Below are 144,179 nucleotides of genomic sequence, written 5' to 3'. Positions count from 1 at the left end.
GCTATGACTTTTGGGGGCTACAATGAGAACGACTAGTTGTCTTGCAAGAACCAATGTTATGTCCTGATATCCCAGAAAAGAAAGCAATTTGTGACATTCTGAAATGTGAAAGGCCTGTCAGAAGGACATGAGATCAGCCACATGAATTGTGAAACATAAATTGTGGTTTTATTTGTTCTGCAGAAGTCTTAAAAAATTGCAAATTTGTCATGAGGCACTATAGCGTGGCAGCGGTGGATGCCAAATTTTGTCTGCAGCTTGGGGCTGAGCTGGCTTCATCAGTATCTGGTGGTAAATGTATTATAAATCAGATTCCTGGGTCTCATCTCAGAATCTCCACAGGGGCCTGTAGCATTTGCATTCAGAAAAGCTCTGGAAGCAATTCTAATGATGAACCAAGTTTGAGACCCACCCGCAAAATGGTCAAGAGCACCAACTTTGGTTCCATATGTTCATTTACTCCACAAATATTTATTGAATACCTACTATATGTCAGACACATTCTAGGGATAAGAAAAAACAGCAGTAGACAAAAAGATAAACAAAGCATAGAAGTCAAACAGATTTGTGGTCAAGGGCTAGTCTGATATTACTATGTGTGTGACTCGACTTTCCAATGCCTCAGTTTCCACCTCTTTGAAATAATGATAATATCTACCCCATAGGGTTGCCATATTTAAATAAGGTAAGATGTGTAAAGTGCTTAGCCCAGTGGCTGGTCTACAGGGAGCACTCCATAAATGTTAGCTGTGAAGACCACATCATATTGAGGGTGACAATGATGTCAAGGATAATGATGATAAAGCCAGAAAAGGAAAACAAAGAAAGTTGATTAATTTCATCCCATGGTGATATGGAGAGACTGGCATCATGTCAGAGTTTTCGGTGGATCATGTAGCTACTTCTTATATGATGACTTTGGGTGGCCTTTCTTTATATCCTTTGGATCTCAAATATAAAATGCAGGACATATTTATGATGTTAAAGATTCATACATTTAAGACATGTCTTATAAGCCCCAATTCACTTAAACATGCCTGAAGAACCAGTGTCCAGGGTCTGGCTTCCTTTTGGACCATTCTAGTGGCTGATGTTCATCTTGACATGAGGCCCCAGGCTTAAACATATCACTCCAGGCATGATCTGAACTCAAAAATGTACAATAAGAGAAATAACAGGGAGATAAAAATGGGGCTGAGTTATCACTGCCGTCATTCTGGTTCTTGTATATAGGTAAGCTTCAGATTGGACTCATGGCTCTAATAATTGAGGTAAGTAGTGGCTCAGGAAGAAGACGCATGGGGGTGGGGTACAGAATAAGACCACCAGGGAGTGAAGCAGGGCCATGGAGGCAGAGGAGGCTGAGAAGCTGCCTATTTTTGCAAGCAACAGCTTTCACTCCTCCAAGGAGGTCAGCAGAGATTGTAATGAGAACATCTTGGCCAAAGCCATGATTCACTGTCCAAAACTGGGTTGGGCCCCTCTCACAGGGAGAATTTCACAGTTTTTCACATTATTCCCAAACCCCACTCCTCTGTTTAAGGGTGTCACTCAGGGTTTATTACAGAAAGGGTCCAAAGGCCTCCATTCATATATCCTAGGGGGCCAGAGGCTTGGGAAGAGTAGCAGTGGTGATGGGGGCAGCCGGGAGCAGGGATAAAGGGCAGTTCTGGGAGAGATTAGTAGAAAAGCTCCTACGAGGGAAAGCTCAGCCCTCTCTGTTCACACAACCTTGGTTCAGAGCCCTGAAGAGAAGCAAACACTGAAATGCAATGAAAGAATAAGAAGTTGGAAGAAATGCAGCTGCTAAGAGGCCACTGGCTGGCCACGGTACTGCCACACACAGCTGCACAATCTGGGCATTGCATAATTCCAGACAGTGCCATTCACACAGATCAGGGATGGGTGACATTTTCTGCCAAAATAATAAATAATTTGGCCTTGTGAGCCATTTAACCTCTGTCACAACTATTCAGCTTTGCTGTTACAGCTAAGGTAGTTTGATAAAATACAGGACATCGTGCATGTTTATGGGAAAGTAGCCATAGACAAAATAGAAATGAATGGCATGGCTGTGCTCCAGCGAAACTTTCTTTATAAAAAGCAAGCAGTGGGGCAACTTTGATGATGATGTGATTGGTAGCCCCTGGGATTTTGTAATGCAGCAGTCTTTGCCCACAGCAGTACCAACAACATAGCCCAGTTTTCAAATGGCACGGCAAAGCAGAGAGGCAGCTTTTAAACATGCCTGACTATGACCCCCCCAGTAAGATCCACATTTCATACCACAATTGAGCTTCATAAAGCCACACTTAACCTCACTTAGGGTGATAGGCTCTAAGGTAGTGTATATTCTATTACATTCTATTTAATATTTTAAAAAATTGGCAGCAACCAATACAAGGAATTTCACAGTCTTTGGGTGGGCCTCAACTCCTAGGTTGCTAGACTTGGAGCCAAGAGATATGTGTTTCAGTCTCAGATCTAACTCTTACCAGCAGTTTGTCCTTAGAAGAACCTCACTTCAGAATTTGCATCTGCAAATGGATATTATAATTACTTCAGAGTAACTGTATAGGAGAAACATGAAATAATTCAGTTCCTTGGGGTGGTGTAGTGACTACTGGTGGTTCCTGGGGTGGTTTTAAGTAGTGCACAGGTGTACGTTGTAGGTACTTACACTATTCTTTATGAAAATATGCAAAGATCAAATGCATAATGTTACCAGTGACACAGAGCTTCCTTTCAAAATACATTTATTTGGGCGGCCCTGGTGGCTCAGCAGTTTAGCGCCGCCTTCAGCCCAGGATGTGATCCTGGAGACCGGGAATAGAGTCCCACATCAGACTCCCTGCATGGAGTCGGCTTCTTCCTCTGCCTGTGTCTCTGCCTCTATCTCTCTCTCTCTGTGTCTCTTGTGAATAAATAAATAAAATCTTTTTTTAAAAATTTTAAAAATACATTTATTTCAAAATGTTATTTTTATTAATTCATTTGTATTATTTATATTAAATAAATGTCTTTAGATTAGGTTTTAAAACGTTAAGCAAATCATCATACAAGTTGTATGTGAATGTGGTGGAATTTGTGCAGATAGGGACTATGTGAAGTCTAGGAGGTATGGAGGTGATGCATTAGCAAGTACAATCTAAAAGATGGCAGATGTGACATGCTGATCCCTTAGAGACCTGAGCTCAGTGTCTGAGTCATGGCTGACTCCCCAGAATTGGGTTGGCTCACAATAGGTGCTCAATAAGTTCTTACAATGGGTGGATGATGAATGGATGATGGGTGGATGGATGGGTGGATGGATGGATGGATGGATAGATGGATGGATGGGTGGATGATAGATGGATGGGTGGGTAGATGAATGGGTAGATGATGGATGGGTGGGTGAATGGATGGATGGATGGATGATGGATGGATAGTGGGTGGATGGATGATGGATGGGGAAATGAATGAAATAATCAGACCCCAACCTTTTGGAGTCATCATGATTTAGAGTTACAAAGGATGAGGCATGGTGTCAAAGGTGTCAGTGACTTCAGAGCCTGGGGGCGGGAAGGGGAAGCAGACATTCTTCCTCTGAGATGTCATCTGGATGCCCAAACCCTCCACACTGCCACAGTTAGCAACTGAGCAATGGAAACACTAGGCTAAGACAGGAAACACTAAGCTGAGGCCAGCTGTTTTGCCCAATCAAAATGTCATCCCTGGACCTAGGCACTGGCAGCAAATACCTAGTGAGCACAAATGGAAATAGCTAGAGCTATAAATGTTTGGAAATGCTGACTCTTGTAAGTCTGAACTTCTAGCCATTTGATGATGAGAAAGGCATCTTTCAGATACAGCCTACAGGTGCAGAGGGCACTAGGGACCAACAGCAGCTTAACATCTAAAGAAAGGATAAGGAACACAAGTCCCTACACAGGTAGGAGCTCCCCTCACAAGCCAAAGTCCAACAGAGGGCATTTCTGTTGGCCTTTGGCAGAAGGGAGATGGTTAACTCATGCATACAAGAACATCCTGTATAATTCAAACATCCTCTTTTTTTTTTTTTTTTGTGGCAAAATGCTTTAAAAGACATCATGGGCTCAACTTACTTTTGCAATCCTGGGACAGTCCCTTCTGCTTTCACCTACCAGTTTCATGCTGTGAGATTTAAAGTGATACCATTTCCACCTCTCCCCTCATTTCAGCACATGGAAAGAACCTAAGGGAATGTATACGAAGCGCAGTCTTCCCCGGGCAGAGTGACTCTAGAACTACGGCTAAGGCCCAGGTCTGCATACAAGTCCTGAGTCCCTACCTGCCGACTTGTTCTCTCCACCTCTCTGTGGGTCAGTTTCCACCTCCGTCCAGTGGGACTAACATCCACTGGGCTGCTGTGAGGATTAAATGAGTTAATAAAGGCAAAGCATTTAGAAACATTCCTGGCACACAGCAAGCACTCGTTAATGTTACCTATTACACCCTGTTCTTATCCTGTACCAGAAACATTCACTTTGAGAATATCACTTAAGCCTGGAAAATTAGGAATTATTCCAAGTTTTGAGAGTATCTCACTAAAGATCAAAGGTTAAGTGATTTAGCAAAGCCTAGCACAGAGGCAGGGCACGAATCAGGTTTGATACTAAACTCCTACTCTTCCCATCTTTCCTACCATCTCAGGCTGTTGTGCTAACCTAATTAAGCAATGAAAAACCATTTCCTTAAAGCGTTAATGCTACTTGGTTTATATTTTCAGTTTTTCAATCTAATAATAGAATTGTTAGATTCTATTATTGTTTTTTTTTAATTGTTGATTTAAATTGTTTTTTGTCCAATGGGGAATATATGTGAGCAAATGCATGTGTGTGCGTGTGAGTGTATGTTTGTGTGTGTGTTGGGTTGAGAAGAGATGCCAAAATCTGACTCAAATGACCTTGAAGGCAAACCTGATTTCATCTTTCTTCTGTGACACTCAGTGGTAAGGGCATATGGAGGACACATCATCCACAGTGGCTCCTAGTACCCTGGGAAGACCAGAAGGCTGAGGCTACTAAGGGATGGCTAGGAAAATGGGAGCCTGCCTTTGGTTCCAACTTCTTCCAGGACTTATCCTGAGCATAAGACATCTTCCCTTCCGAGGGACTACAGCATAGAGAATTAATAGGCAGAGATGAAGGAGAAAAGGAAAGAGCTTTGAGGGAGGTTTTCTCCACAGCCTGTGATTTTCCCTGAAAAAGGAAATGGGGCCGAAGCATGAGCAAGGGGAGGTGAGAGGAGCCTAAAGGAAAGTAGGAGAGGTTGTCTTTTAGTTTTGTTGACTGTATCCTTTGCTGTGCAAAAGCTTCTTATCTTGATGAAGTCCCAATAGTTCATTTTTGCTTTTGTTTCTTTTGCCATCGTGGATGTATCTTGCAAGAAGTTGCTGTGGCCGAGTTCAAAAAGGGTGTTGCCTGTGTTCTCCTCTAGGATTTTGATGGAATCTTGTCTCACATTTAGATCTTTCATCCATTTTGAGTTTATCTTTGTGTATGGTGCAAGAGAGTGGTCTAGTTTCATTCTTCTGCATCTGGATGTTCAATTTTCCCAGCACCATTTATTGAAGAGACTGTCTTTTTTCCAGTGGATAGTCTTTCCTCCTTTATCGAATATTAGATGACCATAAAGTTTAGGGTCCACTTCTGGATTCTCTATTCTGTTCCATTGATGTATGTGTCTGTTTTTGTGCCAGTATCACACTGTCTTGATGACCACAGCTTTGTAGTACAACCTGAAATCTGGCATTGTGATGCCCCCAGCTATAATTTTCTTTTTTAAAATTCCCCTGGGTATTCGGGGTCTTTTCTGATTCCACACAAATCTTAAAATAATTTGTTCTAACTCTCTGAAGAAAGTCCATGGTATTTTGATAGGGATTGCATTGAACCTGTAAATTGCCCTGGGTAACATTGACATTTTCACAATATTGATTCTGCCAATCCATGAGCATGGAATATTTTTCCATCTCTTTGTGTCTTCCTCAATTTCTTTCAGAAGTGTTCTATAGTTTTTAGGGTATAGATCCTTTACCTCTTTGGTTAGGTTGATTCCTAGGTATCTTATGCCTTTGGGTGCAATTGTAAATGGGATTTACTCCTTAATTTCTCTTTCTTCAGTCTCATTGTTAGTGTATAGAAATGCCACTGACTTCTGGGTACTGATTTTGTATCCCGCCACACTTCATCAAGATAAGAAGCTTTTGCACAGCAAAGGATACAGTCAACAAAACTAAAAGACAATCTACAAAATGGGAGAAGATATTTGCAAATGACGTATCAGGTAAAGGGCTAGTTTCCAAGATCTATAAAGAACTTATTCAACTCAACAGCAAAGAAACAAACAATCCAATCATGAAATGGGCAAAAGACACGAACAGAAATCTCACAGAGGAAGACATAGACATGGCCAACACGCACATGAGAAAATGCTCCACATCACTTGCCATCAGGGAAATACAAATCAAAACCACAATGAGATACCACCTCACACCAGTGAGAATGGGGAAAATTAACAAGGCAGGAAACCACAGATGTTGGAGAGGATGTGGAGAAAAGGGAACCCTCTTACACTGTTGGTGGGAATGTGAACTGGTGCAGCCACTCTGGAAAACTGTGTGGAGGTTCTTCAAAGAGTTAAAAATAGACCTGCCCTACAACCCAGCAATTGCACTGCTGGGGATTTACCCCAAAGATACAGATGCAATGAAATGCCGGGACACCTGCACCCCGATGTTTCTAGCAGCAATGTCCACAATAGCCAAACTGTGGAAGGAGCCTCGGTGTCCATCGGAAGATGAATGGATAAAGAAGATGTGGTCTATGTATACAATGGGATATTACTCAGCCATTAGAAACGACAAATACCCACCATTTGCTTCGACATGGATGGAATTGGAGGGTATTATGCTGAGTCAAATGAGTCAATCAAAGAAGGACAAACATTATATGGTCTCATTCATTTGGGGAATATAAATAATAGTGAAAGGGAAGAGAGGGGAAGGGAGAAGAAATGGGTAGGAAATAGCAGAAATGGAGACAGAACATGGAAGACTCCTAACTCTGGGAAACGAACTAGAGATGGTAGAAGGGGAGGAGGGTAGGAGGTGGGGGTGCCTGGGTGGTGGGCACTGAGGGGGGCACTTGACGGGATGAACACTGGGTGTTATTCTGTATGTCGGCAAATTGAACACCAATAAAAAATAAATTTATTATTAAAAAAAAAAAAGGAAAGTAGGAGAGGACAGCCCGAATGGGAGAAAGAAATGCCAGGAGACTTCAAGGGCCATTTACTAAGGAAGGAAGGAATGCTGCCTCAGTCTTCAGACCCTCCATGGGTCTTTCTTAGAAAAACAGCTTACAGAGTGAAATGTCAGCTGTGGTCCCCAGGGCTCCCCCGAGAGCTGATGGCATGTTCATGCAGCTCTGCGTGGGTTCATTCAGTCACCCAATAAACCCACGTTGAGCAGGGACTGTGGACTGTGGACTGTGGACTGTGGACTGTGGACTGGGAGCTGGGAATAGTGTGGGGCTCTGGGGATCACTCAGTGCTGGAAGGAAACCATGTCCCTGCTGTCATGAACTTACTGTCCGATGGGGAAGACAAACAGTACACAGAAAGCCAGGCATGCTGATAAATAAGGAAAGGAACAGAGTATGAGCAGAGAGTAACAGGGCGCCCCTTTGGGGAGAAGGCCTTGTGGGGAGCAGATAGAGAGAACTGGGGTGGAAGGAATCTTGTGTGTGGCTGGGCAGAGGAGAAAGCTGCTGTCAGGGCAGTTAGCCTAAAGTGCCCTAACGAGACAGGGTGAAGCAAGGTGGTATCATTCAAGGGCAGGAGGGCCTGGCGGGATTTGGATTTTATTCTGAGGGTCTGTGGAAGTGACTTTGGGCCTCTGTCTTTGTACCTGAGAGGGCTTTCTTCCCAGCAATGTGAAAGATATACATTTTGAAAGCTTTAGCTTAAGGTAATATCTTTGCATTGTCTACACTTGGGGGATGGCTGGGGGTCAAGGGTCATGCTTAGCACAAACATTTTTCTCTTAAGAGAGGCTCACAGTCTCAGCTGACATCAAGCCGCTGGGGAGCTTTGTCAACATACGGATGGATGCCGGGGCTCCACCCTAGGCCTCCCACATCAGAATCCCTGGGGGTGGGGTGGGGATGTCAAGGCCCAGATGATCCTGCTGCCTGGTCAGGGTGGAAACACCCCTGCCTTACAGAGTTCCAACTTACAACCTTAGCCTCAGAAAACTCCGGTCACACCAAAGACCACATCAAAGATGGTCCCCAAAGAATGGTTTTCCCTTTGTTGATAATGACTCTACCAAAGCATTTCTCCCCTGCCCCATTTACCTGCCTCGGGGTTCTTAGGAAAGTAAACCTGTCCATTTGTCAATATTTACTCTGTCTGCTGCCCTCAACGGAAGAAGGGAAAACTGTTTTCACTGTCAAACTAGTGTTTATACAAAGGATTTGTAAGCTTTCTCAGAGCTATGGAAAATCAATCACCCTCAGTTAACCTGTGCCCTTAATGAGGTGGTAGCTTTTCTCACAGTCCTATTCATCAGGGATGACAGTACATGGTTTGTCAACCAGTGGGAACTCAGGTTGAAAAGGATTTTGCCCAGAATCCTGGGGAGACAGATGCTCGAAGAGTAGCCCAATCTGAGAGGGCGAAGCCAGCCTTGATGATTCTGGAGGACAGCACTGGTGGGGCTCCATCTGGGATCCATTCGGAAGAGACTAGCAAATGCCAGGACTCTTGTAAGAAGCCAACACTCTGTGACACTCAGACAGCTTACCAGCCCATTACGTTTTCTCCAGTCAATGGTATGCCCAGCATTGCCTCCTGCTCCTGTTGAGTCAAAACCAGGCATGCGTTCCTAAGAGGTGGCTGTGTTGAGCTCCCGGGGAATGCAGTGCTTGTAGTTGGAACAGTAGCTGAAGCCAGCTTCAATTGGGCTACAGGAGACTCAGTCCAAGCCATGCGGTTCTGGACATCCAGGCCACCTGGGACAGACACACTGAAAAGCCATTTGCTGGGCTCAGAAGGAAAAACAAATGGATCGCTGCCTTTGTCATTCAGAAGAGCCCTTGGGTTTCATAGGTCAGTCAAGGGACAAAAAGCAGACATATCTGAAAAAGCTTCACGGGCCACATACACTGCACCAGAAGTACAGCCCAGATGTGATGCTCTGACTCCCACTATGAGCCCAGTACTGAGCCAGACATGGAGAAGTAGACCAAGGCTCTAAAATATCGGGCAACTAACTCATAGTCCATGCATTGCCACCTTTGGAGGGGTGCAAACTCCTCACAAGAAGAACAGAAGAATCAGAGTGAAGCCAGCTCTCCGTGGGGAAGTGGGGAGTGGAGGGAGAGAGATCCTTTACTGTATGCCCAACCACATGCCTGCAAGAGCTTTACGAATTTTAACTTAGTGAATTCTCCCAACTTAACACCCTGAGTTAAGTCTCACTATCTTTATTTTTTTTTAATTTCTTTTTATTGGAGTTCAATTTGCCAACATATAGCATAACACCCAGTGCTCATCCCGTCAAGTGCCCCCCGCAGTGTCCATCACCCAGTCATTCCAACCCCCCACCCACCTCCCTTTCTACCACCCCTTGTTCATTTCCCAGAGTTGGGAGTCTCTCATGTTCTGTCTCCCTCTCTGATATTTCCCACTCATTTTCTCTCCTTTCCCTTTATTCCCTTTCATTAATTTTTATATTCCTCGAATGAATGAAACCGTATAATGTTTGTCCTTCTCTGATTGACTTACTTCACTCAGTGTAATACCCTCCAGTTCCATCCACGTCGAAGAAAATGGTGGGTATTTGTCATTTCTAATGGCTGAGTAATATTCCATTGTATACATAGACCACATCTTCTTTATCCATTCATCTTCCGATGGACACCGAGGCTCCTTCCACAGTTTGGCTATTGTGGACATTGCTGCTAGAAACATCGGGGCGCAGGTGTCCCGGCATTTCACTGCATCTGTATCTTTGGGGTAAATCCCCAGCAGTGCAATTGCTGGGTCATAGGGTAGCTCTATTTTTAACTCTTTGAGGAACCTCCACACAGTTTTCCAGAGTGGCTGCATCAGTTCACTTTCCCACCAACAGTGCAAGAGGGTTCGCCTTCTCCGCATCCTCTCCAACATTTGTGGTTTCCTGTCTTGTTAATTTTCCCCATTCTCACTGGTGTGAGGTGGTATCTCATTGTGGTTTTGATTTATATTTCCCTGATGGCAAGTGATGCAGAGCATTTTCTCATGTGCTTGTTGGCCATGTCTATGTCTTCCTCTGTGAGATTTCTCTTCATCTCTTTTGCCCATTTCATGATTGGATTGTTTGTTTCTTTGCTGTTGAGTTGAATAAGTTCTTTATAGATCTTGGATACTAGTCCTTTATCTGATAGATCATTTGCAAATATCTTCTCCCATTCTGTAGGTTGTCTTTAAGTTTTGTTGACTATTTTGCTGTGCAGAAGCTTCTTCTCTTGATGAAGTCCCTTCTTATCTTGATGAAGTCCCTCACTATTTTTAAAATAGGGATATACTAGGACTCACCCTGAGGATTTCCCTTCTATGGAATCTCAATAAAATAGTTCCTGGGATGTACTTAGAATAGACCTAGCATGTAGTAAGTGCTCAATAAGTGTTACCCACTTATTATTCTTATTACTACCTTTACTATCCCCATTTTACAGATGAGAAAACTGAGGCTTGGAGAGGTTATGGCATGAGCCTGAGGACAAATGGGCAGTGAACAACTGCCAGTGTCAAAAGCTAGGCCTTCCTGGCTCTAGAAACTGAGGTCTCCTTTGCCAGTCTATAAAGGCCTGCTCTGTACAAACTGTGTGGTGTGATGACCTTGCTTCCTTCCTGTAGAAAGAGTCTGTGGGTCTGTGTGGGAGCCTCTCTTGGCACCTCAGCTATGTTGTACTGCTGTCCCTTCGCTGTTGCCATCTGCCTCCCACATGGAGTTAGCCACACTCCACAAGGCGTCCCAATCTGTCCTGATTTCTGGAAACAGGTAGCAGTGCTCCGGGCATCAGCATGTCTCAGTCCCTGTTCTCCAGGACACTGTCGGCTGTCTGTGGTGGGAGACTCTACATGCCCTGTCCTGGAGGCCCTCTGCTTAGAGATGCAAGGGAGCAGAGATGCCCATACTCCTGAAACTTGGGCTGTCTCCCTTCCTAAGCCTACTGAGCTGGCACCTGACTGGGCCCTGCAGGGAGGTGGAGTGGCCCTTACTCTGAGAAGTCCTTTTAGGAAGGGATCTGCTGCAGCCGCTTATCACTCAGACCCCTGACAGTGCAAAGCTGCTGTATTAGTTCTCTTGCTGCTGTAACAAACTGCCACAAACTTAGTGGCTTCCAACAACACACACCACTCTTGACAGTTCTAGAGGCCAGAAGTCCAACATCCTGGTATCTTATAGGGCAGGGCTGGTTCCTCTAGAGACAACAGGGGAGATTCCATTTCTGGCCTCTCCTAGCTTCTAGAGGTGGCCTGCATTCCTTGGCTCATGGCCACATCATTCTGGTCTACCTCCATTGTCACATCCCCTCTGACTGACCCTCCTGCCTCCCTCTTATAAGGATACTTGTGATTACATTAGACCCACACCAATAATCTAGAATAATCTCTCCATCTCAAGATCCTTAACTTTATCACATCTGCAAAGTCCCTCTTACCATGAAAGGTAACATCACAAGATTCTGAGTTAGAATGTGGACATTGCTGGGGACCATTATTCAGTCCATGGAGGTTGGGCTCCTGGGCCTTCTTCACTTACTCTTTCAGCAAGCTTGCACTGCACTGCACTCCAGCCAGACCCAGGCACTGCTTCCATGCCTTAGCAATAGCTGGACCCATTTCATGAGTGCCCCCATGTTTATTAGCTTCTTGGGGGTATGACTTACACTGTATTTGGCTCTGTCCCCAATTCCCCACCCATAACAATTGCTAACATTTATTATATGCCAGGCTCCATCTTGAGCATCATAAAACCATGATTAATGCTAATGCTGTCAACAACTCTATGACTAGGTACTATTATCTTACCATAGCTGGGGAAGCCAAGAGGTTTCTCACCTTGCCCAAGTCACACAGCTGGTGAGTAAGGGCCATGACGGCAGCCTGACTCCTGAGTCCTGCTCATAACCACTGTCCCACCTGGCGTCCCAAATAGTAGCTCTCAACAAACACCTACTGACAGGTGGAAGAGGCAAACAGAGGCATTGAGAACTGCATATTCAGGGGATTTAAGTCTGCAGTGTCATGTGTTAAGTGGTCCTTTCATTAAAAAGAGTGAGGAAGGAAGGGACCATTGGTTCTAGGGTTGACACCAAGCACATATCTCAAGGTCTGGGGGAGGCTGGAGCCTCAGAGGCTGCCAGAACCAGATCAGACATATTCAGTTAAAAGCTGTAACCCAACTCCTGGGCTCCCCATGAGGAAAGGCACCTGTCCGTTTTTGCTGACTAGCATATCTGTCAGGTTTAAGACAGTTTCTTCCTAGCGTAGATGTTTGAGTGATGTGTTTTGAATCATGACATGACTGAGAGATTTTGTACAAATCCAGAATAGTCAAATGTTTAAAAGGCCATGTTCAGCCAAAGTCAAGGGTCAGGGCAGATTATGACCACCACAGAATGGAAGATGAAAGTCTGGAGTGACTTAGTCTGTTCACCTGGCAAACAGAGCCTGAGGTGGCAGGTCCATGTGAAGTATGCCATTGCACTGGGGCCACCTCTGGGCAGAGGGGTGAAGGGAAGGGCAATGAGGCAGGCAAGGAGGAGCATTAATTTTCTGTTGCTGTGTTACAAATTACCCCAAACTCAGTGGCTTAAAACAACAAACACATGGTTTCTGTGTTAAGCCACAGGGGTGGCTTAACTAGGTAGTTCTGGCACAAGACCTCTCAGAGTTTTCTTCATGCCATAGGCTGGGGCTCTAAGATTTCCAGGCTTACCTATGAATCTGTTGTCAGGAGACCTCAGTTCCTGGTGACAGGGGCCTGTTCGTGGGGCTGCTCACATATCATGGCAGCCAGCTTCCCCTAGAGTCAGTGATCTGAAAGAGAAAGGTAAAGTATAGTAGTAACTTGCTCGGGCTGCCACAACAACAGACCACAGACCGAGTGGCGTCAAAAATCCATTTCTCATAGTTCTGGGGGCTGGAAGGCCAAGATGAAAGTGTCTGCAGGGTTGGTTTCTCCTGAGGCCTCTCTTCTTGGCTTGCAAGACAGCCACCCTGTAGCTGTCTTCACATGGTTTTCTCTGTACACACATCCCTGGTGTCTTTTCCTCCTCTTACAAGGACACTGGCCCTATTGGATCAGAGCCCACCCTAATGGCCTCATTTTTCATTTAATTATTCCTCAAAGACCCTCTCTCAAAATCCAGCCACATTCTGAGGTACTGGGGGGCCCAGCTCTGATATGTGAATTTCTTGGGGGGGTGGATAGGGACACAGTTCCACCAATAACAGACAATCCAAGGAGGAAGCCATAGTTTTTTATAACCTAGTCTTGAGAGTGATGTCCCATGACTTCTACTGAATTCTGTTTTCTAGAAGCAGGTATTCAGTCCCATCCACACTCAAATAAAGGAGGATGAAATTCTGTCTGCTGAGGGGAGGAATACTAGAGAATCTGTTGATTCTTTAAAATCAATACAGAGGGAGAGTCAAGGGCAGGATGCATTATTGAATTAGCACAAGCTAAGTGTAACTGGCTCTTGGCTACTGTGGGACCATCCTCCGAGGATGTGTAAATTGAGTCTCAGGACCATCTGTGGCAAGAGAAATGGAGAACTGATTCACCAGCTTCCATTTTCAGTTGGTTAGAGCCTCTCACCAGGGGCATTATCTGCCTGGACTCCAGGTTGCCTGAGCAAGGCATCCAATGGTGTCAACAGGGAAGCCCAGGCTGGAGGTGAGAGTTTTGTGCATGGGCCAAGCCTGGGCATCAGGCTGCACCTACAGGAAGCAGGTCAGGACCTACCTGTCAGAACCTCAAAGAGCTGACGACCATGTGGTACTGGGACAAGATAGAGAGGTCAGAAGGAAGTGGTACATAGCAGGCTATGACATGAATCTGATATCAATCAATAGCTTACTTATGATTAAATCTTATTATTAAAAATATTTGCCACTGAATTTAAAATTTTTGATCTTAGAGTGTAACCGAGTAAATCCTCAGCACTCTGCTCTCCAGCGGTCACTATGGTGACCGCTTGAGACCTTTGCAACGGTGGTAGGAGAGGAGCATGGCTCCTTCCGGCTGGTCGTAGCAGTGGAGAGGCTCCTGTGGGTGTCACACCTGGGAGCTGTCCTCTTCTGCTAGGGACTAATCAAAGCGAAGCCCCTGCTCCCTCAGAGCTACAGTGGACTTACATAAAGTCGCTTTTGTTAACACTTTGACCCACCAGAACAAAGTGTAGTTTGAGTATTATGCTGTTCTTCTCCATGTTCTTTTCTTCCTTTTTTGTATATTCTTCATGTGTGGGTTGGAGAGGATTTATCATAGATGTTGCTTAACATGAATTTGGAGATATTTCCCCGCTGAGGAGGCAAAATTGGCATTGTCCTTTAAAAAAAAAAAAAAAAAACTCATCCTCACAAGAAGTGAAGCATTCTAAACAAAACTTCTTCTCTAAAGACTCATGGCCTAAATGGGAAAGAAATCTCAAAAAATGAAATCTGATTCTTAAAGGCTAAGTATTGGGACAAATACTAGGATACCAAGTAATGCTACAAACATCTGCACTCTAACCTCATCTGTTAGCTTGATTATTCTGTCATATATTATTATTCAAACTTTATAAACATTTGTTGGCTCAAAAAGGCAATTAGCTGTTTTAAAATTTATCTAGCTAACCATTCCCTTTACAATATCTATATTAGCATTGCATGGTTTCTACTATTTGAAAGGTCTGATAATTTTTATATTTAAAATTAATAGTTTTAATTGCTGTCATTAATTATTACAGTATTTTGCAATAACAAGTACTTGAGTTGCTCTAGCAAACTGATGGAACTTCAATGTATGAAGTACAGAAGAAGAATCTTCACTCCAGGATATACTTAGCTTGTGGTCCTCTATTTGAAAATACATATTCAGGAATGAACAATAATTTCAAGCGACATGTTTCTATTCCACTGGGTAGACATGCTGTAACTTGCAGGGTCACAAGAGCATAGATCATGCAGACAACCCGATGCCAGAGACTATGTTAACACAGGTACTCAGTGATTGGTGATTTTCTAAAGGCAAAGCCAAACCCATGGAGGCTAAATGCAGGGGCTGGTGGGCTGAAGAAATAAGAAGCACATGTAAAGTTGTATTGAAATGATCTCATTGCCCATCCAATGCAAACCAAACTGTGAGCCTGATGAGGGCCAGGTTTGTGTCCAGTGTGGACAAAAGTGATTTGGTATCTCTACTTCCTAGCACAGGGCCTATCTATCATACAGTTGATGGGATCAAACTGATGGCACTCATAAAAGGCTTCCTGAGGTTGGCTGCATTCTCTGGGCAACAGCCGCTTCACACTTTCCTAAAGCCACATCCTTAGGCTTAGAACTCTGCTTCCAGGCCCTGCCTCTATCTTCTGCTGGGCACAGCTGACCCAACCATGCCACGGCCCAGGTTGTGCCTCATCAAAAGCAGAGTATCTTTGCCATAAAATCAGAAAGGAATGTAGTGTCTAGAGATAGAACCAAAGAGATAGAGAGAGAGATATATAATATCTAGAATACAGATATACCTATAGATATATGATATCTATATCTATATCTATATTTATATCTATATCTATCTATATGTTGAGAGAGAGAGAGAGAATGGAGAAGTGTGAGAGAGAGAGAGACTAAAGATCTGGCTCAGGTGATTATGGAGGCAAAGGAGTCCCAAGATCTGCAGCAAGTTGGAGACCTAGGAGAGCTGTGGGTGTACTTCCAGTCCAAGTCCCAAAGCCTAAGGGCCAGAAGAGCTGAAGGTGTAAACTCCAACCTGAGTCCAGGGGCAGGAGAAGACTGATGTCCCAGCTCAAAGACAGGCAGTAAGAATGAATTCTCAGCCTTTTTGTACTATTTAAGCCTTCAACAGACTGGATAAAGCAGCCACATTGAACAGGCAATCTGCTTGACTCAGTCTACCTATTCAAATGTTAATCTCATCCAAAAACACCCTGGGGACACTCTCTGAATAATAGTTAATCAAATATCTGAGCATCCCACAGTCCAGTCACATTGACACATAAAATTAACCATCACAGGAATCAAGGTGCCTGTGTAGCTCCCAGGAAGTTTGGAAATCCTATAAAATCCTAGAAGTATGGGAAGAACATACATTTTGGCACCCAGTCTAGTGAATTTGAACCCCACTCTACCACTTAAAGCTGTGTGACCAAAACCAAATTATTTCTCATCTGTAAAATGGACACAACACTATCCATTTTTCAGGGCGAATTTCAGGAGTCATTGAAATGTTATATATCAAGTGCCTATCTCATCACCTGATTCATCACCTGACGCTCCCTTTTACAAAGAACACCTCTGCACTGGCCTTCTTAACAACCTTTTTGTCCAAGCCTGGAACATTTTCATATTTGCATGCAGATTCTACATGACCTATAAGGTCCTCATGCCCCAAACCTGGGCAGGAGCTCTAGCACCCCTTTTGTGAACCCCTAGAGCCTTCTATCTAACACAGAGTTCAGTGGACACCTGTGTCTCAGTATCATTTTTATTTTTTCAGTCTGATCGAGTTCTAAGAAGGAGGCAGCTATATCTCAGAGGAATTCTCTCCTCTTTCCCTGACCCCCCAAAACACACCCGCAACACAGGACTTGGCACACAGAAGTCTCTTAGCGAAGACTGAACTGAATCCAAATATAAAACTGATCATGGGAAGACAATGATTTCTTTTAATAAAGGAGAATTCCTTTATCCTTACTCCTAACATGCTCAGGGAATCCACCTATCTCATAGGTCTGAGCACTGGAGTGAGGGCCCAAGTGAGTCATAAATTACACAGCCAACCCATGTGGACTGTCCAAAGGCCACATAGTGGCCACCTGGAACCTGGGTGTCTCACAGGCATCGTGAAAGTATACTGGAAAATTCTAGACACAAAAATTCCAGATGTATATCCCTGCTGCCATTTTCCGTATTATGTTAGCAAATGAATGAAACTCTGTTGCTCATTTATGACAGGAGAGTAAGAATGTCCACATCATAGGGTTGTATAAGGATTTAATAAAATAATATGCAAGTATAGTAGGAGCAGCATAGCATAGCATAGCTAGGACTCAGAGGTCAGGTTCAAATCTCAGCTTCTCTGCTTACCTGCTGTGTGATGCCAGGCCAGTTGCTTATTTTCTTGTGCTTCAGTGTCCTAATCTGTAAAATAGAGATTATAATAGCACCTAGCTTTTGGGTGCTAGTTGTAACATTGAACGAGATAATACATGTAAAGTGCTTAGAACAGACGAGCATGGAACAGGGTAAAGCTCGATAAATAGTAGCTATTATTACAGAAAGGGCCAGCTTGGTCCCTGGCATTTCATGGGCACCCAGTAAATGGCAGCTACTGTTAGTTAAATGGGTGGTCAGTTGTGGAAAACAGGAAACCCATTAAAAACAGCAGGAACAAGAGCTGTATCCTGAGCAGAAGCTGAACTTTGCAACTAAGGAAACGTTCTGGAGGCAAAGCTGACATCTTGCCCCATCATCATTATTAATGCACATGCACCACATATTCTGCAGTTGCAGGGAGAGCAGACACAACAAACTTTGTACCCTGAAAGTATTAAAAAAAAAAAACTATGTCTGGTTCTGGTCTCCCAAATGAATGAAACCTTGAACCTTTCCACATTAGCAGAATCCCCTAGCAAAAACAACTGTGTTCCTAATTTTTGCAATGTTGATAGCTGAAGATATGTCACAACCTTTCTGCATATGATAATCATGCAAGAATGCTGCTTTTTCCCCACCATGAACAGACTGACGCATACTTGGTGACCTTGATGATCTTGTGGTTTTGTTCTTTAAATACCTTTGTGTTTCGTATTTGGAAAGCCAGTTCTAGTGAAGCCTGACTCCCTTCCTTTGTTGTAAGTCAACTTCTTTTCTTTACTAAACTTATGTCTCTAAGTCTTCCAAAGACAGTTATTAAGCTAAGGGTAGCTAATTTATTATTTGCCATTTCCTGTTCTGAAGTTGCTGACCATGATGCCACCCATGGATGAAGCTTTTATTAAAGAGTCTGTGGCCAGGATGTGAGTGTTGGAAGGAGCATAATGGGGCAAGGTAAGAAGATCCATGTTGATACATCTGGCCCCAGATGAAATGGATTATCTGGTTTACCTGTTACGTAATGTGGATGCACTTGTTAGATCACAAGAAGCTACACAAAAGCTGTGTTAATTAAGATGAAAGGTAACTCCATCTGAACTTCAAATCATGGAACATGATTTACTCATTCAGAGTGGCTATGTCAGTTTGCATTCCCACCAACAGTGCAGGAGGATTCCCCTTTCTCCTCATCCTCACCAACACCTGTTGTTTCTTATGTTGATTTTAGCCATCCTGAGATGTGTGAGGTGATATCTCGTTGTTGTTTTGATTTGTATTTCTCTGATGATAAGCATCTTTTCATGTGTCTGTTGGCCATCTGTATATTCTCTTTGGAGGTGTCTTTTTTTCTCAAAGTTTAAAAGAGAACTACCACATGATTTAGCAATTGCACTACTAGATACTTACTCAAAGAATACAAAATACTAATTCAAAAGGATATATTCACCCCTATGTTTATAGCAGCATTATTTATGATAGCCGAATTATGCTAGCAACTCAAGTGTCCATCAACCAATGAATGGGTAAAGAAGATGTGATTTACACACACACACACACACACACACACACACACACAGGAATATTACTCAGCCATCAAAAAGAATGAAATCTTGCTATTTGCAATGACATGGATGGAGCTAGAGGGTATAATGCTAAGCAAAATAAGACAATTATGATATGATTTCACTCATACATTGAATTTAAGAAACAAAACAAATGAACAAAAGGAAAAAGACGGAGGCATACATTCAAGTATTTGCAAATAAAGATATATAAACTATATCAAATACTAACATTTATATTGATTTAAAGTGATATATAAGATATCTTACTAAAATGTATTGCAATATTTGCAAATTATAATGATGTGGTCTAATATTGATTTTAATAGAATGCAACACAATAATTAAATATTAGTATTAAGTATATTAATATATAAGGTGATATATTTATAAATACTATATAAAGAAATATATTCTTATAATTTTTAACATAAGCTGGGTCAACAAAGTTAACTTGAAGCATTTCTGATTGTGATTTGGAGCAATCCTTAGGGGTTTTACTTTCATGATTACATAGAATGGTTTGCAATATGTGTAGATATAATTTGAACACCAGCTAGATACTTTGAAAGTGCTCCAGGGTATTTGAAAATAGTTTCCTCTCTTGGTAACTTAAATGTTACCCATAACATTTGTATTAGTTCATCCAAGCTACTATAACAGAATACTGTGGACCGGCTTGCTTATAAACAACAGAAGTGTACGTCTCACAGCTCTAGAGGCTGGACATGCAAGACTACAGTGCTGGTATGGTGAGAGCCCACTTCTTGGTTTACTAGGCTTCTTTTCTCAGTGTCCTCATGTGGTAAAGGGAGAACTCTGGTTACTTCAACCCCTTATAAGGCACTAACCCCATTCACAAGAACTCCACCCTCATGAACTAACCACCTCCCAAATGCTACATTTCCTAATACCATTACCTTGGGAAGTAAGTCTCAACAGATGAATTGGTGGGAAATGGGGGGGCGGGCACAGTCTATAGTAGGATTCCCATACAAAACTGAATTTTAACCAAGGCCCTGATTGAATTATTACAAAGACCAAATTTTGTAGAGCCAAAACACTGTTAGCTGACATTTATTGAGAGATTTCCCTGTGCTTGGCCCTGTGCTAAGTGCTTAATCTGCATTATGGCATTGAATTTTTATTTTACATTTCCCTCTGAGATAGTGTAACTGGGACTCCCTTCAATTTTTGTTGAGGAATATACTCTGCCCAAGATGAAACAAACTGTACAGGACTGGATGAGTATTTGAGCCCAAATATTTCAGACTCTTGAATCTGGAGCTCTTACTATGCCATTTCTCGTGGTCTGTTTTACTCTATTCATCCCCTCACTTATCTAGTAAACATATGGTCTTTGAGTCACACTGTAATGGGGAACTATTCTAAGTGCCAAAGAGAATGAGACAGAGAAGCCACCCTTGTAGAGCTTACATTGCTAGGTAGAGGTGATGGGAGACAGAAAAATATGCAAATAACAGAATACAGAGTGTGTCACATGGTGGTGAGGTGGCTGTGGAGAAAAAAAGGAAGCAACCAAGATGGACAGGGGATACTGGGGGAAGGAATGGGCTGACCACTTTAAATTGGAGAAGCATACTTCCCTATTGAATGGACACCTGGGGGAGGCAAGGAGGTTACTTTGCAAGCCCTGTTCTGAAGGGAGTTGCATTTCAGGCAGGGACAACAGCAGGTGCAGATGTCCCAAGGTGGAGTCTGCAGGGCTGTTCTAGGAGGACCACAGAGGTCATCATGGGTGGAGCTGAGTGATCTGGGTCACTAGTCCTCTAAGTTCTGCCCTTGGACCAGCAGCATCGGCACCACCCAGGGCCTAGTTAGGAAAGTGCAAATTTTTAGGCTCCATTCCACACCTGCAGAAATGGAAACTCTGAGGTGGAACCAGCAGTGTATTGTGGTGTGTTTGGGAGGGGGGGACTTTTTATTTTGAAATAATAATATTTATGGAAAATTGTAAAGCTAGTACAGATATTTTCCTTATACTCTACTTCCCCTAATATTAACACCTTACATAACCAAGACTAACACTGGTACAATACTACTAACACACAAACTATATTTGGATTTTACTAGTGTTTGCAATCTTTAGTTTAACAAATCCTCAAGGTGATGTCCACTAAAGTTTGAGGACCACTGATCTAGGGGGAAAGTAAAGGAGAGGAAGCCAGGGAAATTGGGGGAAGTCCAGACCTTGTAGGATCTTACAGGCAATTGTAAAGCCTTTAGCTTTTTCTCTAGGTGAGATGGAAAGCTACTGGAGGGTTTTGAGCTTAAATGACATTTCCCTAATGTGGTCTAATGTGACCACCATATTTTAAAATTGGAAAGGCTTTTCCCTACCCCAACTCAATCCTTGCACTCTGATCCTCCTTCTCTTTGCTTTATTTCCTTACAGTCTTTGCTTCTTTCCCCTTATTTATTATGCTTATTTTATCATTATTTGTCTTATTCACTGATATATTCCCAGCACCTAGAACAGCTCCTGGCATTCAGCAAGAGCTCCACAAACATTTGATGAATGAAGAAGGCCTACAAAGAAAAAATAATACAGGGAAGGAATGAACTGTTCTGACATTCATTTTGAATGAATAAATACTGAGTAAAGAAAAAAACAATAAAAGGAGGGGGCAGGGAGGCAGAATGGGCAGGGAGAAGCAGGAATACCAGTTAAGAGACTTCTCCAATGACCCAGGAGAAAGAAGATGATGGGTTTTGTGTCTTACTTATATTAGTTGAACAGACATTAACATTACAGCCATCTGAAAAAAAAACTGTTTAAGAAGAGTTCTGGGGAGTAACTTTTGAAGATAAATCAACTTTGTATTTTAAGAATAAAAAATAAACTCCTGATATTTGGTTATTTAAAAAGAATTTCCTGTGCATGTGCAAAATGCCCAGCTTTTATTCTCTATTAAGACATGCAAAGTCTATTATTACAGCCTTGATGTTTAACTTACCATCAAAAGGAGTAGGCCAGGATGGCCAGATCTCTAGTTCAAGGATGTTAAACACTATTCAAAATATGCCCCAGGCTTAAAGTGCTTTGTTTAATACTAAAGAACATGGTTCACAAAAGACATACTCTTTCTTCCAGAAATAGGAAGAGCATATGGGGATCATTGACATAATATCCGGAAAGTAGTGTGGCATTCTAGAGGCAAAGAAACCACATGAGGTCTGAAGTCTAGAGACTGACTTCCAAACCTAGTTCTGCCTTGTACTAGCTGTGGGACCTGGGATAAGTTACTCAACTGCTCTGGAAATCTATTCACCTAATCATCACTAATAATAGTGCCTGGCACTTTGCATGTGGATCGGGGTGGAGAGCTTTATGATTTTCATTTTAGCAAGGGAGGCTGATATTGAGTTGCCAAATGCCTGTATCCCTAATTGGGAAGATAACAAGTCATTTTCCAGGAAATTGTTTTGTTCTTGGAAGACTCATTCAAAGGCCCCTTTTGGTTATGTGGATGTAGGATGAGAAGAGCCCCATTGCTCTGGAGGAAGGACTCAAGAGGACAGTTTCTTGGCTTAGAAAAGGCCACTCCTTCCCAGTCTCTTCCAATTTTGCATGAGGGCAAAGGGGACCACTGGGAGAGGGCTGAAGGGGCTAACTTCTTCTCTTTGTAGGTTCCATCACTAGAACCTCTCTGATGGGCGGAGGTGGACTTGACTGAGGTCAGCTGGCAGGAAAGGATCCTCTTAGGGGCTTGGGAAGGGGAAACAATACACATGTTTGTTATTATCATAGAGTAAACATCAATAATCACTAACATTCAAACTGCTTTGCAGTTAAGAAGGCATTGTCACATGTATTAACATCATCTTCACAAGAGCATGGTTTGGCCTGACTTCCCAGAATGAGGAAACTATGTCCCTCCTCCCAGTACACCTAGGAAAAATTCCCCTGGGATTCCATCCAAGAAATGCTCTAGCAGATATCTAGCATCTGCAGATTCAGATACTTGAATAGCAGCCTCTCCCCCGAACATCTTGTCCTTAAATCTTTTTTGAAATCCTTTTCTCCCCCTTTCATCACCAACCACTCATTCTCTCCCCTCAACTATAATTCTTGAGACCCATCAGTTCAACTTGTGTCTCACTCACTCTTTCCCTAGCTTTTGGTGTCCTGGTCTACCTCCTGGCTTCTACTTTTATCTTTCCTCTTTAGCTTGATGATTGCATATTTACATCCTTCTGTGTTCCTCTCTGCCAACTCAACCTGGCCCTCAACACTTTCCTTGGTACATTGCCACATAAGTTGCTCCCCATACTTCCAGTAATGGAACCTGGACAGCAAACTCCATCTGGTAGATGATGAATGACCCAGAACCATACAATCAACCCAACTGTGTCACCCCAATGTCATTCCAGCTTTCAGAACCTCCCACACCTGTACCTTTACTCTTTTCCCCACACCAGTTCATCTTTCACTTGTAAGAACATTAGTGACATCCCAGCCATGAAATGTGTTTATCAAAACAAGAAGTGTTTCATTCAGTAGAATAAGATTTCATCACATTTTTTCCCCCTGGGTTGACACCCTGCCCCACCCCACAATCACCGCTAGAGTGGTTCTTTTTAAGGTGACTAGTGAGCAGCAGTATTAAGGCCATTCATACTAACCTGAATCAGAACTGTTGGACCAATAAGACATGGCTGCAAAAAGGCCAGTGGGTAGCCTGAGCAAAAGAAATGGCCTCAGGGGGCTGGAATCTGCCAAACAGCTGACCAGTGAAATATAAATTGGCAACAAGGCCCAGTCCCCATTTCAAAGGGGAAATTAAAACCAGGCTTTCTGAGAGGGCAGGCCCTCATCAGAAGGGAGGTGATACCTGTAACCAAGGCAACGTGCAAACACCAACTTCTCCTTTCTCCTCTTCTTCTCCCCAGTGGCCAACTTCCAAGCAGGCCTCCTACACTCATATATCTGAGAGAGAGGTGTCAAGAGAGGATGAAGACATCTTATCATTCCCTGAGAAAATCCAAAAGGTTTAGGATGCTCCCACCAAAGAAAAGAAAATGAGCTAAAGGAAAATAACTATAGATGCTTATATCAGCCAAGAGACTTATACAATAAACATAGAAACCATTTAAGTCTTCCCAGACTGAGGTCATGAAGATCCTCCTAGAAAGATTAGAAATTCAAAATAAAGTTAGATTAAAAACAGGTAGTCAAAAATATCGTACATTAAAAAAATATATATATATATATTGTACATTTATGTAGACCGCTGCAGTGTGCAGAGTCATTTTACATACATTACTATCTTGTGAGGTAGATCACACTGTGTCCATTTGCAGGGGGAGAATATAAGGCTCAGGCTATTGAAGGGACTTGTCCAATGTCTGGCATATGGCCCAGAGCTTCTAACAGAGTCAATTTGCACTAAATACTTCTTACATGAATGAACGCAGCTCATGTCAGAACTGATCTTGGGCTGAAAGTTTCTGAACCCCAGTTCAGCTTCTTGCTGTCCTGATCCATCCTAGCTGTATCGAATTCCCATAGGAGCTTTCTTCTTCTATCCAATGATTCAGTGAGTCCTCAGTGAGGTCCTATTCTGTGCCAGCCCCTGTGGTAAACACTGAATCCAGCAGTGAGGGAAGCTCAAGCCCTCACAGAGCTCTCCCCCAAGTGGTGGGGTAAGGGCAAGGGTTATACTGCAAGAAGAAAGACATAAAAGGGATCATTTCAGATTGTGACAAATGCTCTGAGGAAACAGAGTAAAGTGTTAGGGAATAACTAAGCAAAGGTGCATGTGGGAGTTATTAATGGGGCCCCACTGAAAGGTTGCTATTGAGCATTATGGCTCTACATATATAGACAGCAACGTCCTATTAATCTTCTCATATCTGTGAGTTTCAATTTAAGCATACTTTCAGAGAGCTTAGGCTACTGTTAAATACTAAACATTTGGGCAGAAAGTTTTAATAAATATTGTGTACTTCACTGTTTTAATAAGCCATTGAGGCAGGTCTAGAGGGCTATCAGCTCTGCACTCAACGTTCACATTGAATGGTGATTTGCTTATTTCCTTCTGTCTGTCAACTTTGTTTTATTTTCTTTCTTTTCTTTATTTCTTTTTTAGAGAGAATGCATAAACGGGGGTGATGAGGGCAAAGAGAAAGAGAGAGAAAGGACCTTAAGCAGGCTCCATGCCCCCTGTGGAGCCCCATCCAGGGCTTGATCTCACAGCCCTAATATCACAACCTGAGCTGAAATAGAGTTGGACACTTAACTCTCTGAGCCATTCAGGCGCTCCATGTCAACTTCTGTTTCTTAGTGAAGTAGCTCAGTAGAGCTAGCCTCATATATCAAATCAGTTCTGAGCTATGACAAGGAACTAACTGCTAATGCATTAAAGTCAAAAGCCTTTGGTAAAACTGTTTTCAATTACTTCTGAGAAGGGAATGGAGGACAAACAGGAGAAGTGGCAGGAGTAAATCCTTTCTTTCTTGAGAAAATTACTCAAGAGCACACAACTAGTTAATAACAGAAACAAGACTATAACACAGCATCCACCAAGTTCAGGACTCTTTCTAATCTAGACCACAGGAATCTCTTCAGCCTTGCATGCATCCATAAAAAGAATTGTCCTAAATGATCTAACTTCTTTCTGACTTTACAGCTCCATGATGGAGGACTTTTGCTTCCAGCCAAGATGGAGTAACAGGAACTGATTCACCTCCCGATCAGAAACAACTGAAATCATGAGACAAAATATATGAAGCAATGCTTTTCAAGACAATGGCCCTTAAGCAATGAAGACTAGATAGAAAACAAACAAGGTAGAGCCAGTGGTTTTCTTAGCTTACTATCTTAAAAGAACTTCCAGGACTTGGGGCAGGGAGGGGAAACCCAGGTAGTGCTCAGGGAATTTCCTGAGCTGAAGACACAGAGCTAAGAATCCAGGGAGACCAAAGGGACCAGGACAGGGCAGAGTCCTGGAGAGGAAAGAGAACTCCAGAGATTTGCAGAAGGCTCTCCTTAAGTATACAGCAGACACCTGATTAGTAGAGACTTGTGGGAAAACTATATGAGGCCAGGAAAAGAACCACCAAAAAGGATTAGAGGAAACAGCATAGTGCATTCACACAAAGGAGGAAAGAGCATCTATTTGTGAGAGTCAAATTGGAAAGCTTCATAAATCACAGGGCATTGGGTGAAGTGTTTAGAAGGGTCTTGCTTCAGGACAGAGAGATAGCATAGTTAGCCCCAGACTAAATGTCACCCTGGTACCATCTAATAAGCTTAAAAGGAGCATCTGAAAGGACAGTACTATTTTCAAGTAACTTAACTGTGTCCCAGGAAAAAGCCCAAGAATATTCATAAGAATATAAAAATATCCAACAACCAAGAAGGTAAAAAGTAAAAATGTCTGGCACTCAATCAAAAATTAACAGGTATGCAGAGGAAAAAGATTTTCATGCATAAGGAGAATCATCAATCAATTGATGCAGACTTAGAACTGACATTGATGGTAGAGTTAGCAAATAACCTTAAGTGTTCTAATATGCATACAATTGAAGACCTGAAGGAGTCTGGATGGGGGAAATTAAGACAAAAATACAAGTATATTTGAAAAAATAATATCCCAAATGCTCTGAATTTGATGAAAAATATAAATCCACAGATCCAAGAAGTTCCATTAAATACCAGAACTATCTAAAGAATAGCTCAAGACACATCATAATGAAATTTAGAAAATATGAATGTAAAAAAATATGAATATAAAAATGGTCAAGGATAAAATATGAAAAGTGACCAGGGTAGAAGATATTTAATGCAGAGAAACAAAGAAAAGATTTATCAGATTTACAGATTTATCTTCAGAAAGAGTAAAGTGGGGATACCTGAGTGGCTCAGCAGTTTAGCATCTGCCTTTGGCTCAGGGCTTGATCCCAAGGTCCAGAGATGGAGTCCCACATCGGGCTCCCTGTGAGGAGCCTGCTTCTCCATCTGCCTGTCTCTGCCTTTCTCTCTATCTCTCATGAATAAATAAATAAATAACTTAAAAAAATAAAGTGAGAAGACAATAGAGCAACATACTTAAAATTTTTAAAGGGAAAAAAGGTATCGACCTAGAATCTTTTCCCCACCACAAAAATCTTTCAAAAATGAAAATAAATACAATGGAATATTATTTGGCAAAAAAGAGGGAAAAGGACAAGATGGATGAGCCTTGAAAACATGCTATGTGTAAGAAGCCTGTTACAAAAGACTGTGTATTCTATAATGCATTTCTATGAAATGTCCAGAACAGGTAAATCTATAGAGACAAAAAATAGATGAGTGGTTGCCAGGGGCTGAGAGGATCAAGGGGACGGTGGAATTGAGAGTGACCATGAATGGGCACAGGCTATTTCATGAGGTGATGAAAATATGCTCTAAAACTAGATTATAGTTATGGCTGCAGCATCATTCTGTGACTACACTCACCACCACTGAATTATATGCTTTAAATGAGTGAAGCGTGTAGTATGTGAATAATATCTCAGTAAAGATGTTTTTTAAAGGCAAAATAAGAACTTCTGAAGATACATAAAAAATGAAAGAATTCATCACAACAGAGCTACATTCCAACAAATGTTAAAGGAAATCCTTTTTCAGACAGAAGGAAAATAATACCAGAGGGAAATGTGGATGCCCACCAAGGAATGAACTACGTTGTGAACAGTTTCCCATGTCAGGAGTCTTCTACAATTAAATATTTATCCATGGCACCATTTCCATCCTAAGGATTCACCATCATTAGTTAAACCTGGTGAGAGAAGAGGGGCTGGGATCCAACACGGAGTGAGGAACTGACCTTACATAGAGGAAAGACATTTCTTCCACTGTTACGGGAAGAAAGGATATGTGCAGATATCAGTATGTTACAAAGAACATTTTTTCTTCTTTTTTCCCCTTGGATCATAAGGTCAGAGGAAGCATGAGATAGCATGCATGCATGCATGCATGCATGCATAAATAAATAAATAAATAAATAAATAAATAAATAAATGTAGTCATACCTTCCATTCTAGAGCAAAGTTCAAAGAAAACACAGCAATAGTTTGTAAGAATTTTTGTGGGTAAATCTAACCTGGAGACTTAGAATCATGAATAAACGAAGTGTCCTGCTGAAGACTACAGAGAGAATGGGATTTGATGTAAGCAGTTATTTAGAAGAGTTCAAGCAGGTAAAACATCTCATTGTATCTAGGTGTTCACGTATCTTTAAGTGGAGGAGCTTAGCAGGCACCATCTTAACCAAGTGATTAAGGTTAGCATCACCAGTCATAAGATGTAGCAACATCACAAATACCTAGAGAAAGGCACATTACTTCTTTGGTATTCTCATCAAAATGAATCCCACCAATCTAATTATGTGAAAACATCAGACAATCAAATTGAGAGAGAGTCTTAAAAAAATAACTATAGGTACTTTTCGTAAATGTCAACATCATAAAAGACAAGGAAAAACTGAGAATCTATCATAGGCTAGGGGAGACTAAGGAGACATGACAACTAAATGCAGTATGGGATCCTGGATTTAATTCTAAAAGAGAATTCTGGAAAAATTGGTCAAATTTATGTTAGATTTGTATTTTAAGTTAATAGTTTAATTTCAATGCTAATTTCTTGATTGTGAGCATTATAATATGGAAGTAAGGTGTTTATGTTAGGAAAAGTTGAATGAAGAATACACTGGAATTCTAATTCTTTTGCAACTTTTGTATAAATAAAAAATGATTGTTATATAAAACATTTTAAAAACTGCATTATTTACCAGGTAATCAGATGGTTGTTGAGCTCAATCACTTGGAATAGACCTAGAGTTCTAAGGTAAAATGAACAAGGCTCTGAGCACAAGGAAATTAGCCATCACCAAGCCCAAGCAATGATAATACAACCTTCCAGGTTGCTGTGGGACCTAAACTATATCATGGATGTAACACACTTAAGTTGGCCAAAGTGGGTTCTCAATAAATGGTAGATTATCTTCCCTAATGCAAGTAGCCCTTGCCCAAAAGATATCAAGGTCACAGTGCATCAAGAAGTGAAAACCTAGGGTTTTTTTGCATTTCTTCTCCCTTAATCATTTTTTTCCACAAATATTTAGTGAGCACTTACCAACAATTTCACTCCACTCAACCACCTTTATATGTGTTTGCAAGAAGTTTAAATTCCAGATCTTTTAAACTAAGACTCAGTAAACTTTTCCTGTAAAGGGACAGAGTAAATATTTTAGCCTTTTCAAGCCATATGGTCTCTGTCTTAACTATTCAACTCTGCTGTAGTAGCACAAAAATGCATGAGTAGATAGGATTGTGTTCCAGTAAAACTTTATTTATAAAAAAGAAAAAAGATGGTGGATCATAGTTGGCCCATGGATTATAGTTTGCCGACCTCTGTCTTAAAAATTCAAGAAATACATTAATATTTCCACCAGCCCAATACTGAAGAAGATAAGCTCATCCAAGATTCTTTTTTTAAATTGTTTTTTTTTTGTTTAATTTATGATAGTCACACACACAGAAGGAGAGAGAGAGAGAGGCAGAGACACAGGTAGAGGGAAAAGCAGGCTCCATGTACCAGGAGCCCGACGTGGGATTCGAACCCGGGTCTCCAGGATTGCGCCCTGGGCCAAAGGCAGGCGCTAAACCACTGCACCGCCCAGGGATCCCTCATCCAAGATTCTAAAATGAATTTCTCCAAAATAAAATAAAACTAGAAAATAATTTGGTTCTCAGACCAGGTCATACATAATGAACACTTGATTTGGAATTTTACATTTTCAGTTGAACATTTGCTTTAGAAGATTTCCTTTTTTTACATACGATAACATTTATGATGACTCAAGCTTTAAACTGTCAAACAAAGGCATGCATGCAACCAGAAGTTAGCCTCCAGAGGCCTCCCTGACCCTTGACTCTTTTTTGGACTGCAGTCAGCATCTGTGACTGGTCTTTGTTCTGAGATATCATGCTTTAAATACAGTTCAGTAAAGCCACAATTACAGATTCCAAATGAGCATTATCATCATTGCTTTTGAAAGGGGTTGTTTTAGAGAGTGTGGAATGGCCCTGGAAATGAAGACAGAAGGCAGCAAATAGCAAACTGGTGTCTATGTTGCCTTTACTCTGGGGAGGAGGGCCATTTCTGAAATCTGCCTGGATGACATGAGTTAGCCTGAGTTACCTGTCCAGAAGGAGTCTGAAATGTTCTTGCCTCAGGACACAATGGGACCAGCTTCCTGCTGTCCACACCATGATGTTCACAGTAGAAGCTTGAGTCTGTTGCTACCTCTGCCAGGTAGTCACAGCCTCTCTGAATCTCAGCTTCCTTCAAGCAAGAAGGAATTATCATGCTATCATGCTTCCTTCAAGCATGATAATTTATCATGATCAAATTTTTACTTCACTTTGAACACCATGTATTTAATAGAAGAAACAACTTTCACTGTAGTGTGGGAATGTAATACAATTTTCTTAAGTATCTACCCCCAAGGCATATTCTAAGTATTAAGGCCCCACCCCATTTCCATAAAGCTTCCCAAATGTAAGGGAAGCTTTATTCTGAGGTATAAGTGCAACATTGGGTTTCCCAATGTAAACTATTTAGCAAGATTTTAGTGACTCCATGGTGTATCAGTTAGGGATATATTTGGCTGCATTTCACAGAAAGCCAACTATCAGTAGCTTAAACAAAGAGAGTGGGTTTTTTGTTTTGTTTTGTTTTTTGGTGTTTTGTTTTGTTTTGTTATCTTTTATGTGGGGCTTGAACTCACAACTTTAAGATCAAGATCTGAGCTGAGATCAAGAGTTGAATGTTCAACCCACTGAGCCACCCAGGTGCTCCAAGAGAGTGTTGTTTTTATTTCATATGACAAGAATTCCAAGGTAGGGGTGCCTGGGTGGCTCAGTGGTTGAGTGTCTGCCTTCAGCTCAGGTCATGATCCTGGGGTCCTGGGATTGAGTCCTGCATCTGGCTCCCCACGAGGAGCCTGCTTCTCCCTCTGCCTATGTCTCTGCCTCTCTCTCTCTCTCTCTCTCTCTGTCCATTATGAATAAATAAATAAAATCTTAAAAAAATAATTCCAAGGTAGCAGGTGACACAAGAAAATATACTTCAGTTTAGTGATATCATCATATCTAGGATCCTTCTTTCTTTCCTCTCAGATAGCCTTAAGTCTGTTGGCTTCCCACCTCAAGGTGACAATTTGGCTGCTATAGCTCCAGACAATACATCCATATTCCAAGTAGGAAGAATAAGGAGGCTAAAGAAAACTTCCTGAAATGGCTTTCTCCTTTTATCAGTAAAGGAAAAACTATTCTGGAGGCCTCCTAACAAACCCAATATCCCTGTACAGACTTCCCTTTGCATTCTGTTGGGCATTTATGAGCTACACAGCTATCCCTAGAAGTAGAAAAGCCAGGACAGTGAATGTGTTGGATGTCCAGCCACTATAATAAAGGTGGCAAGGAAGAAGAGGGTGGATGGGTGTCAGATTACTCAACTCAATTTGTCTACCACAGCATATTATATGTATATATATTCTTGAATTTCTGTTTTTTGTGTTCTCCTATTTGTCAATAATAAAAGCATTTCTTTTATTATTTAAAAAGTAATTTTTAAAAGTTTATTGTTATGATAACTTGATTATTATTGGAGTCATCACTTTAAACCCAATAAAAATGTTGGTGTCTAAATAAACGTAGTTTCTAATCGCCCTTCCAATATACCCTTTATAGTAGGAGTTGGCAAACAGTGGCATAGGCCAAAGCAGCCCACCACCTGTTGTTGGAAATAAGGTTTTACTGGAACACAGCCACACTCATTCATTCGTTTTTATCTATGGCTGCCTTTGTGCTGCTACAGCAGAGTTGAGTAGTTATAATAAAGATCATGTGACCTGCACACCTTACAGTCTGGCCCTCTACAGCAAAGGTTTGCCAACCCTTGACAGATGGGATATGCCCTAGGAGAAGCTAGCTCATCCTGGAAAATTTTCAGACTCTTCTTGCATGTCTTCAGGACTGAATGCAATTTTTTTAAAAAATGAAAACAACATTCCTATATGGTCTTGCTGATACTAGCACTGGAAGCTACAGAAACTGATCTGGTCCTTGTGTCTACACTGGGCCACAGGTTTGCCTTTGTTTTAAGTGAACTATTTCTAGTTTCCCATAAAAAAATAAGCTATTATGTTAAAAATCACCTACTTGGACAGGAGAATCATTTAACACGTTTCCAGTTCATTTGTACTTGATTTTTCAAAATGCCAAGTAATGAACTCATTGGCTCAGGGATCACCATCATAACTGAACCAATAACAAAGTCATCTTGCTTTTTATAGACTTCACAAACAAAAACATTTTAAGAAAAAGTATATCTTTTCTAAGTCAGGGAGAATAGGACATGTCCAGTGAAGCTACACAAAGCTCACTGGAAACTGATTCCCTCACCCTACGTCTCCCCTGAAAGCAGGATGTATCCACTCTTCTTGCAGGGCCATAATCCATCCTGACAGCCTCTGGGGCTTAATTAATGGCACCCTTCCCTAATAGAACAGTTAAGCTCTCTAATATAACTGTGGCTGATCTCAAGTTCTGGCTTTGGACAAAAATCCAACAAACTTGGATATGAATCTTCAGAAAGCTGAGCTGCTTTAGCCAATGGCACAAGGTAAAAGCCCAGGAAAGACCCAGACACCCCTTGGCCTTCTCTAGTGCCTCCTGTCTGCCCTAGTTTCTGAGCTGCTGACCACATGGCAAGCTTTGCAATGGGTCAGCAGTTGTGGCCAGCTTGGCCCGCTGTCTGCTAATTACATAAGCTATACTTACCTAGAAAGTATGGGTGGTTTCTTATGAATCTGGCTGCTATGATTATAAATTTAATCCCTAAAAGTAGCCCAAAATGTGAGGTTTTCTCTTTTTTTACCCTAGCCCCTACCCTCCACCCAAAACAATGCAAATGCATGCAGAACAACAACAACAACAACAATAACAACAACAATCCAGAAATGGATTAAAGAGGAAAGCAAATCCATTTTCTCTTTTGTTTTATACTTTGTGCTTGACATGTAGTAGCATCATGTCATCTGCCAAGCAGCTCAGCTGAGGTCATGCCTTATTTATTTGATGAGGAAACAGGGAGGTCAAATGACTTGTGCAAGATTCCAAGGAGAAGTGGCTGGGCCAGGCTCCAGGGCAGGTCTATCCCATTCCAAAGGCCACCCTGGAACTATTAGATCATAAAAAGAAAGAGCCGGTCTATTTAGGGACAGATGGCAGAGCAGAAAGATGGAAAGAACCTGGGTTCTGGACGAGATATTGAACAGTGAAGATTTGCCCACCTCCATGCTTCTTGTTAGACAAGGAAAACAGTGCCTGAGCCTGAAATTGCTTTTAGTTGGATGTTCTACTATTTGTGGCTGAACGCATCCCAGACTGATGTCTGTGTGGGAGCAAACGGTTCCCTCCACTCACATTACCCTGCACCTCACTCCTTCCTTAACAGATCTGGCAGTGTCTAGACAATTCCACACATTGTTAAGACACAGCTTAAAAGTCACCTCTTACTGCAATGTTGCTTGAAGGCTCTCACTCACAGTTAGGGTCCCCTGCTTGTGCTCCTGTCATACCTGGTATTTTGTCTGTCCCATCACACTATTCACTTTGAGTTGGAAGGACTGCTTTCTGATTTCTGATTTCATGCTTTCCCACAGACTCTAAACTCACTGAGGACACACACCATCCTATATCCTTAATGCTAGGCACTGTGGTAGATGCCTAATAAATGTGGAAGAAAAGAGAGAGGGAAAAAGATGGACAGGGAAGGAGGGAAAGAAGAAGGAAGGACTGAAGGAAGGGAGAGAGGAAGGAAAACACTAACTCTTTGAAACGGGTATGGCCAGTATTTGTTTGTAATAAGAGCATGAGCCCTGGAATCTGACTCCCCAGAGTTTAGGTATCTGCTCTACTACTTACCTAAACCTCTCCAGGTTTAGGTATCTGCTCTACTACTTACAGTGCTATGATTTTGGCAAGTTATGTAATTTAAGTGATCATATAATTTAATACAAAACTTTTGAGCATGAAAGGTGATAGAAGGTTGAACTCAACAAGAAGCTGGGATAACATATTTAAGTGTGGACAGTGTCAGCAGTCCAGGACAGGTGGTCTTCTTCTGTTTAAACTCCTTGGAGCTCAATTTCTTCATCTATAAAATGATGGCAATGGTACCTGTTTTATAGGATTGTTTTAAGGATTGAGTTAAATACTATAGGTAGAGCTTTCAAAGCAATGCTTGGGACTTATTAAGTATTCCATAATGTTAGCCACCGTATTATTGAAGATATGAAAGCTGAGGATCAGAAAGGTTAAGTCAGTTTCCCAAGAACACTCAGCTGGCGAATAACATGTCACCCCCAAGTGACCGGATTCTAAGCTGAGTGATCTCCCCAGGACAACTCAGCCTCTTCTAGACTAATCAAAGCACTATCTCTGTTTAGCCTGTAGCCAACACTGACTAAGGCCAGGGTGGGGGACTTTTCACGTCCTGGCAGCAAAGGCAAGGGGTAAGGGGCAGGCAGGGACCATGATAGGATACCTTCCCCATGCAGCAGCTTCAGAGTTCCTCCTACCCCCAGCCAGATGTTCTTTGTCCCCCAAGAGATCAGCACAAGATGGGGAATTAGTCACCAAATTCCCCACCAGCCCAGGTTGCTGTCACCAATCCTCCTCTTCTTCCAACCCAGCCCATCTCCCTGCCCTCCATCACATCACTGCTGAGGCATTTGGCTTGAACAGGCTTTGCTGCTGCAGGTTGCTGATAAGACACAACCTAAAAGCTTCTAGGCATCCAACACCATTATACTGGTCTGATGATATATGCTTGGACCCTTCTTTGCTGCACAGAAGTTTTGGCTTTCATGTAATCAGAGCTTACTTATCCCCGCTCTCCCCTGGATCACAAACTCTGCAAGAATCAGGAGAGTATCAAGAGTCTCACAAATGCTTAGTGATGACTGGGGGATGTTTGTCTCTTGGGAGTTAAGAAAAGGAGCTTTGGATTCAGAGTTGAATTTGCCTTCTGACTCCATCACTCAAGAGCTGCATAACCTGCAGAAGCAGCCTCTCCTAGCTTCAATTTCTAATCTAGAAATTATGCTGGTGGTAACAGTAACCACCTTGCAGAGTCGTGATGAAGGATAGAATTGATGCCAATCGAGTCCTTAGCCAGGGATGTAGGAAGTGCTCCAATACATTTTAGTTATTATTGTTATTTTCATCATTCTCACTGGGCCAATGGAAATTATTTCCTAATATCAAATTAGCCTTCTATCTCTGTGCAGCCAGCCTGTATGCCCATGCCCTGAGCCTGGAAAGGTAGTTGTACTGAATCCGTAAAAAAGAGCCAAGAGCCCCAGAGTGCATAACTATGATGGCCTGAAGCTGAAGTAGATCAGAAATACCTTAAAACTATGCAGGACCCAGGGCTGGCCACCTCAATCCTTTTTTCCTAATCAGGTCTGATTTATCCAATTCTCTTGTTCTCAACAGTGTCTCAATCGCTTACAAGGCTACTCATCAATTTGGTCAAGGAGTAACTCAATTTAACCCTCAACACCTGGAGTGAACACTTTCAATGCTACGCCCAGATTCACTCACATCTGTTTTTACTGGTTTTGTACATCTATCCAAAGCTTCTGTATGCTTACTTCTAATAGCTTTTATTTACAACTTTCTTTAGAGAAATACTCCGGAGCCAATGAGCCAAACTGTCTGAATGTGCAGAGAGCCAGAAGCTTTCAAGGAATCCTACAGCCAATGGCCACTGGTTGGAGTAGGAAAGCTCAGCAACCTGGCCTTGAGGCAGGAGGAACTCTCAAGATGTAATTTATTCTCCAGAGCTCCCTGCAGGAGCAGGTTAGAACCTGAAACTGTGCCTGAAATTGTACCCTAGATCGACTTTGTCTTCTCCAACCTGCTCTCCTTGTCCTTTTCCAGTTTCTCCTGGGAGTATATTCTTGATAAGTTCCCTATTATTACAGAAATTGCCATCTCAGGATCTGCTTCTGCAGAACCTGTCCTGAGACAACCAGATGAAGGTTACTCCTTGAGACTGTGCATCTTTCAGCAGCCTAGTACTCGCCCTCCCTACCCTGGCAGTCTCATAAGGGCAGCCAACTGGACCCCTCTTATCTTCCTGACTTGCTCCAGCTCTACCCTCTTCTCTTATGATCCTTTACGTGTGGATCTATCTTTTCTTTCTGATTAGAAAAAGAGTGATGGTCACGTGCCAAACAATCAAAAAAGTCAGAATCCAAACCAGATCCGTCTGATTTCCCATTCTTAACCACTTAAGTTTCAGCTTTGTGGCTCCTCTCTGAGATCCTGATTTGAGAATATCTTCCAAAGACTCCTAATTTGGGTTCACCTCGTGGAACATCCCCAACTCAAATTCTTTTAAGCCTTTCTATTTCCACATTCTGACATTTTAGAACATAAAGCCTGGCCCTGGCCCATCCAATGTCCTAAAATGGAAGATGTGATATCTTTGAACTTCATTCACTCATCCACACAGTCTAGAAAATTTACTGAATGCATTCTCTATCTCAGGCTCTATTTGAAACACTAGAGATACCTGATTACTGGATTATGGAAGGAAGGGATGGATATGGAAAGCTATTACTCTCTTTCTGGTTTTAATTTCTTTAATGCTTTTTCCCAAACTCCACCAAGAGTTAAAAATGGTATAACATAAAAAATAATGGGCTTTGTGGATGGGAGGGAGAACCTGAGCTTAAAAATACTCCAAGAAAAATATTGGCTATGTGATATTGGATAGATTCTTGTAAGGTGACTCTTCGGCAATGGTTCTCAACCTGGATACATCCAGGATTTATTTGGCTGTATCTGCAGACAGTTTTTGGTTGTCACAGCTGAGGGATGGGTGAAGGCCAGAGGTGCAGTGAAACATCCTGCAATGCACAGGAAAGTCCCCCACAGCCGAAAACTATTTGGCCCCAAATATCAATAGTGCTGAGGTTGAGAAACTCTGCTTTATAACAGTTCCAAACCCACAAGGCTGATGTAGAAACAAATGAAAAACTTGATCCTACTAAGTGTGAACCCCCCTTTTCCCTTCCTCCTTCTGTAGCACAGAATACTAATGTACCCTCAGATCTGGGATTTTGCTGGGAAGCATGAGGCCTAACTCTCTACCTCCCTCACTCCCACCTCAGCCCAAGGGAATTGGCTTAAATTCACAAAACAACTTTTCTCACTTCAAAGGAGGTATTCTGTTCTCTTTTGCAGTGACAGAGATTAAATAGGTGCTTATCATTCTAGCATATGTTGGGAGGCTAAGGGCTTTTTTCTTGTTTTAAGGAAATGGAAGCCACAAAAAAGATCATATAGCAGGCATAATGGCAACCAGATTTCGTCCTGTGCTTTACTATAAAAGCCAAGCTGTAGGCACTTGCCTACATAAAAATGCCCGTGGGGTTGAACCCAGGTATGCTGGATTAAGGGCCTCTGGGGCCAATTCCGCTTTACTCTTTCCTAAAGCTATGACATTCTTAGCAAATTCCACTTCCTATTGCATAATTAATTACAACTTGCCCCAACTAGGAAACAACGGACATGGAATCAACCATTCTTGATTAGAGTCTCTGCTGCGTCTACTTGTTACTATCTAACATGGTAGCCACTAGCAACAAATGGTTATTGAAATCTGTTAGTAAAATGCTTTAAAAATTAAAAATTCAGTTCCTCCATCATACTAGCCACATCGCAGGTGCTCAATAGCCTTTGTGGCTAGTGACTACCATATGAGATAATGTAACTATAGAATATTCCAGAAAATCATAGAAAGTTGGGCCGCACTGCACGAAGGATGTTGGATGAAGCTATTTCCTTGGGCCCTTGTTTTTTTGATAGCAAAATGGGGACCATATTTCTTGACCCTTTTCCAGAACTGTTGAGAAGGTAAACCAATGGAGTATGTAAAATATAAAACAGTATACAAATGTAAAGACTGTGATTAGAGTCCAGTCATTTCTTTTACCAAAGATGGTCAGCCTTGCTTTATTGCCAAGAAACCAGAATGCTTCTGTCCAGGCAGTTTATTTCTTTTCTTTTTTGGGGGGAAGAGGGAGGCAGAGGGAGAGAGAGAATCTTAAGCAGGCTCTACACCCAGCACAGAGCCCAGTGTGGGGCTTGGACTCACAACCCTGGGATTATGACCTGAGCTGAAATCAAGAGTCAGTGAAATCAAACACTTAAATGTCTGAGCCACCTGGGCATCCCCAGGCCTATTATTTCTAAAATAATAAATAATCACTCAGGGTGACTAACTTTAAGGTGAGCAAGTTTTGTGGATATATTCCCCCTTCCTTCATAACTAAAGTCTTTCCTATGTATAAAGCAAATCCACTGGTCCATTCAAAGAGTTTTTCAGGTCACAAATCTTTCCTTTGCCTACTTAGGAAGGTTTCACTACTGGTTTTTTAACTTTTCCTCCCAAAAACTCGTCCCAGCTTCTCCATCCATAATGGGGCATTCAAGAAAATACAGTTTCTGGGCAGGAGGGAATCTTTGAATTTTTCTTCTTTGAGATCAACAAAGCCTTCCAAATCAAATAGGAAGAATAATTCACATTAAGCCCTAAGTAGTCTTTGGTGTTTGCTCTGCTGTCAGCTTGGACACACTCCACCAAAAGAGTAGTTCTCTGTTTTTACTTAGGCTTGTCCTGATCTGTTGTAAGTCATAATTTGATGAAAGCATTAAAAAGCAGTAAGAGCATGCATGTCAAGTAATTGGCTAAATTATGTCTGAGAGGGCTCAGAGCATGCCAATGGGGCAGCTCAGGCAATCTAGAAGGTACCATTGGAGCCTGGAAGGTTGAGCTACTCCCAGGCCCATCAGACGTCCTTGTGTTTTCCTAACAGTAGTAATAAGCTTTGGCATTTGACTGGCACTCTTTATGCTCTTCAGGGTGAACATGCTTTATCAACATCCACTGTTTAGCTATTCCATCAATTATCCCTTATGCAAGGAAACACCACAGATCTGAAAAATGGAGTCCCAGGACCAGGTAGGCCACAAGGAAAACTTAGATGTTGCTTTGACACTCTTTGCATATCAGGACTATTCCAATGATCAAAGCAGACAAAAATTCTGTTTCTGTGGAGGCTGTATTTTACTTAGGAGGGCAAGATGTGGAGGGGAAAAGCTGTAATGAATGAACAAATAAATACATGAAATGAGAAGAATACAAAGGGAAAAGAATGTTAAGGATGGAAGAAAGTTGAAATTTCACAAAAAATCATCAGGAAAGGCCTCACAAAGTGGCATCTTGGCAAGAACCTGAAGGAAATGAGGATGCAAGCCCTAGGAATATCAGTAGGTAGCAATCCTCTGGAAGAGGAAGCTGGCAAGTGCAAAGGCCCTGCAGCAGAGGTGTACCTGGTCCCTTTGAGAAAGAGTAGCAGATTAGAGAAGCCGAAGTATTATGAATGGTGGACAGTGAATATGGTTAGTTGGAGAAGAGGTCACAGAGGTGGCACAGGGCCAGATAACACATTGTCCTTCCATATTCTACCCTGTAAGACATGGGAACTCTATGGAGAGTTTTGAGCAGAGAAGTGAAACCAACTGACTTAAGTTACTAAAGAATCTTCCTGGAGACTATTGAGAATAAAGCCGGTGGGGAGAGACAATGCAAAGATAAAAGTATTTCTTGATCAACCTACCTCACAGAGTTTTCTCTGACCCCTGCTATCAACAGTTCACCATCCTTGTCTCTGGGACATGCAAACATTCATACCAAATCAGTGTTTTCTCCACCAGAGTGATCTCATAAACTGCAGTGAATTGGTCCATCTGATTCATTCTTCACGTCCAATTCCACTTGCAGCCTGACAAAATCAAAGCTTATCATTGTTAGAAGGAACTCAGACAATTTCTTGGCTCAACTGTTCATTTTTCAAAATTATGAAATGGATCATACATACAGAAAAGTTTAAAGTACTCTTGTACTACTATTCAGTTAATAACAAGAAATTACTGGTTCCTTGGGTATCACCTGTGTCCTTTCTCAGTCACATGCTTCTCCTTTCCCCCTTCACTTCCACCTGGAAGTAACTACCAACCCGCCTCCTGTGTTAATCATTCCCTAGCATTTACTTGTGGATCTCCACTTGTGCACGAGGATCCAAACAATAGGGTTCATTTAGGAAAATGAGATAGCAGCACAAAGCTACACAAGAAAACAGGCTGAGCTGAGTGTCCAGGTCATGGTCTAGCTTCAGCTCCCCTGAGGTTTTACAAGAGCCCCTTCTGGGGAAGTCACTGGGTAAGGTCACAAGCAAGTCCTCAAAAACATAGAACTCACTTCAGGAACACTGGAACTTGTCTGACGAGACGGTAATGTGAGTCAAGAACCGGAAGTTACAGAAGGGACATAGGCTGGGTGAGTGGACTACTCTGAATTTACATGGGCTAAGTCCAGCTCTCAAGGTCAGATCAAAGCAGAACATTCCTTACATAAATGAATGTTCTCAGCTTGTCTAAGCAGCAGTGCATGATGCAGAGAGCAAGAACTTCCGCAGTATATGGTTAAGAGAAACCAGGTATAGTTCAGAATCCAGACCAGACTCTCCAGAGTGTTCTATACTCAGGATATTCACAAGTTGGTATTGAGAGCACTCAGTTGGTCTGTCTGTCTCTCCTCAGATCTGCTGATTGCCCGTCATGTGTGGGCACATCAGCTATCCTGGGATATCTCTTTACCGTGCTCCTGGGTATTCTCTTCACCTTTCTCCTCTTTAGGCTCTGCTCTGTGCTACTTCCATGCCTCTCTCATTCTTAATTTATTCTTTCATTTTGTTGAAATATGTCCTCCAGTGGATTTTGAGAGTATTTTGAGACCCTAACTATTAGGAAATATCACTATTCAACCCTCGGTTATAATTAATTATTTGGCTAAATATATAAATGTTAGTTGGATATTATTTGCCTTTAGAATTTTTGAAGATAGTGTTATTGAAAAATATGAAGCTGTTCTGATACCTGAAACTTCGTATATAATCTGTTTTTGTCTTTCCAGAAACTCACAGGATTTTTTTTTGGTCTCCAATAGTCAGAAACTTCATGATAAGCCTTTATGCAGATCATTTTCCCCCTGTGCAGCCCCCTGCACCAGGTGACAGCTCTTTTGATCGGTTAACCCATGTTGGTTGGTGTTGGGAAATTTTCTTAAATCATTTCATGGATTGTTTCCAGCCTTCCTTTTGGCTTTCGCAGATCTCTTTTTCTGGAATTTATTTTGGACCAGTCCTCTAATATTTTCCCAATTTCATTTCTATTTTTATTTCTTTGTCCTTTTGCTCAACTTTTTTTTGTGATATTTCTTCAAATTAATCTTCCAATTCTATAAAGATTTTTTATTTTTGTCCTGATGTTTTTAATTATCCAAAACTTGTTTTCTTCTCTTTCTTTATTTTAGAGCATCTTTTTCTCATTTCATTCATGGACTATCTTATCTCTCTTAAGAACATTAATGAAAGATGTTTTGACATTTCATCATGCCCATGTTCCCTCTGTGTTGTATTTCCTTTGTTTATTTATCTGGTCTCTGTATTTGATGTTAGCACCTCTCCTCACCTCTGGTAATCCTGCTTTCTTGTTATGAATGACAGTGAGAAACAAAAAAACTGATGAGAAGCTCTCAGTTGAGCAGCAGAGCTTGTCAGCATTGACTTTACCAGACTGCATATTAGGAAACCCCCTTTATCAGTACCTTTTAGTTTGTTTTCTTGGCTAGAGGTTAGAGACCCCAGAGAATACTCTACATCTCTGGCCTGAAGAGGAAGATTCTGTCAGTATTCTGTGGTCAAAATGGGGAAGAGAGAGGTCTCCCCCTACCCCGGCTTGTTCTCTCCTCTCTCTCTCTCTCTCTCTCTCTCTCTCTCTCAAGTAAATAAATAAAATCTTAAAAAATAATAGGGAAGAGGGAGGGACATCTCAGCATACAGCATGTGTTATATTAACAGTCACTTAAATCCCTTCTTTTTGATATAGTATCTACACTTCATGCCTGGTATCCCTGAGTCCAATGGCCTCCAGTTTTGCCCCTCCATAAAATAAGCTTTCAGACTTGTAAACTGTGTAACCATGTAAGGTAAGTAAAACTAGCTATAGTAACAAATTCCCAAATCTTATAGCCTAACAAAATAAATTTACTTCTTAAACTTACAAAATCACAGCCTAGTGGTTTTAGAAAAGCACAAGTCAGCACAACACCTCTTCCTCCTCTATGACTTCTCCTCAAGCAAAGTGAGCAGCCATCTTCTCCAGGAATCCCTGGCACTTCATTCATTGGACTTAGAAGATGCTGTGGTTCTTCTAGTAGACAATGATATTACTCCATTTTATATACCCAGCACCTAGCTAGAGTGATTAACTCATCCTGGTTTTCTCAGGGCTGTCCCAGTTTTAACACTGAGAGTCTTGTGTTTTGACAATCCTCTTAGCCCTGGATAAACCAAGATGGTTAGTTACCTTACATTTGGCACAGCACCTATCACCTAGTGAGGCATAATCAACAAATGTTGAATAGAGGTGATTGTGTTGCAATTATTTGTTCATGTATCTATTCCCACTCCTGTGCCTGGCATATAGCATGTTTCCTACAAGGTGTTTTAGAGAACCCTGGTTCCATATGATACCAACAAAGGTTAATATTATAGCTGATGCTGTTGGGTGTACCACCCACATCCCCTTTCCTGAGATGGTGCATCTATCCCTTCAATGATCTGACTGTTAGCAACTAACAAGTCATTGCTATGCCCTTTACAAAAGAAAGATTGCCCTTAGCCTGTGGGAGGCTTCTTGCGTAGTGATTTCAGAGATTTTGCCCTCTTTTCCAAAGGGTCACTTTAAGGTAATAGCTGTCTAATACTGGCATAAAAATTTCATCCCACTTTCTTCAAGATGAGACAACTCTGTAGTGTCATTCATGTTCTATAGCTCCCAATGGGATGTAGTTGAGGCTACACTTCAGCTGAACCCACATCTTTGCAAAGCTCCTTTTCTCATTTCCTTACAGATTTCTCCTGAGAGTTCCCTTAATAAATCACTTGGAAATAATCCCCATCTTAGACTCTGCTTCTAATAAGCTGAACATAAAAGAGTTATTATTTAAGTTATCCCAGGAAACTACCTCTAAGTATTCTGGAGTTGGATCACGCACTCATTGCAGCCAGAAATGAGATCCCCCACCTCTATTGGTCATTGGAGATTGGTGGTCCTTGGCATGCTGTGGCACAGTAAATGCTTTCCCCTGAACTTGGATAGAATATAAGTTTAAGGAGATGCACTAACTGGTGCAATGTATCTGTACAAGGGAAAGTATGAGGGAAAATAGTGATTATAAAGATAGTGAAATTGGTAGTTGTTGGTGAGTGCCCTTAATATACTAAAGAAAGAGAACCTCATAGGTTCAGATTGATAACTCACAAACTCAAAGAAAGTGTGAAATTCAATAGGCTCCTTGACAATGTTTAAAGACACTCTCTTATCCTATAGCAGAGGGCCAATTGAACCACAACTGGGCTCAAACCTAATTGTAAGAGTAGTAGAACTTCAAAGAAGGTTGACTTCTAGTTTTAAGTCTTCTAATACCAAAGTTAGGCTCTGATGAAGAAGCGGGATCCAGAGACTTGAGATGAGGATATCTGGGTAGACGTACTTAAGAATCTTGAACTACCAGTTTTCCTTGAACACTCTGAGCTTACAGAACTGAGCCAACACCCCCTGCCCTTGTTAGAAGACAGAGCCTCCTATCCCCACCCAGTCTTACTTGAAGATTGCACAAAGGCCTCAAATGAAACAGTTGTAGTAGAAGACAGTGCTTGCCCTTCTCAAGATCTGACTCTGTTTCCCTTCCTGGCCATATCCCATAATTAGGGTCAAATCTCAGCTTGACTTGACTGGGAAAGTCCTTGGCCTGCTAAAGCAGATAATAAACTGTACACCAACTGAAGAACAAATGTAGATAAATGTGCCAGTAGGAATTGGGAGAGGGTGTCAGAGATGGACTGTGAAGGTATTAGATCAAGGAGAACAATATACAACATTGGATAAGAGAGAGTTTTGCAGTATTAGGGTATTCTCTGTAATACAGGTCCCCAACAATTGTTGGAATACACTGACTGCTGTTAAAATACTGACCTGGGCACCAGTCTGATATGGACTGCTGGGATGGATATTGGAAACTTGGAAGAAATAACTACAGATATTAAATGAAGTTGATACTGAATCTACTGGGCAGATTGTGAAGGAAGAGACCAAAAAGCCCATGACAGTGGGCATTGCAGAGTAAGTCTACTGAAGAAGACCAGAGAATATTTTGGCTGTCCATGTTCCTTTGAAGAGCCCAGAGAACATTCTATTTACCAAGGTGATTGGGAGTATGTTGATCAGGAGGTCACTAGCATTATTCAGAAGCTCAGCAATGCTTGTCCTCTGTAGCTGAGCTGATAGTACGAATTTCCCAGCAGCAATGGGTGGAAGAGGTCAATTGATGGTGTTTAACTTCAGAAATCATGTAAACAGAACTACAGAAATGATCAGCAAGGTTGGAATGGCAGCCAGGGAGGCCTGACATTCAAGTATATACAGAGACAGCTAACATAACACTGTGTTTCTAAGGACAAGATAGATGTCAGCAACAAGAAATTAAACTAATTACTATGAGACTGATCAACTCTTATAATAGGTTCAGGTGTGTTTGTCATCCTCTAAGACAGGTGTCTCAAATGTTGACCAGGAAATTGACCAGGAAATCCTTTTTTTTTTTTAAAGATCACCTCATGGGATTGGTATTTAGCAGAATGACAATGCTATACAGTTAATTGTTCAAAATATTTATGGAGTGAATGCATATATAAATGTATAAATGATTCCTTAGTACAACTTCATATAGGCATTGGACGTATCTTGGGATCCAAAGCACCAGTGAAATACCTACATCTAGGAGAAAAAAATGAAGAAAATATTGATCTAGTAATGAAAGAATAAAGTTGCTAACAGACTGGCCAAACCACAGACTCAAATAGCTTAGGGGCAGTTAGCATTTGATATGTCAGCAACTCATTTACCCTTCCTCACCCCAGCAAAACTTACAAAGGCAGGACCTCAAGAAAAATGACTTTGGGGGGCAGCCCTGATAGCTCAGCGGTTTAGCTCCGCCTTCAGCCCAGGGCGTGATCCTGGAGACCTGGGATCGGGTCCCATGTTGGGCTCCCTGCCTGCTTCTCCCTCTGCCTTTCTCTCTCTCTCTCTCTCTCTGTCTCTGTCTCTCTCTCTCTCTCTCTTTCTGTCTCTCATGAATAAATAAACAAAATCTTAAAAAATAAAAAAAAAGAAAATGACTTTGGGGAAATTAATGGAACAATGTACAGTGAAGGAAAGAAAGTCAATAATGAAGTTGGTACAATTTAAACAGTCCAGGCCAAGACCACAAGGTAAAAAACTTAAATTACATTCCACACTGAAATGAGTCTGTATGATTTATTTAGCATTCTAGAAGATAAAGAGTAATAAACAAATACTTCAAATGTATTATTTTTAGAGTTAAGTACTTCAGTGATTCAAAGTGGGGCACAATACAATCAACAGCACACTGTAAGCTTTGTTTCCTCTACCTTCCTGACTATATAGTTCTACCATTGGATTGACAGAAAGACTCCAACCATCATATGATTCCTTTCTTTTCCTTTTTTTTTTTAATTAGGCTCCACACTCAACATGGGGCTTGAACTCACAACCCTGAAGGTTAGAGTTGCATGCTCTACCAACTGGGCCAGCCAGATGCCCCTCCAACCATCATAAAAGGCAATTTTCCTTCAACTGGTAGATAAATTATAAGAAGGAATAAATCAACACTAGCATTAGCTCCAAAAGAAAGACATCCATTTTCCAACAGTGTATGTTCTCTGCCTCAGGCTTGTGCTGTTTAAACTCTTCAATCAGAGAAGGACAAACATTATATGGTCTCATTCATTTGGGGAATATAAATAATAGTGAAAGGAAATAGAGGGGAAGGGAGAAGAAATGGGTAGGAAATAGCAGAAAGGGAGACAGAACATGGAAGACTCCTAACTCTGGGAAATGAACTAGGGGTGGTGGAAAGGGAGGGGGGGTGGGGGTGACTGGGTGGCGGGCACTGAGGGGGGCACTTGATGGGATGAGCACTGGGTGTTACTCTTTATGTTGACAAATTGAACACCAATAAAAAATAATTTATTATTACAAAAATAAAAAAATAAAAATAAAAATAAAGGCAGCTCTTTTGGACTCCAAACAAAGCAAAACAAAAAACAAAACAAAACAAAACAAAACAAAAACCTCTTCAGGAACAATCTCTACTCTGTTCCTTTGAAAGATGTCTCTTCACTGTCCTCTTAATCTTACTTGTAGGACATCTTGACTCAACATTTGGAAGTACCAGTTGCTTCCTCTTCAGTCCCACTGTTACCCAAATGCAGACTTCATCTCATGCTCAGACTTTGCAATAGACTTAGTCACCCAACCTAACTCTTTTGTTGTTGAACACTCACCAGGCATACCTCTCCTGACATTTTCCATTTAAAAACCACCACACTGTAGAGTGTGCCTATTCTACACAGCCCTAGCTCCTTGGCCATTTCTAAAGATCCATGTGAAAGGATCCAAGACATAGTGAGAATATTATGAATTTAAACCTCAGTTCTAATCTCAGGTTACCATTTGCTAGCTGAGTCTTCTTGGGACAGTGATTTTTCCTGTTTGGGTCTTAGATAACTCATCTAAAAGTGAAAATAAATGTTCATGTTGTCAGACTTTGTGTGCATCCTGTAAGAATGTATGGAGAACATATTGCACAGTGGCTGGTATATAGTATGTACTGTATAGATAGCAGCTATTTAACACATATAAGCTGCCTCCCTCTTACCTTTTCCTCTCTTATCTATCCCCATTCTCTTGCATGAACCCAATTTTCCAGCCAGATTAGGCTACCCACAGAATATAGAATGTTGGGAGTTTAGTAAGATTTTAGATATTTTCTGGTCTAGAGATGGTACATACATTTCTTTCCTCATGTCAGCTTCACCTGTTTGTAGTGGCCACCTACAGAATTCAGAATCATTGCAACATACATATTTTTTTAATGCATAAGTGATTAGTCCATGTCATGGGAGAAGGGAGTGACAGTAAATAAGTCAAATACATCTCACATCTTATCAAGACATTCACCCACACACACCCAGACTATCACCACCATCATCACCTTTTTAGAATAGAAGTTTGGGAAACTTGCCTGGAAGCCACATTTGCATAAAAACTACCTTGATTATACTTAGATTACAAGGATACTTTCACATAACATAGAGGGGTGGTGCTGATGATAAAGGGAGTTTAATCCCCCACCACCACCCTTAGGAGTTGAATATTGTACAACAATAAGAAGCAATGGATTCAGTATGCAAACAGCAATGTAAGTTATTTTTAAAATGTGGTGCTTAATGAAAAAAAACTGAGATATATATAATGTCCTTTACATAAATCAAAAATTCATGCACAAAACAACAAATACTACTACACACCTATCAGAATGGCTAATTTTCTTCTTTTAAACTGCAATATTAACTGCTGGTAAAGATACAAAGCAATAGAAATTCTCATTCACTACTGGTGGAAATTCAAAATGGTACAGCCATTTTGGAAGATTGTTTGGAAGTTTCTTATAAAACTAAATATAGTCTTACCATATGATCCTGTAATTGTACTCCTAGCTTATTGGTAGCAAACTGATTTCAGAATTTGCATCTACCCAAAGATCTTCACATGATTGTTTATAGCAGCCTTAATCATAATCAAAAACTGGAAGCAACCAAAATGTCCTTAATAGGTGAATGGATAAACAAACTGTATTCCATCTATGTAATGGAATAATATTGGGCTATTAAAAGGAATAAGCTATTGAGTCATACAAAGACATCAATGAATCTGAAATGCATATTGGTAAGTGAAAGAAGCCAGTCTGAATGGCTACATCCTGCATGATTCCATTTATATAACATTCTGGAAAAGGTAAAACTATAGAGACAATAAACAGAAGTGATTGCCAGGGTGTGGAGAAGGGTTAAGTAAGGGAGAAGAGCAGAGTACATTTTTAAGGTAGTAAATCTACTTTATATGATACTGTGATGATAGAAATATGGCTCTATGCATTTGTCAAAACCTATGGCACTTCGTAGCACAAAGAGTAAACCTTAATGTACACAAATTTTTTTTTTAAATCAGAAGGTCAGGGGATCCAGGATGAAATGCAGAGTATAGCAAAAAAAAATTCTAAATGTATTACAAGTATATGGAATAACCTCATTGACAGGGCTGAGGAAATAAGATCTAACCAAAGCAATTTTGAAAATTCATGGAGTCTGAAAGACTAAAAGCAAAAGGAACTGTACATGAGCACTGTGCCCTAACTGATAGTCATTTACCATGAGGATACAGGTTAGCAATTCTGAAACATTGTGTTGGACTTGAACAGTTGAGCAAATGGGTGACTTCATACAGAAGAATTCCAAATAATTTATATAGACACTCTGCACCAAGGAGTATGACTCCTTGCTCCCTATGTTGGAGGCCATACCTAGTGACTTTCTTCCAAAGAGAACAGTATGGAAAGAAGGGCAAGGCGGAGGAGCCTGGAAGCTCCATCTCAGCAAGATGATCAAGAATGACATCAATAGTGAGAAGTCATGGTGATAGTAGAAACCCTGAATATGATGCAATAAAAAGAGCACTTTTACCCTGAAGGACACATTACCTTAGTCTAATCATGAGAAAAACATGAGGCAAATCACAATTGTGAGGCACATTCTACAAAATTCCTGACCAATGTTCCTCAAAGTAGTCACGGTCCTCAAAAACAAAATCTGAGAAACTTGTCACAGCAAAGTAGAGCCTAAGGAGACATGGTTACTAAATGCAATGTGGCATCCTGGGTGGGATCCTAGAAAAGGAAGAAGACATTAGGTAAAAACTAAGGGAATCTTAATAAAGCACAAGCTTTAGTTAATAATAATAAAGTCCTCTGAATGAATTAAAATCAAAATAGTTCTTTGTGTTTTCATGAATGTTGTCCCCATTTGTGGGTGGACAATTATGTCCCTTCTTGAGCATTGGCTCCTAATGTGGGGATGCTGATGCAGCTGTTTGCCGCTTTTAATAGTATGCCCTTTAGTCAAATTATCAGGAACCTAACATGTCAAAAGCCTGTTGAAGCTAAAAGCATAGTTTCAAAGTTTCCTTCTGGGGGGGAAACATTCTGTTTCTTGTGGAATATGAGATGATTTCTTCCCATAAGACCCACGAAGTCATGGACCACAGAATTAAAAGTAGAAATATCCCTCAAAATGAAAGAAGGACTTCAGGTGAGTATAAAGGTGAGAACTAAAAATAAAGGAGTAAAGCTCTCAAGACAAGGCCATTTTCTGAGTTCTCAGAATGGATATTCCAGTGGATTCAACTGAAGACTCAACTCTATTCAATTCTAGAAATTTCTACTGGGCACCCATCATGAACCAGATCCTATCTTCAGTCCTAGAGACACTAGGGGAGCATTTATAGGCTTAAAGCAAGGGACTTATTAGATCCCATTCACATTTTAGAAAGAGCACAGTGGGGAGTGGATTTGAATGGGGAAAGACAGAAGACATGGAGTCCAATAGAAAGGTCTAGGACATTCTTGAAAAAGTCCAGGCAAAATTCTGTGGTGCTCTGGATTGGGGGGTGCTGATGGAGGTGGAAATGGACAGTTCTGAGAGATACTCAGGAGGAAGAAAAACCCAAACTTGGCGACTGGTTAAAAGACACATGTCCAGTGGGTTTACCTTTCTACGTGTGTGCCCGAACATCCATGATACACAGAGTCAGGGGTGTGGACTGGAAGTCGAACTACAAGATTGCCTCTTAGAAGCAAGTTTTATCCCTAGGACCAGCTGAGGATAAGAATTTTCCTTAAATCCTCCTCATAAATCTGCACAGGAGAAAAACAAGAGCCCAGACAAGAAGATGCATGTCTAAGGTTAGAGGAAAAACATGTTTGGTCCTAATAGGGTTGTGGTGGAGGGAGGAAAGGGGAGGAATGTTCTGGAGCAGCCTGCCCTGAGGTGAGGACTGGTTTGTGAGGCTGCCAGCATCTGTAATGAGATGTTAATGGGGTTATCAACAATCACTGAAACAAAGGCAGGGTGTATGCTGGCAGCCAAGGAGCCCAAACCAGCCAAAATGTGTATGTGTGTGTATGTGTGTATGTGCACGTGCATGCACATGCAAGTATGTGCCCCAGAAGAAACACCAGGCTCTCTGTCTATAGATGTTGCAGAGAACAAATGGTCTTAGTAATTCAGCTGATGAACACCAATCACAGAAGAGAGACACCTTTAAAGGAGGATTGGTGTTTCTCACTGGCACCACTCACATTGACAGCTTCATTTTTCTTTGGCCCCTAGCAGAAAGGGAATCTCTTTTATCCCAGAGAAGCTCCTTATAAGAATGAAATCACCCCAGCCCAACTAAACACACATAGTCACACATGCATATGATCGTGGCCAGAGGTCTTCTCTGCACTGAAGGCCTGTCCATTTCTTTTTTCCTCATCAATTCATATGTACACATCAGCACTTATATTTACTCACATTCCTCTCAAATGAACTATTCCCATAAATGGTGCTTCTAGAATATGCTCTATAAATGTGTCTAGATCCAGATATTAAATGACGGAGGCTTGACGGCATCTCTTAGGAGGTACTTTGGCATTCTACCCTGTTTGACACCATTATAAGGGGTCCAAGAACCAATTCAATGTTCTGGGCTACCTGGAAATTATCTGATTTCTTCTGGAGATCTTGGTAGCAAAGGGTAAAAGCATTAACTTTGCAACCAGGAGACTTGAGCTGAGTCCTGGCTTTCCCATTGACCTTGAGCCTGTGACTTAATACCTGTTTCAAGTTCTTCAAGAGCAATATGGGAATAATAACCATGAGTAGACACTACTAGTATCCCCATTTCACAGCTGGGGAAAGCTGAGACACAGAGAGCTTTAGTGACGACTAATAAATAGCACAGCTGGAATTTGAAACCAGGCAATCTGGTCCCTGCCTTGCATTGTCTACCACACTCAAGACAAAATTTCTTCTTTAACTTTCAGAACAGCTCTGCTAATGGGAACTTGGGCAAGTAACTTAACTCCCTAAGTCTCTCACCTCAGGAGAAGATAGAGTTTTGTTATTTCAGGCTTCTTAAAGATCTTAGAGGGAATATCTGAGCAATGCCACTAATGGGATTAGCAGAGCATCTGAGCAGTTGTGAGCATGGTAATGGAGCCTATAGTCTGCAGTGCTAACACTAACACTAACCAAGTACACCAATTGTAATTATTTGCTTCAATGTTTATGAGTTCCTGCAACAACATGTTTCATGAGGACAGAAATTTTCTCCTTCTTATTTGCTTCTGTACCCACAGCATTTGGCAACCTAACACAGACCTGGATCATACTGTGCTTTTGATCATGAATACATGATGAATGAATAAATGACTTCAGTGCTGCCTCTCTCTTGAAGTGCTGTATGGTTAAATGAAATAATGTATGTCCAACGGCTAGTGTGATGTTTGGCTTGAGAATTCTACCCAATTAATATTATATCTCTCCCCTTTGCAACCAGAACACATTATCTGAGACACTTATTCTAGAATCACATGGTCCAGAGAGCAACAAACAGAATGTCTGGGCTTCTCTGAAGAACACTAACATGTGCCACTCGTTCTGCGCACAAGGGCTGAATTGGCACATGATCTGGGACCCACCTGGTGGACAGCACCACCACGCATCATGGAGAACCACGCTGCAGGCACATTGAGAAATTCAAGAGCAGAAAAAGGAAGGCACTTGATGTACTGATTGATTAAAGCCACTAATTAGGTCTGTGCATGGTACAAACACAGGCAGCTCTTGCTTACTGGGCACCAGGGAAGGGTTTGGCAGGGATGAAGGAAACCACAGCCAATCCATCCATGAGCCAATGTGCTGCATCCATAAAGGGATGATTCAACTGACTACACTTGGAGACAGAAATTGCCTCCGATGGTCAAAAAGAAACCTAAATAGAAATAGTTGTTAAGAAACTAAATAGAAACATAATGGACAGTTGGGGGGAAAAAAAAGTCCCTTCTCACTGAAAACTGCTCAGAAAATAGCTAAAGTCAAGGCAATAGGCAGGGTGAAAAACATGGACTTACACATCAGACTTCCCTACCAGTCTTGGCTCTGCCAAGTGAGGCCTGAGGCAAGTCAACTCACACCTCTGAGTTTCCGTTTCCTCGGCTGCAAAATAGAGAATATCCACTTCACAGAGGTATGAGAAGTTTAAACAAACAATCTCTACAAGGGGACTGGCGAGTGGTAGACCCAGGACCATCATCACCACCACCTCAAAGAAGCCATACTGATTAGATGACTCGCACCACCTGGAATCAGGGCTTTGCTATCTTCTCTGTTAAGTGGGTTCTAGTGGCTGTCTCATTGTGTTGTGCTGTGAGTCACTGTCTATTAATATGACTTACCCAGGGCTTGTCACAGGACAAGTGGCAAATAAGGACCCAGAGATGGAAAGGACCTGCATCATCCTCAAATGAGATAAGCTACTCCAGAAGTAAGTGACAGGACACTGGCTGCTTTGGGGAGGAGGGACAGTGGGAAGAAGGGGTTGGCATGGCCCGAGGAACCTGGGAGAAGGCAAAGAATGAGGAAAGTGAGAAGAGGAAGAGCTCTGGGAGAGAGCTGAAGGCCAGCAGTGGCCCAAAGGTAGCCGAGTCACTGTTGCCTCACCCACTTCAGTCTTCAGTGTTTCTCTCCCAGGGCTGCCCATCCATGCCGAAGTGTGGAAGGCCCAGCAGAGGCAGAGGCAGCAGGCAACCAGAGGCAGGCTAATTCGTGACTGACAGCCCTGGGATGTCTCTGGAAGTGGAGAAGCAGATACAGCAGGAGGTGAGAAGTGAACCTAGGCTGGAGATGGGGCTGGTGGAACATGCACATAACAGGAGCCTGAGACCCTGCGGCCCTGCCTCCCCCACTCAGGTACCCAGGGCGTGAGACGGAGAGAGGGTCTCCCATGAAATGGACCAATCAGCCTCCAGACTCCCTTTTCTCTAACCCTTGAAATAATTTTCAGGCCTCAAGGATCTTAAAAATTACTATATATAAAAACAAACAAACAAAAACAATTACTATATATAATAAATGTCTAGTATACAAGATGCTAATGGATCTGGTATGTGGTATATGGCAGGTGCAAGAGTGGCTTTAATCCACTTACTTAAAACCAAGAACTACTTTCTAAACTAAACTTTACTCAGGAAAAAAGGCAATTACACTTAACTTACATTTCATAAAACTAATCTTTCTTTTTACAAATTTTTAAAACTCGTAAGGAGAACACACTATATTTCTGTTAAGCAGTTGGCTTAAGGCAAATGGGATATAATTTTTCTATAGGTAGATCGATATAGTTAATCTAAATAAAGGTTGTAAATTAGTTTAATAAGTACCATTTGAAACATGAAGATAGATTGGTGCTGTTGAGCAGGAAAGCTACAGAAATCATGAACCAAAGCAATATGAATAAAAATATAGCCTAAGACAAAGTACATAAGACTTTGAAAAAACATTTTCTTACAAATGTAAACAGGCTTAACTACAGGCCTAGCTGTTCCAAAATAATTACACACGGGTTTGTTTTTTGGTTTCTTTTAGGCCTGCGTGTGTGTACAAAATTTTATGTTGGAAACCAAAAATAAAATTTATCTTTGGAGTGTGATCTCCGTGTTACTTCTTTACTGCATAAATACTCAGTTACTGGTCAAACTTGTGATAAGCTCACGCAAATTTTATTTCCCGCTGAGGTGAGACCATTCCTGCCCTTGATTTTGATGGATGTTAAACAAGGAACAGCTTGGTCACACACACGGGAAGCTGAAGATTGCAGCAAATGGGGCCCTTGGTTTCCCACACAAAGCCAGGTACTTTCTTCACAGAAACCAGAACTTGGGAGGGATGGATCAGGAAACCTTATCTTGAATGTATAATCTGCCTGCCATGGAGTTCTTTCTCCTCTGTCAAAGTCAAGTTTTTGGGCTAAGCAGAAGATTCAGAAAAAGGGTCCCTCACTCGACAGGGATACGTGTTGAAAAGGGGAAAATACTGTTCAATTTGGTCCTACAGATCTTCTACATGGTTTATGTTAAGATTTGAGGAATGCTGATAACTTCTCTCTCATGCAAGCCCAAGTAGCACCGGATATGTGTCAAGGTTTCCTTTTGCAACAGGATTTTTCCCAAGAATCTCACCATTTGCAGTCAAAACATTCCTCCTCAGGCCCTGCTAAGACTTCCTCCCTCAGCCCATGTGATGAACACTGTCTTCTAGGTGGGCTAATTTCTGACCACTCTTTACCTTCAAAGGCCTCAAATCTGACTGAATGCTTTCTTGAAAGTATCCTTGCCACTCGCCTTTTGGCTCAAACACCTGTTGTGCCAAGCCACCAAATGTCTGTCTATAGAAACCAAGCCAAGTCACCAAATTTCTGTATGTAGAAATCTGCCATGGAGCCAACCAACCACGGATGGGTCACCAGCAGTACTGCCACCAACACAGCTCCTCCAAGACAGACTTTCTATTTCTAGATACAAAGACAAAATATTAAATACAGATAGATTTTGCTTGTTTCAGGCAATTTTTTTTGGTAGCAGTAAAAATTTCCCTGAATTTCATCATCATTTACAAATCTTACAAATACTACATCATGACATTTATTGGTGAAATCTGTTGACTCATTAATTTGGACAGAGAAGCTATTGTTTTACCATTTATTACACTAACCTCTTTATCATCACATGACATGTCATGGATGCACACAGACTAATTAAATGGGTTGAAAGTAGAAGCTTTTCCATTTTTCCTCCTATATATTACCCTACTGTTTTGCCCATTTTAATTTGACTAGCATTATTAGATTTTTACCAATTATGTGACTTTTGCCTTGGGGACAGTAGGTTCTGCTACTAAGTAACTTGCTCCCCAAACCTAAATGTGACCTTTTTAGCTAAGCACTTACCCTGTTTGTTTTGAGATTGCAATAGCTATTTAAAATTATCAGGACTTTTCCTTTCCAAAGGGCTGTGATTTGTAGCTAAAAGTCATATTTTCCTGAAGCTGTCATTGCATTTGTGGTTTGTTTGCCACAGACCCTGCACAGTGGGATAGGACAGCTAGATCACCAGCCATGTAAATCCATTGATGAGTAGCTTTCATGATAAAGAGACGCCTATTGTTTGCCGTTGGTTGCAGTAGGGCAGTGAACTCACTCAGAAAGTTGTCTTTCTTCATTACTAACCTTATCGGAATCATCCACACCTGTAGGACTAAAAAAGTTCAATGGAAAAGCAAACATGGAAGAAGAGCCAGGAAACACTAAAAAAGGGAAACGTCAGGGGGAACTAGCCCTACCAGATGTTGAAACATACTCTAAGGCCAGGATAATTAAAACAACATAGGACGGACACATGAATCAAATAATGGAATACAGTTGGAAACCCAGAAATAGATCCAGGTACATTTGGGAATCTAGTATGTGATAAAGGTAGTCTCTCAAATCATATATGCAAAAATTGACAGGGCTGGACTACTGAGCAAAGGGTTGGTGTGAACAGAAGCAAGCAGATCAGAAGGAGTCCTCCATGGACCTGGGCAAAGTGGTTGTGCTAGCTGGTGCTGTACCTCCCTTACCAGCTGCTCAGGGAGAAAATGTACTTTGCAAAGTACCAGCTCCAGCATCACAGAACAGAGAGTATCAGCAGGTGGGTTGGAAAACTGAGTTTAATGGCTTCCAAACATGTAAATACTGAGTAGTTATTTAGTTAGCATGCACTATCCCATCACTGTATTGAGAGGAAGGTCACATGAAAGAATGCTAATCTTCACTTCCTTACTAGAAAGTCAAGATGACATTCAAAATGACGAGTCAAGAATAGCAGTATAAACAACATTTAGCAAAACAATATGAAATGACAAAACAAAGGTAAGGAAGGGTCTTAGATGGACAAGAGGTGAGACAGAGGACTAGCTTTTTAAACTAGAGACCTGTATTTAACTTAGGTTTGTAAAAACTAAAATTAAATAAGCTCATGTGAGTAAGGATTGAAAGAGTGGTGTGTGTAGTTTGGAAACATAAATTCAATATTATAAGGTAGTTTCATGTTTGGAAAGTAAAAGGGAAAACTATCATTTTGATAATATAGATAACACAGACTCCCCAAAACAAAAGTGGAAAAACCTTTTTTGTTGTTGAATCATATGAGATATGGACAAGAAATCAGATTGTGAGCCCCATGAGGGCAGATTGTGTGTCTGTTTTAGTCACCAATGATAGCCAGATTTTATGAACTCCTAGATGAAGTATTGAACAGAAGAGCTCCCAACAGAAAGCAGCAATGCACACCTGCATCAATTGCAAAAAATGTTGAGGGCTTACCAAGTGAAAATAACATCTGTCCTGCACCCACATTGCTGGTTTCATATGGGCAACCAGGTGGTTACAAGTCATATGGTTAGGGCTCAAAAATGGAAACAAAAATTGTAAAGGTGGAGAATATCACTTTGCCTGGGAGTGGCCAAAGGTGACCTTGAGGATTGAGGAGCCATGGTTGGTCTGAGTCTTGAAGGATGTCTAGGTGTTACCAGGTAAGGGAAACAGAGGAGAGCAGGAGAGGACACAGAGGGGTGACAAGTCTTGATGGAATCACTCGACAGTCAAATAAGTCTTGTGAGGATGGCGCAGAAGGTCTCAGGAGATGCTCGGCGGTGGGTGATGAGGCAGGAGAGGAAGGTAGACAGCCACCCCGAGTTCACTGGATCTTATTCCTTAGGCATTGGGGAGCAAGTACAGAAAGAATATCCCTTAGACTGATTTTTAAAGAAGATCTTTCTGGTAGCAGTGTGAAAGAGGTACCCAGAGCAAAAGAAACCGACTCAAAGCAGCAGAAAGAACAATAAAAAAGAGCTGATGTGTATTCAACACCTACAGTGTGCCCAGCTCTGTGCTCAGGCTTTGTCTGCATTGTCTCATTTAATCCTGCATTTTACTCCATGTAGTGGATATTTTTATCCCAATTGTACAGACAGAGATGCTGAGAAATGAGAGACTGGGCTTTTACTTAAGAAAAAGAAAAGTGTTCCCTCACCAGGAAACTTCTGATGCATTTTTTGTCTGGGCAGGAACCAATCAACACGTGGGGCTGGCCTGGTTCCAGCAGGTGTGATCACCTGGCATAACAGGAAGCATTTGGGCAGGATTGAGGGCAGTTCCTGACAAGTGCAGAATGACAGCTGTTGAGAGGGAAGTAGAGCTAATGCCTAAATATGGATATTAGAGAGAAGTTCAGGGACATGATGTCAGAAGACATCCAACCAGTCTCTTGACTTCCATTCCTCCCCCAAGTTTGTCCACTCCAGTTCTGGGTGATTTTACCACACCATTGAGTTACTAATCACGCCTCTTCTCACTAAGGTACTATTTTTTGCCCCAGAATCACAGGTAGCACACTACCTGTTCAGCAAATGTTATATTCTTTCACTCTTGCTCCTTTTCATTGGGGTTCCATTCTCTTGTCTGCATATAACCACACTCCTGCTTAATGGACACATCATCCTTTGCTCTTTTCCAAACAAGTGCTTTCTCTCGATGTTAATAAGGGCTTCATTTATTCAGCCACTGGCCAAGTGAGTAGTCTCAATGTCATGGTCACTCCTCCTCTTCCCCTCCATATTTAGTCACTAAGTTCAATCTTGACCCTAGTTCCTGATGCTTTTCCAACACTTGTCACCTTCTCATCTGACCACCTCTGACTTCCTTGGGCATTCAAAGGACTTTCTTGAGGTCGTCCAACCACCAATTTTGCCTATGCCAAAACTGCCCCTCTGTTATGGGTTGAATTGTATCAAAAATTGTGTGAATTGTGCCAAAAGATCTTGAAGTTCTAACCCCCATGACTTGTAAACATGACCTTATTTGGAAGTAGGGTCTTTGCAGATGACCAAGTTTAAGATGAGGTCACCAGGGTGAGTCCTAATCTGCTTATGAAAAGAAGCAAACTGGACAGTGTCAGGCATGCCCACAGGGAGAATACCACGTAAGGAAGGTGGCAGAGAGAGGGATGATTGTGTCTACAGGACAAGCAACATCAAAGGTTGCCAGTTAACACCATATCCAGGGGACAGGCACAGAACAGATTCTCCCCTGTAGTCGTCAGAAGGGACCAACCCTGCTGACACCTTGATCCCAAACTCATGCAGCTTCCAAGGTGTTTTTGTAAATGCACATCTGATTACACCAATCTCTGCCTGAAATCCTTCCACAAAAATTAAAAACAGGTTCTATTTATTGTGCACCTACTGGAAACCAGGTGCTCCATCTCTATTGTATGTAATCCTACAACATCCTTTGAAAGAAGACAAGACCATTCCCGATTTTGCAGTTGAAGAAAGTGATCTTCTAAAAAGCTGTATCTTGCCCAAGATCATATAGATAGCAAGCAGATAAAAGGAATTTTGACTTTTGGTCTTTTTGAGTCCCAAAGTTAAAGTAGCATTGCATGTTTCACTAGAATAGGGCTTAGCAAGCTTGTTTTGTGAACAGCCAGAAAGTTAATATTTTAGGCTTTGCAGGGCATAAGGTCTCACTTGCAACTACTCAGTTCTGCCACTTAGCATGAAAACAGTCTTAGACAATATGTAAATTAATGGTCACAAATGTGGTCCAATAACACTTTATTTATAAAAACAAGCTGAGGGTCAGATTTGGCTGTCTTGCCATAGTCCACCAACCACTGCCCTATAACATTGTCTTTAGGAAATAATCCATGCTCCTTGACAAGATAATTACTAATATCAATAGTGTGCTCTCTTTATGCCAGGATCTATTCATGTATTATTAACTTATTCAAATTCCCACTACTATTATCTGTATTTTAAAGGTTACAAACTTGCCAGGATCACACAAATAATACAGAGCCAGGATAAGAAGTTGGGCAGCCAACCTCCAAAGCCCATGATCTTCCCTACTGTCCACAAGGGCCTTCACACCTCTTTCTGACCACATATCCCTCCATATTCCTCCACCCTCCGCATTCTTCCCTCACTGAGCACCCTGTACTTTTTCCAGCCATACCACAGTGGAGAAGGGGAAATGAAGGAAGGAGACTCAGCTAGCCCCCACTGGCTATGGACCAAAGGCCTGGCCTTCCTGGAGCCCCCACTATCAGTAGGGATGGGGCATGTGCAGAAGGAATGGTGCGCAGATCCTGGGGCCCTGGCGGGATCGTGTGGCTATCCCATGGAAGCTGTCTCCTCCACCCAGTTGTTGTGAGAATCTAGAGATATGAAATACAGTAACCCAAGTAAAAGCACCAATGTGCTTGGCAAGTTGCCTCAACTTACTTTAAAGTCTCTTTTATTATTCAATAGCATCTCAGCTGGGGTTACAGCCACTCACTTCCCCCAAGTCTGCTCCGTCTTCTTCACTAACAGGACCCCAACTTTATTTGGAATGGCAGACTGAGGTAATCACGGGATACAATTCCAGCCAATGACACATAACCAGAAGTCTGTTGGTGATAGCCAGGGAAGTTTTTTGTCCTTTTGATATAAGTTAAGTGTGTCTTCTTCTGGGCACCGGGTGGCTCAGTGGTTGAGGTCTTCCTTCAGCTCAGGTCATGATCCTGGGGTCCTGGGATCCAGTCCCACATTAGACTCCCTTCAGGGAGCCTGCTTCTCCCTCTACCGATGTCTCTGCCTCTCTCTGTGTGCCTCTCATGAATAAATAAATTTTTAAAATCTAATGAAAAAAATGCATCTTCTTTCTAGGATGTAGTCAAAGAACAGCAAGTAGAGGAGTCATCTCTCAACCACAAGGATGAAGGCTTTACCAGAGCTGGTGGAGGAATGGTGCGCAGATCCTGGGGCCCTGACGGGATCATGTGGCTTCTGCACCCTACCTCACACTCCCCCCTTCCAAACATCATTGGTTATGGGAGGGAAATGACCCCTTCTTTGGTTAAGCCATTGTAGTTGGGTTTAACCCAACTTAATGCGGACTTAAACTCTCCTAACCAAAAGACCTGGTCAACACATGAAACATATCTTCAGCAAAAAACATGATTTCTAGAATGTACAAGGTGCTCAGTAAATGTCTAATGAATGAGTCATAATGAGTAAATGACTGCATTAATAATAGAAGGACAGAAGCCCTAGATTATAGAGGTCAATGTCCCAGGAAAAAGTAGTATTTCCAGCTACTGCTCATTGGGCATTCTCTCAGTTGTCTGCACAAGTGTTCAGAGGTTGGTGCTGTCATTCCCACCTCACAGATCAGGAACCAGAGCTTGAGGAGGTGAGGCTAACTTGTCCAAGGAGTCACAGCCAGTAAGTGGTGAGGCTAGGATTTGAATCCAGACCTGGGTGGTGTTGAAGCTTGTGTTCCTTCTCCTAGCCAAGCCACTGTCACAATTCACTGACCACTGGACCCTCGGACCAAAGCTGATGGAAGATTAGAGAAACTTGGGGTGGAACCCAGCCCCATACCCACTGAACCATGTAAGTAAGCCTGGACAATTCTTGCCCTGTGTCTGTTTCCTCATTTGTAAAAAGGATAAAAATATATATCCCTTCCTCATGTTTGTCGTGTTAAATGTGACATGCACATATAAAGTGTGTAGCAGAGCACTAGTAAAGGCTCAAAGAGCAGTGCTCCTCAGCATCACTGTCCTCAGTATGACCTCAGTATTCCATGTCCCGGTATAATCTAGGATGGGCCCTGAGTGGAAGGCTCTGGAGGACGTCCCGGTGAGTGGGACCTTGCAGCTGTTGAAGCCTGTGTATTTTTCAGCTTTGCAGACCTGGTTGAGACTTCTCACTGCTCCCACCAACAACCCCTTTGAGCACAGATCCCCGCAGCCTTCAGAATCGCCTGTGAGGTCTCTCTCCCTAGCTTGAAGTTCTGATAATTCGCTGACTTCATTGTCATTCCCCGCTGAGGGAGCGTCCCTCGGAGCCTGAAGGCTCACTCCTTAATCCCACGCAGGTGTCAGACAATACCCGATGGGCGGTGAACACTGTGCTCCTGTCTGGCTTCCTGCCGGCCCCACCTCAGCACCGGGAGCAGCCGGGAGTTGGGCCCGAGATGCGGGGGCGGATTTGAGTCTGAGATGCTAATCTGCCAACCAAAGGTTTCACATCTGTCTTGGCACACACGCACAGGCACACGGAATCTGCAGAGTCGGTTGCAGCCCTGAGCAGGTGGGGTCCTTCCCCGGGCGTGGAATACAGGTAGGGCTGCGTGCCTCTGCTGGCAGAGCCTGCATGGTAAAGCCCGCTGATGCCCTGGGCCACTCAACAGACTGTGTGGGAAAGAATGGACCAGAAAATTACTGTACAGAGCAGAGCCTTTGCAACTAGAGCTCTGCTTCAATGCCAGATCTTATGATTATTAGTTATGTGACTCTAAACTCATTGCTTAATCTCTCTTACAGGCCATTTTCCCGTCTGCAAAGTGAGAAAAGTAGTAGGACCTATAGTTGTTCTGAATATTAAAAAAGACAATTTAATAAAGCTTTCATTACAGCCTTTGGGAACTTGTTAGTGCTTGATAATCATTAACGTCTAGTTTATGCACTGTGAAAAGCTTCTGTATAACCCATTAAGAGCTGCCATGTGCTATGGGAAGGATACTAGATTGTAGTTGTATTTTATATCTTTTATTGTTGTCTATAATGTCCTGTAAAAGTGTTAAGATGAATGGGCGTGGCATTGTTTTGTGATAAGAACGTATCTAGTTTTTAAAATACAAGTTTTGTCAGAGCCTACTATCTACTCAGTGCTGTTGTTCTGAATGCATAACACCATGTGATGTGGTTTCTGCTTTCAAAGGGCTTTCAATCTAATTGGGGACATGGCAAAAACAGAGATAAAACCTAACATAAAAAAATGCAATGAGCCTAAAATAAGGTGTGTAGCTAAATATTAATGTGAGTGGCAGTGGTCATAATCCCTGGGATTATTCAAGAACAAACTATCCAGAAGGGGTGGAATGGATACCGAGGGTCTGGCTGGCCCTTTCAATAGGCCTGAGATCACTAAAACTTGAAGTTGATAGGGGAAAGCAATAGGTAATCCTTACACTGAAACTACTATGTGCCAGATACGAATCCAAGCACAGTACATATGTTTTCACTTTAATCCACACAGTAACTCTAAGCAGTTGGTGCTACTATTATGCCCATTTTAAGGATGAACAAATAGAGTGCAGAGAAGAGAGGTAATTTACCTCGGGTCCCACAACCAGTAAGCCACAGAGCTGGGTTTCAAACTTTTTGGTCTTGTTCAAAAAGCTGCTCTTAACCACTATGATATACTTCCTTTCAGAAGGAAAGAAATCAGATTGTATTGGGTAGGTGTATAATAGCAGCTGCTGTAACAAACAACCCTAAATCTTTAGTAGCTGAACGTGACAGAAGTTTCTCACCTGCCACATAGCGGTTTGGTGCAGACCTTCAGTAGGCATTCTTCCACACATGGTTCAGGGACTTAAGCTCCTTCCATCCTGTGACTCCTCAGTTCCCTAGGGCCATGGGGTCCTCTTCTGAATCTCTCCTGGAGAAAGCCTCTTCATACAGAGGGACTTATGACCAGCCTGGAAGTGGCATCCCTCATTTGTGTTCAGCCACACAGGCATTCCTAGCTGCAAGGGAGTCCGTAAAGTGTAGTCTGGCCAACTGTCCAGGAAGAACATGGGCACCAGTGAGCACTTGCGATCTTTGCCACACAACGAAAGACCCAAAACATTCACCCAAGTGCAAAAAGAATAGAGAATAGAGAGACAGCTCCAAAGACCAACCCCAAATGTACAGCCATAGTGTCTAGTATCCAAACTGCTGTAAAACAGCATTAGTCCTAACCCTAGAAGAAGTCCAGAGATACCTGAATGACCAGTTGTGCAGATGGGACACAGCAAGTTGAAGCAGAGGACTCCAGGCAGTGACTAAGTGCTTAGGAACACCATAAGCAGAGGCTCTTCCTCCCCCAGCTCCCCTGAAAAGACAAAAACAAAAACAAAAGTTGACCAGATGCAGCAAGATCTCTGCCAGTGAGTCAGTGAGTTGAAGGGCCCCGTCTGGAGCTTGGCAGGACACCAGGACCCCGCCAAGATGCTTTAACCAGAGCATGGTCTGTAAGATGGCCGGATCCAGGGTGGGGCTCAGGTCTACAGGGGTGACCAGGATCCAGGCAGGAGGATTAAATAAGGCCCTGTGATTGAATCCCTCTAAGAGGTAGAGACAGGAAAGGGGTGAGCAGAGAAAGCAGAAAGAACTGTCACCCAGCATCTGCATGTGCTCAGCCAGAGATTGTCTTGGCTCATTGTGGGTTCTGAGCAAAACAGCCCTGAGAAATAGGACTAGACCTCCGACACCTTGAACTCAGGACAGCCAAGACTTCTCCCCATCCCGTATTCGAATCCAAGCACACTACATCCTCCTGTATTCCATCCTGTATTCCATGTCCTGGTAAACTGCACTGCCATCCACCAAGCTACCAGAGTCAGAGTGTGGGTATCTTCACTGACTCTCCACTCAGGGGATCTGAATTCTCTCTCGTATATAGCCCCTCCTTCTCCCCATCCCCCACATCCCTGCTATAGTTCAGACACCCCCTTCCTGCGTGGACTAACAGATCTACAACTTTACTGCAACCTTCCCTCCTTTCAGTGTTCAGTTAGTTCTCCAACAAATATTTATGGAGCTTTGAAGCAGATACGAGGCTATTTGCCTTCCCAATATCCTTTCTTACCTTCTTCCTTACCAACTGAATCCCAATGTGTTCTGGAAAGTAATATGCACAGTTAAAACAACAACAACAACAACAACAACAACAGCAACTAACTTTCCCAGGCTTCCTTTCTTACAAGTAGAGGTAACTGTGTGACACAATTCTGGCCAATGAGAAGTAGGGAGCACTCTCTGGGAAGTGTTTCTTTCCTTGAATGGGGGAAAAATAAGTCTTCTACAAAAATTTTTTTTTCATTTCCTTTGGCCCTTCCTCCCCTTCCTGCCTAGAAAATGGACATGATGCCCAGAGATATGCATTTTCTTACTCCCATGAGAAAGGATGCCATATGCAAGGGTGGTGCAGCTGGAGGAGCCAGGACCCCGATGACTTTCTCAAGCACCTGTGTGCTCCCTGGTTTGCCTACTTCTGCACATTTGGTTGAGGGGAAGTATTAGCTTCCTATTGCTGCTGTAATAACTTACCATAACCTTAGTGACTTCAAACAGCAAATTTATTCTCATACAGTTCTGGAGAGAAGAAGTCTAAAATTAGCTTCAGGGGGCTGAAGACAAGGTGTTGGCAGGGCAGGTTCTCTCTGTTAGCCTTTTCAGCTTCTATGGCCACTGGTGCTCCCCAGCTGGTGGTGGTGGCCAGAGCACATAGCAACACACTGCCTCCTTCATTACCCTGTCTTCTCTCTTACTCCTGCTCCTCCCTCTTCAAGGACCCTTATGAGTCTTTTAAGACATCGGGTCACATTGGAGTACATCAAAGACCTCAGGATAATTTGGGATAACCTTCCCATCTCAAGAACTTTTAACTTCATCATATCTGCAAAGTTTCTTTTGCCATTTAAGGTAACACATTCACAGGTTCCAGGGATTAGGATGAAGACATCTTTGAGGGCCATTATTCATCCTACCACAGTGGGAGAAATAAACTCTTGTGTAAACTATTTGATGATTGTCTGTTACTCACAGCTAAAGGCAATCCAAGCTGATAAGAGCACCTAGTGGGTCCCAGACACTAGGCTTGGTGCTGAAGATATTCCGGCGCTGAGTGCATCTCCCCAGCTGAGAGTCTATCCTGCTACGTTTGCAACTATTTGCTTATTTTGTGGCCTTGGGAGGCTATGAACTCCAGAAGGCAGGAAATGTGCAACTCATGCTTCTCTGTCATCCCAGCACCAACTCAGGGCCTGACACGTTGTGATACTCAGAAAACTTTGGTTGAACAAATGAACTAAGCAATTTGGTGATCACAGCTTGGCCAACAACTCCTAAATAACAGGACTGGGAGTTCATTCTAAGCATCACTGAATAGGAGTGTGGAGATAATTGACTAACACTCTGACCCAGCAGTTCCCAAAAGCAGTTCCATGGACCAGGTACTACATGAAAACAAAAGGAGTCAGTGACGGTGAGGCTGAAACAAGACCATTTAGAAAGCCCATATACGCCTGCCTCTTAAAGTTCCCAAACTGTGAGATGTTCCATAATGAAGAAACCTGTTTCATGCAGCATTTCCCAAGTTCATTTGGACATGCTATTCATTTCTCATGGAGTACTTACTGATCTCCGGTGGAGCTATAGTTCCATGAAACACTCTCTGGGAGACACTGTTGCACCCTTGCCCTGCCTTGGGAACTAGGGCAATCTGGCCCATGGGTGGGCTCAGCAGCGATTAGACTAAGCGAGCGCAGGGCTGTCTGGCTCAGGAGATGCTACTGTCAGGGAGGGCTTTGGGGTGAAGCTGGACCTCGCAGATGCTGGCATGTGTCCTGGGAGAGACGAAGGTGAAGCATTCTCCACTTATTCCCACAGGCTGCCTGTTTCATTTTTAAATGGCCCAGGCACAGAGTCAGTGGACTCAGAGGAAGAGTATAAACAGGATGACCCAAAAGCATCTTTCTGGAGTGTCCCTGGCTGAGCAAACCCTGGTTATGGCCTGATCCCACACCAGCTGACCATTTGCCAGCTACCTCCAGCCGAATGGCAGCCAGACAGTGAAGACTTGATCCTGTCCCCACAGCAGCCACCTGGACGGGGGCTTCCACTTCTTGGTCATGAGAACCCATGTGACCTTCCAGCCCCTCTTCATAGTGATCCATCTGCGCTGAGGATTACTGTTCCTGCCTCCACTGAGCAGCTAGCATCTGCCTCCATGTTCAGGGAACTTCAGTCCTAAACCTCTCCTGATCTCCTGCCTCGAGGCTTGGTATGCACCAGAGGACACGTGTCCTCAGAACGATGGGGCTGAACATGATGTTGAAGATCCTCCATTCTGTGGTTTTCAAATTGAAATCTGCAGTTCAATTTGTTCAGTTTCGAATGGAGATCCAGGAGTTTAACTGGGGATACCAAGGGACCCACTCTTAAGGACACAGAGCAGCTTTTACCTTTTTCATAGTAAACTCATTTCCAAGAATTTTCATTTATATTCCTTGCAAATAATTTAAAAAAAAAATTTTGAACCACATTCTCTAGGTCAAGATCTTCATGGTACACATGGGAAAACTAAGGCTCAGAGAGGGAGAGGGAGTGTCCAAGACTACAAAGCACATGAAAGGCACATTTGGAAAGAGGATCCCTTGTGTCTGTCACACTATGCAGTTCCTGACCAGAAGAGAGCATTGGATGCAAAATCTTCAGGAGACATTTCCCCCCAAAATTTCCAACCAGTTAATAGAAAATGTGATAGAAAACAGACTTCTAAAAGTAAATTTGGGTTACAATAAGAAGAATGCTTTTTAAAGGACATCCCCTAAGGACTCCATCTGGTTAGTTAATGACACTATCGTTCATCTGTTTTGAAGATTTCACTGGCTACAAAATGGACTTGGACGTAGGGTTCTCCTTTTCTTCCCCTGCCCTATCCACTCTCTCTTCTCTCCAGCTTCCTGGGCATTATTTAACACCATCACTCTAGCCAAGGAGAGTTGTCTTAACCCTGAGCAAGCTTAGAGCAGAAATGCACACAAATATTTCAGAAGAATGAAGCACCCCCATGCCCTACAAACACTAGATCTCAGCCCAATCTACTTTGTCATGACCCAGCCCCTCTCCCCAAGCCACTATCCCTGGCCCAGGACAAAGCAACAAAAAGGATTTTCTTTGCTTTTCAGAAGATATATCAAAAGAATAAGCATCTCCAGAAGTTTAAAGCACAGAAATCCTCACCCAGTTTGAGGATTTGTGTTAGAAAAGGCTATGTGAAATGTAAATAGATAACAGGACCCATCCACCAAGCTCAATGGAATGTGAGCTTTCTTCTGTACCTTCCCCACACCCCTTTCTTCTTGATGACTCTTTTATTTGGGGCACAAACTAATTACTTGCTTTCAGGAAATAATGCTCTCTGTGGGACTAGAATTACATCCATAATACAAAATGAAGAGCTAAAGCTCAGAGTGGTTAAGAAACTTGCCTAAGGTCACACAGTAAGTAAGTGGTAGAGCCCAGATCCAGATGCAGGTTTCAGACTCTAATGCTCATATTTTCTCCACTGGGGCCTTAGCCCCTATGATGTACTAACCACATGAGCTAACATTTATTGAAGAAGTATTGAAATAAACCCACTCCAACAAGGAACAGGAATGGCCATTGGATTTTTAACCTACCTCTGTTGTCCAACTGAGACATCAAAAAAAGAATTGTCTCCTCTGGAACTTACAATTGAATTGCATCAAACTCATGGACCCAGATAACTAATTGATCATTTTTGCAATCCGACCCCTCTCATTTGGAAGACAGAGGTATGATCCTCCTTTATGGATGTTTCTTAGCATCATCACCTCCTATGCTCTTGGCAGGTCACAGAAATAAATGACAATAAAACTTGGCTATTGCTTGGATATTGCTGTCTGAATATTGGATGTGGACACTTCCCAGATATTATCTATGGCAATCAGACACGTTGGATGTTTTAGGAGTTTCCAGACATGGCATTTGTTTTTTATCCGCATAAGTGGCCCTATGGTTACCATATATAAACCCCACAGATCTTCCCAAATGGCAAACATAGACCCTGTGTCACCAAAACCCAGAGCTTTGGTATGAGCTTACGCTTGCCATGGAATTGCTTTAATTTACGACTCTTTTAGAAAGGCCAACTTTCAAGTTGTAGGCCATGATCTCAGAGACAGGCATGCACCCTCTCTCAGTTTAATAGGTGGGTTTGGGGAATCCAAGATCCCAAAGATTGAACTGTCATCTGATTTTGTAGGCAAATATCTACTTAATCACTCTTCCATTGCCTGAGGAGAGAATCATAACCTATGCATGTGTTCCAAAGGAATTTGGTTTCGCATTTGGCAGTAAATATTATTCGTTTCCAAACTGGGTGTGTTTTGGCATTTGACATATCACTTCAAATAGAAGAATAAGACAAAGGGTGGTTTTGTGCCAGAGCAGAATGGTGGACAAGCTGAGGATACTCAAAGTTCTCTCATTTAAAAACATACCTCCACCACCATGCCTTCATCACCAAAAAAATGTTATTGCCATTAATGCCCAGGCCCTTTCCCTGGGATTGGAGCCCCCCTAGTGTGTCTACCAGTGAGGAGGATTCCTTGGGCTTCAGGACCCAGGGGAGCCAGTTGGAGGGCAAAAGGTTTGTAGAGAGACTTGAGGCCCAGCACAAGAGTTAAACAGAAGGATCAGAAGAGGAGAAGCAACTGTGTCTTCAGTGTTTCTCTAAGGCTAATCCTAGTAAAGAAATTGCTAGAACTCTGTTCCCCTACACAATCCCTCAAACATTTCTGAAGTCACTAGAGCACTTTGGGTGTGCCCATGAACGAGTCCCCTTCACACTTCAGCTTCCGCTCTATCAGGAATGTTTCCCATCTTAGCCTCGACTGCTCACAAATCCACCCTGGATATGCTGATACCAGCATTATTGGCCCTGGTCCTCCAGCATTGTCAGAATCCCTTGAAATGACTCCTTCTACTTTATTGTCCACCCTCATTCCCTGAGGACACAATTAGGAGCCTCTCAGTGCTGGATGAGATGACAAAGACTCGCATATGGGCTGTACAAAACATCACCCACTGTCTTATGACAGTTCTATGGCCCCCAAAACAAACCTCTGCACCTCTACTCTTTATTGAAGGTGAATTCCAACCCAGAAGTTTTCTGATTCCCCATATAACCCACCCTATTGTCCTTCCACACTTAGCAGATTAATGTTTTAATGCAATCACTGTAGCAACCATCATGGTAGATTTTCCCCATATTAAGCCATCACTTATATCCCTGGTGTTTCTCCAAGACACATCAGGCTTCGGGCAAAATGGCACAGAGTTAATAGGCTGATTCCAGCCCCACCCCTGTTGCAAGATCTCAGATGTTCCCAAGAGTTCCCTCTTGCAGAGGGGCCACCTCCTCCATGCTCACAAAACTGCTTCACCCTTTTCCAATTGCCAATACCAGGGAGCATATTGTGTGATAAGTCACTTTCACCTCCAATGACATCTTTAACTCCTGCTTCTGCATCCACTCAAGCTATCAATGCCCATGATGGCCATCAGAGTGGCCAACAAGTCACAATGTCAGCCATCAGAAAATCATGACCAAACTAGCAAGAATTTTTAGAGTTGCTAGTGATAGACACCCAAGTCAATGTAAGTGCAAGAAGGAATTTGTTAGGTCCCATGACTGGGAAAAAATCAAGATGGTACCATATTTAGGAATCCCAGTATCCCCTCCCCTACCCGTCTCCTCCACTCACTTGTATGCTGGCTTCATTCCCAAACAGGCTCCCTCCATGCCTTGGCAAAATTGGTCACTGTGACTGTTGGCTCCAAATTTATGGCTGTGCATAGCGGGAAGAAGGAGAATCCAAGCTTTCTCATTCAGAAGCTCCGGAACCTCTGATTGCCCCAGCTGGTAACTGCTTTCCCTGAACCATGCCCTATGACCAAAGGAACACAAACTTCTGTGGACCAAGGTCAGAGGCCCACTCCTGTGTGGGAGAGTATTAGCTTCAACTGAACTAAATGGAAGAGGGTCCCAAGAGGAAAGAAAGATTTTTATCACCAAAATAAGGAGAAGTGTTCCGGAAAGTCTAAAGCAACAGAAACCCAAATAGACTTTATTCCAAGAAGTTAAAATATCTCTTAGCTCTTTTACGTTTGCTCAAGAACTGGGGTAAATAAAACCAGGCCTGCAAGCTCAGGAGTGAGAACCAGTGTGGCATTGAATCTGGACCTTAGTGTGGGAATCTGGGATCTGGAAAGGCAAGAGAAGCAAAGTAGGGACAGCTGTTGATTCCAACTCAGCCTGGCCAAGTCCCTTGCTCTTTGTGGGCCTCCTGAACAGATTGGCCTCACTCACTGTCCTTCACACAGAGCCCCTAAGCCCACCGAAGCTTCATTATTGCCCCAGGATCAAACTTCAGCATAAGGTATGAAAACCCTATCTCCATGCTGCTCTTTTCAAATGTGCCCAGATACAAACATGTTAGCAGTTGAAAAGCAGTTCCTTGCAACCATTAAGATAGGAACCATTAAGGTAGCTTGGAATAAAGGCAACAGAGAGCTGAGATATGGAAACAGGCTTCTGGCTACATCATTCGAGGCCTGATTCCCATCCCACCTGCAGACAGCACCTTCCATTACAAAAGCTATCCAGTTCCCCTTTCTGCGTACATCAAATTGGGTTGAATTTTCTATCACCTACAACCAAAAGAACCCTACACAAAAGAAACAGGGAGTGCCTTTCCTGAGCACTATCTTGAGTAATATGATGAACATTTGTGGTTTAGTGAGAACACTCAACAGATTAGAAATATCTGTCCTTGGTGTGAGTCCTGGTTGGGACAAGGAATGTTGGCACTGATGTCACATACTTGAGGAAATAAATAAATCCAAATCTATATGGCGCTAAATATCCTGTCTTTAGTTTTGCAGATGCTGATCATTGATCAGACTCCAATCTCCATTCACCAGGGAGAAAAATGGGTTTAGAAACACATCCAACTTTCATTGCCTGGCACGAGATAATTGGCCAATTTTTATCCCACAGGATATCAGGGAAACTAGTGCAGTGAGATTTCATCTGATTTGTAAAGTAGTAGATCCCTCAACATTAATGCGCTGATCGGCTTTCAGAGAACCAACCAAGCGTCAAGCCAAAATGAGTCTTACAAGGGCTTCTATGAACCTGTTATTTTTCTGTTTAGTATTCAGTTTCATTTTAAGGATTAATTCTCTCAGTACAAGGTGAGCACTGGAACTGCATAGGAATCTATGTACCCTATGAGCAGCTTTGTATTAAGCTAAATACCTGGAGCTTTCATGCATTTGTGAAACCCAAATCTCCCAAATGAACAACTGAGGTCTTACTTGCAGCTGAGAAGATAAAGCATTTTAAAGATAAAACTCCTTCTTAGAGTTTTAGAGGCCTTGGACTTATTCACCTTTGAGATTGGGGTTTGGCTCACTTCTGGGGTTTGAAGAATCTGAACTAAATTTGTCTAACTGCAGAACCAGAGCCTCCTCACCTCTCTCCTGCCTAACATAGTTCCTGCGACAAACTAGAAAAACCACAAAAATATTTTTAGTTTTTTTCCTTCCTCTCTAAAAGAAATGCCAAAGTTAAAAAAGGTCTATTCCCTATCAACCAGGCCAAACCCATATATTAGTTTTCAGAAAACTAAATTCAAACAACATGAGGAATTCATTAGTTCATGAAAGTGAATGGCCCAGGGATGAGTGAAACTTCAGACAAAGCTTGATCCAGCACCCACTTTCTGAGATCAGGACCTAATATCTTCCTGCCCATTTTTAAGCTTAATTTAATCTACTTACTTTGGTGTTGGCTCCATTCTCAAGCAATCTCTCTTGGGATCCCTGGGTGGCTCAGTGGTTTAGTGTCTGCCTTTGGCCCAGGGCATGATCCTGGAGTCCCGGGATTTAGTCCTGCATCGGACTCCCTGTGTGGAGCCTGCTTCTCCCTCTCCCTGTGTCTCTGCCTCTCTCTCCCTCTCTTTCTGTGTCTCTCATGAATAAATAAATAAAATCTTTTTTTTTTAAAGTAGTCTCTCCCTTCCTTGTGTCAAGATGATGAGCAATAGCTTTCAAAGCTACATGATTCTTTATTCAATCCAGCAGAAATAGAATCTGTATCTCAGAATCTCTAGCAGAAGTTGTAAGGTTTTCTGATCGGACTGGCTTAGATCATAAGCCCATTTCTTTTTCTTTCTTTTTTTTTTTTTAGGATGCTATTTATTTATTCATGAGAGACACAGAGAAAAAGACAGGCAGAAGCAGTCTCCATGCAGGGTGCCTGATGTGGGACTCAATCCCAGGACTCCACGATCACACCCTGGGCGGAAGGCAGGCGCTCAACCACTAAGCCACCCAGGCATCCCAATAAGCCCATTTCTGAACCAGTTACGATGGGAAAGGAGGATGCAACATGCTTATTGGCCCAAGCCAGAGTTCATCCTTGGAGCTAGGAGAAATGTCAATCCTACCCAGACCACATGGCTGGAGAACTTGGGTTATAGTAGGTAGGAGGAATGGGTCATGCTGGATGGTAATCCCCAAACATCCATTACAGTGCTCATTTTACACATGAAGCAACAGAAAACTAGAGAGGTTTCTTGACTCGGAATCACACAATGAGCTAAGTGGGAGAGAGAGAAAGTACACCCCAAACTCACTGTCCTAAAGAGCCTTGTGAAACTAACTCCCAACCAACACTGAACAAATGCTATTGTGTCTTTTCATACTTCCAAAGTTTCTGGGGGGAAAAAAAAGACAGAAACACTCTATAGGTATGTGAAGGAAAGTAAATTACCTGCAAGGCCCTCCATTCCTTAGGAGCAGGATCCAGGATTTTCAAGAACAAACAGCAAAGAAAAGAAAAGTCCCAAGAACCCAGTGCATAGACTAAATGGGTCATCGCAGCCAGACAGAGCAACCCAGGGTGCCGGGAATGGGAAACAAAAGAGAAAGTACTGCTTGGGCCTGGGGCAGCCTCCAGACTTGAGGGAGAAGGCTGGGGGGTGGGGGGGGGGCAGGACTGCCTTTTCTCTGTTCTGAATCCTTTGCTAGGCCATTTGCATCTCATTGTGGTCCTGGATGATTTAAGGAGCCCAGTGAAAGCCTTTGGATGTGGTTAGGACGTTCATGCTCCAGTGATAAATAATGTGACCAATGTGTATGGCCTAGAGTCACTGCATTATCAAAGGGCTCCATGGAAACGCGGGAAATGCCAGGGCTTCTTTTCCTGCTTCTGCTTGTTTTCTTTCTTTATTTATTTAATCTACTTGATGAATTGATTTCTTGTCCCTTTCCAAGTGTTTAATACCATCCTAGGAACTGACACCCTTCCCGTTGTTGGCATGTGATCTCTTCAATCCTGCAGTTCCACCAGAGCTTTGATCAGCAGTCAGAGTTGAAAGAAGAGGATGAAGGAGACCAGGCCCCTTGCCCATCCCTCTCCCTCTGCCACCCTCTCCAGACACTTTTTTTTCTTTATCAAAAGAAATCTCCTGGTTGACTTCAAAGGCAGCTCTGCATCCAGAGAGATAATACTGGTAGGGAGTAGGGGAGGAAGGGGAGGGTGGAGAGGAAGGGGTGGGGCCTCTGGGTGGGAAGGGATGGGGGCAGCTGGAAACCAGCCCCCTGCTTCAGTGCAACTTGTCCTATGGGGCCGGGCCGAGTCAGAAAGACTCAGGCCTGCATTTGGCAAGAGGTGTGACAGGAAGAACTCAGAAATCTGGGCTTGTCTTTGCTGACAGGGAAGTCAGGTTTGGACAGGGCAGAAGGGAATGACTACTGGTTGTTTATGGCACAGCTTCTTAGACTGACCCCTATTTCTGCTTCCAAACTGGGGTTTGGAGTCTGCGTTCGGGTTCCAGCTCTGCACATTTCAGATGTGTTCAGTTGAGCAAGCTTTTTACCTCTCCAAGCCCCTCTGACTTCTCAATGCATCCCTTAAATGAGAGTATTTCTCTTTTCCTTCCACTGCAGGCATGGCAAGCCAACAGGATTGGGAAGGGCAAATTGAGCATGCCCTGCCCAAGATCAAGACTGGTCACCATTGGGACTGAGCACTTCCCCCTCCCCCTATGCAGGCAGGGAGATAAAGCAAGACAAGCTCAAAGGCCTGAAGTTTTCCAGGTCACAAGTTGTTGGGGATGGGGTTGTGTGTATGCAGGAATTGGGAGGAAGCAATTTGCCAAGGTACACATGGGTGAGGACAGAGGTGGCCCAAAGATCAGAGCAGTGGCTTTCAGGTGCCACATTCGAATTTTCACCAACTCTTCTCCATCACTATGAACCAGATAAAAAGAGTGTCCACCCAGCAATAGCAGAGGAATAGACCACCAGCTTCCCAGCTACTACCAGGAACCTAAGACAACATCAGGGGAAGGAGGAGACTCCTTAATAGAGAACACATGCCAAGGTCTAGTTCCCTGGGTGTCTTCCTGCCCCACTAGAGCTAAAGCCATCTCTGTGGCCAGAGAGAACATTACTAGCATCCAGGATACAGGGGTCATAATCTTGCCTCTTACAGTTGTTAGGATCCAAGAAGTTAAAGTGTATGGAGGTCTCTGAGACAATGCACGGCAGAGTGCCTATTGCAGAGATACTAGACTTTGTTGGTGTTTCAACCACATGTTATTTGCTTTGTTTAGATTATTAAGTTCCATCAGCCCTTCCTCTTTCCAAGGTGGAAACACCAGAATGCAACACAGATTTCATTTTGTGTGGTGTCATTTTAGGCACTAAGGCTGATAATGTTTTCTTTTCCACCATCCCATCATGTGATGATGAACTTCACTTTCTGACATCATGAAGCCCTCTGTGCCAGAACAACCAATTAGGCATCGATGGATGGAGGAGCCTGTAACTCAAAGGCTCTTTTTTTCCATTTGTCTTCCAAGAGCAGTGATGGTTGCTTTTCAGACCCACACAGACTCCATCTGTGTCAGACCCTCCAACAGAATGGTTACATACGTCTCTTTAGGGGCACCTTGCCCGCTTTGTGGATTCAGTATTGTCTCAATCATGTTCCGGTTTCCTTTTGGCATTTGTCACACACCTGGAGCCTTTGTGTCCTCCCTCTATGCTGTCATCGTGTGGTTACTCAGCAATTGCCAACTGGTTTTTCATATTAACCCAAGAAAAACATCATTAGGAATGGTGAGCCTGTGGCCAAATTCATTGCTTAATGGTCTGCTAAGCCAAACAGGAATAAATTGGAGGTATCTGAGCTGAAGGCCTCCCTAACAGCAAGGAACATGAAGCTGATTCCTTGAATGTGAAAATATGGTAGAGTTGCCCTTGCTGCATTATAGAGAGTTTTCCCTAAAATCACTTATAGAAATGTACCATTTCTCTCTAAGTCTTCCTGCAAATATGCTTTTTTCCTACAAGATAAAGTCATCATACTTTTGTTTTCATTAAAATTCCTATTCCCCATAGAACAGCTTCTTTGGTAACTGGTTCTACTTCTTCTAAATAGAGCTGCAAATTATGGAGAAAGGGGTTCAATGTCCTCTTCCTTAGGGCTGCTCTTTTTCCTTCTCCTACCATTCTACCTCTACCTCTCCAGCTGACCATCTTCCCACCACCAGCAATCCCTACCTCCACCACCTCCCCACATCTAGCTTCACTATCATACAATCCCATAGATACATAAGCAGAAAAACCAAGTCACCTACAGGGTAAAATTCAGACTGCCATCAAACATCTCAATAATATAAGACAGAAGATCCTAAATGTCAAGGAAATAGAGTGACCCCCAGAATTTTATATGTAAGAAAGTTGTCCTTCAAATTCAAAAGTAACAGCCCAGATAAAACATACCAAAGAGAGAGAGAGAGAGAGAGAGAGAAATAGCTTATTGTGCCCTTTGAAAAAAAATTTATCAATCAAATCCAGCCAATGAAAAAAAATAAATGAACATAAAGAACTCAGAAAAAGAAAAATCCAGTTTTAAAATGCTTTAAAAAGAATAGGTGGCAAACATTAACATATCATCAAAGTACAAAGTTCATGCTATCGAGATACAATAATTGCAATAAGGTGTAAAAAAATAAAAATAAACAAAATGTAAAAATTATCATGTAACTAATAAAGGTGAAGGATGAAAATTCTAATTTCCAAGTGTGACATATTATGGAGTTTGTAGATTTGTCTACATTTAAAGCACATGTTCTAAAGGTCTAGGAACCCCAACTTGTCAGGTTTTCTATAATCATATGCTTTTACCTTTGGTAGTCTCTTCCAAGAACTTATTCACTAGTTGTCAATAAATGTTTGCATGTGGTTTTAGTGACTTCCTTATTTTCCTTACTTCTGTGAAGTAGCAGATTATGTAATTTACTACTTTTTATTTCTCAAGACACACATAGATTGTTCCTATTCTTTCTCTTCTTTTATCTGTAGATAGAAGGAGAGAGACGATGGAGCGGTTATTTCCATGGAGTAAGATTGGATGCCATCTTTAGGTTTCTTCTCTGCATTTTGCTGTGTTGAGTGATTTATTTTCATTATTATCATGTAACATTCTACAAAATCTGTTATTCAAGTGCTGGATTGGAACAAAAAAAGAATGGCTGGTGCCTTCTCCTACTTCTCAGACTCCTTTCTGACCAGCTAGCAGGGACATGAGGGAATGAGCATGGTTGTCAGGGTGCGAAATGTCCTATCTGTGCATTATCTCCGGAATTATTTTCTATCTGCACCAAAATATGAATTTCCTAACAACTCAAGTTATCAACTCCCCCTTGGAAGCATCTATCAGTTCTGGAAAAATGAATGTCTAAAGTAAATTGCAGGAATCTAGAATGAACATAAATATTCAAAGATGGGGGCAGTGGAATGATTTCCATTTCCTCACCTGGAATCCCTACCTTCTGAGTCAGCCATCCAGGGAACAAGGCAAAAATAGTGACAAATACTTTGCAACCCCCTAAGGACCAAATCCTTTATTCATGAATTACCTGGGACCTTTAAGAAAAATACAATTTCTAGAGGAAGTCAATAAAAGTAAAAGAAAACTTGTTCTAGCCAAAATTCAATGACACTAAAGGTCTTTGGGCGGCACCATATTTGGGGCTCAGTAGAATGGAGTAAGTGGAGAGGGCTTTGCATCTGCTGTAGGGTGGTCACCTGTGTCACTTATGCCCCGATATTCTAGGCAATGGGCAAAGCAGAGTCTCAGGAGGAGCAATCAGAGCAACCATCCCAGAATAATTGACCATTCGGCACCACCAGAGAGTCCCACGTAAGGAAAACAACTACTTGTATGTGCATTCACGGAGCGCTTTATGTCATTAAGTCTCATTCATCTTCCCAACAGCCTTATGAGGTCATCGATCTTATCTCCACTTTTTGCACAAGGAAGCAGAAGCTTAGATTGTTTAAGTCTAAGGTCACTTAGCTACTTTTGGTGCCCCCAGGATTTAAAAATAGACTAATGATGAGCTGCTCAAATTTAAAGAGACAGGAGAATGAGTACGGCAAAATCAGCTGAATAGAGAGCAGAATGGTGTCTCAGGTCTTATCATACAAGAGTTAAATCTGGGCAGCTGAGGCTCAGAGTCTGGAATTCTAAAAGGCAGCCACAGCTGACAGGGTTAAGGGCCATATCCTCTCCCAAATTTCCACTTACACAGCCTGATGGGCCAGGAGAGATGCCCTATTCCTCAGGATGGCACTCTAACCAAGAGAGATGTCAGGGTTCTGCACCTGGGCCCAGCCCTGATGAGTCAGAGATCAAGATGTTCACCTGATATAAAAGGCCTCTTGAATCTTCTGGAGGTGTGCCACCTTTTGAGTGGAATTCAACCCAGACCTGTTTTAAATAAAATTAAGCTTTATTCCAAAAGCATAAGACTAAGGTGGCTAGATGCTTTCATTAAGACAACGCCCAGTCTCCACAGTGAATTGCAGCCCTCAAATTCCCATTATCCAAAGATGTTCTCTATGAATTTGCTGTAGCATCATCTTTGTCCCCACAACCACAGCTGGGCATGGGGGAAATCAGCAGTCATTCCTGAGAAGACAAGTCTTGCTGGAGCCAAGCACTTTCCTCCTACTGAGGGAACATCCTTACGCCAAGGATGAGGTATTGCCATGGAGCTCTGTGCCACACAAATCCAGGGGGAGCCATGCACATAGACTGCCATGTAAATGGTGCCCCTTGGAGCTGTGCCATATGGTGACTCTCCCTTCCTGCTGACCTCCTCAATGCCAATTCCCACTCATCCTCCATGACTCACCTCAAGTGTTCTCTCTGAATGCTTGCCTGGCCTCCCTGCCAGGTGGCAATAATAATAGTAATAATTATAACTAACATGTACTCTGTGCTACATACCTGCCCAGCATTACACTAAGCACTTTCTATACAGTGTCACATTACATAATTATCAGTATCAGCTTCATTTTATAAATGACAAAACTGAGACTTTGAAAGCTTGTTACTAGCCCAAAGTTCCAGAACTAGTCACTAATCAAGTCAGGATTCAAAGGAAGGCATGCCGATGTTAGGGGCTCCCCTCCCACTGAACCAACCATGTTCTCTTTTGTGTTCACAGTGCCTGGAATCTACTTCTTTCAAGGCACTTGTAATAAATCGATGTACCCACTTGTTTATGATTTGTGTCTCCCACTAGACTATGAGCTCCTTGATATGGGCTCCTGGTTATTCATCTTTATTCCCTGGGCATCCACTAAAGAGTTATAATGACCAAGATATGGAAGCAGCCCAGATGCCCATTGGTAGGAAAATGTATAAAGAATATGTGGTATGGGGCAGCCCCAGTGGCTCAGGGGTTTAGGACTGTCTTCAGGCCAGGGCATGATCCTGGAGTCCCGGGATCAAGTCCCACATCAGGCTCCCTGCATGGAGCCTGCTTCTCCCTCTGCCTGTGTCTCTGCCTCTCTCTCTGTGTCTCTCATGAATGAATAAATAAAATCTTTAAAAAAAGATGTGGTACGTATAATTACATATTTACAGATATAAATATGTACATACAGTGGAATATTACTCAGCCATGAAAAAATTAGATCTTGCCATTTGCAACAGCGTGGATGGACCTGGAGGGTATTATGTTAAGTGAAATAAGTCGGACAAAGACAGACAAATATAATATGATTTCACTTATTTGTGGAATCTAAAAACCAACAAAAATTAACAAAGAAACAAGCCAAAAAAGCAGACTCTTAAATACAGAGAACAAACTGGTGGTGGTTGTCAGAGGGGAGGTGGATAATGGGAGGGATGAAATAGATAAGGGATTAAGAAGTAAAAACTTCCAGTTATAAAGTAAATAAATCATGGAAATGAAAAGTGGAGCATAAGGTATATAGCCAATAATACTGTAATAATGTTGTGTGGTGACAGTGGGTGACTAACTTATGATGAGCACCAAGAATGTATGCAATTGTTAAATCAGTATGTTGAACACCCTGAACTAATATCACATTGCATATTAATTAATTATATTTCAGTTAAAAAAATAGGAGGTGATCATGGAATGTACAATCTTAATGTAGTGGGAATAAAAGGTCAAACACACATACCCAGAGTTGGAAGTCAATAAACAGTTGAAAGCACTCATGCAGATATGATTGATACCACTTGACGTGGACCATCTCCATCTGCCTCCACCTCAGGCTCTGTGCCTCGGTTTGCTTGAACATAGAGCACAGGCTCTGATTCAAATGGAGACAGGGAGTAAGAGAAGACAGGGATGGGTATGAAGGAGGGCTCTTGACTCCATCTTGCCAAGTTAAATACTTAATGGAGGCAGGAAGCCTCAGCTGTTAGCTTTGAGGCCAGTGGAAGACTCAAAGGCACTTCAGTTTCTGAAGAATATCTTGGGCTGAGAGGAGACCCACTTCTATGCTGAACAGAGCTATGCAGCCATTTTTGTTCATTGTCCAAGGCCTAGACCTCAGAAACACTCTAATGAAATAATTTTCCACCTTTATTAGCAATTAAACCCTCTTATATGAAAGCCCAAAATATAAATCTGATGAAAGATGAATGGTTATAGTTGAAGTGGGGGTCAAGGAAATGGAGCACCCCTGTTCAGCCTTCCCTTTGCCTGCCACCACAGCAGCCACTGAGGCACCTATGTCCAAGGGACCTCATGGAACACAGCAGGGGCCCCACTTTAACACTGCTTTGGCCTAGTCCCTCCACCTTATAAATGAAGAAAGAGAAAGAGATGAGACTCATTCCAGTTACAGGGCGTACATGCTCCTTCCTCTTTGAATATGAAACTGGCCCAGGAAGGTCATCTTTGACATGTCTGTGCCCTGCTTCCATCCGCCCAGCAATGGGGAAGGGCAGGCTCTGATTCACCCACACTTTCCCCTGTCTCTTGGGAAACATGTTTCTGAAGCATTCCAAAGGGTGGTGGGAATCTTGAATTTCTATTGTTCCCCAACACAAGCCCTGTATTTCCTAGGCCTGCCATAACCAATCACCACAAACTGAAAACAACAGAAGTTTATTCTCTCACAGTTCAGGAGGGTAGATGTCTGGGTTGAGATGTCAAGACGTCTGCAGGGTTATTTCCTTCTGGAGGCTCAGAGGGAGAACAATTCGATGGCTATCTCCCACCTCCCAGTAGTTTCTGACAATCCTTGGTATTCTTTGGCTTGTTGACATATCACTCCAATCTCTGCCTCCATATTTTAAAATTTTTTTAATTTAAATTCAACTTAATTAACATACACATATTATTACTTTCAGAGGTAGAATTTAGTGACTCATCAGTTGCATACAACACCCAGTGCTCATTCCATCAAATACCTTCCTTAATGCCCATCATCCAGTTACCCCATCCCCCCACCCACCTCCCTTCCAGCAACCCTCTGTTTGTTTCCCAGAGTTGAGTCTGTTATGGTTTGTCTCCCTCCATATGTACATGGCTTTCTCTGTGTGTCTCTCGGTGTCTGCTCCTTTTCTCATAAGGACACCAACCATCCTAAATCCAGGAAGATTTCATCTTGAGATCTTTAACAAGTTACATTTGTAAATACAGTACTTCCAAATAAAGTCACATTCTGAGGTTCTGAGTGGACACGAATTTGGAGGGAACACTATTGAACCCATAGTAAGCCTTAGAGAACTCAAATCCATGACCTCAGTTTCACTGGCTAACATAGGGATCAGCCCCTCTAGCTGAGCCAGCACAGTCCCTGCTAAAATTGCTCTTGACAGCACAGACCCTTCAACTCCTGCATGCCCTATCAAAGGTCCCAGCAGGTCCCACTTCCTGTGTCAGTAGAGATAATCCAGAGGAAAGCCTGGTGCCTCTAGATAATACAGGAGATTTTTCTTGCAAGAGGCTGGCCGGAGGTGCCTCCCCTACCCAGTGCTCCCTTGCTCCTCACTCAGCAATGAACTTGGGAAGGGGCTCTTCCTAGCTCTTCCTAAAGTCAATTCAAAAGTGGATAGTGCCTATAAACCAAGAGACAGGAGCTTATCAGTGACATTCCAAACTCTTGGAATCCTACTGTGCTTTCAGATCTGGATCCAAGAGCCAAAACTGAGAGTATCCTGGAACATCTTCAGCTTATGTCCAATCCACTTAAAAGACCACTTATCTGCAGACAAACCTGCAGGCCACGGTTGGAAGAATGTAGTTATTAGGTGATGCAATGGAAGTTTCAGTCAAGGCCCAAAAGAGGCTTCCAGAAACAAGACCTTGGCAAGAATTATGAACTGGAATGAGGCCAATTGCCATGAGATAGCGCCATAGCTCTAGATGGCGACAAGTCTGAACACACTGAAATTGAGATGACTCTGGTGTCTGTGTGCCTATTCACTACACTCTGGCTTTTTGTATCCAAGACTGGCTTCTTCCTGACAATTACTTGGACCAGGAATACATGCTTTCCCTCTTAGTTAGTCAGGACTTTGAGAATACAAACCATTCAACTGCAATAAGATCACAAGTTTTGGCATCAGGTAGACCTGAGTTTGTGTCCCAGCTCTGCCACTTAAGAATTATGTGACCTAACACAAATTACACTAAGCTAATAACAATACTATCTAATGAGATTGTTATAAATTAAATAATAAACTCATATAGGGTACTTAGCACAATGTCAGTACATAGCATGGACCCAATGGAGGTTAGCCATCATTATTGTTGCTATGGTTACAATATCATAAGGAAAATAAATTCACACCTACCATCCCCTCCAATACATTCTGCATGCAACAGCTGATGAAGATTTAATAATATCTCTTCTTTCTAATTATTCTCGCCCTGCCTTTCTTGTGACTGAACAAATAATATAAGTTGCTAATGCTTTCTGAGGGTTGTTTACTGCATGCCAGGTACCGTTCTAAGTTCTTCATTTTAACAACCATAGGAGGTATTATTATCATCTTCACTTTATAGGGGAAAAAAATGAGGCACAGAGAACTTATACACTGTCCAAGATCCAAGTTTAGTAATGATAGAAGTGCAATTGGAACCAAGGCAGTCTGGCTCAAGAATCTGCAGGCTTAACCTTCCTGATGGAGGTTGGCTAACATTATTCTGTTTAGATTCACTTCTAGGGACCTCCAAGGACTGTCAGCAGGATCTGTTAATTGACAATTTAATCTGTCAGACTCACCTGGATTCAAAGCTGATTGATCCATTTGATTTAGGTTCAGAAAGTGCACATGAGTTGTCTGAAGTCCTACAATGAGTCTCTGACAGATCCCCAGGCAGCCCAACTAAGACCAGTGTTCCTTGCAAATTCAAAAGAGAGAAGCAGACTGGATTGCAGTAGGCTCTTCCTGAATGTCTCTTGATTCCTGGGTTTAGGTGTCAGGTCTGGGTTATTCTGCATGCCCGCCTTGGGAACTGAGAATTCTGCCTAGAGTCCCAGAGCAAAGCCCCGCCATAGGTACACAGGCTGAGGAGCAGCTATTACTCCCAGGAGACAGGATGGGAAGAGTTGGAGACTGAAGCTAGATCTCAGGACTCTAGGATGGGGATTCTTGGCCATGAAGGAGATGAAGGAGCACAGAGACCATTCCTAGTCCCTGTGGGATATCCCATGGCCGTCAAGAAATTCACCCTAGCCATGGATAAGTTGAGATGGTGGATTCCACTCTGAGTTGAGAGAATGATGTTAAATAGTACATGGGGGTGGGGGTGGCACCACACAAACCTTCTCTAACCTCAGTACAAAGAATTTCTTAAAGTTTCTTTGGGAAAAGAGAGTATTACATGAAGAAGGGGCAGGCTATTCTCTTGGAATCTACTGATAGAGCTGAATTCCTGGGACCAGTCAGGGTGGGGACAGAAAATTCTTTCCATTTGGTAGCAGTTGACAGTATAACCTCAGTAAAAGTGCCATGGTCACTGAGTGTGTCTGAAGCAATGATAAGCAACAGTGGCAATAACAAAAAAGCTTTAATTCCTGACAAGAGAAATATGAGCCATCCCACTCTGCCCCTCTACCCTGCCAGAAGTAAAGAATTGAAGGGCTTAGGACACCAGTGGTTCTCATGAACAGAGGCTCTAAATCACAGACAGGACTGTGAAAGACAGTCCTCAGGTCCTTGGAAAAAAGTCTGCATAGGGAAGAATATTATCTTTTGTAACCATCTCAACAATAACAAAAGACAGTTATTATTATTGTTACTTCCAATTGATAGATGAAGAAACCAGGACAGAAGGGTTGTGTGGTAATCCACTTTCTTTTTGGCTTTCTGCCTGTGTGTACTGGGGGAAACAACAGGCCTCTTGGAAGGATTGGGAAGGAGCTTCTATCTGCCTTTCCATCTTTCATTTCCTTCCATCAAGGAGATGTACCCAATTAGGGAGCCTGAAAAGCCCAAAGTACATGTCCTTCATTCCCTTCCTGGTTCTTGACTTTTTCAGAGTAACCTACCCCCACCCCCACTATTCCTCCTGTAACACACACACACACACACACACACACACACACACACACACACGCATTCTCTGCTTCTCCATCTAGTAAGCCAACTATTACCCAGGAGGAAACCTGCTTTGAACACCTGGGTAAAAGTCACCGACAGATGAATCCAGATGTCTAGACTTCAGAAGCCTGATTTTGCCTTTTTTTTTTTTTTGCTTTATTAGTAACAAAGCTGATGAATTAAGGCCTACTACTCCATTGGTACAGCTCCATGGCAAGGAGGGGGCCTGGGGGCACTTCAGAAACCCAAAGGCTATCCTGACAATAATAACTTACCAGACAGCTAGGAGTTTTGCAGACACAAGACCTGAATCCAAAGGATGAACTTTTAATTGCTACTCTACATTGGAGGAAACTAAGGCCCAAGATGATGAGGCAGGAGTTACGATACAAAGGGCCTGTGGAATGTGGAATAAATTTGTATCTTACCACAAGGGCTGTAGGAAGCCACACCCATATTTCAAGCAAGGAAAGGAGACACCACCATTTGCCATAACCCTGTACCAGACCCCCACAGTGAAGAATTTGTGTTAGAATTTTCTTCCCAAAGGGAAAGTATTTGAGAAAACTGTATGTGTTAACTGTCTTTGGAAACTATTCTTGACATGTGAGGCTGAGGAATGGAAGGGCTTGTTGTTGTTATTTGTTCTGAAAGAAAAAACATATCTGAGCAAGTAGGGGTTGTCTTATCTCTGCTCAACTTCTTCATTCTTGAGAAGTCAGGCAGGTTGGTGTGGCAGCTCTGGAACATGTGTGGTCCTCTCTGGCCTCACAAATGAGTCCCATGGAGCCAGATTTCACTGGTACCTGCTGGTCTTCTGCCCTAAGCTCACAGTTTGATTCTCAACAGATTCCTCATCATCATTAGCAATTTCCTGTTCTCAGGATATACTGGCCACTTGACATGGTCAAACTCAAACAATTTCAAAACAAGCCTATGAAGTAAGTACTATTATAATTTCCACTTTACAAGTAAAGAAATTTAAGCAATTTAGTCAAGGTTAAGAAAGTAGGATTTGGCAGAGCAGAAACTTGAACCCCAATATACTTGACACCAGATTTCAAGCTCTTAACCACAAGACTACCCTTTGCCACATAGCAGGGGTGCATAGTTGGTGTCAAGACTATCAAGAGCAATCCTGTGTGAAATGTTTGGGGTGTAGTTGGGGAGGGGAATAGCTTTGATGGGACTAAAGATTAAATGCCCTGATGTAGGCACATGTGGAGAACCAAAAGCTCATCAGTACTGATAGGATTGCACAGCAATACTTAAGATAGAAAATGTCTTCATGAGCTTCAAATCCTGGGTCACTCAGAACAATGTGGAAACGTCTCCTTAGTAATCCATATGCAAAATAAATAAGTGAGCAAACAAACATTTGCATCTTTATCTTTAAGCATACTTCACACAACAGAAATAGGGGCAAATGGCAACTGCTTCATGCAATTCAGTGTTTATGGAGTGTCTATTATGTACTAGACACTGGACACAGAAATGAATCAGTTATAGCCATTGCCCTGACAAAGCCTATTGAGTACTTTGAAGGGCAGAAGTTTAGAACTAGCTACACCACCATGTCCAGATTGAATAGATGTGATATGAACACGGTGTCCATCAGAGCACAGAAACCTGATCAGTTTTTTTTGTTTAGAATTTAAGGAAGATTTCACAGGGGCAGGGATATTATGATTGAGCCTTAAAAGATGAGAAGAGTCAGAAAATAGGAAAGATATTTCTGGAAAGGAAGATGGTTTGAAGACCAAAAGTATGAGCAGAGAAAAAAGAGAGAGAGAGAGAGAGAGAGAGACCTGTGAGAAATATCATATGTCTGGAATGAAAAGGACAAATGGAAATTTTGCGAGGGACATAAGCAGGGGTCAGATCACAGAGGGCCTTGCCTACCAAAATAATGAGCTTACACTTGATCCTGTGTATTTTGCAGTTCATTTGGAAGCAGTGAAAATCACCATTTGGCATACATTTTTGGAAACATGTACTAATGTTAAAGTGTAGGATAGACTGGAGGGTAGAGGCAAGAGGTAAGAGTAAGAGAACACTGAGGAGCCAATTTAATAGTCCAAATTATTGACAGTAAGGGCCTCAGCCCCAGCAGTGGTAGGAAGAATGAGGAGAATTGGTACTGGACAGATCCGTCCAGTAGAATAGACAGTTTGCCGACTAATTGGACATGGAGGAAAGAGAGCAGGAAGGGAAGACCCTAAGGTGTCCAGTACTTGTGAAAGGACAGAGAGTCAGTGATGTCCTGAATCAAAATGGGAAACCCAGGAGGAGGAGCCACAGTGGGGTGTGGGGAAGATAATGGATTCTGCTGGGGATATGTTGTGTTTGAAACATTGCCGAACAGATGCAAAATTGGAAAGCAGTTGGATGCAGAAGCCTGAATCTCTGAAGAGAGAGATAGAAATGTGTGAATCATCATCATTTTGTGGTAATTGAGGGTCCCAGAGAAGACAGGAGGAGCAGAAGGGGCAGAACCCTAGGGAGGAACTATTAGAGAAAGAGAGGCAAGAAAAGGAGATTAAGAAAGAATAGCCAAAGACAAACTGAGGTGATAGAGATGAAGGTGTTCCAAGTCTTGTGTCAAATGCCTCAGAGAGACTGAACGTTAATGTGCTACTGAGTCACTTGAAGAGCTTGTTAAAATGAAGATTTGGGCCCAGTAGGTAGGCCCTCCAAGTCCTCATATGTAACAAGTTTCCAGGTGATGTTCTTGATTCTGTCCACATTCGAATAGCGAGGAGGGAGAATGAAGACAGAGATAAAATCATAGAATTTAGCACTTAGGAGACCACTGGGGACCTTTGAGGGGTTTTAATAAAGTGGCAGTGGTTGAAGATTTGGATGAAGAGTGGCAGGACACTGAGAAAGATCAAAGCAACGATGGAGCCAAGATATTTCAGAGGCTCAGCAAGGAGAAGACATGTAGGGCAGTGGCTGCACAGAAAGGGGAAGGCAGGAGCACAGAAATGTGGGCATGTTTGTAGGAAGGTGAGAGAGGCAGTGAAGAGGAAGTGGACATTCATTCTAGAGAAGGTGGGAAGGCACAGGCTTTGTCCTCTTACCTCCTTCCAACACACTTCTAAGGCCAAAGGGAAGGAAGGAAGGCTGGACAAAGAAGTAGGTAGAGTTTTGAGGATGCAAGAAAGGGACTTTTATCACTAATATCTTTTATTTTCTCAAAGAAGTCAGAACTAAAATTATCTGCTGAAAACAAAGTGAATTGGTTTTGGAGGGCAGGAGACAGCAGTAATGATTTGGAATCGCCCCTGCATAGGGTGGCAAAAAGATATGATGCAGATAAGAAGATGTGAGATAAGATAGTGATTCTAAAAATGAAGCAATAATAAGAAAAACAGGCAATTCATAATAATCCTATTTGTATAATAATCCTTTACATATAATATTATACTTATCATGTGAGAATCCATTTTGGGACCTCAGAGTCCAGAGAATTTTGGAGTTGGAAGGGATTTATTCTCAAAACAGAACTACCAAAGCCATAAAATCAGCACTGCACAGGACTATGACATGTCCACCTTCATTCTGGGGGAATCTTTAACTGTTGTTGCTCCCAGCTCTGGGCATAGACCTCTTGGTCCTCACAGAATTTCCCTACACCTCCTCACCTCATCAAGCTTAATTTAGTTCCCAGTCACACCAATTTCAGCCCATTCTGCTATTTTATAACAGGCAAATCTTTCTTTGCAATCTTCCTTTTAGAAAAGATCTACAAATAGGGTGCCTGGGAGATGAAATTTTATTTATTTTTTTAATAATAAATTTATTTTTTATTGGTGTTCAATTTGCCGACATACAGAATAACACCCAGTGCTCATCCCGTCAAGTGCCCCCCTCAGTGCCCGTCACCCATTCACCCCCACCCCCCGCCCTCCTCCCCTTCCACCACCCCTAGTTCATTTCCCACAGTTAGGAGTCTTTATGTTCTGTCTCCCCTTCTGATATTTCCTACCCATTTCTTCTCCCTTCCCCTCTATTCCCTTTCACTATTATTTATATTCCTCAAATGAATGAGACCATATAATGTTTGTCCTTCTCCGATTGACTTATTTCACTCAGTGTAATACCCTCCAGTTCCATCCACGTTGAAGCAAATGGTGGGTATTTGTCGTTTCTAATGGCTGAGTAATATTCCATTGTACACATATACCACATCTTCTTTATCCATTCATCTTTCGATGGACACCGAGGCTCCTTCCACAGTTTGGCTATTGTGGACATTGCTGCTAGAAACATCGGGGTGCAGGTGTCCCGGCGTTTCATTGCATCTGTATCTTTGGGGTAAATCCCCAGCAGTGCAATTGCTGGGTCGTAGGGCAGGTCTATTTTTAACTCTTTGAGGAACCTCCACACAGTTTTCCAGAGTGGCTGCACCAGTTCACATTCCCACCAACAGTGTAAGAAGGTTCCCTTTTCTCCGCATCCTCTCCAACATTTGTGGTTTCCTGCCTTGTTAATTTTCCCCATTCTCACTGGTGTGAGGTGGTATCTCATTGTGGTTTTGATTTGTATTTCTCTGATGGCAAGTGATGCACAGCATTTTCTCATGTGCTTGTTGGCCATGTCTATGTCTTCCTCTGTGAGATTTCTGTTCGTGTCTTTTGCCCATTTCATGATTGGATTGTTTGTTTCTTTGCTGTTGAGTTGAATAAGTTCTTTATAGATCTTGGAAACTAGCCTTTTATCTGATAAACACAAACTGGATAAAAAGATCTAAATGTAAGACAAGGTTCCATCAAAATCCTAGAGGAGAACACAGGCAACACCCTTTTTGAACTCGGCCACAGTAACTTCTTGCAAGATACATACACGAAGGCAAAAGAAACAAAAGCAAAAATGAACTATTGGGACTTCATCAAGATAAGAAGTCAACAAAACTAAAAGACAACCTACAGAATGGGAGAAGATATTTGCAAATGACGTATCAGATAAAGAGATGAAATTTTAAAAGTGACATCATCCTCTTGTCTATCAGGTGAAGAGAGCAAGTCACTTTGGAAGGGTTTATTATGGGGCTTGGGGACATATTATTTAAGGGGCCTCCCTTTGTCTGTATAAGACCCAAAGGCTATCTCCCTGGCACTGAAGAAAAGCTGAAACAGAAGTGTTTATGGCTAATGTTTTCTATGGTTTACTGAAGCTTTGTGGTACTTCTGCTTCTCTTGGCACCAGAGCTCTGGAGAAGGTTTTGAACAAATTGTATAAAAAGCTCAGAGGTCTCCTAGGAAGAAAGGTCCTGAGACCTCCAGCTCCTTTTTCATGAAATTCAAAGTTTAGGGACATGCTGGCATGGCCCTCACCAGGGAATATTGGTAGGAAAGAGTCACCAAAACCCCACAAATCTCGAAGCTATCCAGAACCTGACCACTTCTCACCAGTTCTCATGTCCGCTATGACCACTCTGGCCTGACACCAGCCTCTGTCTTCTGGATTACTGAAATTGCCTTTTAATTGTTCTCCTTGCTAAACCTCTGAACACCAATCCTCTATGCTTGGAAAAGTGATGCCTTCCCAGCTTTAAAACCCAGGGCAGCCCTGGTCACTCCCTGGTTGACATCACTCAGGGAAAAGTCTGGAGTCCTTACAATAGCCTACAAGGCCCTTTATGAGCTGGACCCCATCAACTGTTTGATATCTCCTACTACCCTCCCTGTGCACTCTGTTTGAGCCCACTATTTCTTTGCTATTCCTCAGAAAGGCCAGGCACACTCCAGACTCAGAGCCTTGGCGCCCTCTGTTCCCTCTGCCTGGAATGTTCTTCCCTCCACTGTGAAAATGGTTTACCCCCTCAACCTCCTTTTGAGGCCTTGAATCACAACCAACTACACTTGCAATCCTGTGTCGTCCTTCATTTCCACCTCCCTCCTCTCTGCTTTTATTTTTCTCCCCAACACTTCACATTCTCATGAATCCTATGAGCCACTTACTTGGCTTATTGGCTATGCTCCGCACTGAATGCAAGCTCTTGGAAGTCAAAATTACTGCTTGTTTCGTTCACTTTTGTATTCTTAGTGCATAGGGCCTGGAGATCAGTAGGTACTTGATAAGTGTTACGTCAATGAATAAACGCAGGACCAAAGCCCTCTATAGGGATCTAAAGCATGACCTGCAAGTCCATGCACGTAGGGGCTCAGCAGGCAGTGCACATAGGGGCTCAGCAGGCAGTGACCAGAAACATTATAAAAGACGGGAAGCAGGGTGCACTAGAGAGTCCCTGCCCATCAGTTCCAGCTGGTCATTGCTGGACAATGATGTAGGCAAAAGAGAGCCAGACCTTCACATCTCTTTTTAAGAGAAACCATCAATATTATTTTTATATAAAATGTCATGATTTTGTTTTTGATGACTAGGTGTCTGGCCTAAAAAGATCAAGGAAAATGGCCTGGCTCCATAGAGCATGTGGCTGAGGCCAAAAGTCCCTCCACACCTGGTCATCTTGCCTAAGTGAAAGTCTTCAGAATGACACATGAGCCCAAACAAGGGCCAAGGAGAAAGGAGGCAACAAGAGAGGTGTGCTTTGGCAAAGGTGGGTGTCTGGGGTGTTTAAATTCAGGAGTGTGCCAGAAAAGCTGCTTGCATGAGTTAGAACAGTCCATATTATTAACATGCCCCTTCTCTCCAAGTTGATTCAACCCAATACTGAATTAAATACCAGTAGGCTTTTTTTTTTTCTCAAAAAGCTGTTTCTAAAAAGCTTTCTAAAAAGAAAGCTTTCTAAAAAGCTTTCTACAGAAAGGCAAAGGAGCTAGAATAGCCAAAAATAATTTTGAAGAAGAAGAAGAAGAGAAAGGAGGAGATCCCACATTATCTGATATCAAGACTTACTACAAATTTATAGTAATCAGGACATGTGATATTGGTGAAAAATTAAACACATAAATCAATGGAATAGAATGAAGTATCCAGAAATAGACCAAGACAGATATGAATAGTTGGTTTTCAGCAAAAACAAACAAACAAACAAAAAACCAGTCCAATAAAGAGAGGATAGTCCTTTTGAATAAATGATGCTGGAAAAATTGGACGTTCCTACACAAAAGAAAGTGGACCTCAATCCATAACTCATATTTTATTTTTAGAAATTCACTCAAAATGGATTATAGACTTAAAAACAAACTGTGAAACTCTAAAATTCTTAGAAGGAAATCTTTGTGATCTTGAGTTAGGCAGAGTTCTTAGAAATGACACCAAAGGCATAATTTATAAAAGGAAAAATGGATAAGATGGACTTGATCAAGATAAAACCTTTTACTCTCTGCAAGGCATTGTTTAAAGAATGAAAAGAAAACCCAAAGACTAGGAGAAAAAAAAATTGCAAATCAGACATCAAACAATGAACTTGGATCCAGAACATAGAAAGAATTCTCAAAACTCAACAACAAAACAAAAAGCTCAGAAAAAAAAAAATGGGCAAAAGATTTAAGCCGACATGTTATCAAAGAAGAGATATATATATATGCAGATGAAAAAGAAGCACATAAAAAAATGCTCAGCATCATTAGTCATTGGAGGAGGGTAAATTAAAACCACAATGAGATACCAAAACATACATATTAAAACAGTTAACTTTTTCTCTTAACTGCCAATATCAAGTATTGACAAGGAAGTAGAGCAAATACACCCCTCACCTATAACCTACTAGATGGCCTACTATTCCTACTGTGGGTAGGAGGAATATTCAATGGTACAACCACTTCAGAAAATGGTTTGGCAGGCACTTGCTGTATGACACAATTTTACTCTTAGGCATTTACCCAAGAAAAATAAAATATATCTAATAAAATATATCTACACAAAAAACTTGCATGTGAATGCTCATAGTAATTTTCTTTATAATTGCCAGAAACTGGAAAGAACCCAAACATCTTTCAGCTGGAGAATGGATAAACAAATCTATACGCTGGATTACAATGAGCAATTGAAAGGAACTATTGATACACACAACATGAATGAACTTCAAACACATTGTGCTAAGTGAAAGAAGAGTCTATATGATTTTATATAAAAGGTAAAACTATAGGGATGGACCAGATTAGGGTTTGCCAGGGGCAGGGGACGGGGTTTGATCACAAAGGGGCAGGAGGAGAGAATTCTCCTTTACCTGAGTGTAGTGGTAATGTGATTCCATGACTCTGTGCATTTGCCAAAAAGTATAGAACTGAACACCTCCCCCAATTTTTATTGTATGTAGTAATAGTACCTACTATATATTCTGTAATAATAGTACCTATTCCATATCCTTACTTTATAATAACGGCACATACTTCATACCTACTTCATACTCAGAGGATGAAATAAGACACGTACCAGACTCATATCATTTGGGTGTTCATTTTGGTTTCTTAGTTTTAGGTGAAGACAAGCACTTAGCACAGGCCTGACACATAGCAAGCTCTATGAAAAGCTTTACTTAACATCACCAAGAAGTAACACTGTGCTGTGGTTAAAAGCGTGACTCACACACGAACTGAGACCATTTGTATCTCCATCCCAATTTGCCACTAATTAGCTAGTGGACCTTGGCAAATTACTTCATCCCTTAGTGGACCTTAACTGGTAAAATGAGGATAATCATGGTGCCCGCTTTCAAGGCATGGTAGGCAGAAGAATGGAGGGCCACATGCTTCCTCCTACACCTGTGAAGATGCTATCTTACAAAGGGAAAAGGGATTGAGTTTTTAGATGGAATTAAGTTTGCTAATCAATTGGCCTTCAGATAGGGAAATCATGCTGAATCATCCAGTGAGCCCAATGTAATCACAAGGCAGGAGGGAGACAGAGAAAAAAGTCAGAGGGAGGTGTTGACTCTTGAAAAATGGTCACAGAGAGGCATCAGGCTAGCTTTCAGCACGGAGGAAGGGGCCAGGAGCCAAGGACTGTGGGTGATCCCATGTAGCTGAAGAAGGCAAAGGAAAGGAGTCTTCTCTGAAGCTCTAGGAAAGAATGCAGCCCTGCCTACACCTTAGTTTTAATGAGACCCTTGTTGGACTTCTGACCTCCAGAATACTTGTGTTATTTTAAGATATTAAGTTGTAATTTGCTGCAGCAGCCAAAGAAAACAAAGGTCAGTACATATAAAGTGCTTAAAAGAATTCTGGGCCTGAGATGCGAGGTCAATAACACACCCTCCCTTGATGAGGAGGAGGAAATTGCTGATTGTCACTCCCATTATCAGTTCCCCCACTTCTGTTCATGCCTGCACAAGTCACACCACTCAAGCTACATCTCTGACACTGTTCTGGACGCTGGAGGCACAAAATGTGAAAGAAATACTCTGTGGCCCTCACTCTGTAGCCAGGAGTTCACAGTCTACAAGCTGTAAAGACGTCACTTTGCTACAAAGTGGCGAGATTAACAAAGAAAAGAATCTAAGGGTGCAGGGCTCCTGCCCACTGTTCCAGAAGGTGTGCTGGCTGAGTGAGGATTAATCTGGCCTGGCTTTCCCAGAATGTGAAGCAAAAGAAAATATCTGTGGTTTTCTGGTATGATGACTATTTGTGCTTCTCCTGTGGATTGGGCCTATGTGGGAGAGCTGGGGGAATCAGAACTCACAGCCAAAATGGAAACTTCAAGGCAAACTTTAAACCTGTTGCAGCAAGTGCCATTTAGGAAGGTCAGGAAGATTAAGAATGAGCCAGGAGACCATCATGGGACATCTTGTTTCAATTATTTACTTTGGAGCTCCACCGTACCATCTCCTCCCCCAAACAAGGCATAATCAATAAAGATAGAATATGTTAGGTGCTGACAGTGGTGTGGGCAGTAGACGATCAGAAGGAAAATAGATCAAATTGGGCTGGAGAAGCCACTCCACGCTTCATGATCTTGAGCTACCTTTGTAAGGAAGGATTGTCTAAGTGAACATGCTTATCTACACCTATGCACACTCTTGTATACACACATACACACCACCACCCTTGGTCCCCTCCAACATCTCCGACATTTACAGCCTTGTGGGGAGAAAAGGAGGAGCAAGGAGTAAAGGATGCCTTCCAGCTCCTTGTGGCCATTCATTCAACCAACACTGATTCATTAAGCATCTGCTTTGTCATGCCAGGAACTTTCTAGGTGCTAGAGACAGACAGGTAAACAACACAGTGTCTGCGCATGAGGAGCTCTCTGTGTAGCAGGAAGGGCAAAGACAAAAGCTGGTGATCCCAACACCAAGCCACCAGAGGGAAAAGAGCAGCGAGCACCGGTACTACAGCAGCTTGGGATGAAAATGCCTCACAACTTGAAGGGGTCAGAGAAGCTCCCCAAGGAGGTGACCTTTGGCCTGGGCTTGGAGGCCCAGAGCTGCTGGACCATTGGCCGACCCAACCACAAGCAAAGGAGCCTGTGATTTAAAGAAAGCCGAGGTAGAACTAGGGGCTGGCCCTCTTCCCTTCCCTACATCCACCCAGAACTTCAGCCAGTAGTTCAGACCTTCCCATACTAATGGTGTCGATCACACCATACACAACTGACCCGGCTTGTTAACGTAGTGCCACATGTAGCCAGCAGAGCAGCCAACGTATGAGTAGACGAGGTGCAATACGCCTTGTTAACCACTCACAGATGCATGAGGCAGGGAGACAGAGAAAAGAGATCCATCTGGGGATGAACCCTCCTCACTCTGCCACCTGATGGTGGGAGGAGCTTGCCTTGACTGCGTTGCTTTCTGAGTCTCTGCTTCCTCATCTATAAAATGGGAAACATGAGAGTATTGTGAAGAGACAGCAAAATGGACACAGATGCAGATACTGTAAGAATTATGTATTAATATTAAGCAAATGTTAATTGAGAATATCCATAAGCCATTCTGGTAAGATCTGGAATTGCAGTTGTGGACAGACTAAATTCCTCATCTCAATTCTGCCCCACGACTGTCTTCCTGAGGCCTGCCGTAGGAGAGCTAAGGACTCCAGGTTCCATCTACTTGCTAGAACACTAACAGAAGCTGAGTGATCACTGGGTGCCAGCCACTGCCTTTCTCACCTTGTGGTGAGTTCTGGGTGAAAGTCAGCTGCACCTTCCCAGGGCAGCAGTGGAGGCAGCCAGGAGCCCATCAAAGTGAAATAGGATTGGGCAGGTGGCTCTGGTCCCAGCTCAGCTCCTGACCCGCCACCAAGGGTTGCCCAGTCTCTGGGCTTCAGTGTCCCCATCTGGCAGGGAGGAAGTCAGATGTGATGGTCTCTCTACAGCACTTTCTCACTCTTGGAGCACTGACAGAGCAGCCTCCATGTACCCACATCAGAGGAGGCAGAGACTCACTAGCCATGATGCCCTGTCCACAGGGGCTTCCAGTCTGATGGGGAAACTGGAACACACAGCACAAGACAATATGCGCTCGGTGCAAAGTGTGGAGGGGGTCTTGAAAGCTAGGTGTTGCCTTTGGGTTCAGAGAAGATCTCTACGTAATGGATGGTCTGGGAGAGCTTCCAGCAAGAAGTGGACTCCAGATTCTATTTTGATCCTACGTTTAGGGCCTAGGGTCAGAGCAGTGGGGCATCAGGCAAATTCCCAACCACCAAACCATTTTCATTCATTTAACAAATGTGTGTTGAGCATCTGTGTATGCTCCCCTTCTAGGAAAAGTAGAAAATTCTGTTGTCCCTCAGTATTCTGGAGAAATTCTAGGATCTCTCCTGTGGGAATCCCAATTTCAATCCTATCGTGTTCCCATTTGGGTCTCAACAACGTGGCCTCTCTTTCTGTGTAAAGGCTTCCCAACCCATGCAGTGTGCTTGCTGCTATCCTCATGTTCACTTCTGGGGATGCGGAGTGCCATTCTGTCCTGCTTCTTTGTTGGTCTCTCCCACTCTCTTTGCAGATACTGACATCTCTCATGCATGAGACACAGGATCTAGCAGCAGGCTCAGGAGTCAACATACTCACACTGCAGACAGAGTTTAAGAAAATGTTCTCAAATGCTCACATTCACACATTCACCCTTACGTCCCCATGAGCTCTCTTTCAGGAAAAAAAAAAAAATTAACTTGGGTCATTTATCATCTTCCTTTTTTTCCTAAAGGACATTTTTGGGATTTCAGTTGAGTTCCTGGAAGTTATCATACATGCCAGGAAAATCAGTGTGGTAAGAATTTAAGAAACAGGCAGTGAATAGATGCTTACATTGGAGAAACAGTTGTATCAGAAAGACTGGCAAAGCAGAGGCCCCAAAAGATGGGAGGAAGGGGGACGAGCCAAGAGTCACGTGGCCGGGGTTTTAGCTGAGGTTTTGGTGAAAAGCTGAGAACAGATATTGAAGAAGAGAGAGGCTTGGGGGCCACTCTGAGGTTGGAGAGACATTGAAAGTGATGGAAGTAGTCAAAGAAGATTTGAAAAATATTGCTGAGATTTATGAACTGGATCTCCTGTGATATTCTTGCCAGTCTGTAGAGGCTGACATAGCTTTTAAGAAATGTTGGTTGTTAAAGCAATGTTTCTTGGATGGTGATACCATGCATAAGCTAGGCCCCCACTTGATCTCTGGGTAACATGTATTTAGAGAATTAATTCATGGATGAGCAGTACCAGGTTGTCTCATGCATGGCACGGTTAGGTTATGTGGACCCTGATGCTTATTCTAAACAGTTAGGCAGTATTTAATTGTGTTCTGCAGCAACTTATTATGGGTTCCAGCCCTTACCAGCTGGGTCAGGCAAGCGGCTTAACTTGGCTGAGTCTCCATGTCATAATACCGATATCTGCTGGATAGGGTTAGCATGCAGATGACATGAATTAACCCATGCAAAGCTCTTAGGACAGGTAGTGAGGTACAGCAAGCACTTTATAAATGCTAATTCTTATTGTTTATGTGTGGTTGTCATTATTATCCTACCAGAGTCTACATAAACACAAGGCCCTGTAAGTTTGAGTTTCTTGCTCATGGGCCAAGCCACAACTTTGCCCCCTGTGCCAACACTGACCATCCTTGTAGGCCTAGGTCAAACCTCATTCACGTCTGTGTCTTTTTCATTTTAATAATGAAATGTATCCAATGTATTCAAAATATCATTTTAACATGTAATTAACATAAAAATCATTAATGTGCTCTTTTACATTCTTTTTTATATATTAAGTCTCTGAAATCCAATTGGTATGTTATCCTTACATTTACTTCTAAGTGCCTTAGCAGTATTTTCTAAACCATAATTGGGGATGAGCCTTTCTGTCTGGTATTTACTGTTCATCCTGCTTCTGCAATGCAGCTGAAAGCTCCTTTAAGAGCACAGGAGTCATACTTGCTGGACTTCCTCATCCTGGCCCCAGGCAGCCCAGATGAGCACATATTGAACTTGGAATGTTCTTTGGTTGAGTGGAATGGACAGGAGTTGGTGAATCATTTGGTGGACAGTTAGCTTTTTGGTTAACATACTTCTCATTGACCTCCAGCTCACCCTCATCTATCCTATTGTCCAACCCAAGAAACAACCAGACTCTATCATCTAGAAAGTTCTCAAATGCAGTGACAATGAGTGTTACATGCTTACAACTGTAGCTATGTTTCATCTCAAATGTCCTAGATTTGGTAGATACCACACAGACTTTCCTGTGTCTTTCAAAGCATCACAGTCAGCATGGTGTATGAGAAAGGGCACAGGCTCTGGAGGTAGAAAGCATGTCCTTGAGTTTTCTCCCATCTCCTGGTTGTGATGATGGGCAGATCACTTACCAGCCCTGGGCCTTACATTTCCTGGCTCTAAAATGGGAATAATAAAATGCCTGCCACATGGATGTGTAAGTCAGACAAAAATATATCATGTATGGGAAAGTTCTTTGAAATGGTAAATATACCACCATGGTTATTGTTCCTATTATCAAATAGAGGAATCCACAAGAGAGAGGGTGCCTTACAGAAGAGGCACAGGCCACTGACCTTCCAGCTTGTGTTCAGCCTAATTAACATTCACCCAGAGAGATTTTGAAGCTGAGGAATGAAAGAGATGGAAGATGTGGGCATGTGGGTGGGAGAGGAACACTTGGCGATGAAGAAAGAAATATCTAATCTTCTGATAATACGGAGGGCCGCGGCTTAAGAACACACAAGTAAACAGTGAAGCGTGGTGACCCAGGACCAGCTGGAGGACCTCCTGAACAAAAGCGGTTAACAATACTGCTTTCTTCTGCCCAGCTCACCACGGCCTGCTCCGGCCTGGAGTGGGTGAAAGGAGCCGGGGTCCTGCCTGGAGATCCAGCCTCACAGTCAAATGTCAGCTCATCAATACCAAGTGAGCAGAAAGGAACCCATAATGCTCAAGGCCCTTGTTTCTTTGTTTTTAATTAATTGGCCTTTTGTTCACCAGTCTGGGTCATAAAGGAATCTCTTCTGCAATCCTTTCAAAATCCAACACCCCCACATGTACCCACATTAGTGAAAACAGAATAAAATCTGTGGTTTTGGCTGACTGCCTTGGCCATGTGGTCAAATAGGACTTTGAAGGGCTCCTTTTCTTTTTTTTTTTCTTTTTTTTTTCTTTTTCTTTTCTTTCTTTTTTCTTTCTTTATTTCTTTTTTTTTTTTTTCTTTTTTGAAACAAGTGTTTATTGAGTGACTGCTATTCATTCAACAAACATGTAACTGGTGCCTACTACACTCCTGGCTCTGTGCTCGGTGTTAGAGACACAATGATGAATAAAACCCAAACTTGGAACTCAATATGCTCAGTAAAGGAGGTCAGACACTGACCCTGGTTAACACAGTACCTGGTAGAAAATGCTAGCTGCCACGAGAGACATCGAGATGGGATGCCCTGTGAGCTCTGAGGAAGAAGAGAATACCTCCTTGGGCAGGAGCAGAGAAGGCTTTGTTTCACCATGGCATGTGAGTGCTGAAGTATTCAGGCGTGCATTCCCCCACATGTTTACCACGTTCAAATAATAGCAAACTGGCACAGAACAGCCGCTGGGTGTGCCAGGCACTGTTCTCAGCACTTTCCTGCTATAACTCACACAGTGATCTTTAACATGGGCCCTCTGATTATCTCCACTTTGCAAAAGCACATCTGAAGCCAGGCAGCCTGGCTCCAGAGCCCAAGCTCTTGACCTCAGTGCTATGTAGCCTCTGTGTACCAGACCCACCATTGCTGGAACAGTCTGCCTCTCCTACCTTGGCCCTCAGGAGCAGGGGACGTACTTTATCGATCTTCAGGTCCTCAGAGACCAATACAGTTCCTGACATGAGGTGAGCCTCAGAAAAGAGCTTCCTGGAGGTGCAGAACTGAACCTTTGCAGCTGGAGGCTGAGGTCCCCCTAGTAGACCTCGTGATAGGGACTGGCAGGTTGGAAGAGCAGGGAGCCCAGAGCAGGGGCTGGGCTTGGGAGGGAAGAGAAGACACAATCAGCTTGTTTCATAAAGCCTTGCTTGTGGCTTTTTTCGGAGGCCAGGAATGAGGGCAGAGCTGGGATTTGGGAAGTGGAGGCCTCGAACCTTCATGACCCCATGCACATGCTGCTTCTACTCTGGGTGCAGACCTGCCCTCGGGTGCACTTTTGTGGCTCTGAGGGCAGAGTTTGGGCTTTAGATAATAATTGCATAGATTTGCTTAGTAAACACAGGGCAACCGTAGGATAATTACAGTTCTTACAGAGATGGGACTTGGTAATTACTTTCAGTGGCCCCAAAGTATTATTTAACACATATTCTGGTTTATAAGACAGAAATAATGATGAATTTGCTTGGTAATTACACAACACTTACCCACTACATATCCTGCCAGTAGCTGATACTTAGCCCATCATTAAGGGGCTAGCAGTTGCTTTGGTAAATAGTAAGTTCTTTTTATGATTGGTCTCTAGGCACATAAAGCATTATTAAAACACCATTAGTGACATTTCTCCAAAGAGTAAATACACAAGTCTGAGAGAGAAGCCAACTTTCCTTGAGCTAAATGCTTTATTTTTATCTTTCTGACAGGAACAATAGAAAAGAATTAATTCTAACCTGAGCCTCTGCTCACTGTAGACATTCCCTTAATGAAACTGATTTGATGAAGCAAATCCGACCCAGCTTAGGGGCCGGGAGGGGAGTCACCACTGCCTTCAATATGAAGATTGCTCTTTAAATCACCCAAATGGTTGTGCTGAGTGATGAGGAGCCCCAGGTCTGGCACTGCAACCCCAGTGGTGGGCTGGGTCAGCACACTGAGAGCCAGGGCAAACCACAGCCTTTTGATGGGTCCTGTTGGCACCATCCTCAAGGCTCTTCTTTGGAAGGGGCCTGAGAGGCTCGTAGGGTGCCTGGGACTTGGAAAGGGGGCACCCTGGTTCTCAGACCATTTGGGGTACACATGGAGAAAGAACATATGCACCCGGGGTATCAGACAAGGAAGATGCAAGTCCACGACTAGCCTCTTTGTCCTTGGAAAGGGCTGTTGGGAAAGACGCCTGACATACTTCATCTGAAAGGCAGTAATTTGGGGGGCTATGGCTCAGCAGTAACTGCCCTCGGCTCAGCCACTTGCATCAGAAGAAATCAACTCTCTGTAATCAATAGGGGGCTTAAACAGGGTGGTCAACCATTATGGCTGGTGGGCAGGATAGGGAGTGGGTCCTCTGGGGCAAACAGGGCCCTCATTACCATTCCATTCCAACCCATCCCATTTCTGGAGGGAACGATTCAACACCACGTATGAACTCAATTCCAGATCCCGACTGCCAAGGCAAGTGGCCAGTTCCAATGGTCTGTTTCTTCTGTAATGAACTCCAGGACTCTGACTTTGGCTTTGGAAGTGACTTCAGTTACCATGAAAGCCAGTGGGGAGTAGTTGGGAGAATCTTAGGGTTAAAGCCAGAAGACCCCGGTTCAGATCCTAGCCCGGCCCCTTACTGGCTGAGCAATCTTTGGCAGGCACTTCTCTGAGCTTTGGTTTTAGTTTCTTTGGGTACAAAGCAATCTGCAAAGACTATAAACTCCATTAGGTCAGAAATCACACCTATTTTCTTCACCATTGAATTCCCTGGGCCTGGCCCCATGCTGAACACTTTCTAAATCTATAACCAACATTTTTAATCAAGTAAGATTGGGGAAATGCATTATACATTAATTTACATGAATCTACCCATTTGCACTTAATGAAGAACAAAGAGAAAGAAATAAAAACAACTATTTAAGTAGTCCAGAAGATTCTACTTGACAATCCACTCAATGCACATGTGTCCCAAAATGATCTTAAAACCAAAGATGTGGAACGGCTCTTCCGTCTCTTTCTAGTTGTGAACAACTTGCTGCATTAAATGCATAAATGGTGTATTTTAATATTGCTCTTAGGGAATGGACTCCTGCTAAATAACAGGCAATATGTTACTGTCCCCAGCCACATAATTCACAAGTATTCCAGTATTTGGTTGAATCACAAAACCTTTTAAACTGTACTCTATGGATGATTTATAGGAGTTTCCAGTGAAATTTTGATTACACCCAGTTTTTGCCTTAGACTTAACCTTGAAGCTTACCCCATAGCATTTGGATCATCTCACAGGGTTATTGTGAGTAAGCCAGCAATGCAAGTATTGTGAACTAGAAACACCAGACAAAAATAGCTGTTATCCTGTTCTCTGCTCTCTTGGTATGGCTACTTTGCTCAGCCAAGGTTAAGAGACTTGATTACAACCTACACCTCTTTGGTTTTCAGGCTTGCCATTTCTTGGCACCTGTATCACAATTTAACCCAACAAAAATTTGTCAAGTAATTATTAGGTGCTTGCAAAAGTGCTAGATACATAGGGTGGTATAAGAAAAATATAAGGCAGACAGCACTGACCACCAAGAGCTCAATAATTCACACAGAGTATTTGGCTGACCCCAAATTATGGCAAATCTTGGCATCCTATCTGAACCTGGAGGCAGCTACTAGGGAGCATGAGGCAGAGGGGCCCTCATACATACAGGTAGAACTGGCCCCTGTCTTTGTCACTAAGCCCCATTTCTTCCCTGTTCCAAACTATTAATTGTTGTAACTATTTTCCCCTGCTTCAAAGCTGCCTCATTTCTATTTGATTTCACTAGGTTTCAAACAAAGAAAGGAAATACAATGTAATTTCTAGCACTCATGTCCTACCTATATCCTACCCCATGTCTTCTTAACAAAGAAGGCCCTCTAGTCCCAATGGGAAAAGCAGAGGAGGTACATATAATCTCATATTCAACTGTTAGAGTGCTATAGGGGCAAGAAAGGGGAATCTTATCTGGGATGAACTTGAGCTTGAGAAGCAAGCTATGGATTATGTATCTACTGATCTTTCCTCGTCCTACATACATTCAACCCCATTCTCATAATAGAATCCTGATCTCCCCTGGGGAAAGACCTAAACTCTAGGAGTGAGCAAGGGACACAGGCCTAGACAAACAATAGGGATCACATCCCCTTGATTATAGTGATTAAGTTCATAAGTGAACATGAATGTGTCTCAAGGGGTCTAATCAGTCCCATTCTCAGGATAACTGGGAAAAATACAATCTCTTTCCAGGAAGGAGCTAATATGGTGACATACAAGACTAGAGTCCATTCAGTGACTACCTGAAACTGGAGCCAATGTAAAAGAAAACAGAGTCTGGACCTGGAGAAACAGACAAAGACCAGATCCTGGAAAGATCATTTGAACCCCTGGATTCAGCTACACCTGTCTTTGAAGTCAAGTGGTTCTGAATTTTAAGTTACATTACTCATTAAATGTAGGTTTTGGCTTTAAGGGAGTTGGACTGGGTTTCACTTAATTGTGGTGGAAAGAGTCCTAACAAATTAGATAGTCTTAAAATAGAGAGGCAATAGAGACATGGAGAATGACAGGAACAAAGACCTAGAGGAAGCAGGAGCATAGGCTTTGGGGCATCTCAGTCATATTCATCAAGAACCATACATAGAAGATAAATAAGGAGGAGTTTATAATGAAAAATACTAAATGATATAAAGAGGCATTTGGACCTCCCTTGAACTTCTGAGAACTCAAATCCAGAGCCGAAAGTAGAAAAATACATACCTGGCCCCAAAGACATCTCATGAACCAGTTACAGTCCTCATTCAGGGAAATCCCTTCCACATACCAGATGTTGCACATCTGTGGTTAGCACTGTTCCTTTAAAGAATAGCACAGATTCTTCCTCGGGCAAGCCACAATTTTCATTAGCTGTGGTCAGGAGGGAACCATGCTCCTTCAGACAAGTTTCAGCTGACAGACTGCTCTGGGGCACGTCTTTCAGGGAAGCTGATTCATCTTCTCTGTCGGCTGGCTGTGGGGGATGCACACCTGTGTCCTAGGATGACTTCAGAGAGAGGGGAGACAAAAGACCACGTTGGGCTCCAGCTGCCTCTGCAGACAGTCCTGCAGTGGAGCCATGCCCGGTGGGCAGGCCTCAGAGGGGCTGTTTATGTTCAGCTCCTGGGAACCCCCGCTGGGAACTCTTCCTCTGAGTTCTGTTCCAGCCTACAGCTTGGGTCGGGGGAGACTGAGTGACATCTGGGCTTGATTTGATCCCCCACTTATCCACCTCTCAGCCATCCACATGCTACTCATTCTTCAACTATTGCAGAATGCAGGCTGTTCAAAGATGCTTTGATAGTGGAGCCCCAAACAGGGCTGGAGGGGCAGTCGCATCATGGCCACATTTAACTTAGAAGAATTCTGCTCGATGTGCTTGGTGAGAGGGCGAAAAGAGACCAAAAGAGAACAATGTATCATGGATGTGAGCGACTTGACCTTCTTCTATCCCACTCACAGGGCAGCTGCTCTGCAGTGACTTTGAGGGGGTCTATGTCATCTGTGGTCTCAGTATTCATAGACCGCTCATCACATAAAACCTTGCCTTGTTGAATATATTTGTCAAAATAGGCAGAGCCGGCTGCTGTAACGAACAATACCGAATCTTAGAGGCATCACACAATAGAGGCGGATCGCTAACCCACTGTCACAAAGAAAGGGTGTCTGGAGGTGTTCCTTAGTGACTGTTCTCTAAACAGTGATGCAAGGTCCAGCACCTTCCATCTGTGACATCCCCGTATTACACACTCCAGAAGGGGATGACAGCTGCTGCTGGTGGGACTCCCCAGAAGAAGGTTCTGAGATTGAGATTAGAATGCAGGATGTTTATCAGGGAAAGCTCCTGGGATCAACGCTTGTGGAAGGGAGACCAGGATGCAAGATTGGGCAGCGGGAGATGGTGAGCTGCAACCAAAAGAGGCTTCTGCGAACCCACTGAAAAATTCTGGAGCTGAGCAGCCTCTCAGAGCTGTTGTGAGTTGGGGCCAGATGGCTATGCTGTTAAATCTCTGTGTTATCAGTCAATGAGTGCAGAGGAGGACCACCTTCCAGCAGCACTCCCAGCAACTGAGGAATTAAGTTGTCATTGCTAAAGGGAGAGCTGCGTGGTACATCGTAGCCACCACCATGAGAGGACTAGAGCAGAGGTCAGCAAACTTTTGGTAAATGGTTTTTTTCCCCAGAATTTTCCCCTTCCAATTTTGAAAACTTTAATTCCAGTATAGTTAACAGGCAGTGTTATATTAGTTTCAGGTGTACAATACAATGATTCAACACTTCCACACATCACCCAGTGCTCATCACAGCAAGCGCACCCCAGAATCCCCATCACCTGTTTCCCCCATCCCCCCACTTGCCTCCCGTCTGGTAACCAGCCGTTTGTTCTCTATACTTAAGAGTCTATTTCTTGGTTTCTCTTTCTCTCTTTCTTTCTCTTTATTGTTTCTTTTGTTAAATTCTACATACGAGTGAAATCATATGGTATTTGTCTTTCTCTGACTTATTTCACTTAGTATTATACTCTCTAGTTCCATGTGTGTCATTGAAAATGGCAAGATTTCATTCCTTTTTTGGCTGAATGGTATTCAGGTATATATACCACATCTTCTTTATCCATTTGTCTACTGACAGACACTTGGGCTGCTTCCATAATTTGGCTGTGGGAAATAATGCTGCTATAAACATAGGAAAGCATGTATCCCTCTGAATTAGTGTTTTTGTATTTGGGGGTAAATACCTAGTGGCATGGTTATTGGGTCATAGGGTGGTTTTATTCTTGACTTTTTGAGGAATCTCCATACTGTATCCACAGTGGCTGCACCAGCTTGCACTCCCACCTACAGTGCAAAAGGGCTCCTTTTTCTCCACACCATCGTTAATACTTGTCGTTTCTTGTGTTTTTTATTTTAGGCATTTTGACAGGTGTCCCATGATATCTCATTGTAGTTTTCATTTGCAATTCTCTGATGATGACTGATTGGGAGCCTCTTTTCATGTGTCTGTTGGCCATCTGGATGTCTTCTTTGGAGAAATGTCTGTTCATTTCTTCTGCTCATTTTTTATTTGGATTTTTTGGGTTTGAGGTGTTGATGTGTATACGTTCTTTATATATTTTGGATACTAACTCTTTACCAGCTATATCATTTGCAACTATCACCTCCCATTCAGTAGGTTGCCTTTTAATTTTGTTGATTGTTTCCTTCACTGTACAGAAGATTTTTATTTTAGTGTTGTCTCAATAGTTTATTTTCGGTTTTATTTCCCTTGCCTCTGGAGACATATCTAGAAAAATGTTGCTATGGCCAATGTCAGAGACCATACTGCCTATGTTCTCTTCTAGGATTTTTATGGTTTCAAGTTTCATATTTAGGTGTTTAAATCATTTTGAATTTATTTTTGTGTATGGTTTAAGAAAGTGGTCCATTTTCATTCCTTTTCATGTAGCTGACCAGCTTTCCCAACACCATTTGTTGAAGAGACTTTTTCCCGTTGGATATTCTTCCTTTTGGTATTTTAGGTTTTGCTGGCCATGTGGTCTCTATCAAAACTACTTGTGTCTGCTGTTATAGCATGAAAGCAGCCAGAGGCAATGTGTAAACAAATGAGTGTGGCTATGTTTCAATAAAACTTTATTTACAAAAACAGGCAGCAGTCCAGATTGGCTCTGGGCCATAGTCTGCCAACGTCTAGGCTAGAGAACTACAGAAGTATGTCAGATCCAGCCCTTGTGATGGCATAGATCACTCTGTCCATATTCCATTGGCCAGAGCTCAGTCATGTGGCCCAATTTAACTGCAGAATGCTAGGAAATGGAGTCTTTCTGTGAGTCCCAGAAGAAAAGCAATGGAATTTGTAAGCATCCAGCCAGACTTTGCCACAGTGTGACGCTTATGTTGAAAGCCATTTTTTAAACATGATACAGTCCTGAAATACATTATATAGTTCTACATATCTATTACTAAGTAAAGTAGTATATGCTTAACTTCAAAGGAGACTTGGAAGATTTTCAAGAATATTTTTCACAGTGTGTGAATTTTGTTCCATGCATTGACTTTGGAACCTAATCTCCATGTGAACTATGACTCCACATCAAGTGAAATCGTGAAGAGCAAAAGAGAGAGGAATCAGACCTGGGTTTAGAGCTCAGGGCTGCTGTTAACCAGCCTCATTTCCTTCTTGATCCTCAGTGTCTCCTTTTCTAAAATGAGATGCTAATAGTGCCCACTCCATGTGGTTTTGGGGAGAATGAAAGTGATACAGTATAACTAAAGCACTTGGCACCCAGCACATAATAAGCACTCAACAAGTAGCAAAGACTGTCAATTCTTTATAGTCTATATACACAGCATAGGTGATCTAAGCCTACTGGGGTGACCAGATGCCAGTTTCTGCATCTTTCCAAACCTCAATTACAGCCATAAAATAATCAGTTCCCTCAGCATGCAGGGTTGGGATGAGAATTTCTGTGACTCTTATAATTACAAATAAATAGAAAATGGCAGTAATACTTACCTGACAGGATTGTTGGGAAGATAAAGTTTATGTCAATAAAAATGCATGGAGGGCAGAAATATGCCAGGCAATTAGTAGGTTCTGGGGAAACAAACATGCTTAAGACATTTTGTTGGTTATCTACTGCCCCAGAGCTCAGTGATTTAAAACAACAGTTTTAGTGCCACAATTATGTGGGTTGATACTACTGTATCACTAGTTCTTAGACTAGTTTCACTTGGACTCACTTACACAGCTGCAGTTACCTGGTGGCTTGGCTGTGCATTGTGCTCAGCAGAGACAACTGGAAGACTGTGTTCCATGAGCATGATCCTCTGCTGACACCACGATTGTTGACATCCCATTGGCCACATCAAGTCACATGGCATCAGGGTGGAAGGGAAACACACCAAGGCATGGATACCAGGAGGAGGAATTCATCTGGGGCCATTATTGTAGCAATTTACCACAAATATTTTATACGCTCTTAAGAAAGCTGCCACGAGGGGCCCCTGAGTGGCTCAGTCAATTAAGCGTCTGCCATCAGCTCAGGTTATGATGCCAGGCTCCTAGGACTGAGCCCCACATTGGCCTCCCTCCTTAGCAAGGAGTCTGCTTCTCTCTCTGCCCCTTCTCACTGCTCATGATCTCTCTCTCTCTCTCTCTCAAATAAATAAAATCTTTAGAAAAAAAAGAGAGAGCTGCTACAAAGTGTCCATCTTTTTAAAATTATAATTCTCTTTATTTTTTTAACAGGATATATCCATTTTGCCTCACTAGACTCATTGCTTTCCACCTTCCCTGATAGCCCCCAAGGAAGCACTGATAAAAGAACCATCTGGTGAGCTTGCATAAAATTGCCTAAGTCTGATTTTCCATCCAGAACATCAGGCATTATAACATCCATCTCACCATCAAATCACTCCCATTCAGATCCCACTGGCCAGAACCCAGTCACATGGCCCCACTATAACTGCAAAGGAGGCTGGGTAATATGGTCTTCCTGGACTGAGAAATGGCTCAGCTCTCATAGAGATTCTTGATTGGCGTTATTTATGTCTTCACAGGGTCCCTCACACTCTGGGAAGTCCACAGTGGGGTCTTCCTTTACCTACTGGCATGTCTTGGCTGACAGTGTAGCAACTAGGGGGAGATGGTAGGATCTGTGGAGGTGGGACCATTGTTCAGGCCTAGAGTAAAATGAGTTCAGGAATACCCAGACATTATACCTTGGTTCTGAAGTCCTGGACATGAACCCCTCAAACAGACACTGAGTGGTACAGCCCTGTAGAGTTTGTCTCTACTTATCTTCTGGGAAAACAATGTAGAGAGAAAATTGGCCTTACTGTTTTCCTTGAAGTTAGTATTTCATGGGTGGTTCTGCCTCAACACCAGGAATCAATTAGGACTTATCTCCTCCTATCATACAAAGGAGAAGGCCTCTTAGGTTTGGGGAGTGATCCCTAGGTCTCCATCCCACATGGAGTCTCCCCTCCTCCTGCCTTCTACTTCTCTTGTCTCTCCTTGGTTCTACAGTTCTCTCTTTTTTAAGCCATTCCCTGTATAGTATCTCTGCTCTGCTTTCTCCTAGACATGACAACACCCCCCCTTAAAGAATGGGGGGTGAGTGTCTCACATAGTGATAGAATTGAGGGATATGAAGGAAGTCTTATGAATAAGACTCAGGGGACAGATGAAAAGATATTTAATTCAACAGAATTTGATGATGTAGGGCTCTTGATCCTGTTTCCTTGATGCACTACTCAAGGCCAGCTCCATAATTTGCAGGCCCCAGTGTAAAATAAAAATTTAGGATTCTGTTCAAAATGCAGGAAGAAAAGTACCATCAAAGATACTAATGCATTTTTCTCTTCTTCCACAGAGTGTCTCTTACGACTTTTCATAGTATTTTTTTTTAATAAATTCATTTATTTATTCATGATAGACACAGAGAGAGAGGCAGGCTCCATGCAGGGAGCCCAATGCGGGACCGATCCCAGAACTCCAGGATCACTCCCTGGGCCGAAGGCAGAGAAGGCAGACGTTCAACCACTGAGCCACCCAGGTGTCCCCCATGGTACTTTTTATTTGCTGTTTATTGTCATTCTAAGTAAAGAAAAATTTAAAATTTAAATTGGTAGCATGAGTTTTACCATTCACCTTTATACTGAGCAATGTCAGTTTTAAATGCAAATAGAAGAGCATTTAGCTCTTATGCAGAATCACCAAAAGTGCACAAGTCTTGTTTCATGGCTCTTACATGCATACATATTTCATTTTTACCAGAGCAGTAGAAATGCTGCACCAAACTAACTCAGTTGTTTTCATTTCTTAACTCACCAACATTCTACCCAAAATAATGAGTAAGGAAGGAACAAAAGGAAAAAGGAACTATGGGTTGTCTATGTTTCCCTTTCCTTCTATACCTACATTTTCAGCCTAAGTAAGGATACAGATGGGTTCCTTGTTTCTGCTTCTTAGAACACTATTACCTTCTTTCTGTGTTCTAAGAAAATTGTTTTAAATGGAGGTATGGCTTCTTGAGGTTGTCAGTAGCCCCACTTGGCCAATCATAGATGTAATATATCTACCTTACACTCACTTTGAGTCTCACTGAACTCCTTCACGTCATGAATCTACTAAAATCTGTGTCGGGGACATGACAACTACTATATGTGAATGGGCGGCAAGGAATGGCAGACATACATAGTGCGTGTCCTTCTTCTACTTGCACACATGCTCAGTTGTCCAATCCAACTTCACTTTATTATGAAGAATTTCAAGATGGCAATAGGAGAGCATTAAACAAAGCACAGGGCCCATCCTTCTGAGCAAAGTGCCCTGCACATGCCCACAAAGCTGAAATAGGCAGCATTTGGAATTTTCACCAGCCCCTCCAGCTAAATGCATCCCAAACTGATGTCTTGACCTACACACTACAACTATCATCAAATATTCTCATCTTCTCCTCCCTAACTCAGTAAATGGTTCCACTGTCCACTGTTGTGCTAAAGTCACACACCTGGTAGACACCTCCTTCTCCCTCTCCCCCAACCCCTCCCCTCTACCACATCCAATCCACTGCCAAATCCTGTTGATTTTCACCTCCAAAATACTTGCCCAATCTGTCCATTTGTAGTTATCTCTGCTAGTCCTAGTGTAAGCCACCATAAACCCTTGTCTGAACAACTGCAGTCACCTTTTAATTGGTCTCCCTCCTTCCATTCCTGCCCCTTATCCACATGGCTCTCAGAGTGATCAACCTAAAATGTGAAAACTCCATTCAACCCTTGCTACTGAAATCCCTTCATTAACTGGCTCCTTCTGACCCTTCAGATCTGAGCTCAAATGTTCCTTCCTCAGAAAGGCCTTCCTATGCCCCCAAAACAAAGTAGTCCAGCCCCACATACCTCCCTCAATCTTCTCTCTCAGAGAGCTTGTTCTTTCCCTTTGCCACGCTTATTACAATTTGAAACTATTTATTTGTGGCTGTTTCTTGAGCCAGCATATAAACCGAAGGAGGACAAAGACTGTTTCATTCACCACCTATATACCCAGCAACTACCATAGTGCTTGGTCCTTGGTGAGTGCTCAAACTTTTTAAAGAATGAATGAATGGATTCATGAGGTGAAGGAGAAGGAAGAGTCTAGGCTAACTCCCAGGTCTCTGGCTAAAGACTGGCTAAAGAGGACAGAGAGCCAGTGGTGGCAGACAGAAGAAGGAGCAGTTCTAAGGGGAAAATAATTAATTTGGAAAGAGAATGATATAGGTGAAATTGCTTTATAAGCTACAGATATTATAAATGTGCAATGATAAGTAATAGAAGCCACCTCTAGTTGGTGTAAAGTAAGGTGAGTGCACTTTAAGAGCAAATAGGATACTAGAAATAATTATGCTTGGATAATAGGCATAAAACAAGACTGGCCAACCAATAGGACATATGGTCATTCTAAGAATAGATTATAAAGACATAAAGACATGAGGCTATGTCACGGGGCCCAAGAGCAGGGCCCACCACTGCCCTGCTTTGGCCAAGTGCTAACCCCTTGGCTCTCTCTTCTAGGACCAGGGTGCAGAAGACCACTTCACAGACATGGTTTGCAGGTAGTACACGAAGCTGGGCAGATATTCATCTAAAAGAAATCAATCACAAGGTACTAAGGTATTCTAACTCAGCTGCTGATAAGTCCTGACAACGCATCAAATTAAGTGGTGGTCAAATGTTTTCAAGGGAAAGGTAGTCAGGGAAGAATTCCTAGAAGAGGCAATCCTTGATTGTCAGACTTTGGACAGAGGCAGAGGAATGGAAAAGTGTTTCAGGAGAAAGGAACAGCATGAAAAAAGGCCAGGTGGCAGGAAAAATGAAGTTAAATTGGTCATTCTCATTTGTCCTTGATTTTCCCCCACCACCACAACCATTTAGGTCATAGTTACTTATTGTGAAGTCATTTTTCTGGTAACACTTTGTTTGAGGATATAAAACCTTGCTCCCCATCATCATCCTGCTCTGTGTGGATAAGCAGCTGACTGTAACTGGCTTTGTCTGTGAGGTCCAGGGTACTGGGACTGGGACTGATGAACTAATGAAGCCATTTTATGAGAAGCTGATGAGACCATTTACAAAGATGTCTATAACAGAGTTTTTCCAATCATGCACTAGTAGATCAACCAGTTCCTTTTTTTTTTTTTAGTAATATAAAATATAGTAGAGAGAACCTATCAGAATTAATTGCAAAAGTAAGGGTAAATACTGCTTTGTAAAACTTTTGTTTCAGTCACATTTACATGGGTGTATGGATCACGGTCAAAAATATTTAAGAATATTCCCTAAGTCAGAGTCTTTTTATTAACATCTACTCCCAAGGAAATGGCTTTTGGGAGAAAAGTAAGCTGGAGGTCTATGATGGCAACTGGATGCTTTCCTAAAATTGGAAAAGCAGATAGAAGAGAATCCTCCAGCTTTTGGATGTTGAATTCTAAAAAGGAGCCAGAGATGTATGACATGTTAAATTATAAAGTGCTTCTCTTACCTTCCTTTCCTTCTCATTCCTACCCTCCTTCTAGCCATTAATAGATCCATCCATATGGAGCAGACACAACAGAGACAGCACGGGCTGCTGGGCGGTACTGACGCATGGAGTGGACAAGAATTTGCTTCTCATCAACCTCAACGTGGATTCCTCCAATGGGCTATTCTTGGAGATGCCTTAACAGTGACTTTAACTGTCTCTCTAAGATACGAAATGACCAAACCTCCCTCCCATCCATAAACAGATTAGCCCTAATCTTCAAATAGCCACGCTAAGCATTCAGCATTCGGGTTCACCAGGTAGCTCAGGGGAAGCCAGCCCCTGATAAGCAAGCTAAGCAAATTCCCAGGGTTTCAGCTCTTCAGTCAAGATCCTAAAAGCCAACGGACTCTGCTATATTCTTCTCCACCCATGGAGCACTGTGGCTCGGGTCACCGCACAGGCCACTGAACCAATGCCCAGTTGGCCTGTGAGCCACGCCTTGATCACTTCACTGTGGGAGGTCAGTTTCCTTTTTCCCTAAGAATCCAACATTGAATTTCCCAGTCCGTCTTTTCTCATTACATAAGCCAGCTGTTTCCTGCAACCGCCTGCTGGGATGAGAGCACTGGGCCGGGAGATCTGGCCCCCGGACTGGTCTCCAGCACTCTCCAGCCACAGAGTGGCCTCTTGGAGATCCACTTCTTCATCTGCAAAATGGGAGTGCCCTCCCTGGCCTTCCTACGGGGCTGCGGAGATGACCCGGTGACATGATTGCCACTCTGCTCCCCTTCCGTAAGCATAGGGTGGTGGGGGTATGTTATAGGGCACAGCTTGTGGCTGTAGCCTGGGGGTGCCCGGGTGGGGGTGCCCGGGTGGGGGTGAGAGAGGCCGAGCTGGTGCTCACACCAAGTGCTGACCCAGTGATACGTCCATTGTCCTTGGCCCTTGGCCCACCCACAACTTTCTCAGCAATCTCGCCGCTGCCGCACCTTAAAACCACCCAGCAAGAAAAGGGGAAACTATTTCTCTCCGTGAAGCCCTCAGGTCCTCCCTCCGAAACCAGAGCTTCGGGGAGAGCGGCAAGTGAGCGGTGACTCAGTGTTTAGTCTATGGCATTCCGGGTGCACACGGACTCCGGGGCTGTAGCCGAGCCCCCCAGGCGGCTCGGAGGAATCTGTGTGGGAACGAAGCACACTCGCAGGGCAGACGAGCCCAGGGCAGCAGAGGCTGAGGTGACACACTGGTCCAGAAAGAGTGAGGACAGAAAGGTTTCAAAGGCAGCCCTGAGTGGGCAAGCTGGGGTCAGGTAGGGGATGGGCTGGGGTCACCCGGATGGCCATCCAGGCGGAGGCGGAGGCTTCTGGATCCAATATGAGGCAGTTTGGTGGTCAGAGAGCTTCTTTCCCCCAACGGCTCCCTGGCTGTGAGTGTAAACAGCGAGCAGGCTCGTCAGGGCCTTGTGCGTGACGAAGCAGAGGAAGCGGGGCTGGCCCACCTCACGCTTCTGGTCAGACCCCCCACCTCGAGCCCTGGGAGCAGCCAGGGATGATGCCCCCACATCTCAGCCGCTCAGACGTGGAAAATATAACATGGGAAACATCTGCTCCTCTTCATGGGAGTAAAGTGGCCTCTGTGTGTGCTGCTGTTTCCTCCTTGGGCCTCCTCTCTCCCTTCTCTCTTTCTTCCTGACTTTTGTAAACATAAAATGCGGTGCCACGGCCTGCAAACCAAATCCCAGAGATATCTGGGTGGGTTGGACCTGAGGGTCATTTGCTACCACGAAGCCCCGCCTGCCAGGAGGAGACATGTCTGTGAAGAGGGGGAGGGAAGGCCCAGGAGACAGGGAGCACGTCGGAGGTGTGAAAGGAATCCCTGGAATGGGGGACAAGCTACACTCGCACCTTGGAGATGTCACCACCTTCTCAGCCCATGTGCTTAGTGAGAGCTGAGGAAGCTTTGCTTTGTCCCGTCCTTACACGGAAACCCCCTCGGCCCCAGGCCATGCCTTCCACCTGCACCTTATTTCATCCAAAGCTTACTGCCAGGACTCAGCAAGTCATAAATAACAGTAAAATACAGAATATCCACTGGATGTTAAATAGTTCAATAAATCAGGCTAACTAGACTCCTTCCTGCTCTCACTGAAGGGACCAGTCACAGCAAAAGCAGCTGTTCCCTGCTGGCCACTAGCCACTCACGCCATGCATCTGGACCAATAATCAGATCAAATGTGAGCGCCCATAATTATTTCCTTCTAATGTGATTGCAAAAAGTCCAGCTACTCTCTCGGGCTTGGCCTTTTATCACCCAGCCTCCCATTTCCAAGTCATGGGAGACCAGACATGCTCCTACTGATGACAGGAGTGTCTTCTGAGGAGTGTCCTGCTGACTCAGAGGCTGAAATGTGAAAAGAGAGTGGTGACCTGAACAAAGAGGTCACTCGCTTACTCGTCTAGATGTGAGGAGCTATGACCAGGGATAAAGTAGTCTTTGTGTCATAGCAAGATGGAAGATGCTCAGTCCCCTTCCTTCATTTTATCATGGCCTGTAGTTTACGTTTTATCTGTATTTTATATGTATCACTATAAGATAAGCTCCCTGAGGGCAGAGACCTTGACTTCTAGGGTTGATTGCTCACTGCTGTGTTCCAGTATCCAGGACACATAGTAGGTGTTCAGTGACTATTCATTCAATGGAAGAATGATTGAATGAATCTCTCTGATCAGATTGGATCATGAATGACATGTGAAATGTCTAACTGTACCCACACAATGGGCATAGACACACATGCACACCCACACTAGAGGTAGTGAGGTTTTCTGAGTATGAGAATAATACTATTAATTCAGATAATAATGGCTAAAAGTCAAGCTTTTCTGTGCCAGGGATTGTGCTAAGCATTTACAGGCATTGACTCAACCAATAATGTCTTGTCCTAATTGTAAAGCTGATAGAACTTTCAAAGAGCTTAAGTGACTTGGCAAAGTCAAGACTTAGTTAAGAGCAGAGCCAGGCCTTAAAGTCAGGTCCAGATGCCTATAAAGTCCCTGCTTCTTAACCATGATACTTGCTCAAAGTCATCATTTCAGAAAAACACAATTAGGTGATTATTATTTGACTTCTCATGGGTATCTTATCTCCATCATTAAATTAGAACTTCCTCAAGTTAGGGACTAAATCGTATGTCTTTATTATGTTCCAAGCAAAACCTACTATGACCTGGACATAGTAGATGCACAATGTATGTCTATTCAATTAATTAATTATTATAATCATTGAGTATATAATAAAAGAGAAATAAACCACAGAAGATATTCAAAGAAAGAAAGAAATGATAAGACAGTAATGTCAAAATGGCCTTACCTGGCTGGAAACCTCTGCTGGGTAGGGCGGAGTTTTATTCCTCTTTATATTTTCAGTTGTTTCACAAAATTCTTGGTATCATGTTTGATGCATGAATTAAGAAAAACTGGTTCACAACCTGGAGCCTCACAGAGTAATAGAATTGAATAGCCTTGAGCAGTGTTTTATCTAGACTTCTGAAGGCTTTGATGGATAAGTACCTAGGATAATGTCTAGCACAAAAAATACTAAAAAACTCATTGAATAAATCAGAAATGGTCTCATAGTACTTGGCATGGTATCTGACATTCAGTAACTAGTTACCAAAATATATGATTAAATGATTTTTGCTGGTCTAATAAAAATAGTTTCTATTTACCTCGCCAGGCACATTTTTGCAGTTATTATCTCATTTAATCCTCATATCAACTCTATGGAGCAATAATAATTTAAGAAATTAAGGGAATGGCCTGGGAAAACAGGCCTTCCCAATTCTTGTCTGGCCTTGCCAGATATCTTATCTGTATTTCATAGGTAAGGAAGCTGAGGCTCAGAAAGATTAAGTAATTGCCTAAGGTCCCACAGATATAAGGGGTGAATATAAGAATTGAATTGTTTGACTCCTAAAGTTTAGCCATGATGCTTGTCAGCTCCTTCTGGCAGAGGTACTGTGTTCTGATATCATGATGGTCCCAGGAAACCCCTAAGCCCTTTATCCTAGAAAGAACTTCAGGTACATGGCAGTGGGGTAGGTGGCACCCGGTCTTCTGACGTCCCCAGTGTCCCACAGCCAGAATCCTCCATGCTATCCTAACCTGGCAATGACAACTTCAAAGCATGGGAAAGAACACAAAATGATTGAGGACTCTTGGTCCAATGAGGTGTCCAGTATCCAAGTTCTTTACTTTCATTATGCAATTCAGGTCTCTTGAAAGCATATGAAGTAGATACTGATTCTATTCCCATTTTATGGAGGAAGATACTGAGGCTTGGGGAGGTTGAGATACATGTCCAAGTTCACACAGCTGGTAAGGGGCAGAGCTGGGTTTGAACTCAGGTCAACTGGCTTCCCAAGCTCTTGACCACCATGACTGCCTTATTTACATTTACAGTATTTAGAAACTACCAGTTAAGATATTACTATTGATATAATAATTACAATCGTGGCAACCATGTAGTTATTATTTTCAAGGCATTGTTCTGAAAGTGCATTCTTTATTTGATGCCTCTGCTAGTGCCAAGGAATGAGGACAGTAGCCATATTTTACTGACAAGAAACTGAGGCTAATGTAGGCAAGTAGCTGGTAGAACCAGGAACTGAACCCAGGCCTGGATAATTCTAACAGTTGAATAACTCCAGCCCCCTCCTGGTATCCACATCCTTACCCCTTAAACTTTCTGGCGTTCCTATTTTGACTTTGCTCTTGCCCTTGAGGTTGTATTACACACCTCATCAGCTCTATATGTACTATATTATGTTTTACTTGGGAACTACAGTCAGGACGATCATAGGGAAATACAAAGACTTGATGTTGATCCCTCTACTCTCTAACCTCTACTGCACCTATCAGCCCTGGTTTTCTGCCTTTTTCCACACAATTATCAGGGCTACACTCTCACAAGGGCTTGAAAGTAGATGGTTGTTGGAAGGATGCTCCTGCTCCATGAGAGTATATCTGGTTAGAAAAAGTGTGATGTGGGGCATAGTTTCATTAACAAGCAGGATGGCTTCATCAAGGAGAATCTCTCTGAACATTCCCGTAACCAAACACTAAGCAACAGAAAGAGAAGTAAATATATGTGCAGATGCTAAGTGGAATCCCCTTTAATATGTAGGTTTAGGCCCTTTCAAATTATGTTACAAAACCTATAAAAACCTATTGGAAAATGAATAATTCAAAGAGATGCCTCTGGGTGTTTTCCAGAAATAAGCATGCTGTGTTGTTATCATTAGAATCAACATTGTCAGAGTGAGTCTTACACAGTTTTTGAACTACCAAATGCTTCTGAGTATAACTTAAGCAATCAAGGAATGACGGTAACACCCCTTAACATCTGTATAAATTTATGGCATGCAATATTTTTCCACATATATTGCATTGTTTTGTCCTTATCACAACCCATTGAGATCTATAGGATCTCTGTTTATTTTTTAAAATTTTTTAAAGATTTTACTTATTTATTTGAGAGAAAGAGCATGCACAAGCTGCAGGGAGGGGCAGAGGGAGAAGGAGAAGCAGGCTTCCCACTGAGCAGGGAGCCTGATGTGGGGTTGGATCCCAGGACACTGGGTTCATTACCTGAACCAAAGGCAGATGCCTAACTGTCTGAACCACCCAGGTGCCCCAAGATTTTCATTTAGATAAAAGAAAGCTAAAGTTCAGATTTTAGTTCTCCTGAATTCAAATCCATTGTTTTTTCTATTACTCTTAAATGTAGTAGTAATAATAATAATAATAATAATAATAATAATAGCAATAATGAAGGAAATTAAGGGAATGGTCTGAGAAAGGTGATATCACACACCCCCATCACAGACACACACACATACACACACACACACACACACACACAATTCTGCCTGGGTCTTGCCTGATATGTTGGCTTCTTGTATTTTACTAGGGATGGTGAAAAATAAGTTAAATAGATGTGATCCCTCCCTTCTGGATGATTATGTTTCAGTAAGGTGAAAGTGCTGCCCATCTAAAGAGTATGCATTTATTCATTCATCAAATACAAGGACATATGGCTTTGCTGGAACACAAGAAGGTTTTGTGCAAATTATAGAAAAGTGCACCTCACCTTCTGAGGTGATGTGACCTCAGATAAAGGCACAACCACCAACCAGCACAGCCCTAGCCAGAATTTTAACCCCCTATTTGTCCCTCCAGCCAGACTCCTTTGTCCAGTGCACATATTTCACAAGCCAGACTCACGCTCTAGAGGAGAAGACATCTATAAGTGGATCATTACAGTGATATAACCAATATCATAAAAGAGATTTGAAAAAGACACTATAGGAGTTAATTCCTCTCAGAATTTTACTCTAAACTATTGCTAAGGTTTGAGAGAGCCTGATTAGTGGTATCCTTTCCCTGCCTCTGAGCCAATTGAGAGATAAATTTTAGAAACAAGCTACTATCAGAGGATATGACTTTAGGTCTATGGATAAGTAGACTTCTTCATACTAAGCCCTAGAATGAGACGAGTTTACCCATCTGGTCAGTTGCAGGCAGTATCGGATTTTCACTGCATACAACCAACCCCCTAGACCCACACTGGGGCCTGGCCATGCCAAACTCAATTTTTGGAGAAGTCAAACAGAATGTGTGTTTCCTGAAAAGTGGATTATGTACCAGAGAAAGAGGGAAGTAAAGGTTGAGACTCTCATTCACAGTTACCAATCCAAAATACGCAATTTCAAAACTTTGAAAGGCTGGAGTCTCCATGGAAAGAACAACCAGAAGTGGGGAAGAATTCCCCTCTACCCCACTCCCCACGTAACAAATATGATGACGTATCCATTCCTATTCCCAACACCACACCACGAGCAGGGACCATATATGTTCCACTTTCCACTTTATCTCCATGGTACCTAGTAGGCACTCAATAAATATTTGTTGAAAAAATAATGATTTAAATGTTGACTGAAATGATCAGAAAAGGCTTCCAGAAAGGAAATAATGTTTAAGCTAAGCCTTAAAGAATCAGTAGCCAAGAAAAAGCAGAAATTAAGGGTAATTGCAAGCAGTTCAATGGGACAGTAGATTTTGTGAAAAGCGCAAGGTTGGAGGTGGCATGGGAGAAAGCACATCATAAAATGTCTTGTGTGCCAATCAAACAAATATTGGAATACAGAGAAAATTAAACAAGGATGAGCTGTGGATTCGTGGAGTAACGTCTGGGTTCACACAACAGCAAGTTGTGACCTTATAGGTATGCCTCCTCCACACCTCCTATTCAAATGCCCAAAGAGATGCTCCAAAAGGTAAAAACATCTTTAACAGGGTGAGCAAAAGATAAGGGAAAATTGTAAATCACATATCTTCTGGAAGTGATACATGCAGTGGGAAAATTGAGAAAAAGTAGAGCAAGGTAATCAGAAGTGCTGAGTTGTGGGACGGTAGGGGTGGGGCCGGCTACAGCTTTTGCCAGAGTGCTTAAGGCAGGTCTGCCTGTGGAGGCAGCATTTGAGGAAAGATTCAAAGGAACCGTGGAAATGCGGGGAAGTGTGCCAGGCAGAGGAACAGCCGGTGCAAAAGGCCTCCACTGGGGGTGTACCTGGCCATTTCAGGAACCACATGAATTCCAGGGTGGTTTAGGTGGAATGGGCAAGAGGAGGGTGGGAGGAGATGAGGACAGGGGGTGAAAAAGGACGTCACCAAAAAGACACTTTGAAAAGCCTTTGACTCTTTCTCTGTAGGACTTTGGAATTTTAGGAGGTAAGGGGGTACATAACTGAGTCTATATAAAGGAGTCACTTGGGGTGCTGTATTGAGGCTAGACCATGGGGGTCCAGGATGGGAGCAGGGAAACAGCATAGGGGGCTATCACAGTAATCCAGCTCAGGGAAGGCAGTGGTTTAGACCACAGTGAAAGATGGGAGATGAACTTATTCTGGGCCTATTTTGAAGGGAAAGTCAGTGGGATTTCCTGAGGGATTGCCTTAGGATGTGACAGAGGATCAACGATGATAACACCATTTGTGGCCTGAGCAACCAGAAGGATGGAATTGCTATCAACTGCCTAAGTTTGGGAAGGCTTTGAGGGAGCAAGTTTAGGAGTCAAAAATGTTGAGTTTGAGAAATCCATCAAACATACAAGGGGAGATGTTGGGTATACAGTTGGATGTGTGAGTGCAGAGTTTGGGTGAGATGTCTCAGATGGAAATTTCAATCAGAGTTTTCAGCATATGAGTGGCATTTAAAACCATGAAGCTGGATGGAAGTATCAGGGGAATGAGTGCAACTGAAAAGAAGACCAAGTCCGATTCTTAGGGCTCTCCAGTAGCAGAAAAGGGAACACAGAGGTAACAGAGAAGGAGCAGCCAGAGAGACAGTGGTACTCTAGAAGCCAAGGGTGGAAGCAAATTAAGGAGGAGAAAGTGATCAGCTGTGTAACATGCAGTTGATAGGACAAGTAAGACAAAGGCTAAGAAGTGAGCCTTGGATACAGTGTCAGGTTAGGCATCGTGGACCCTGCCCACAGTACTTTTAGTGGAACACTAAGGCAGATCAGAGCGGGTTTAAGAGAAAGTGGGAGAAGAGGAGATAAAGACAAGGTATAGACAACTCTTTTGAAAGAATTTTCCTGCAAAGGGAAACACAGAATAGAAAGGCTTTGGGAAAGTAGAGTCATCAGTAGTTCATTTGTTTTTAAGATGGAAGAGAGAACACACATGCATGTTTGTGGGTTTGATCTAGCAAAAGAGCAAGATTGATAATGGAGGGGAGGGAGGGGAGAATCACTAGAGATATCATCAAGTGATTGGTTTTAGATTGCGTAGCGCATTTAGTGTAAGGACAGGGCAGGCAAAGAGGGTGGGGGTGGACCTGGGAACCGCATGGACAGCAGGGCAAGGAGGGCATAGAATAAAGGGTTGGGTGTGAATATAGTATGGTATTTATGAATAATCAGTGTATATATTTAAATTGAAAGCCCAAAACTATAATAAAAATAAGAATTATATGGCTTCACAAAAAATATATGATAAAATATTAGTAGTGATGACAAGAAGCTGGCTCTCTAACTCCAGTTTAAAGTCGAAAAAAACCCTAGGATATAAGTGGTGAAGGGAGGCAGAAGATGAAAAGATAAAAAAAGAATCCTCATGGGGGCACCTGGGTGGCTCAGTTGGTTAAGCATCTGCCTTCAGCTCAAGTCCTGATCTCAGGGTCATGGGATTGAGCCCTGCATCAGGGCTCCCTGCCCAGTGGGAGTCTGCTTCTCCCGCTCCCTCCCCTACTCCTGCTCTCTCTCTCTCTCTGTCTCTCTCTCTCTGTCTCTATTTCTTTCAAATAAATAAATAAATCTTTTTTTAAAAGTCCCTATGGATTCAGGGGTTAAAAGTAACTGGTCCTCAGCTCTGATAATTAGAGAGAGATTTCAAGCATATTATTATTTCAGAGGTAACAAAAATCTGTAGAATATAAAACAAGTATTTCAAATCTGAATGCCCTAAAAATCTGAGAGGTCTAATCACTCGATCCTATAAGCCACATGGGACAGGCCACGGCCACACCCAGAATGAGGCCCCAGAGGTTAGAAGAGCTCCATGGGAGAAACAGAGGCTGGGTAGGAGAGTGGCCTACTTCACTTTTGTTTTTCCTTTCGGGGATATGAATCATTTGTGAGATTTGCAAATTTGAAGGCAAGCAGAAACTCCCACACATCCATTGGGTACAAAAGGACAGGTCTGTCACCTATAGCCATCATCATTGTCAGCAAGGATCATTCTCTCGGGGCACCCACTGAAGGCTGGCTGCAGGAAGGTCTCTGCTCCTTCTTAGAAGGAAGATGGGAAAAAGCCCGCATTCCTATTCTCTGCACTCTCAGAGAGCCCCACTCCACCCATCCTCCCTCCCCTTCTCCATCAGTCCTACCCCTCCCTACACACACATACACACACACACACACACACACACACACACACACAACAGCCCCACTCCTTCCCAACACACAAGCAGCCGTGTTCTCATGATTGAAATGATATGAGATCTATTTATTTTGGTTAAGAAGAAAATGTTTATAATTCACAAAGTCAGTGAATGGTTTCCTAGCAACTTCTTGTATAACTATTGTGAAATAATATTCTCTTTCTCTCTCTCTCCTTCTCTCCCCCTTTCTCTTTCATATCCTCTTTCTGGCCACCAAGGATTTTTTTTTCTGTTTTAAATAACAAAACACATTGAAAATTTGATAAAAAAAATTGGGACTCTCTCTCTAGGAAATACACGTGAACACATACGTGTTCACTCAAAATTCAACTGCAATATAGTCAATTCTATACATAACTCGAGAAGTTCCTAGAATTCCTGAAATGTACCCATGGAGCTCAGTTAATTACCCTGTCCTACACACAGATAATAAAAAATTCATTTCCTACCCCTCTCATCCATGCAAGAAAAAAGATGACTACATGTGGTCATCCCTTCAAAAATTTGATGGATTCAGATCACTTCAAAACATCTCTTCCAAGCAGCCCGGGTGGCTCAGCAGTTTAGCACTGCCTTCAGCCCAGGGCATGATCCTGGAGTCCCCAGATCAAGTCCCACGTCAGGCTCCCTGCATGGAGCCTGCTTCTACCCTCTGCCTCTCTCTCTCTGCCTCTTTCTCTTTCTCTTTTTGTGTCTCTCATGAATAAATAAATTTAAAAATCTAAAAAAAAAAAAGATTTTATAAAAAAACAAAACGAAACATCTCTTCCACCCTTCTCTGACATTACACATTTGAATCCCAAAGCATCAGTGGTCCTGCCGGGAAGGATCTGATCTGCCTGCTTTTCCCTACATTCTCCCAGCCAGCCAGCACTTGGGAAATGTGAACACACTTTATGATGGCCCGAGGAATATGCCATGGAGATAAGGCAACTTGAAAGCCTTCCAAAACCCAACAAAAATGGCATCGGTGGTTTCCTCACAAGGCTTCGTTCCACAGGCTCAGCCTCCACTAAGCATCAACCATCTGTGAGTGTCCAAGAGCCAAAGCCAAGTGCAGATGCTGAGTTGCCCTTCTCTCCCTCATCCCTTAACACAGCCCAAGGGCCCAAGGTTGATTTCATTGCTTCATGAGGCCCAGGGGCCTCGTAAACGTCAGCTGGACTGGGGTTAGTCTTAGATCCTTGATCACATCAGTGTCACCAAGTTGGAACATCTTGACCCAAGTCCTTTATAAAATGAAAAACACATTGAATAAAGGAAGATATGAACAATGATCTTGCCCTGCATGTGTTTCTTTAGTCTCATAAGCAATCTTCTGAAGTATCACTTCAAGGAATCCGTATGGCAATGGGAATTAAACAGGTAGCCTCTAGAGACAGAGGAACCTGGTTGGAAACCCATCACCACCACATACCAGCTGTGTGACTGTGGACAAGTTGTTTACCTCTCTGTGCTTCATTTTTATCTGTAAAAGGAGAATAAAAATAAAAATAAAAATATCTCTGGTATAGGGTTGTCCTGAAAATTAAATGAGTATAAGACATTTGGAACAACCTCTAGCCATCGTAAGTTCTCAGTAAATGTAAGCTGCTACCACTCTTCCCATTTCACAGGTCAGAGACTAAGGCTCAGAGGGCAAAATGCCTCTCTCAAGATCACACCATCTCTAGCAAGTGATTCTAAGGACTGGGATGCTGTTGATCTTTCTCAAACACCAAACTCTTTGAAACCAATCACCTTTTTCAAATTAGTCTTTATGATACTGCATTGTACCTGGGATATTCCTGCCCAAAATGCAAACCTGTATCTTATTATAAGGAAACATCACACAACCCAAATTGAGGGTCATTCCAAAAAAAAAATAAATAACTGGCCCATACTCTTGAAAAATGTCAAGGTCATGAAAGACAAAGCCTGAAGTTTACTCCATATTGAATGAAATTATAGAGACATAATGATTAAGTTTAACACACAATCCTGGATTGGACCCAGAACCAGAAAAATGTGAGGGGGTTCTGCTACTGGGACATTATTAAGTCAATTGGCAAAATCTGAATAAGGTCTGCAGGTTAGTTATAGTATTATATTAGTGGAAATCACCTGATTTTGATTATTGTAAGAGAATGTCCTTGTTACTTGAGAAAATACACATTAAGTTATTTTGAGATAAAAGGACATCATACCCACAACTTCCTCTCAAGCAGTTCAGAAAGAAAAAAAAAAAAATATATATATATATATATATATATATATATATATATATATATATATATCTTAGAGAGAAAATAAATGTAGCAAAATGGCAACATTTAGAGAATCTAGGGAAAGAATATTAGGGAATCTGTGCTATTCTTGCAACTTTTCTCTAGATCTGGAATTACTTCAAAATAAAAATGTTTTAGGAGGGGCATCTGGGTGGCTCAGTCAGTTAAGCAACCAACTCCTGTTTTCAGCTCAGGTTATGATCTCAGGGTCATGAGACGGAGCCCGGCATAGGGCCCCAGGCTTAGAGTCTGCCCTCCCCCACATGCTCTCTAAATAAGTAAATAATAGTCTTTAAAAATAAACCGTTTTGAGAAAAGAAACACGAGGAATCAATCTTCTCACTGCCAGTGATTGCCCCGAGCTACAAAGTCTAGAGCAGAATTTCTCTGCAGTGTCACCTACAGATACAGCTTCATTCCAGAGAAGCCTTCCTTGTTGATGTTAACATAGTGTATTTGTTTTTCCAAGAGAAAAAAAATACTCTGAAGCCACTGGACCCTTAAAAAGAGAGACATTTTTAAATTAGAAGACATCATTCTCTGTTGTCCAAGAGGACAGAGTGATTTTTCACCCCTTCCCCCACTCCTAAAAAAATGTCCATGGTTACACTCATCATTTGACACCCACTCACAAAACCCTTTTTTGTCTGCCAGATTTTCACAGGCTTCTAAAGAATGTGGTGAATTTGCTGTTCCTGAATGTGGTTCATTTGCACAAAATTCCTCAACCCCTTTTTCTATCCCCGCTTTCATCATCCATGCCCTTTTGTCCTATAGGCCACTTAAAAACAGCACCACAGAGTGAGCCGATAACCAGGACTGGAGAGGAGGCCGCAGGTTGCTCAGTGGATAAGCATTCATTCAGGGAGCACCTACTATGCACTGCCCACAGACCAGGCACCCAGGGGGCAGGGGGCAAGCCTGCCCCCCTCACAGAGCTTCACTGGGGAGAAGTGGCCACTGCTAACCAGAGCTTGGAGGCTGTTGCACAAGGAGAGGTACAGGGTGCTGGGGGACCCGTACAAGAGGGGGCCAACGTATCCTGCCCAGGACTGGAGAAATCCCACACCACATATTAGTTAGATCAGAGGGAGTTGGGTGGAGAGTGGGGAGGAAAAATAATGCTTTTCACTCATAAAAATGAACACCCATACTTTCTCGAAGCAAAACAAAACAGCACTAGAGGTAGAAAAGGGACTACTTCTTCCTTAGCTCTTTAACCCACTGGCATGGATACTCACAGACTCCCTGTGCGCTTCCCCTCCTGCCGCCCTGCCAGCATCAGGTCACCTGGCCAGAGCCAAAACCGGGTGGCCAGTGGAAGGAGAGCCCCTTAGTTGTTGCTCACTGATCACAACTCATCCCAGGGCTGGGTAAGGGCTCAGCCTCTCAGAAATAGCACAGCCACCAACATGCAAAACCAAATTGTTGTCCTGGCAGTGAGTAAGGAAGAATGGGGCTGCTGGGTGGGAAGCCAAAGGTGTTTGCCAAATCCGTGTCTCTAGCATTCCCCCACAGCTCGGACAGCCCGATTTCACATGGAGCCTTGGGACAGTGATTCTCCAACCTAAACGCATATCATTGTCACCTGGAGACAGAAACTTCCACGCTTGGAACCCTTGTAGTTTTTGCCCTATGTACAACTTTACCAGCTGTTCATTTGTATCTTTTATAATGAAATGGTAATCATAAATATAGCACCTTCCTGAGTTCTGTAGGTCCTTCCAGTGAATTATCAACCGGGGAAGGGGCAGGTCATGGGAATCCCCAAGTTCATAACCAAGTCAGACAGAAGTGTGAGTAGCCTGGGGACCCCACTTGCAGCTGGCATCTGAGTAAGGGCAACTTTGGGAACCTTGCCCTTCAAGTAATGGATCTGATGCTAACTCCAGGCAGTTGGTGTCAGAATTAAACTGAACACCCATGTGTCAGAGATCGGTATGGGAATGCACATGTGTAATCATTATACATATATAATATACACATATATAATATACATATATAATCATTATCCTCAGTTTAGACATGAGACATGGACACTGAGAGGCTTTCCCATTCCCATGATCACACAGGAGACAGTGGAGCCCAAACCAACACTCAGATGTTGGTCTCCAGAACCTGAGCTCTAAATCCAGGTGACAGCTCGACACAGTGCAAAGGGTACCGTTTACCTGTTGAGTTTGTGAACGATGTTCCAGTTTTACATGACAGAGAGCCCTGTCATCACCTCCTCAGTGCGGGTCAAACTCGTCTCATCATGAATCATCTAGGGCATTTGTTAAAAATAGGGGTTCCCAGGTCCTTCCCGGGACAATTCTGATTCACTAAGTTTGGGATGCGGCCTGGGAACTTTCATTTTTAACAGGCTCCCTGGGTATTTCTAACAGGCAAGTTTGGCCAATACTGGGCTGTGCTGCACTCCACAGCCTCCTTCCCCAGCTGCATGGATTGGCCGAATAATCACGCCCTCCTGCCACCCAGTCTTTGTCTGGGTACCTGACACATCCCAATGCAGAGATTCTAAGACCTGGAATATGGTCTCCTCCGATCTCCACACTGTTGTTCAGTCTTCCACTTGGAAGAATTTGAATCGACTAGTCAATATGAAACCAGCGTGGCCTGGCAAAAGCCAAGCTCATTAACAGCCCCATTCCTTCCTGCTTCCTGCTCTTTCTCCCATGTTTTCCAGGTCAACAAATGCCCCACCATCTGCCCAAACACCAGAGCCTGAAATCTTTGGCACATCCTTGCTGCACTCTTTCCTTCATTCCTCATCTCCTGGTCACCGTGTCCTAGCAATCTCTTCCTTCTACATAACACAAATCAGCTCCTCCTCTTCTCTCTCCCTGCCTAGATGATACCCCACTGCATTTGTCACCCATACCAACTTACTAACAAGACTTTCTGCTGTCCTCCTTCATCCTAACCCCATATATGCCACCCTAGGGAGGTAAATTGCATATTCCAAAGATAATTGCAACACCATCTCCCATGTCACATGTTCTTTTAGAATCTTGCCACTATTCCATAAGAGGTAGGGTCTTATTCCCTTTTACTTGAATATAGGTGTATTTTTGTGACTGTTTTAATTAAGAGAGTATGTAGAAGTCACACTACATGACTTCTGAGGCTAGTTCCTAAAGGTGACTCAAATACCCCTTTACCCACCATGACACTCACTCTTGAGGCCTTCCGTCTCCATCTGTGTCTCCATGTCAGCAGCCAGCCACCCTGAAACTGCTGTGCTGGGGAGAAATCCAAATCAGTCCACACAGAGAGGCTATAGGGGATGGTTCTGGGGCTACACAAAGGAAGAGAGACACTTGATAGGCCCTCAGTGGCCTCAGCCACTCCATTCTTCAATGCCAGCCACCACTTGGCTACAATCACATGAGAAACCTCAAACAAGAATTGATAGCTACACCTTTCCCAAATTTCTGACCCAAAGAAATGATGAGAGATGATAAAATAATCATGGCGGGATTTTTTTTTTTTTGTATTGTATGTGTGTATGTATTTATTTGAGAGAGAGAGAGCACAAGCAGGGGGAGTGGCAGAGGGAGAGGGAGAAGCAGGCTCCCAGCTGAGCAAGGAGCCAGACACAGGACTCAATCCCAGGACCCTGAGATCTTGATCTGAGCCAAAGTCAGATGTTTAGCTGACTGGGCTACTCAGGCACCCCAAAATAATTGTGATTTAAAACCAATAAGTGGGACATCTGGGTGGCTCACTGGTTGAGGATCTGCCTTTGGCTCAGGGCGTGGTCCTGGAGTCCCAGGATCGAGTCCTGCATCAGGCTCCCTGCATGGAGGCTGCTTTTCCCCCTGCCTGTGTCTCTGCCTCTCTCTTTATTTATTTATTCATGAATAAATAAATAAAATCTTTTTTTAAAAAATTTAAAAAGTAAAAATTAATTTTTTAAAAAAGCCAACAAGTTTCTGGAGTGGCATTTGTACATGGCAACTGCTAACTGGAGTACCCTTCGATGGGCACACAGTGGCCGGAACTGTATGAAGTGGTGCTACTCAGAGTGTGGTCCCTGGCCCAGGACTAGAGAGCGAACTGTTAGTTATCACTCAGTATGGATATTGAGAGTAAGTGCCTTTGACAGGGTGATTTCCTCCTTGTTGGGTCTTGTTATAAGAAAAGAAAAAAAAAAATCTTGGTCTTGAGCTTTGTCTGGTTTTGGGCAGACCTGGGTTCAAAGAAATCACTTTTGGTGGGTTGGTCATATGCTGTCCCTCTTGGAAACTGCACTGCATTGAAAGGATGAAGAGAGGCCATGAGGGAGGAGAGAGGAAAAAGCACACGGGCAGAGACAGTAGTATAGGGGGCAGGGAGTCCCTACCTAAGGCAAGAAAAACAGTGACGTGTTCATGGGACTGCAAGAAAGCCAGATGCCCTTATACAAGGGCTCATCTTGGGAATCTCTTCAGGTGCAAATAGCAGAAGACCCTGCTCCAGTGGCTTAAACAAATCAAGGTTTATTTTTCTCCCTGTATCAGAGTATCCTCTTGGCACTGGACAACATACACCAGCCAGTCTTCCTACTGCCCAAACTTGCAACTCTTTAGGTGCTTTTCCCAAGTCACAGAAGCTCACTCTGCCTTTGGGTGGGATAACTGAAATGTGTGTTCCACTCTGGCTCTGGCCATTCCCTTGCAGGATGAAGCTCCAGGTGCCCACAAAGGATTGTACATAATGATCACCCTATTGCCTTTCTCCCCATCTTGGTCTCCTGTTGCGTCTCCCTTCTCAGCATTTCCTGGGATCAGATTTTACCAAATAAGCTACTTGCATTCCGTGAAGCTGAAGCAACCAAAGCAAGATGGAGAATGGTGGGTGCTAATGCTGGAAAAGTAGGCAGGGATCAGAGAGGTGGAGAGACAGGGACTTGCCTAAGGACACACAAAAGTTAGAGGCACTGCTGGAATGGGCCCCTGCCCCTGGAGTAGCACACCTGTCCATCTCCAGTCGCACTATGCTCACAAAGACATAAAGAAACAAAATGGTAACTTAAAGTTGCCTCCAAAACAATGTTGGTGGTTCTTCCTACAGATCACCTCATCTGAATTCTTCTCGTGGCTTCCACACCAAGCAGCATCCACCACAGAGCCTTTCTCTAATACTGAGACCATCGATAGGCTAAAACCAAACAAAAACAAAGACTCAGTAGGAGCTAGGAGTGTCTTACAAGTATATCCACATCAGTCAGCTTAAAGTGAAAGCATAGCCCTTGAAGTCAGACTGCTCTGTGTGTGTCTCCTGCACTTGCTAACTGTGTGGCTAAGCACAATTTTTGAAACTTCTTTGCGCTTCCTCTGGAAATATAGGTACATTCATAATGCTACATTATTGGATCATTTCAAAATAAAATGTATATCATGGACAGGTGCCTAGATCATGCCTGACCACAGTATATGTTTGGTAATAGCCAGGCCCCTCTCTTCTTTTCCTACACAACAAAATGAAAGACCAAGTAGAGATGGATTGCCCAAATAATCGACTCCATTTGTCTAGTGTTTCTCAGCCACTTGCTTCACCTGATTATTTCTATGAGGCTACTACCTCATTACAATAACACTGCACTCTAATACCAGTGGGCCCATAAACAGAGGCCCTACTAAAATAAAACCATTATAATCAAGGCTCAGATTTAATCACTGGCTAGTGGGCTCCCTGGTGGTTTGACCAAGAGCCAGGCAATAGTCAAATAATCAAACTGCAGATGCTGGGATAGCAAATCAGCTTAAATTTAAACAGTGGCAGAGACCCAAACTACAGTGGGGAGAGGGGAGATGAGGAGGGGGAGATGCAGGCTTGCACAGGGTTGGAATTTCCCTTCTGCGGCCTCCCAAGCTAATTGGCCCATAAAATAACCAGGCTTGTTAATGAATAATAGGCTGGTTCCTGAGAGGCTCCTAGGTCAGGCTGTTACTCTGGGCCTGCTGGCTGTTGACTCTGTACTTAGAGCTGAAAGGCATCCTGGGGTGACATGAAGACAGAGGCATTATGATCTCCAGCCTACTGGTTGCCCATGGGTGCTTGGCTACTTGGGAAGGGGAGCCTGAGTCATGGAGCCAATAATGACAGGGAAGGAGCCATATCAGTTATGGTGGGCTGAGGCTTAGACAATTCGGGAGCCCTTTTCAAGAAAAATAAGACAAAACTGTGCATATAAAATACCTTGGACCATCCAGTACCATCTTACGTGAAACAGTGGTAACCCCAACACCAACCAACCCAAAGAGAAGGTTGGTGGGGGAAAAATGGAGTGGGGAAGAATTAGCAGTCTTAGCCTGTTACAGTTTGAATATGTAAAAACATAAGGCCACATAAATATGACTCTGGACCCACTCCTAGGCAAGTGGGGGGCTCCAAAACTTCATTAGCTTCACGGTAAGCCCATCGCAAGAGGGATCTAAGACCATGAACTCTTGAGTTTTTCATGTTTTGCTTCCTGATGTCATTCCATCAAACCATGAACACTGGTGCTATCTAACTTCAGAGACGGGCTGTCAGGAAGAGCATGATGAGCAGACTATATTCCAGGTGAGTGTCTCAGGGCACATCAGACTCTTTCCAAAACCAACACACTATGGGCTTTTGATTCCCCAGTTTGTAGTTCTCTCTGTGATCCGTAGGAACTGTGTATTTAAAAACTAGGTACTTTGTGAAATAGGCAGACATCGAAGCCCATTGAAGAATGTCCAGGGAACTGGACATTCAGGAGAACTGCAGTTCAGACCCTCACCAGGCAGGTGGTCAGTGTCTGGAAGCATCATGGCTAAGATTAAATTCAACAGATTTGGGTTCTGGTTCTGGCTCTGCCTCTTGGAGCTCTGTGACCTTACATACCTTATTTAACTGCCTTTGACATTGAGTGCCTTACAGAAAATTGAGGTAAGGAAAATATCTGGAAGAGGGCCCTCATCAGAAGCAGCTCCTGCCAGACTTTGATCTAAGACTTCAGTCTTCAGAACTGTAAGAAAATAAATGTCTGTTGTTAAGCCACTCAATCTGTGGTATTTTGTTCCGACGGCCTGAGCAAACTAATACACTTCCACATCAGTCCTCTCCATAGATACAATTACTGGCCAGGAGACCCTGTATGTCCTCTCAAACACTTGCAGCCAACACGGCACTTTCTCTGTGCATATGTGATCAGACCAGAAGGAAAGTACCATGCAGGGACACTTTAGGCAGGTCCTCCCAGATTTCATTCTCAGAGTCGCAAGAAGGAAATAGACAAGCATATATAACTATATATAAGAGGTGATGGCCTTCTTGCAAGGATCCTTGGAAATGTGAGGTGGAGGGAGAAATCAGCACACTGAACGCCAGCAGTACGATAATCTCATCTCTCTCTTCTACTCTGAGTGGCTGCAGAGTAAAGGCAAATGTCATCCACCAAGGCTCAGAAAGCAACTTAAGTGAAGGCACCTGTCTTCCCTAAACTGGGCCACCATTTGTTCTAATTTCAAGATTTGAACACAAATCTTGATTGTTGAGGATCTCTTCCAGTTGTAGATACACTCCTCCCTGGTCCAGGTGCTCTCCGGGGACTGCCAATCTCCCACTTCTGCTCCGGGATGACCAATCAAAACACTTTACCTCTCCAGTCACAGTGACTGTGTGAGAGGTGGGCACATGACCCGTTGCCATGTGGGCTAGTCTTCACTGAGACTTTTCAGCTAAAACAATCTAGGAAGATCGCTTCCTGTTACAGGAGTTCTTGAGGGGATGTGAAGTCATGGTTTTTAGTGGTCACCTTTGTCCATTATACAGAGTTAACCTATCTTAGGGGGAGAAAATAAAAACAATGCAGAGAGGGAGGGAAAAGAGCAAAGAGATAAAAAAATAGAGTTATCTCTGAAGATGCTGAGGCCTGGATCCAGCTATGCCTAAAACCTACATGGACTTCCCAATCATAAGCCAACAAGTTTTGTGTTCCTTTTGAGGTAAATTGACTTGGTTGGTTTGGTTTGTGGTGGTTGTTGTTGTTTCTGTCACTTCTATCAAAAAGAGTCTTAATACATTTCCCATGATACCCAACCTGACTGGGAAGTTTTGGCACGATTTGGTCAGGGGGTCACTATGGGGTGGCAAATTTCTCTCCTTACTGCATAGTCAACAGTGGTGAGACTCCCTTGCAGCCTCATCTTCCAGCTTCCCAGTCCTCAGCTGACAAGTGGTGCAGGTGGCATCACACCCATAGACCTATGCAAGGCCTGCTGCCCACACCACAGCAGCTAAAGTGGGGAAGCAGAGTGGAGGCCCCTCTGCTGAAGCCTGATCCAGGCAACTGTAAACCTGCAAATCCAGTTGTCGAAGGGAAAGTTTGTAGAGTCTGCCAGCCGAGAAGGGTCAGCAAGAGGGAGCAGCTGAAGTTCTCCTGTCACCCACAGATGGCTTCCAAAGCAGGCACCACATGTCCAGTGTTTGCTCTAGAGAGAGATGCAGTTTGTCTGCCTTGGCTTGTCTGTGTGCCATGGGGAGTGGAGGAGAGAAGGATCCAGCATCTCCAGCCACAGGACACAGAGAAGTGAAGTCAGCTTGCATCTGAAGATCATCCAAGCCCTGTGACATGTGACCAGGCCACCAGCTTCTGGGGGAAAGCACATTCCCACGTGTTTGTTTGACAGCCCAGTACATACAAAACAGACTTGCTTCTGGGCTACCACGTCACCGTCCAGCCTTGCTGGGGACAGACAGCACATCTGGGAAACAAGAATCCAGAGCTTGATGGCATTTCCTTCCCTTGTGACCTGTGAGGGGCTTTCACAGACGTCAGCTCCCACCAAGTTTGAGGACAGGAGCGGGGAACAGGGCAGGTTAAGTGAGATCACATCGCTTTCTCAAAGCCATGCTGTCAGTCCCATGCCTCACTTTCCCTTCCTCAGCTTCTCCCAGCTGAACCTCATCTTGGCCTACCGGTCCATCTACCCACAAAACCCATGAAGAAAGACTTAAGCAATCCTGTGGCATCCTGCCTAACCAGCCTGGATAGAGGCAAAAATTTCTTCAACACACACATTCTTACACATATGCATCTACATGTGGGCATAGCCTCGCTCACATGTTGGCAGGCATATACTACATAATACGCCATACGCTCATGCATAGAGGCTCATCACAAGCACACATGCAAACATCCATGAAAACATTTAACAGAAAGACACCTCTGCTAGAGTTTAGAACCCTGGCATATTTTTTAGTCAAGTTCATAAAACCAATGCCAGTGTTCTTCCATTGAGCAGAGTCACTGAGCCTATAAATGCCTTTCTGACACACACACACCGCCCCCCCCCCCCAGATTCCAGTGATTTCATCCAGGATGAAGATCTGAGTTTTTCTTACTTACAACCTCTCACTGATGCTGCAAAGATGCAGATCTGTCGTGACAGCCAGAATAAAATCTGTCACTAACATATGTGGAAATGCAACCGAGAGGAGGTAGGAAAGACTATGGATTCACTTGTGCCAAAAGCTAAACAAGGAGAGCACACAAATAAAAAACCATAGTCCATATTCACCAAAATAGATCATAAATTCCTAATGAATATTAATGGATCAGACTCAGCATTCTAACCTCAGAAATACAAGAATCATGAAGACATCTATTATTGTAATTCACTCTATTAGCATTCAAAAATATTTATTGTATTATTTGAATATGCATTCTTTGCCAATGTAGTATTGGCTCAACTACAGAGAAATAGAGCAAAATAGATGGATGAATATGATTGAGCCTATAAATATATTAATGGAATAGGAGATTCCAGAGACAGACTCACATAGAGGGACAAATTGTAATGATAAAGGTGACAGTTTAAATCAGAAAGACGAAAGGAAAAACCATCCAATATGTGGCACTGACACAACCCTTCAGTTCACAAGGGGAAAAATAAAATTAGATCCTGCTCAACATCATTCAAAACAATAGATCCCAGATGTATGAAGCTTCAACATAAAAACCCAAACCAAGAAACCTTCTCTTAACTGTAGAGAATGAACTGATGGTCCCCAGAGAGGAGGTGGCTGGGGGAGGGATGGGTGAAACAGGTGATGGGATTCAGGAAGGCACTTGTGATGAGCACCGCGTGACATATCGAGGTGTTGAATCACTATTTTGTACACCTGAAACTGTATGTTCACTAACTGGAATTTAAAATAAAACTTTAAAAAAATTAAAAAAAAAACCCAAACTGCAGAGTATGTCCTATAGCAAATGAATTCAGATAACGTTTCCAATAAGTTCTCCCCTTCAGCGCAATAACACTGAGCCCACATTTTGAATAATACTTCGGGCCCCACTTCTAGCACGATGATGAGGTTTTAGTAGAGTAGGAGAGAACCTGCGAGAACATTCTTACAAGCTTGAGACGAGGAGGTCTTCCTAAGCAAGATGCAAAATTCAGAGCTGCAGAGCACTGACAGATGTTCAATGCTCAATCAGTATTGAAAGTTTTATCAAATGGACCCCAAGTGAAAGTTCAAATGTGAAATGCTACCAACAATCCAAAGTGCTTTCAACAGAAAAATCATTAATAAATGTGATTATACCATTTACTATACAGCCATTCTATGGAATCTTAAATAGTGGTTACCAAAAAAGATGCAAAGCTGGACATGGAGCCTTGGTAAAAATTTCCAAGACACGGAGCTAAGGGTCCAGAACTGGCCACATAGACAGATGGATCCCATTCGTGTTGAAAAAAATGCACGTGCAACTTATTATAAGACTTCATGGGAAACGAACTAAACCCATCTGTAATGAACTGCTTGTGGTGGTTATCTCTGAGGAGGACGATGGGGTCAGTGGGTGAGGGATGAACTTCACTTTCTAGCCTTTAAGCTTCTGAATTGTTGAGTTTTTACAAAAAGAAGGGATTCATGAGTTTCCTTCGTGTCATAGGTAAGAGACAAAGAAAATCCTAACATTTGGAATCAGGCAGGCTGTTGTCCTGGCTCTCATGTAGCTGAGCTTTGTCACCTGTGGCAATTGGCTCAGTCAAAATCAGGCAACAGCATCACCTCATAATAATGTTATGAGCACTGAATAAGAGAAATTATAACCACTGTTTATTGAGCACCTACTCTATACCAGGCTTTTTAAATGCACTGTTGCCTTTTAAATACACCAGCAAGAGGATCCACAGCAGCAGCCTCATAATGTAACTATTGTTACTGATTTGCATGTAAGGAAACAGAGGCCCAGAGAGGTGAACTAACTTACTCAAGGTCACCGAGGGTGGGGGGGGTTCCAGGGGAGGACCTGGATCTTTTTGACTCAGAGTTCCCCCATGTTCCGCACTCAAGGTCCTTTTGTTTTCTCTCTCAGAATGATGCTGGCACTGGGCTTAGACAACACCCCGGAATCAACCTTAAGCCAGCTCAGCACAGCCCCCAGGCTAGACCCTGCAGAAAGGGCACCAGGAATTCCTGACTCACAGCCGCAGCCGATTGCTCACAGACTGTGTCTGGAAGCACCCATCTCCCACTTCCTCTGAAATAGATAACAGTGATTTTAGCCTCAAACGCTCCTGGCATAAAACATGAACTGTAATAAATTTGGACTGAAAAAAAAAAACCCTCCTTGTAAAATAGCAGCCAGAGACTTGTATTATAAAACTCTCTACCCTGCTACATCCTGTCAGAACCCCCACTTCAGCCAAAGAAAAGGAAGAAAAGAAGAGGCAAAGACCAGGAGACAGGTACTACGGTCAGTGAGGGCTAATCAGAACCAGCAGCGGCAGCAGCTAAGCAGATGCTAAAGACGAGGAATGGACAATTGCGTGTTTGAATTATTTACAGCAGGGCATACAATCTCCTTTCTCTCTGTGAACCTGATATTGTCAGTAAAGCCCAAAATACCTATGAATATTAGCTACGCCCTTTTATGGGCTTACTAGGTGCCAGCAACTCTTAAAAATTTCCACAAATTAACCCATTCAGCCCCGCACGATGACTCATAATCCCAATTTTCTGGATGAGGAAGCTATGGCGCAGAGAAGTCAGGTAAGTTCCCAAAGCCAGGCCAGTCTGACATCAGTGTCTGCTCCCTTAACCACTGCTTTAGACTGCCTCTCAAACACCTGGCGTGGGGAGATTGCACTGAAATCAAGGAAGGAGCTGGACGTTGGGTCTGGATTTATGTGGTGCAGAGAGGTTAGCCTCAACACAAAACTGACCTTGAGGCTATCAAGATACTTAGAAGTCTAGAGGAGAGAATTGGGCCGCCTGGGGAAGGGAATGAGGGGTCAGGCTTCATTCTACTACACCACTGTCCTTGCTGGTTGCCGTGGGACTTAACAGGATCAATCTCACCTGGGCCCCGCTGCCCCCGGGGCTAAATACACCTAGAGATACAGATGCCGGAGTCCGGTGGGAGGTAGACCAGCAGCTCTATTAGTGGGTTTCCTGAATGGACAACACGGCTGATACCCCTGGCGAACTGTTTTCCATCACCTTTCCCAAAGCTCATGCCAGTGCCATCCAGTAGAACTTTTGGTGATGAAGAGAATATCTGCTGTGCCCATGAGGAAACTACAAGCCACCTGTGGCTATTGAGCAGTTGAAGGGTGGCTAGCACAACTGAGGAAGTAAATTTTAAATTTGTGCCTGATTTCAATTCTCAGTGCCACATATGGCTACTGGTTACTGTTTGGGACAACAGAGCTCTAGAGCTTGGAGCACACCTGCGGGGGAAGAGCCAGGGACCCTGGCAGCAAGGAGGGGAATCACAGCCTAATACCAACTGAGTCTATATTTGTTTCCTGTCACTGCTGTCATAAAGTACCAAACTGTAGTGGCTTAAAGCAACACATCTGTATTATAGTCCTGGTTGTCGGAAACTCAACACATATTTATTTCACTAGGCTAAAAGCAGGGTGCCACAGGGCTGCATCCCTTCTGGAAGCTCCAGGGGAGAATCTTCATTCCTTGGCCCCTGGACCCTTCCACCGTCTCGCAGCTAGCAGCATCACGCGTTCTCATCTCTGTCTTTCCTTATCACATCACTTTCCCTCTTATATGGATGCCACAATTCCACTGGACCTGCCCAGAGAATCCAGGGTGAGCTTCTTGTCTCAAAATCCTTAGCTTAATCATATCTGCAAAGTTCCGTTTGCCATGTAAGGTAATATATTCAGAGCTTCTGGAATTGGGATGTGTATATCTCTGGGAGTGTGAAGTCAGTATCCTGTCTACCACAGAGTCCTATACTGGGACAGTGAAAAATGGACTTCCAGATCTGCCTCTGGGACCTGACCATTGAGGACTGGAATTGGAAGAGAATGCAGGGTACCCTGCTCAACTAGGGGGTGCCATTTGCTCCTTTTATACAAATGAGACCCCATGGAGTTTTGCAGTGCACAACCGGAGCAGCTGTACATGGGGCTCTGGGAGATAGCTTCTATCCTACAGACGGGCCATCGTAAAATGAGAAAGGAAAGGTGAGCATACATACTCAATTCCTTCTCCTGGTTCGGCTAATCAGATTATGCCTTCTTCCTCCCTTGGGGGAAGATTCAGTGAACAAAAGGGAGGAAATGCATTATTTCCTAGTACTTTTCACCACCTGGAAAGTGGGGTAAAATTTCCTCATAGAAACACGAGGATAGGAGAAGTAGTTTCTCCTAAAAGGCTGTCTAGCTCAAAGCATCCAGCTCCTACTTGGCTGGAATAGATTCCTCCCCACAGCACAGCACATACCCAACACCTCCCCACCCCAAATGTTCCTGGACTGACGCAGCCAGAAGACCGATAAGACCAAAAGTCCCTCACTGGCAAGGATGACCCTGTATAACAGGCCCACAGGAATGTCCTGTGAGGTCGGCCTTTCCCCACCGTGGAGAACTGAGTGCAATCAGCATTCTCTACAGCTCTTGCTGCCTTAGTCCAGTTAACCAAATCCAGCTCCCTTAAACAAGAAGGGATGTAATTTCAGCCACAATTTTCTCCCCTTCCTAGTACCAAGAACAGTTTCTCTGGCTCTACCCCCACACAGTTGGGGAAGCTCCAACTACCATCAAAAGCCCCTCTAAGGGAGTTATGAAAGTCCTCGTGGGGGGCGGGGGTAGGGGCAGCTCATGTGTGCTCACCGATATCCCCTCCTAGCCACCAGGTAGCATGGGACATTCTTTTTCTGCTGCTCCAGCAATGACATCCCGCAGTCCCTCGGACGGTCTGGGTGCATCTCAGCCTCCCCCACTCCCTGGACAGTGTGGAAGCTGGGACAGCTTACAGCCTGACTCTGTTCCGGCCCCTCCCACACAGGCTCCCCACCCCAACCTGCCTTAGGCACCAGGGTCTGACAAGAGCTCCCACCACAGTTCCCTAAACGCTGCCTTCTATTCAGTCACCAGTTACCATGGCCTCTTTCCAGGGCTCTGCCTTAGACACCAATGAGTGTCAAGAAGGTGGTGAAATGTGAAGATAAGAGTGTGACTTGAGGGCCATGAAGAGGGCAACCTTACTGGGGCAGGCATGACATCTTCTCTGAGGAATGATATTTGGAGCGATCCCTTAACCTTGAAGGAGGAGGAGAGGCAGCTATGCAAAGGGCTTGGAGCAAGAGTACCCCGGGCAGAAGGAAAGGTTGTGCCAAGACCCCAAAGCCATGGCAGGCTGGCTTTTGGTCTGAGGAACAGAAAGAAGACCAGTGTGACTGGCACTGGGTGACAGAGGACAGAGGGCCCCGAGACAAACTGGGAAAGGGCAAGAGTAGAAAGTGGTCCAGGGGCGCCTGAGTGGCTCAGCTGGTTAAGCATCTGCCTTTGGCTTAAGTCATGATCCCAGGGTCCGGAGACTGAGCCCTGAATTGGGATCCCAGCTCAGCACGGAGTCTGCTGCTCCTTCCTCCTGCAGCCCCTCCCCTGGCCCCTGTGCACATGCACCCTCTCTCTCTCACTCATGCTCTTTCTCTAATAAGTAAGAAAAACCTTCAACAACAACAACAACAAAGTGGTCACATCATCGGGGCATTGTCAGCCATCAAGACATTTGAGCGACTCCTAAGTTTGGGGGTCTCAGAAACTGGGGAGACAAGACACTGTTCATTGAGGTGGAGAAGTGGGAGAAGAAAGCAATGGGCTGCAAAGCCTGTGAGGTGGAGCTACGCTTTCTGTCTGAAGGAGCCAGTAGGACTGACCACCAGGAAGCTGGGTGCTTGGGACCAAACATTTGCCCAGTAAGATAGATGGTTTGCACAGCGTTGCCCACTGTCTGCCCAGTGATGTCTCTGGAAGTGGCCAAATAGCCTCCTGGTTACAAAAATAGAATGAAATTCACCCATGCACTGACAAAGGACATTCTCACTCCTTTAATTAACCTCACCCTCAGGAGTCAGCTAACAGACTACTCTGTCTGAAACAGTAAATCAGCCACAATTTAAATCAAGTGGTCTTGTGCTCCTGCTAAAAATCTTCTCCTGGGATCCCATGCATTCAAAGGGGGGAAAATATGATCTCTACCTGGGTGTGTAGCTAGTGACATGGCCCATCTCCAAATCTCAGTGGCCAAACCCGATAGAAGTTTACTTCTTGCATATATGCTTTGGACTGAATGTTTGTGTGCCCCCCAAAGTCATATGTTGAAGCTATAGTCACCAGTGCAATGTTGGAAGGTAATTAGGATGAGGTCATGAGGATGGAACCCTCATTATGGGATAGGTTACTTCTAAGAAAAAGAGACTAGAGCTCTCTGCCACAAGAGGATCCAACAAGAGGGCGGCTGTCTGCAAGACAGCTAGCACTTGACCTCGGACTCCCAGCCTCCAGGACACTGAGAAATAAAAGTCTTTGTTACAAAGCCACACAGTAAGGTCTTCATTGTAGCATCCCAGGCAGCCTAGGATAACACCTGAAGTCCTAACGAGGATCCTGAGAAATGGGCAGCTGACATCCAAATAGTGATTCAAAGGTTCAGGCTCCTGCCAACTATGGCTCCACCGTCTCTAACTTCTAAGGTCACCATGCTGGAGAAAGAGCAGCAAGCACTGGGCCACTGGAGGTGCCATTGGCTAGAACTCAGTCACATGACCACATCTGACTGCAAGGAAGGCTGGGAAATGTAGTCTAGCTGTGTGGCCAGGAAGGTGAGGAGGACCATGCCTACTGGGCTCTGGCCTCCATGCTTACAGAGTCCCTCACAGTCTGGACCTGCCTACATCTCCAACCTCGTCTCCCACAGTTTTTCCCTCACCTGCCATGCCCCAGCCTCTTTCTGTTTTATGAACACCAAAACCCACACCTTCCAAGCTTTTTCCGGCCTCAGAACCTTTGCACTGCTATTTGTCTAGCCTCTCACTGGCTGATTCTTCCCATCATGCTCACCTTCACTCAAAGATCCCCTCCTCTGCCCCACAGGAGCCCAGCCTCCCCCTATAGTTCTTTGACTTTGATTTTCTTTATTTCATTTTGCAATATTCAAAACTATGTAATGTATTTGCTTATTTATTGTCTCTTTCTGATTAAAATGGAAACATCAAAGGTACAGGAATTTTGCTTTGTTCTCTATTGTATTCTCTGCCAGAACACAGAGTAGCAGCTCAGTAAATATGTGTTGAACAAAAGGATGACTACCACCGGGATTGCACCTGCCTCCGGTCCCCTCAGCAGTTTCAAGGCAGCCTGGAGCAGAGCTTAGCAACCACGCAGCCTGGATTCAACTCACATTGCCACATGATCTGGGATGATAAATTCACAAGCCTCTAAACTCTTAGTTCCCTTAGCTCTAAATCATAATGTACTGACCTTGGTTGTGAAGATTAGAAGTAATGTCTATAAGATGCCCAAGACTTTGTAGGTGCTCAAATAAGTGATGACTGCCTGCAATGGCAAGTGTTGAAAGATATAAATTGCTATTTCAGTTAACTTTTATGGAGGTCCCACTCCATGCCAGCCACTGGGCTGGTGACTACCATGACTAATCATGGTAATCATATCACGATTATGAGAAAGGGGTTGCTGTTATTTCCTCTGTACAAATGAATAGGCTTGCCAAATTTAACACATAAAAACACAGGATACTTGGTTAAACTTGGGTTTCACACAAATGAACGATTGTTCAGCATGAGTGTCCCGTGCAATATATACCTATTTATACACCTAATGAAACACAATAGTATAACTGTGTTTTACACTGAAATATGTATCACATATCTAATAGGTGCCAGGCATGGCCTAGGAAGCAAAGATAATAAAACAGAATCCTGGTCCTAGAAGAATACTGTTGCCGCAGCTAAGACCATATGGGTCAGTCTTTTGAGGGGAAATTTTGCAACGAATATCAAAGGTCTTAAAAATATTCTTATTCCTTGACCTAGAAATCCCACTGTATATGAATTTCTGAAGTATCAGCTGATTTTCTATGTCCTTAGTATATTTCATAATTTTTGGCACAGCAGGTTATAATTGTAACACGTCACTAGTTTCATCAAGAAAAATAAAAAAATGATTTGAAAACAAACAGGATTGCTGGAGGGGAGGTGGGGGCAAGGGATAGCTGGGTGATGGGCGTTAGGGAGGGCAGGAGATTGAATGAGCACCAGGTGTTATATGCAACTGATGAATCACTAAATTCTGCCTCTGAAACCAGCAAACAGACAAGTAAATAAACTTTTAAAAAATATATCTGGACTAATGTCCTTATGGTGGTGATCGGGAACTGTTATGGATTGAAATAGTCTTTACAGAGGCAATCAAGGTAAAATGAGATCATCAGGGTGGACTCTAAGTCAATATAACTGAAGTCCTTATAAAAAGGGAGGTCCAGAGATGGACACAGGAGAGGGATGATGATGGGAAGAGACACAGGGAGAAGGTGGTCATCCACAAGCCAAGGAGAGTCTGGGGCTGGTCCTTCCCTCATGGCCCTCTGAAGGGCCAGCCCTGCTGACTCCTTGATTTTGGATGTATGGCCTCTAGGACAGGGAGACAGCCAATGTCATTGTCTAAGCCATTCTCTGAGTGTTATCTTGTTAGGGCAGCCCTGGCAATCTAACACCAGGACATCTGAGCTCATTTTCAAATTTTGCAATGAAACATATTGTGAGCTTCTTTTCCCTCCATTTTGTTTAATTTGGCACAAGTTGAAACCTGTCTACCCCTTGGGTTAAATGAACTGCAGCACAGTAGAAAACTTTGTAGCCATAGCTATGAACAAAATATGAATACGGCAAGATATTCCCATCTCTTGTTAAATGAAAATATTCTGGGGTCAAGCTGGCAAGATTCAAATACTGGCACCATCCCTTATGGGCCACCTTATTAACTTCTCTGTGACTCAGTCTCCCCATCCCTAAATTGAGTATGATCATATTCATACCTCCCTCATAGATTTATTTTGAGGATTGAGCAAGCTCAAACATACAAAGACATTAGAATAATGCCTGCATGTAGAAGGTCCTCTGTAAATATTAGCGATTATAATTAGTAGTATAGCTTGATTCCATATTTGGAATCAAAGATCACTTGTATAAATTATATATAGGATGTCAGGGAGAATATATATATATATATATATATATACACACACACACTAGATGGCAGCTACTCATTCAGGATGGTGGGCTTACAGGTGCTTTCTATTTTCTTCTTTTGCTTTATATTTATTGACTGTTCTACAAGAAGCACGTGTTACTTGTATAATTCATTTGGGAGAATATTTTAATTATTTTAGAAATATCGTGTCTTCGACATTCCTAAAATTATATTGCGACGCAGTGATATACAAGGAGTTGATCAACAGCCAGTTAACAAAAGAACATTTCCATCCCAGTGACCTGAGCTTGGGGTTTGGTGCAGGGAGAGAGACCTGCAAGTTTGCCATCAGCAGAGCTTAGCTCTTCTTAGCTCTACAGCCCATTCTCGGGCTGGAGGGAGGCCGCAGAGGGAGGCTGCAAGTTCAAAGCAGAAGGGCTCCTGGACCACAGCCCACAAACAGAAGGACACGCTAACTATCCTCTGCCAGTAGGTGACCTGACTGTTGCTGATTGCTTCCCTTGTGTGTGGTGTGTGTCTACACTAGCAAGGCTTCAAGTGTTAACTCACTTATGTTCATTCTACATATGCATTCAAGAAATATTTATGAAATAGTTATGAAGGACCTACACACCAGGTCCTGTGTTAAAGAAATATCAAGAAATATTTATGAAATAGTTATGAAGGACCTACACACCAGGTCCTGTGTTAAAGAGACCCAAGATGATTCAGATGTAGCCCCTGCCCTCAAAAAGCTCACAGCAAAGCCAGGTGACAGAGGCTACACCACGGGTGGTGACAATATGTGCCGAGAGCATAAGCGATGACCCCGTGGGGATGCCAATGAGGCCACGGAAGCTGGGATGGGCCACCCTGCAGAGCCCATTTGGTTGATTCTGAATGGTTATGCCCCATATCAGATGCTCTGTACCCCTAACCTGGGGGAAAGGTCCAACATTGCCCTTGACATTCTGTTTGCTGATGTTTCTACAACCAGCGGAAGAGATGAACCCAAACCCTGAGAATGAAAAGCACTCCAGTCCCACAGAACGCAAATGTTCCATCTCCTGATGCAGGTAAACCCCTGCCAGGTTAGTAATAGCCAATAAAAAACATTTGTAAGGCTCTTTGCAAATTCGATAAAAGGCATTGTCAATGACCCTGGCCAATGTGGAAAGATACGTAAATGTTCAATAACAAGTAGTAATAACTGGAGAGCATTCTACAAACTCACTCTGGAGTCTCAGGCCTCAGGCCAAGCAAATGCCACTGCTTCACGTCATCATCTCCCAGGCCCTGCCTTCCTTCCAAGGGCTGAGCGGAAGGAGGCACCCTATGGGCCGGCACTCCCTGTTATCCTCAAGATGCCTGCAAGATCCAGGGAGAGGTTCTGAAGCTGAGATGGGTCAGAAAGGAAAAAAACCTCCAAGCCTGGGAAGGAAGGAGGAGGTTAATGAGCCCTCTTCACCACCACCAATGTCACTGCCATTTTCAGCAGCATCATCCTCTTCTGTAGATTTGATCGAGCACCGATGCTGTGCTCAGCACCACAAGAGCTGCAGCTTGAGTGGCACAGAGGAGCATTCTGCCCTAGTGGAACTCCCATGCTCATGGAAGAGGCCATAACGAGCTTTTAGAAAATTCCAGATGATGATAAACCCTAGAGAAGAGATAAAACAAGGTGATGTGCTAGAGAGGAGCTTGGTTGAGCTTGGTTACCTATTGCAGGGCTGGTGTCAGGACACCTATGAGTCCAC

The 144,179-nt window shown here is 43.0% G+C and overlaps 2 long non-coding RNA genes across 2 annotated transcripts in view; both read right to left on the bottom strand.

The window, feature by feature from the left end:
- The window catches only part of LOC121490581, a 20,419-nt gene extending 2,971 nt beyond the window's left edge, over window positions 1-17,448 (bottom strand). Inside the window, exons 1-2 of the long non-coding RNA XR_005987721.1 lie at window positions 17,392-17,448; window positions 13,013-13,113 (exon numbers count right to left, since the gene is read on the bottom strand). This is a non-coding gene — a long non-coding RNA (uncharacterized LOC121490581). The remainder of the gene's footprint in view (window positions 1-13,012; window positions 13,114-17,391) is intronic.
- A 41,998-nt stretch (window positions 17,449-59,446) lies between these two features.
- Window positions 59,447-138,111, bottom strand: LOC121490579. The gene is made up of 4 exons (XR_005987719.1): window positions 138,043-138,111; window positions 63,122-63,232; window positions 62,667-62,916; window positions 59,447-61,542 (listed from the first exon to the last, which is right to left on the bottom strand). It is a non-coding gene; the product is annotated as an uncharacterized LOC121490579 (long non-coding RNA).
- Window positions 138,112-144,179: the final 6,068 nt, after the last annotated feature.

The sequence above is a fragment of the Vulpes lagopus genome, chromosome 5, assembly GCF_018345385.1.
Source record: "Vulpes lagopus strain Blue_001 chromosome 5, ASM1834538v1, whole genome shotgun sequence".
In the NCBI taxonomy this organism is placed as follows: domain Eukaryota; kingdom Metazoa; phylum Chordata; class Mammalia; order Carnivora; family Canidae; genus Vulpes; species Vulpes lagopus.
Note: the sequence above shows the minus strand (reverse complement) of the source record. Positions and strands in the feature narration are given on the sequence as shown.